General features: G+C 48.0%; 3 protein-coding genes across 4 annotated transcripts in view; 1 reads left to right on the top strand and 2 right to left on the bottom strand.

Annotated features, from left to right (window-relative positions):
• LOC111150838 (mitochondrial ribosomal protein S14) overlaps positions 1 to 700 on the bottom strand; it is a 28557-nt gene extending 27857 nt beyond the window's left edge. Inside the window, exon 1 of one of the 2 annotated variants that reach the window (XM_022508464.1) lies at positions 638 to 700. In XM_022508464.1, coding sequence (XP_022364172.1) covers positions 638 to 682 — 45 coding nt within the window. In that variant the 5' untranslated portion in view covers positions 683 to 700. Of the gene's footprint in view, positions 1 to 43; positions 167 to 637 lie in introns of those variants that run through there. The other variant, XM_022508465.1, reaches the window with a different exon arrangement.
• A 41509-nt stretch (positions 701 to 42209) lies between these two features.
• Positions 42210 to 94038, top strand: LOC111150918 (tenascin N). Its single transcript, XM_022508606.1, has 20 exons — positions 42210 to 42729; positions 43964 to 44338; positions 44836 to 45099; positions 49021 to 49206; positions 50412 to 50501; positions 59540 to 59803; positions 63267 to 63530; positions 64205 to 64468; positions 67634 to 67897; positions 69806 to 70069; positions 70744 to 71007; positions 72140 to 72403; positions 75279 to 75542; positions 77514 to 77644; positions 78691 to 78823; positions 79267 to 79418; positions 85015 to 85111; positions 85979 to 86146; positions 91472 to 91635; positions 93898 to 94038. The coding sequence occupies exons 1-20, from the start codon at positions 42324 to 42326 to the stop codon at positions 94036 to 94038; spliced, it is 4419 nt and encodes a 1472-aa protein (XP_022364314.1). The 5' UTR covers positions 42210 to 42323.
• Positions 94039 to 102849: 8811 nt separating this feature from the next.
• Positions 102850 to 136710, bottom strand: LOC111150745 (KIAA0040 ortholog). The gene is made up of 2 exons (XM_022508324.1): positions 136349 to 136710; positions 102850 to 106107 (listed from the first exon to the last, which is right to left on the bottom strand). Exon 2 carries the CDS (start codon positions 105972 to 105974, stop codon positions 105675 to 105677), a length of 300 nt encoding a protein of 99 aa, XP_022364032.1. The 5' UTR covers positions 105975 to 106107; positions 136349 to 136710; the 3' UTR covers positions 102850 to 105674.
• Between the last annotated feature and the right edge of the window lie 6164 nt (positions 136711 to 142874).

The following is a 142874-nucleotide window of genomic DNA, read 5'->3' as shown; positions in this document are numbered from 1 at the left end:
CGCGGGAAAAAACAAGGACATAAAACACCCACTCTTAACCCACCTCTCCTTCCAGCAGCTACCAACCCATTTTTCTGCTCCCCTGGTAGCAAAACTTCAAAACAAAGGTCTTTATTCATAGTCCTCAGTATCTTTCCTCGAGTTCTCTCTCGAACGCTTTGGCCCCTATCACGCCACTGAAACTGCTATGACGAAGACTCCAACAACTTCTACGCTGCTGAAAACCAATAGCCAATTCTCAGCCCTTTAACTGGCCTGTCAACTCTGAGCACAGAGCGGACCACTCTCTGCTCCCTGAAACGCTGCGTCGCCCGCTTCCGGGCCACCACACTCTCAGGGCTTTCCCTCTCCCTTGCTCAACTCCGGTCAAGTCTCCTTTGTCCGGCTCTCCTCGCTTAACGTTGGCGTCCCTGGGGCTTCAATCCACGGACCCCTTCTCTTCTCCACCTGCACTCACTTGTAAATGGGCGGCAATCTGCAGCTTCCAATGCCTGTCAGTTATAGGCTTACGAACATCAAATTTACATCTCCTGGGAGGAGTCGACACTGGCCGCTACAGGTGGCAGAGTAGTAGGGGGCCCGTGGGCTTGGGGTTCAGTGGAGAGGACGGGGCGTGGGACAAGGGCGCGGGCCTGACCTGACGAACGGTCCGCAGCAAAGAGAGCAGCATGGAGGCCGCCATATTGTCCGCCGTAAATGCTGAACTGCCGGAATTTTATTGAGGGACGAAAATGGCGCGGACGCGAGGGGCGGGGCCCGAGGCGCAGGGGGCGGGACGGAGGGCGGGTCTTTAGCTTACAGCTGGAGGGCTTTTCTTATTGGCTTTGTGTTCTCGCGGTATTTCACGCCGAGGAGCGCTCCTCGCTTCCTGCTGGTCTTCGTTCAGTTTACATTTGTCCGTATTCGCTCTTCCCTGCCGCTACCCAGAGCTACCAGCTCCTCGTCACCAGTTTCTCTTCCCGGTTTTGCTCAACCTGCTCCTCCTGCTAGGTCCTCCATCTAGTTTTAGGATGCTGTTTGCCATAAACCTACAATTATTGCCGGCCCCTCCTCTGTAATTCCCCTTGGAGATTTTGTAGATCTTTTTTGTCCACTATTATGGCGATAATGATCATATTGATATTTCTGTTTATATGTCTAGGATTCTTATATACATTAAAACATTTGGGGGACGCCTGGGTGGCTCAGTTGGTTAAGCAGCTACCTTCGGCTCAGGTCATGATCCCAGCGTCGTGGGATCGAGTCCCACATCGGGCTCCTTGCTCATCAGGGAGCCTGCTTCTTCCTCTGCCTCTGCCTGCCATTCTGTCTGCCTGTGCTTGCTCTCTCTCCCTCTCTCTCTCTGACAAATAAATAAATAAAAAATCTTAAAAAAAAAAACCAAAAACATTTGGGGTTTGGGGGATAGGAACATTGTCATTTAAAAACTGCTTTTTCCTCCCCCAGACCCTGGGTGGCTCAGTCATTAAAAGTCCGCCTTCCGCTCACGTCATGATCCCAGGGTCCTCCCACGGAGGCCCGCATTGGGCTCCCTGCTCAGCGGGAAGCCAGCTTCTCCCTCTCTCACTCCCTCTGCTTATGTTCCCTCTCTGTCTCCCTGTTAAGTAAGTAAATAAATAAATAAAATAAAATAAAATAAAAATAAAATAAAAATAAATAAATAAATAAAATTTCATCTTTAAAAGATGAAAAACAACAACCTTTTTCAAGGGGGCCTGGCTGACTCAGTTGGAAGAGCATGGGAATTCTGATCCTCCGGCCATGAGTTTGAGACCCACATTTGGTGTAGAGATTACCTAAATAAAAATTTTTTAAAAACTGCTATTTTCAGTCTGTAGTACAGGGAACTTTTAGGTCATCTTCATAGCAGATGTCCTTGGTCTGGAATGAACACTTTGAGAGGCCCCTTTCCTTTGATGTAAGGCTAGTACCACCAACCCACGGTGGTGGTTCTGCTTAGAAAAGTATGGAGGAGTATGTATTAGCTTGGCACAGACCGTGTCTTAGATACGTTGATGGATGAATCGAGGAGCTGCCCCTGTGCTATTTACATCTTCTGGGAAGGAAGCTGAAATGCAGACTCCTTTCTTTAAATTTCCAAGTTTATTGGAGCATATCTAATGGACAGGGGAGGAACTGTCCGAGGCCAGCTGGCAGCAAAGAAGCCCCTGTCATGGTAGAATCAGATTTCCGACTATGTCAGGTAAACATCCATTCCTAATGAAAGCCCATGAGAAACCTTTCTCTCCCCACAACTGAGAGTCATCTGTAATCAGCTCACCAGATGAATGAGCCAACTTTGTGTACAGTGCCTTTTGCTTCCTTTCTGTAAAAATACTTCTGAGAGCTTCTTTAAATAGCATTAGTAACTTTTTTAAAAAAATTGTGGTAAAATATATACAATATAAAATTTCCCATCTTAAAAAAAAGAAAAAAAATTTCCCATCGTAATCATTTTTTAAGTGTAGAGTTCAGTGGTACACTCACATTGTACAACCACCACCACCATCCTCTCCAGAACTTTTTAATCCTACCAAACAAAAACTCTGTACCCATTAAATAATAACTATCTTCCCTCACCCCCACCCCCTGGCAACCACTATCTTGCTTTCCATCTCTATGACTTTGACTACTCCACGCACCTCATGTAAGTGGAAGCATACAGTTGTCCTTTCGTGACTGACTTCTTTCACTTAACATGTCTTCAAGTTTCCTCCATGTTGTAGCATGAGTCTGTACCTAATTACCTTGTATGGCTGAATAATACTTCATTGTATGGAGAGACCACATTTTGTTTCTCTGTTCATCTGTTGATGGACATTCGCTTCCACATGTTGGCTATTGGGCCTACAGCTACCCTGAGCATGTATGTCCAAATAACCTTACACAGCACTTGTATCTTATTAGGCTGTTTTTCACTTTAAGAAGAGATGAAAGCAATTTAATGGCCAGTAAATTAGGCCGCTCTCAGATAGTGAGAGAAGACTCCAGGGTCTTCTCCACCCCCCCACCCCAACCCCAGGGTGTTCTTTAATTAATCATGTTGGTTTTGTAAAACAGCCTAAGATTTCTCCTCCAGTGTACCCTCCTCCATTAACGTATGTGGAAGCTTGGCAAGATTAAAGAAAGCTCACATTACCTTGAGTTTTCCTAAGAAATCTGTGATTCTCTGTGGCCATTTGACAGAAGGTGGGGAAGGCTGTTGGCCTTACTGTCCTGGAGTTCTAGATCAGAAGAACCGTCATCATTCAGTCATTTATTCATCCTATAAATACATATGAAGGGTCTATTATGTACCCCTATTATGTATGTGTATGTGTGTGTGTGTGTGTGTGTGTGTGTGTGTGTGTGTGTGTGGTGGGATAACAGAAGAGAATCTCTGAGCTTCTGATACTTACATTCAACTGGAGATTACAGATTTAGATCAAGGTGGAGATAATCACCATTGTCAGGTATATTGCCTTTGCTTTTTCTGTATAGTCTTTCCTTTAGAGGCTAGAAGGTACTATTTGGGTGGATAGATAAAAATTTAATTGTTAAATATTTTGAGATTTGATTACAAGTATTTTAGTCACCATGTTGATTCTGGACCTAATGAAATAAGAACCATTGTATGGATGATGAAAGGCAAAGAGAGGTTAGGTGACTTGCCAAGCTCACAGGGCAAGGCCCCAGACCCAGGCCCATGCTCTTCAACCTCACTCCATACTGTCCTCTGGAGGAGCAGCAGCTCAAGGTCAAAGGCCCGACTGCTGTTACAGAGTCCTCGCTTACAAAACATACCAAATTTGTTAATGTCTGGATTTCATGCCATTTCAATCAAAACTTCCAGTGGGGGGGGGGGCAACTTCCAATGGATTTTTTTTCTTAACAAAGTAATTCTAAAATATACATAAAAGAATAACTCGGATGGGAATGCAATTTTTGAAAAGGAAAAATAACAAATAACTTTTCTCTGCTGGATGTTACAATGCCATATATTATAAAGCCAGAGTGATGAAACTTGTGTGGTACTGGAGCCAAAATCAACAGACAGGTAAAGGAACTAAGCAGGTAGGCCAAAAAGAAATCCCAATGTAACTACAATTGGTTATATGTTAAAGGAAGCATAACAGTCATTGGTTGCAGAGGGACGCCTGGGTGGCTCAATTGGTTAAATGGCTACCTTTGGCTCAGGTGGTCGTGGGATGAAGTCCTGTGTTGGGCTCTTTTCTCGGCGGGGAGCCTGCTTCTCCCTCTGCCTGCTGCTCCCCTGGTTGTGCTCTCTCTCTTGCTTGCTCTCTCTCTGACAAATAAGTAAAATTAAAAACAAACAAACTAATGGTCCTAGAACAACTAGTTAAGGATTCAGGAAAAAAAATTGTTTCTTTAAAGATTCTATTTTTTTTAAAGTAATCTCTACACCTAGTGTGGGGCTTGAACTCACAAACCCAAGATCAAGAGTCACATGCTCCACTGACTGAGCCAGCCAGGTGCCCCAGGAAAGCACTCTTTAATTGTATCTTTACCTCTTATGATACGTAGATTAAGGAGTTAAATGTTGACAAAGCTTACAGAGGAAAATATAGATGAATATCTTTTTAAACTTAAATCCCAATAGACAATCCTCAGGATGTCTAAGAACATGACAAATATTCAACCTCACTAGTTTCCAAGAGAATGCAACTTAAAACAATGACAATTTAATCTAGCAAATTAACAAAGGTTTAAAGAAAGTTCAGTGTTATTGTGGGTGTGGGGAAACAGGTAATTTCCTATCCTAGGAGTAGCAGTATAAATTGGCATAACTTGTCTACAAAACAATTTGGCAAGAGTGTTTTCAAAATTTTTATCTGTTGACCCAGTTATGCTACTTTTAGGAATCTGTTTCAAGAGAATGCTGAGAAACTCTAAAATTTATTTATAAGGACATGTGCCATGGGATTATTTAGAATAAGAACAAATAAATAACAGTCTAACAGTAGATGGAGAGTTAAATGAATTGAGAAATAACATGTAATTCTAGTTTACAATATCTGATGGTTTCCAAATTCTGAAAAATGTATGTTTAAAGATACAGGCATAGTTACAGGAAAGAAGGATATACAGGTAGGTAGATAGACAGAAAAAGATTAAGAAGGGGGCATCTGCATGGCTCATTAGGTTAAGTGTCTGCCTTCAGCTCAGGTCATGATCCTGGGGTCCTGGGATGGAGCCCCTCAGTCAGGGGTCTGCTTTTTCCTCTCCCTCTCCCCCTTTTCCTGCTTGTGTTCTCTCTCTCCCTCAAATAAATAAAAAAAATCTTAAAAAAAAAGGTTAGGAAGGAAATAACTCAAATACTGAGTAATAGCTAAATGACTAAATTACGGATAATATTTATGTTTCTAGAATTTTTTTCAATTTCCCTATAATTTATGTTTTACTTTTAGCTCTCAGAAATGTTGACATTGATTTAAAAATATTAATCTGTACTTTTCCTTTTAAGTCTCTATTATTTCACCCAAAATATCTGAAACATGTGTTTCTCCAAGGACATGAAGGAGGGAGTCATGGTCTGGTCCCAGTCAACCTCCTCTGCTAATCCTTGGGCACATGTACAGTGAGGACACTGGACAAAGCAGGAGGATATGAAGAAATCAGAGGCTTAGTGCTAAATCATTCACTGTCCCTTTGGGCTTTGTTTCTCTGGCCCCACTGTGCCTGCCATCAAAGTGGCAGTTCCTTTAGTGTCTAGTCTATAACTAATACACAATTGATCACTTCCTTAACCTTGCTGTTTTAGGGGGGGATTAATTATTTATTTTCATCGGAATCACAGAGGAAGAATATTTACTTGGCGTGTGCCTATCCCTAGAGACCCTGTCTGGCCCAGGAGTCCAGGCTGACTCATGAAGCCAACTCAGCAACTTTCTAGGACCTGAACACCCTCCCTGCTTCACCCCTGCAGTGCTCCTGGCCCCTGGCGTTCTCCAGGAGGGACTTAGAGGGTCAGGTTGCCTACATATGGAAAGCTGGATGTGGTTTAGCTCAAAAGGACCAGACTTCCTGGGCTTTCAGTGGTTGTGTGTGGGGACAACTATAAAAGGGGGAAAAGAAGAGGAAAGTAGGAGCGAAGGAAAAGATCGTGCAGAAAGAGAAAGGCACAGGGACACACACGCACAAGCATTTTCAACCCTGGCTCTGAAGTGGTGTGTGTGGGCAATCTGCCTTCATTAAGCACCATCCGCTGAACAGTAACCTTACTGGTGTACCAGCTTGGACCTGGAGTGTGGGTGTTAGGACTTAACCTGTGGAAGCAGCGGTAGCGGCTGTGCATGGATTGAACACAGGGTGGCAGTATTACCACATCTGCGCTCCCATGCCCGCCGGGCCCTCCTCACACTGTTCCCATGCACCAGCTTTGATGCTGACAGGAAACCAGGCGCAGACACACACAGACACACACACACAGAGACACACACACACGCACGCACACAGGGACGCACGCACGCACACCCCTGTCCTCCAAATAAAATGATGACATAATATGTCCAGATAGGATTTGTGTTTTCTTTTAAATTTTGTTTAAAATTAATTAAAATAAAATCAATTAAAATAATTTCAGGAGTAGAATTAGTGACTCATCAGTTCCATATAACACCCAGTGTTCATTACATCCAGTGCCCTCCTTTATGACCATCGCCCAGTTACCCCATCCCCCCAGTCACCTCCCAGGACCTGTGTTTTCGATTGAGTTTGCCTTTATTGTAGGCAGCACAGAAAAACCTACATGATTGGTAGGGCTAAGTATGAAATGAAAACATAGGGCTCTTTGTTCTAAAAAGCAGAAAAAAGGTGCTGTTAAAGGTTGTAAAATAGGGGCACCTGGGTGGCTCAGTTGTTAAGCGGCTGCCTTCAGCTCAGGTCATGATCCCAGGGTCCTGGGATCGAGCCCTGCATTGGGCTCTCTGCTCAATGGGAAGCCTGCTTCTTCCTCTCCCACTCCCCCTGCTTGTGTTCCCTCTTCTCACTGTGTGTGTGTGTCTCTCTCTCTGTGTGTAAAATAAACAAATAAAATCTTCAAGGAAGAAAAAGGTCATAAAATATAAGACTGAGCTCAGGCTCAGAGAGATTACCTCAAGCTTACCTCAGGAATGTATTGCTTATTGCTTCTAGCTTCTCTGGGGTCAACACACAACACCTAAGGAACCAGGGGTCTGCTTCTGACTCACACAGACATGGCTACCGAGTGTAGGGCCGTGGACATCTGTGGGGGCATCCAGAACCAATGGGGGATGGCAGCCTATGGAGGAAATGTCTCCTGTGATGGCTTGTCCCATGACTCCCCACGCTCAGCCATGTGGAACTCCAGCCATGAAGTAAGGACTCCTCCTGACATTGTCTTTCCGTCTTTGCTCATTCTACTGCTCTGATCCCTCACTCCTGCTCCCCGCACTGGCTGCCTACTTCTACTACTTGCACATAAACCTCTGTCTTAGGGATTCTGCTTTTTGGGGTGATGGGAGAGTAGTAGGCAAGTTCAGGCTAAGACAGTAACATCCTATCCAAACAGGTCAACCAAATCTTGTTGAGTCTACTTCTTTTTAATCTTCTCCACACTCTGGCTCCTCTAGGTCAGACCCTCTGTATCTCTTGCCTGAGTTAGTATCAGCTGGATTCCTGGTCTTTTTTGTCTTTGGTCTTTTGGTCTTTTTCCTACTCTCCTTGTATTTATTTGTTTATTTAGTGATCTCTACACCCACCATGGGGTTTGAACTCATAACCCTGAGTTCAAGAGTCAATGCTCTTCCAACTGAGCCAGTGAGGCACCCCTTCCTACTCTCCCCTGCTTTTTTTTACATAACTTATCACTTTCCTCACAAAAATATCCCCTTTCCTGTGGCCAGAGTAAACTTTCTAAAACACTGCAACTCCTTCTTCTTGGTAGCCCCCCATTATCTGCAGGAGAAAATCCAAACCCCTTATCTTGATACCCATGACTGCACCAGACCATCAGAGCACCATTTCCCATCCCCACCCATCTCCTCTGGCCACGCCGGATTCCCTGTCTTACAAGGTTCCCTTTGGTGGTTCTTCCTTGTGAAGCCTTGTTTTCAGACAACCTCTCATTCAGTTCAGTTTTGTTCATCAAATGTGAACACCAGGCACACGGTCATTTCCGCCATCCAAGGGGGCGAGCAGCAGGGGGTGGACTCCTGGTTCTGCCAGACCCGGCTTCCTGGCTCACAGCTGCACTGCTGTCCCGATTCAGAGAGGTCAAGTAATTGGAGGTTGAGATACAAATGGTTTAGGATACTCTTATTTATCAATGAGGCACAGCTCTGCAGATAATTCCCAACCCTTCTATCCAGCTCCCAGGGTTCATCATCTCAGACGTGGCCTTGGGATTGTCATCGGTCCGACCCTCTGAACTCAGGAAACTTCTAGAAGCCTCTGCCTAACTATCAATTTTATCATTTAGAAACTAACAAATGAATTGTTGGGGCAGAAAAAGAAACATTTAGAGTAGGACCCCTAGGAGGATGCCCGTGAGGAATCACATAGTGCCTGAGGGTTCCCTAAGCCTCATTAAAATGTGTGACTCTCTGCCCAGCTTGGTGGGGGACCTAAGCCGCATGAGCATAACATACGAAGTATGTTTCGGCCCGTTTCTGAGTGTGCAGGTGCAACTTCGTGCCTGCACCTCCCAGGCCATTATGAGGGCTCCTCCTCTGAATATTCATCTGAAACTCTCACAAAAGGAGGCCCACTCCCCTCTTTTCAGGGTGGGGAGGGGGGTGGGCATCAGCTTGGGAGGTTATTCCCAGGTTGTTCTTATTTGCAGCAAATAAGGAGGCCAACTGTGAGGCCGCTCCCCTGCTTGTAGTCTGTCTGTAACTCACCAAGGGGAGGGGCCTCATTGGTCTGTAACAGGACCTGCCTGCAGAAGCTCATCCTGTCCACTTCTCCTTCCATCTGGTCTACCTGCCCCTTCCGCCAAGGCTGTTTGCCTTGTTTGCATTGTATTCATTACCTGTGGCTGCTGCAACAAACTGCCACCAACTGGGTGACTTAAAACGTCAGAAGTGTGTCCTCTTACGTCTGGAGGCCAGCAGTCCAAAGTCAAGGTGTCAGCACGGTCACACTCCCTCCGGAGGCTCCAGGGCAGAATCCTTCCTGGCCTCTTCCAGCTTCTGCTGGCTCCTGGCGCTCCTCGGCTTCTTGAGGAGGCACATTCCAATCTCTGCCTTTCGTCTTTCCCTGGCCTTCTTCCCGGCCTGTGTCTTGGTGTTCTGACCCTTCTCCGAACACTCTCATTTGCATTAGGCCGTTCCCAAGCCACGATGATTTCATCTCCGTCCTCACCTTCATGGCATCTGCAAACACTCTGCTTTCAAATGCAGGCGCACTCTGAGGCCGTGGGAGGACATGAATTTGGGGGAAACTCTAGGCAACCCTCTGCGCTCATCTGCTTTCACTTCATTGAGACGGCGATGCCAGCACCTCTGCGTCTTCACTGATTATTTGTTTATTTGTTTGACAGAGACAGAGCATAAGCAGGGGGCGTGGTAGGTAGAGGGAGAGTGAGAAGCAGGCTCCCCGCATAGCAGGGGGCCCAATGCAAGTGTTGATCCGGGACTCCGGGACCATGACCTGAGCTGAAGGCAGACTCTTTTTTTTTTTTTTTTTTAAGACATCTATTTATTTATTTGACAGAGAGAGAGAGATCACAAGTAGGCAGAGAGGCAAGCAGAGAGAGAGGAGGAAGCAGGCTCCCCGCCAAGCAGAGAGCCCGATGTGGGGCTTGATCCCAGGACCCTGAGACCATGACCCGAGCCGAAGGCAGAGGCTTCCCACTGAGCCACCCAGGTGCCCCTGAAGGCAAACTCTTAACTGACTGAGCCACCCAGGCATCCCTTAGCTATATTCTTTCCTGTTGTACTTGTTTTACATGTTCCCCAAGCTGTCAAAAAAATACATAGTTATATATTTATATTATTATATATTGTATATATTATATTTATTATTATAAGTGTGTATTATCATATATATGTATATTATTTGTATTAGTTTTCTCAACTCATTTGAAAGTTCCTTAAAGCAATGTGTTCATTTCAACTTCATACCCAAGTTCTTAGCAGAGTGATTGGTGTGTCTAGTAGCATACACATTTATTGGATTACAGTAATTCAGAATTTTGCCTTTAGCCATGTCTTTTTTTAAAATTTTTTTATTTTTTTATTAACATATAATGTATTATTAGCCCCAGGGGTACAGGTCTGTGAATCGCCAGGTTTACACACTTCACAGCACTCACCATAGCACATACCCTCCCCAATGTCCATAACCCCACCACCCTCTCCTTTTAGGGAGACCCTGGCAACCCTCAGTTTGTTTTGTGAGATTAAGAGTCTATTATGGTTTGTCTCCCTCCTGATCCCATCTTGTTTCATTTTTTTCCTTTCCTACCCCCCAAACCCCCGATTCTGCCTCTCAAATTCCTCATATCAGGGAGATCATGTGGTAATTGTCTTGCTCTGATGGACTTATTTCACCTTTAGCCTATCTGAACAGGAGAGGACGCAGACTAGCACAGAATTCTCTCCTCATCGCTCCTGGGCTTTTCCTTCAGGTCCAGCCTCTCTGGATACAACCTGCTGGCCTAGTGTTTTAGAAAGGAACACACTCTTCTGTCTCCCCATCTCCCAGTGACCACTGGCCCCCCAGGCACGACAGAGACCACACTCACAATGCTGGTGGGAATAATCGAAGCAATCTTGTCTTTTCCTGAGGAGAGATCTCAGAGTGGCCTTGAGAGGATGCTAAGGGAGTGAAGGGCTCCAGGGGCCTCTCCAAGACATGTGTTGTGGACTCTGGGAAGGAAAGCAAAGTCCAGGAGGACAGAGATGAGGCTCAGCCTCTGTATTCCCAGGATCAAGTATGCTGCCCTGCACAGAGCCAGACCCAGCAGACCCTGGAGGATCATGGCAATACTTACTCATCTGGCTGAAACTCAAGTGGATATGGTCACTCAGCTCTCCTCTTGAATGCGCAGGAGAGCCTTGCCTGCTCCCTGGAGAGACACCCCCCACCCCAGGGCTACCTGGTCTTCCTGAGTTCACCACCAGCCTCAGCGGAGTGCCAAGAGAGGCCCAGCGCTCTCTGCATGAGGCCTCTGTGCCCAAGGCCATGGTTCCTTGGGCTGTCAAGCTGATTCTCTTTCTTGCTCCTCTGCCTCTGCAGCTGTCTGGGTGCCTCCTTCTCCCCTTACCAGAGGGAAGTCTACACTTACTCTGAGGGTTTGGATCCAAATCAGAGCTGTTGCAGACGCTCTCCTCCAGCTGCTTGTGGCCCAGGCTGAGACAAAATGTTTTGTGTGGTTTCAGGGATGAGATCACACCCGTTTTCTGTTGCAATGTCCTTAACAGATTTTCACTGGGGGGTGGGGTGGGGTGGGGGGCACGATAAACAGTTAATAAGAAAGCAGCGTCTTCTTTCTTTGACATCATTTCTCCTTTTTCTTTCTTCTTTCTCCTCCTCCTAGTTTTTCTAAATTCCAAACCCTGACAAAAAGGCAAAATGTTAGCATCTCATGGAAGTATGTGGCCTTTAGTGCTATGGGATGAAAATATCAAAGAGCCGGAAGTTAATGGGATTCATGGGTAGAAAATGTCTACAAAGCCACAAGGCGAGTCCTCATGGTGCCAACACAAGGCAGAATTGGGCTTTTCTGGAGAAGGCACATGGTTAGGTGACCCCGCAGGCCACCCAGCAGTCCTGAGACAGCAGAAATGCATACCTGTCTTTCTGTCCATAGTCCATGCTGGGGATGGGGAGAAGCAAGAGGAAAGCACACTCACTTTACATTCCATGTCTGTCCAAGACTGTTCTCAATGGCTTCCTCCCAGAAACACAAGGATCCTTAAGTTCTACCCCATCAGGCCCCCCCTCCACCTGACCCCCTGCCACCAGCTGCCAGCTGCCATCGGCCAGGCTAATTTATGTGAAAGAAAAATGTTTCTGGATGTGCCTTGTCTCCTACTGAGTTTATTAGTTGTCAGTCAAACCAGGTGAATTCGAATTTTGTCGTGATTTATTGTAGAAAAGGAAATTAAAATTGTGTTTCTAGATTTTTTTTTCGTCCTCTGCTCTTTGCTATCATAAATAGCTAATACACTCTTTTATGTTATTCACTAATTGTTTCACGTCCTGTATCTGAGGGTAGGACTCAGGTCACAGCACTTTCTTGGACTTCTTGCAATGTACCGCACACAGGGGGCATTCAGTCCTCAGTAAACATCTTTTCATCGAGTAATTAAGTTACTAGATTGAGTCTGAATTGCTGGACATCTGGTTTCAGGGATCCATGTGGGGTTTTATGTTTTTTTTTCTTTCCTGGGATCTAATTCACAGGGAACAAGCACCCTCGACTTCTCTGCTCAAGGAAGAAGAAAGGGGAAAATGCAATGGTAGCTACCTAAGTCATTGCCGTAGAATGCCCCCTATAGGGTTGTTAGTATCCTGAACAGCAGGGGAGATGTGTGTATCCCCTGAAAGATACATGAAAAATACAAACTACCACTAGTTCATTTACTTCTTTGGAGGAACTATAGGGCGATACGTCATTAATATTGGTTCCCTTCTACTACAGGGAATACTAGTCTGTTTTTCCCTCTAGAAACGTAAACCCTAGGAGGGCAGTGATGATGATGCCAGTGGTCATTAGTCTGTATTGCTCAGTTCCATATGTCCGTCTCACAGAGGAGTATCAGGCACATTGTAGACGTTCAAGAAGCATTTAAATGAATGGAGTTCAGGTTATATTTGGTATAACCTTACAGATTATGGTAATCTGCCAAGTAGAGAGTAGACACGTTCTTTCATAACATTTGAAGTCTGTCCTTGAGGTTTGATGTCAGGCCAAGTGTCTCCCACTCTGAGTGGATCTGGGATTCTGTGAAAAACCTTAGCCTGGTGCCTTCAATAACCATGATGGTCCACTTCTGGAAGGTGAGGAGTGTTTGCAGTAAGGAAGGAGAATGGCAAGCCAGTTGGAAAAGCTGATGTAATGAAGACAAGAGAATGGGTCCCCACGTGCCCATCCTTCACGGCAGAGTACATTGGTCTGTGTGGGATGTCCATAGCGATCACAGAGGTCTTTGACAGGATTCTTCCTCCCTTCAGCTTCATTTGGTTATTCTTCACCCTTCTATGGTAATAGGTTGGGTTCTGACTAGTGTTCATTTTGATACTGGGGAAGAATCAGAGAAGATTGGCAAAAAAAAATGGTCCTTTGTGATGCTATTATTTGAAATCATCAATCTTTTTTTTTTTTTTTTAAAGATTTTATTTATTTATTTGACAGAGAGATCACAAGCAGGCAGAGAGTCAGGCAGAGAGAGAGGAGGAAGCAGGCTCCCCTAGAGAGCAGAGAGCCTGATGCGGGGCTCGATCCCAGGACTCTGAGATCATGACCTGAGCCGAAGGCAGCGGCTTAACCCACTGAGCCACCCAGGCGCCCCTGGAATCATCAATCTTGGTGATCATTCGTTTCCCCTGAGAAGACCCGGACTTCTACAGACATGAGTTTGTTCATCTTTCAGTACTCTCCCGAGGCCCAGAGATTGTCTGCTCCAGTTTTTGGATGGTGAGACCAAAGCATGGACGTTGGTCTAAGACCAAGCATGCTGGTCCTGCCATGGCTGTCTTCCACCCTGGTCTCGGATTGCCAGAAAACAGTAGGACCTTGACTTGCTGCTACTGTTGGATGGAGAAAATGATGTGCTCCATGATTTCCAACATTATCACATTTTTTATGGCTTATGTTTCTTACTACTGGAATAAAAGCCCAGACACAAGTGATCATCTATAAAGCCCTTTGAACTTAGGATCTGTCGATCCCTACAGGGAAACAGAGGGCAGTAGGGGAAAATGAGCTAGTGAATATTATGTAACTAAAAATTTTGAAGTAATTAGTGGTTTCTGGCCTGGACACTGGGGTGTAAGCCCAAGATGCTTTTGCCCTCAGTGTTCAGTCCCAAGGAGGGGATGCAGTAGGAGTTGTGGGGTCTGGAGCCAGACAGTATTGGCTCCACCGTGTACTGGCTCTGGGAATTTGAGCAAGTTACATGACGTCTCTGTACATCAGCTGAACTTCTCACTTGTAATACCACCACCTCATTGGGTTATTGGGAGGATAAAATGATTTAACACATTCCGTACTTAAAACCCTTAAAACAGCAATTGACACATGGCGTGTGTTCAATAAATGCTCTCTGATGATTAAGATGACGGTGATTTTCCTTCTAACTGTAGGCCACAGGGACCCTTTCCCCCAATATTTATTGGCTCATGGCATGAAATGGCAATTTCTAGATCTAATTGGCATCCAGTTTGCTGGACCTCATCCCAGAATGAAACTCTTCTGGGCCTTTCTAGCAAAGGGAAAGTAATAGAGTAAGATTTAGGAAGAAAGCAGAAGAATGGTTAGAGAGATGAAAATAGAAAAACTGATTAATTATTGTATTCACTCAACAATCTTTATTATGTATCTGCCATATTCAAAATACCATCTAGGACTGTGGGGGACATATAGTAAATGCACACATGCACGCACGTGCACACACACACACACACACACACACACAATATTGTTTCTGCCCTCAGAGCATTTATAACCCCCTTTCTCAAGAGGCTTTCCCTGAAGGGACCCCAGGCAGGGCTAGGGCTGTTCCTCTGCACCACGTATGTTAGCAGACATGTTAATGCACTCTCATGTTAACAGACTTTGAATTGCCTGCCTGTCTGGAAAACTGTGTGCTTCCTGAGTGCAGGAAACTTGTCTTGTTTGGCACGTGTAGCATGGAGCAGGGTGTTTGGTGCTGAGTGTGCTTGTTGGACTGGACAGGACTGGATGGGATGAGCAGAGGTTGCCTCTTCCGTGTGTGTCTTCCTTCCCTCCCCCTTTCATGGATGTCATACCTTAGCGTTAGACCTCACTTTTAGACCCAGTTGTCATCCTTGACCTCTTCTTGGTCCTCCTGTGCCTGTGACTTTACCTCTGGCTTTTTTGCCTCCTTGATTCCACTGGACACACTGGAATCTCTTACCGCTGAGCCAAGAGAAAGAAGGGGTCTGTCTTCTTCAACAAGGTGATTCTTGAGTAAAGTGAGAAGGATCAACCACAGGCTTCTTTTGCTTCCGGGCATCAGCTACTTAAGTTCTGGCTTTTGCATCCCCCAGAGGCGGCATCTCTTGGTCTAGTTACTCCCCTTTCTCTAGAAGAGAAGCCTGGCATGGAGTGAAACTGGGACCTGAGGGTAGGGTTGGCCAACGCTTAGACCAAAGATCCTCACATCCAACTGGGTTTGCCTTGCGCTTTCCTTCCCTCTTCTTTGCAACCAGGCTCCTGGGCACAGAGGTCTCAGGGCCAGCCCATACCCCTCCCCCAGTACCCCACCCCCCCAGGGCAGCAGACCAGTCCAGCTCATCTCCCAGGGGAGTCTCTGCAGCTTCTGGCTTCTGTCAGTGGCTGGAAGCTTAGGGCTTTCTGAAAGTAATCACACAATGTGGATCTGCAAATTGTTTATGCTAAGTGTAGTCTCATGCAGACATCCATAAAAATGCTGCCAGTTACCAACCATCCCTGATATTCTCTCTCTCTCTCTCTTTTTAAGATTTTTATTTTTTTTAAAGTCATCTCTACACCCAACGTGGAGCTTGAACACATGACCTCAGGATCGAGAGTTGCACATTCCACAGACTGAGCCAGGCAGGTCCCCCATTCCTGGTACTGTTTTCAACAGTCTGAATGGCTGTTCATCTTTCCAGTCTACCCAGAGAGGCTCATCCTCCTGGGACACACATGCCCCCAATACATGCCACCCACCCAGATATCTGCCTAAGTGGCTTACTGGACATTCAGGTTCACATACTCACTGCGCACCCTGATGCTTTCTGCAAAGACCCAGCTCATCTCCATCTCCCTCTGTGGTCATGTTTAGCCAGAGTCTTCATTTGTAATTGTTTTTGAAGCTTAGCTTTAAACCTCTCTTCAAAACCACAGTGGTATGGTGGAAGGTAAGGCTGCCAGAGTTTGGAAGAGTCATACAGTCTGTCTTCCCCTTGCCTCAGGCCACTTTCGTCTTCTTCTGGAACACTGTAATGGAAAGGAGGACAGACACTTTTTCTGCACTTGTCTGATGGCTCCTTCTCGAACATAAACTAACACATAGTCTGTGTGGCGCCAAAGTTCTTCAACTGAGGCTCATCAGAGAGGCTATTGGAGGAGCTGCTGTTGGTTTTGGAGTTGGCTAAACCAGGAAGATTTCTGGGGGGATTTTTTTTTTTTTTGGTCCTTTGTTACTGCTGAGGGGCTGACTCTAAGAACCAAGCACAAAGAATGATGGTTTCTGAAACTCTGGATTTTACTCTCCAGCTCCCTCAAGTCAGTAGTGACTTGGGTTAGACAACATATTTTTTGATGAGAAATGTTTTTTTTTTTTGAAGATTTCATTTATTTCATGGACAGAGATCACAAGTGGGCAGAGAGGCAAGCGGGGAGCAGGGGAAGCAGGCTCCCTGCTGAGAGAGACCCTGATGTGGGGTTCGATCCCAGGACCCTGGGATCATGATCTGAGCCAAAGGCAGAGGCTTAACCCACTGAGCCACCCAGATGCCCCGAGAAATGTATTCTTAACAGGCCACTCTATACTTTCCAACTCCAAATCTTGATCATGGGGATCATGACTTGGACCCTTGACTCACAGTGTTTCTCAATTCCTCTATAAGGCTGGGAGGCTCAGCCAAGTACGGTCAGTACATATATATTTGTCATCACAGCTAATCATGAAGGCCAAGGATCAAGTGTCAATTTCTTTGCCTTACATTCAAGGACCTCTGAAATCTGGCTCCTTCTTACCACTTCAGAGTAGTATGCCCTTCTTTGAGCTCTTGCTTTGGTCACAATGGCATTCCTTAGTTCATAAAATCTGATATTCTTACTCCTTTGACAGTTCCCTCTCAATCTCCTTTTAGGGCATCTCTTCCTCCATAAATGTGGAGAGTTTTCCCAAAGGTTTTGATGTTGGTGTCTTTCTCATTTATACATGTTCTCATTCACCTGAAGGCTTCAACTACCCCCACTAAGTTCACATCTCTGTCTCTGTTCAGAAATTTCTCAAGAATTCTAGACCCCCATAATCTCACTGAATAACTTGGCTATCTCAGTTGGCACCTCAAACTTAACATGTCTAAAACTGAATTCACATTTCTTCTCAAGCTTGGTTTACCTTCTGTATTTCATGCCTAAGACAATGACCCCCCAAGCCAAAATCCAAGAATCACCCTATATTTCACCCTCATCCTTGTTTCTTACTCCAAATTGGAACTCTTGATCCCACCCCTGACAAATACCTCCTCCATCTCAGGAAATTGTATTATTATGTATCCACCTGCTCAAGATAAAAACTCTCAAAGCCTTCTTGACAGCTCTCTTCCCATCATTCCCACATTTCATCCATCAGAAAGTCCTATTGGTTCTACTTCCAAAATATCCCCTCAACCTCTGCTTCTCGTTGAATGTATTCAAGAAGCCACTAGGTTCTGTAGATTTGATACCACAACATCTTCCCTTCATCACTTTGCCCTTTTCTGTGGTACTCTCGCTCCTTTGTCCAGACTATCATAATTCACTCCTAATTAGTCTGCTGGTCTTCACACTTAACATCTTTTAACGCCATGGTTGATTCATTCCAATAGGATTTATAGAATGACCAATGTGCTTGGGAAACAAGTGCAAGTAAAGCAGACATGATACCTGCCCTATGGGCCTTACATTCTGGTGAGGAAGACAGACATTGAACCCATACTTGCAGGTATGACTGGTGGTGGGGCAACCCCAGGGGCTGAGAATGCAGAACGTGGAGACCTAACCTAACCTTTGGGCACTGGCAAGTCTTCTCAGTGAAGAAAAGTTTCAACTGAAAACCGAGGAATGAACAGGAGACAACTAAGCGAAGGGAAGAAGGTGAGGGGACAGGAAGGGTAGCCCACTCAGAACATCACATGACAAATGTGTCATGAATTTCCTCCAGTTACCTGTTTAATCTATCTTCTTTCTTAAAACATTTTTTTCAGATAAAAATTAATACACATTCATTGCAGGGTATTTGGAACTACTGAAAGATTTAGAATGAAAAATAACCTTTATTCACAGTCTCACCAGCCAGAGATAAGCACTGCTCACACTAAGGTGTATGTCCTTTCACTCTGTCTACGCACATGGGCATTTCCAAAGTGATCTCCCCTCACTAAAAAATCTCATCATATTATTGTTTCCTTTCTGAAAAACAACTGGTAGGTTCTCCCAGTCTGGGAGCCCAAGTGCCTAGCTTGCTGCTTAGCAATAAATGTTTGTCGAATGGTTGACTTAACACATGAGTGAGCCAATAAATGTATGCGCACCCACCTCCTCTTTTCCATGATTTGTTTGACAGAGTCTTGTCTTAGGGTATGACTCCATCCAAAGCCTTCTTCAAAGGCTCCAACCCTCACGGCAATGCTTGTCTTCAAGCACAGATTGTGTTGCTTCTCAAATGCTTAGCAAAGGTTAACTGCCTTGGAATGTTGTTTTTCTAAATTTGCACTTTGAAGCTTTTCATGCTGAACTGTCTGTTGATAACTGAACATCATTCTATCCCTTCTGTATTCTACCTTTAGGCGGGGGCTGGAAACCTGAGAACAGCACTTCCCAGCATTCTTTGCTTTGCTGGCAGCATTCCCAGCTAGAGTCCACCAAAGAAAGGCATTTGCCTGAAATACGGAAGGAGAAAGAGAGGCAGAAGTATCAGTCCTCTGAGAACTTCTTTCCTTGGCACTAGAAGCAGTTGGGATCATCGGGAGTGGTTTATGGCAGCTCTGGAAGCTTCTGATTCCCTAAAAGGTAGAGGTGACCCTAAGAGCCGGTCTTTGCTCTATAGTCCTGCTTTGTCACCTTCTGTGCTGGTGCTTCTGTTCTCCTGACCAAGGCCTCAGCGAATTCCCCCACAGGCAAGGCTGGTGGCCTGGGGCTCTTTGTACCTTCTGACCTGCCCAGAACCTTGCCTGGGTGAATTCCTTAATATGTGTTTGCTGCTGCCTAGTACAACAGTAGTGCCCAATACTTTGTCCCTATAGGCAAAACATCTTGTTTAATAGACGGAGCTGTGTTGGTCTAATGATTCCTCCTCTGCGGTAGCTTATTGCACACGTGTGCACTTGCACAAATGTAACGGAAGAGTATGACAAGACGGGGACTCCGTGCACGGAGGCCAATACTGATGTGGCAGCCTAATGACCACGATGACCAGGATACCCATCAATACTCATTAACTATCTATTGTGTGTCCAGAACCCGCATGAGGCCTTACTGGGGCTGGGTACCAGGGAAAACTACCATAAACTCGTGTCTATTTGTCCACTGCCTAGTCTGGGCCAGGCATGGTGCTGGGTGTTGGATTACATGTCGAACAGGAACAGCAGCTCTCTGCCCTCCCACAGATCACAGCCTAGCAATCTCATTGCTTGATGGGCATTACTGAGAAGAAATGAGGCCAGTCATTCACTCTTTCCACCTTACTCCCTATGACTCTGGCATGAATGTCTTCAAGCTCACCGGGCCTACTGAGCCCCTAGGACAGCATTGGACTTTTTAGAGATGGGGTAGCAAACCATGGATTCCACCAGCGTGCTGGCATATCTGTGGCCAGATTCAGGATTGCTTCCTTCTTTCTCAGCATTCCATTCATTGCAGAAATCTGGCCTGGAAGCCAGTGGCATCCCACCCTAAATACTAGAAAAAAAAGCAAGGTGAATAGTCAGGTGATTGTCAACAGGCAGGGTTGGAAAAACTTGTAGAAATGAATGAAAGTGTTATTCTATGCCAGGCCACCAGATGAAACAAATGGGGGGTAGAGTAACATTTAAATAGCATATTCTGGGACTTTAAGGAAAAATAAAAGAAATATAAAAATCCTCTAAGTAACTGAAAGGTAGTGCCAAGAGGGCCATCCCATGGGCTTAACGAATGTTTATCGAATGTTTATTGTGTGCCAGGCATGGGTCCCAATGAGTTATAGGAATGACTCACTTAACCCCACTCATGAGTAGGTGGTACTACAGTCCTTATTGGACAGGTCAGGCAACTGAGGCAGAAGAGTGGAAGCACCTTGGCCCAGGCCGTAGAAATATGTGGTGAAACTGGGGTATGAACCTAGGTGGTTTGATGAAATTAAGGGGACATATCAAGACCCCATCCTTTGGAATTTCTCCTGCTTCCATCTGAGCTAGTCTGATCTGAACACTCAGATATCAAGTGCCAGGAGAGCTATTTTTAAGAAGGAGCTGCAAAGGAGGTCTGTGGATGTTTTCCATTACTGTTGGGATCTGAGGAGATGTTCACGCTCGAGCCCCAACAGTCACGTTTATTCTTTTGGGCCAGACTTTTGTCCTAACATGTGAATGTGCCATCTGATCTCTGATCAGCCCTCAGCATCATAGGATAAATTGCCACATTAATTCACTTAATTTTCTTTCTCTCTCTCTTTTTTTTTCCTTCCTTCTTTCTTTTTTTTTCTTAAGATTTTATTTATTTATTTGAGAGAGAGAACACACAAGCAGGGGGAATGGCAGAGGGAGAGGGGGGAGAAGCAGGCTTCCCTCTGAGCAGGGAGCCCGATGTGGGGCTCAGTTCCAGGACCCTGGGATCATGACCTGAGCTAAAGGCAGATGTTTAACTGACTGAGGCACCCAGGTGCCCCAATTCACTTTATTTTCAAGACACAGGGCTCAGAACAGAGAGCCAGGTGGCAAAACCCTTAAGAAACATGTATGTCCTTGAAACAGTAGAAGCATCCCCTTGGAGATTCTGTGGCACTGGGTTTAAGCATTTCAACATTTAAATTTGGAGTGTACACTATTCAGCTCATAACTTTCCCTAAATTAATCTATAAATTGAGAACTACCCCCATCAATTCCCAGGAAAGCCATTCATGGAATTCAATAATCTGAATCTGAAGTTTATATAAAAGAGCAAAAGTCAAATATAAACTAAACATTTTTGAGAAAAGAATGAGATGGTAGGGTCGGCCTGTTTGTATATTAAAACTTATTGTAAAGTTGTAATAATTAAGGTAGAGTGTCATGGTATAGGAATAACCAAATAGATCAAGGGGACAGAATAGAAACTCTAGAAGCAAAACCACACATATATGAAAACTTGATAAAAGAGAGATGACATGGCATATTAGAGGGGTAAGCAGGTTTGTTCAATAGGTGGTGCTAAAAATCTCAATATCCAGGGGCGCCTGGGTGGCTCAGTGGGTTAAAGCCTCTGCTTTCGGCTCAGGTCATGATCCCAGGGTCCTGGGATCGAGCCCCACATTGGGCTCTCTGCTCAGCAGGGAGCCTGCTTCCCCCTCTCTCTCTGCCTGCCTCTCTGCCTACTTGTGATCTCTCTCTGTTAAATAAATAAATAAAATCTTTAAAAAAACAAAACAAAACTCGATATCCATACAGAAATATAAAATAAAATTGGATGCTTTGTTTATACTGTGGACAAAAATAAGTGCCAGGTATACTAAAAGTTAAATGTGTTAAAGCAACATTTTAAAAGCTCTATAGGAACATATAGGTGACCATCTTTTGGGCCGCAAGATAGAAAAACATTTCCTAAATAAGTTATAAGAGAAATAAATCATAAAGGGAAAAACTGATAAATTTGACCAAATTAAAATTTAAAAGTTACACATATAAAAATGTCAGAAAGAAGGTTAACAGAGAAACAGAAGAAGAAATGATCTGTTATGCAATAATACAAAGAATTAGGAACCAGGACACATAAAAAACTATAAACAGATAAGAAAAATACAGACAAAAAGAAAACTATAAACAGTCCAGGCAGTTCCCAGAAAAAGAAACAAAAATAATATATGAGAAGATACTCATTACGTTTTCCCAACCTCATTAGTAATTCCAGAAATAAAAATTAGAACCAGGAGATACCATTTCACAGCTCTCCACTTGCCCATAGTATAAAAATATTAAAATAATTCTGTCAATTTCAAGAGTAGGAGACTATGAGGAATCATGAGGAAGTCACACACTTGTAGGAATGGAAGTAGGCCATAACTGCTCTGGAGAGTAATTTAACCATATCCAGTGAAGCTGAAGACTTTTGGTATGCTTTAGGGTCTAGAAACTTCCTCACATATACAGATAAGATCTGAAAAAACTATCAAGCATGACGTTTATAATAGGAAAAATTGGAATCATACTAACATAGTCATTAACAGCAAAATGGGTAGATTTTGTGGTACATTATACAATGTAATAGTACATAACAACAGAAATAAATGGACTGGAGTAACATGTATCAACATTGTGGCAGATAGATCCCAGGCCAACCAACAGATCCCAATAATTCCCAACTCCTGGTGTCTGAACATTTGTGAAATTCTCTCCCTAGACTGCAGGGGCCCTCAAAATCCTTATATATCATATAACCTCATTTTAGTGATTAGAATGAGGGATTCTGCTGGTCTTACAAAAGCAAGCTGCTATGATGTGAACTGCATAGGGAGAGGGCCTCAGGGCAGGGAAGTGGGTGTCCTTCAGGGGTCAGGGCTCTCAGCCATACAAACTCAAGGAAATGAATTATGCCAACAGCCTGAATGAGCCTGAAAGCAGATCCTTCCCCAGTCAGGCCTCCAGATGAGAATGTGGTCCGGCCAAAACTTCAGTTGCGGCCAGTGAGACGCTGAGCAAAAGATCCAGTTAAATCATACCTGGACTCCATGGGACGCCTGGGTGGCTCAGTTGGTTGGACGACTGCCTTCGGCTCAGGTCATGATCCTGGAGTCCCGGGATCGAGTCCCGCATCGGGCTCCCAGCTCCACGGGGAGTCTGCTTCTCTCTCTGACCTTCTCCTTGCTCATGCTCTCTCTCACTGTCTCTCTCTCAAATAAATAAATAAAATCTTTAAAAAAAAAAAATCATACCTGGACTCCTGATCCACAGAAATTGTGAGATAATAAATGTATGTCATTTTATTTTATTTTATTTTTTTTTTAAAGATTTTATTTGACAGAGAGAGAGAGATCACAAGTAGGCAGAGAGGCAGGCAGAGAGAGAGGAGGAAGCAGGCTCAGTGCTGAGCAGAGAGCCTGATGCGGGGCTCGATCCCAGGACCCTGAGATCATGACCTGAGCAAAGGCAGAGGCTTAACCCACTGAGCCACCCAGGCGCCCCAATGTATGTCATTTTAAACCACTGCATTTGTGGTTGTTAAGTGGTGCTAGAACACTAATACATACGTTAATAAAAAACATAATATTGTTAGAAATAAAGCAAGGTGGATCAAGAGACAAACAATACATATACCAACTACATAAAGCTCAAAAGCCTTCAAACCTTCTTTATACTTCAGAAGCTTGTGTATAGACATATGCAGTGAAAGTGTAAAGACTGGCACTGGAATGATAATCTCAATTTCAGGAAAGTGTTTCTCTTTTGAAGAAAGGGGAAGAGGATCAGAGAGCCATATGTAGGGTCGTTAATAGTGTTAATAATGTTTTATTTCCTAAGCTGGGTAGAGATTCAAGAGTGTTTATAATACTCTTCTCTATGCCTTTTTGTATATCTGAAATGTTCCATAATTTTTCCCAGACCTGCAATTGGCAAGAAGGAGTGGAAGAAAGAACTTCTAAGGCCAGGCTGACTATGGACTATGGGATATGGGATAATAGAGGTGGAAGGAAATGGGAGGACAGAGGAACAGAGGGACAGCAGTCTGCAGGGGTATGTCATGGAAGCCCTGCCCCTCAGTCCCTCAGGGAGCCACCCATAGACGCATCTCCCAGATACCACAGTTGGCCTCAAACAGGCGACCTCAGCAGTTCCACAGTAAGACCTTGTCATTACCGTGACCTTGCCTTTGCATGCAATGGAAGGTTTACCATGCAGCAGCCTTGCTGTAATCTGACACCCTGAGAAAACAATAATTAAAAAAAAACAACCAACCAAAACCAACCACAAAACCCCAAAATGTTGGCAGTTAGGTTATTAGAGAGAATCAAAGTTGTGTTGTTATGTTTTTTTTAAACAAAAAATAAAAGCTGGAACAGCCTGGTTTTAGGAGAAAAATTTAAGAGGGGAGGTTGTGACTCACTTTGTAAAGAAAAGGATTGTTATTTTCCTATCAGTTTTTAGCAATTAGTCATCTTCAGGGAAGCACAGTGGGGCCTTTCTTCTCTTTGACTTACAGCCATCAAATCTGGGAGACGTCATGATACCTCGGTTGTATAAGAATGACCAAAAGAGGGATCCCCAGTAACATTTAATAGTTGGCTCTTCAGAGAGAAAAAGCTCTTTCCTGATTCCCTGACTTCTACTCTCACAGTGACTGATTTGTTAGCTACCCACGTGACATCACTGAGTGTGGGGCTGGGAAGTTAGGAGAGATGCACACACTTGGCTCTCAGAAACCCATACATTCCACTTCAATATGCAACTGAAATCTCCCTCCCACCAGGGTGGTGAGCAGTGCTGGCTGGAGTTCTCAGCCACGGGAGGGTGACCAGTGTCAGGGAGAAGACTCCTACATCTGCAGCCTCTCTGGCTCCCTCTCAACCCAAAGATGTTGAAATTACATCATTCCACTTAGAACGTAGAAGCACTTCCTTCATAGCCAAATATTTCTAGAGGATAATAATATACAAAACCCGATTCCTTTTTTAGAAAAACAATACAGATGAGTTGTCCTCTTTGAAGAAGCAGGGACTTAGCGTTGGTGATGGAGGTCAACCTAGATACCATACCTTTTCCATCACAATCAGCCTCGACAGCAGGTTTCCTTATAGATCTCAGGGAAGCTTCATCTGGGGCTAAGTTTGGAAAATCCTCTTGGAGAATTTCAGTTCTCTGGGTTACTGTGCTCAGTCTTACAGTCCACTTAACGTTTTTCAGTCTGAAGGGCATTTTCTGAGAAAAGTCAGGAGGCCTATATTATTTAGGATAATATGAGTACAAGTAACAAAGCACTGTAACCTGACTGTAGTTAATTAGTTAGTTAATTCGGGGATTCAAGAATGTCATTAAGGACCCAGAATCCTCCCATATTTCTGCTCTGTCATCTTTTGTCCTGTTTAGCTCCCCTCATGATTGTAAATATGGCTGTCATATTTCAGGCAGGCATGGAAATAGCCATCAGAAGGAGAAGGACCAACTCTTCTGATAAAGAAAGCTTTTCCAAAAACCACATTTGACAAAAATGTCAAATATCCTTTCCTAAATCAGACCATATTGAAGAGACTGGAATTATCATGATTCATTTAGAATAAATCAAGATTTAACTGTAAGTCACAAAGGGGAGAGGTAAACACCCAAACAGAATTGTGGTCTTGGTTAGTAGGCAACTGTCAACCCAAGGATTCTTCCACTCTTCTGACTGTTGACTTGTATAGGCCAGTTTGGTCCTTTAAGCCGATCAGTGAGATCTACTTGAATCAGACCAATCAATTTGATTAGAAACCAATTATGCTATGTTGACTAAATGGATTAACCCTCCCCTTTGAGCAGGGAGCCCGATGTGGGCACCGATCCCAGAACCCTGGGACCATGACTCAAGCCGAAGGCAACCGCTTAACGACTGAGCCACCCAGGCGCCCGCAAATCACATGTTTATTAAGAGTTTAATATCCAGACTTTAAAAGAACACTTACAACTCAACAATAAAAATGCAAATAATCCAATTAAAAAGAGAAAAGGATTTGGATAGACATGTTTCCAAAGAAGATATATAAATGGCCAATAAGCACATGAAAAGATGCTCAACATTATTAATCATTAATGGTGTACAAGCCAAAATCTCAAGATTACTACTTCACACCCACTGGGATGACTATGACAAGAAAGTCAGACGATAACTAGTGTTGGAGAAGACATAGAGGAACCAGATCACTTCTACATTGTTGAAGGAAAAATAGCTAAACAGAAACATGGCCCAGCAATCAATTCCATTCCTAGGTGAATAACAAGAGAAATGTTAAGAAACAGAAAAACTTGTACACAAATGCTCATAGCAGCAACATTTACGATAGCCAAAAGGTGGAACAACCAAGTTTCCAACAGTGGATGAATGGATGATAAATATGATAAAACATTATGATATGATAAAACATTATTTAGCCATGAAAAGGAAGGAAGTACTGATACATTGTACAACATGGAGGGATATTAAAAAACCATGTTAAGTGAAAGAAGCCAGTAATAAAAGGTCCTATATTGTATGATTCCATACAATGTATACAAGTTACATGAAATGTCCAGAATGGGCAAATTCATCCAGATAGCAAGTAGATCAGTGGTTTTCACAGTTTGGGAGAGGGGGAAATCAGAAGCAACTATTAACAGGTATGGGGTTTGCTCTTAGTTTGAAAAAACATGTTCTCAAAGTAAATAATAGTGAGAGCTGTAGAAGCTTGTGAATACATTAAAAACCACTGAATTGTAGACTTTAAAAGGATGAGTTCTATGTTATGTGAATTATGTTGCAATAAAAATATTTATATGACTATCTCATATAACTATCTCAAGGGGGGAAACAGGACAAAAATCAGTGGGCTAATAAATGTTTAGTTTGCAAAATTTATAAAACGCTTTTATGATTCTGAAATGTACATATCCCATTTTATCACCTCTTATCTCCTTGGTCCAAATAACTTATTGTGCAAATCAGTGGTTCTCAACCCCAGCTGCACATTTTAGAATCACCATGGGAGTTTTCAGGAGATATGATGCCTTGGCCTGATCCCAGGGCCAATTAAATCAGAGTCTCTGGGTTCCCTCCCCTCAACCCTGGCATCTTATTTTATTAAACATGTCCAGGTGATTTCCATGTGCTGTCAAGCCTGAGAAATTAGTAGTAGACCAAGATGTGGGCAGCACTGGGTCATGTTATGAGGGGATTCTTTAGCTAAGTGTTTTCCCCCCTCTAGTCAGGTTTATTGAGATTATAATTTGTGTATGTTAAGATTTACCCCATTAAAGTAAAAGTTCAATGAATTTTGACAAATGTATAAGGTCCTGTGACCTTATCACAATCCAGAAAAGAGAACCTTTCCATTACTCTTGCAATGCCTTTGTGTCCTTTTGTAATGAATCCCTTCCCCCGTGTATTAAATGCACATATTAGAATACTATAAAACATTAAAAAGCTTGTCCTTGAAAGAATTTATAAGAAAATGGGGAAAAAAATTCTATGTAAAGTTAAGAGCAAAGAGGAGGAGAAAAATCTCTATGTAATAAGATCCTAATTGTTTAATCTTTTTTTAAATCCATGTGCACAGATACATACATCTCTCCATATATGTATAAACTTGTAGAAAAAAATCAGTGGTTATCTCTGGTTGTGAGAATTCCAGGAAATGTTAATTTTATTCTTTATATTTTTCTGCATGTTGCAGTTAGTCTACAATAATACGTGGCTTTTAAAATGGAAATATTAATGATTATCTATAAAACAGTGATCTATGGCCAAGTGATAAATGAAGTCTCCTAAAAACCGAACTGTCACTTCCTACCATGTTCTAGGTCCCTCACAGCAAAATCCAGCCTTCTGATCCCACACACACTTCAGGTCACTCGCTCATAGCAACTCGTACTTTCCCAAGAGATTAATAAGAAGATATTGGCTTCTACTGAGATGGATATCAAAAAATATTGACCCAAGAGAAGAAAATATTGATGGAAGAAGAATCAAGGTCTTTCAATGCCTTGAAGGAAGTAATAATTTTTCTTGTGCTGAAAGCCGTTTGCTAAATGCTGTGCTCTGTTCTCTATTTTTGCAGGCACTTGCACATTTAAAGTCAAATATGACACATCCTTGTGAGCACCAACAGAGAATGTACTGCAGAATCTACCATAAGGGGAAGAGGACCCTGTGGTTACAAAATGCGTACGGTTTATAGCAGAGTGAGTGAGCGAGCTGAAACAAGATGGTGGCAGGGGAGGTCTGCTCAGATTTGGTTTCAGTTCCTTTGGATTCAGCAGAATTCTAATTAAAAATACTAAGACATATCTTCCAACCAGCTCCAACAGACTCAAACCAGCTGAGGCCAGCTCCAGATCTCCTAACGAGGCACAACTGATTCAGGCTCCCTCAGAGCCAGTGTATTGGGTTTTGGGTGATTTCTTAGGACAAATAAAATTGGAGATGATGGGAGTTGGAATGTTTTTTCCTACATTTTTCTCAAATCAAAGAAGATGATATAATAACATGTTGGTTGAACCATCATTTGAACCAGCAACTTTGTTTTTTTCCAGGTTGTTCTGGAATGGGTTATAGTATTTGGACAAAATAATGAGTTGAAATGAGTTACAAGTTAAATTATTCCCCTAGTTTGGGAATAGGTTCTGTATCATTTTTCCATTGTTGCATAGCAAACTTCTCCAAAATATAGTGACTTAAGACAATTAGTTATTCACTCATAATTTTGTGGGATGGTAGTTTGGACTAGACTGTGCTGGGGTGTCTTACATAATAATGGCTGCACTCATTCATATGTCTGGGGCCTCCAAGAGAGTGATAGCAGAAACTGTAAGGCCACTCGAGGCCCAAGCTCAGAGTCGTAATGTCACTTAGCTACATTCTGTTGGGCTAAGGAAATCACAAAGGGAGGCCAGGTTCAAGTAGTAGGGAAATAGACTCAACCTCTTGTGCAGAAGAGCTGCAAAGAATCTGTGGCTATTTTAAGTCTACCACAAACTCCCATCCTAAAGGCAACACACAAAAGAGCTAATAGAACTGAAAGCCTTATAAACGGATTGCCCAATCTCCAGGCCATGGCCTGTGCCAGCTGTGACTATTTCCCAGTAAGAGTTCCCTATATTCCACTTTCTCTGTTCTCAACAGAATGTCAGTAAGTTACTTGGCGACTAAGACATTAATTGAGCAATGTTGACTTCTTTTAGCTCAAAGAAGTAAAGCCCTGACTCAGGAAAGTTCCGAAGTAGTAAAACTCAAGTGGTCATTAATTCATCAGCTTAGCAGTGTCTGAAAAACTCCAGATTCCTCCCACCTTTCCATCCCACCGTCCTTGATAGGTTTCATCTTTGGCTAGTATTCCTTATGTTTGCTTCCAAGGTGTCTGACACAGTTTCAGCCCTTATAGAAAGATGTGACAATGTCTGTCTCTTCTTTGGGTCATTTATTTATCTTTTGAGTGAAGGAAACTTTCTTTGAAGCCCTGTCAGCAGGCTTTCCCTACATCTTACTGACACCAGATGTATTGCATGACCTTGTCCGGATCAGTCAGTGGCAGTGGGATTACCTGGGTTGGCTTAGATCAGTCAGAACCCACCTCATGGAGCAGGGAATGGGCCTAGATTTCCCTGAAGCCTAAGGTCATATCTAAATAAAATTGGGGTTCTCTTGGGAAAGAGGAAGGATGAGGTTGTTGGGAGGCAGACAGAACAGTACCTACCAGCATAGTGTAGGCCTGATGTGTTTGGGGAATTTGCTTTGTTCTTGGGCATTTTGAGGAATAAATCTTTCATGATGGAATTTCAGGTAATGTATTATATACTTTGCAATAATATAGGTAGTGAGGGGGAAAAAAGAAAACAAAGTCCTTATTCTCCAGGAGTTCATACTGAACTTCAGGAGTCTCTGTGTGGGGAATGCTCAGGTGGCACAGTTGGCTGAGTGACCAACTCTTGGTTTCAGCTTGAGTCATGATCTCAGGGTTGTGAGATTGCCCCATGCTGGGCTCTGTACTCAGCAGGAAATCTGCTTGAGATTCTCTCTCCTCTCCCTCCTACTTGTGCTCTCTCTCTCAAATAAATAAACAGATCTTAAAAAAAAAAAAAAATGGAGCCTCTGTGTGGATACATAGAATAGCCAACCAGCACTACCAGTCTTGAAATGAGAGGTACAGGGAAGACATTCTGTAACTCAGGTGCCAAGTGAAGTCACCTTTCTTAAGGAGTTAAACATAATCAGGTCCCACCTCTAACCTCCAACTTGTGGAAGATCAAAATCACTCTTATTCCCATCATCAATTTCTGTGAATTTTGTTCTGGACAGGGTACCAGGGCTTACAGTTTATGGACATGTCTGGCTCTGGATTCTTGCTTCCTCTGAACTCTGTTACATGATGTCTTAATCCTTTGGCTCTTTCCTTTTATGCAGCACTGACCCAGATGTGTGACCCAGTCCTTTTCTTTGGTTTTTCTTCTCACATTTCAAACTAGTAAAAAAAAAAAAAAAAAAGCATCTCTGTGTGTAGAAGACTCAACATTTAGTTGAAGACTGAACCATAGATTGAGTCCTAGGGGGCCATGAAGGGAGGTTGATATAAGGCAAAGCGAACACTTTAATACTGAAAAGACATTCTTGTTCTTAAAAGTAATTCATCTTCTAAGGATTATCTCACTGGCCCCAGTCTTCCCTAGGCCCCAGCCTCTTCCACCATGCCTCACCACCTCCATTATCTTTTCTGTTTCCCCTTACCAATACCTATTCATCCCATGCAGAGCAGTTTGGCCTTTATTGGTTTCTTTCTTAGTTTCATTGTAAGCCTGCCCTTAGGATCCCAAGTATTTTCCTAAATGAAGAGAGTTACCTCCCTAAGAGAAACTCTGGGGCCAGCTGTTAGAAAAGTAAAGGTTTTACTTTGGTTCAGGCAATTATAGTAGGGGAATGAGAGAAGATTCATAGAGTTGAGATGAGCTTGAGCTCAAGAAAAGAGCCACAGGTGAGAGAAGCACCATGTGTACCAGGACTGGGGAAGGCTGAGTGGTTGAAGCTAACCATTTGTATTTGCAAACAGTGGGAGATGAGTTTGGCGGTGAGGATGTGATGGGGCCATTACAGAGAGCTTTGGAAGCTTGGGTCTGTAGGTAATGAGAGCTTCTGAAAGATCTGGGCAGATGAGTAACATGAGAGCTTATGGCTTGGAGAGAGCATTTACCAATGGTGCTTGGGTGGGTTCTGTGGCAGAAATCAAACTGTCCATCAATGTCCATTCTCTCTTTTTAAATGAACGCTGCTTCTGAGTTTTCATTGGACACATGACCACTTACGTGAAGATATGCCAGGCTCTCTGGCAGCTGTGTGTGATCATGTGACCAAATTATGCCCAAAGGGATGCTATGGAAAAAATGTGTGCTCTTCCAGGCTGTGTCCTTATCCAAAAATGTACATCATTCTCCAGTAGAAGGTAACAGGGCTTTTTGGAAAATAACTGATTCTAGGGTTTGGGTAGGAGAAGTGCAAGATGAGCCTGATCATTTGCTATCCAGAAAGTAAGGAAATGCTCTAAGGTGGTAGGGATATGTTAAAAGGACACAGCAATGAGCTGGAGGGGCTCTCCCTGGCTAAATGTAGGATAATTTGAGTGAAATAAATAATGAGAGCAAAGGAAACATAACGCATAGAATAAAAAGTAAGAATACATGAATCAGTTTCAATATAGAGAAATAAAATAATAAAGTGGGAGGTGGAGAAGGAAAATCTACTTTATAGTAGAATTCCATCTATCAACGTGGGAGGAGTGATGGAATTAGAAAAATCACCATTTGACAGCCACTATCGAAGTGTTTCAGGCAAGATTCCCCAAAAACGGGTGCTCAACTAGTGGGTGAATGTAGAGAACCAAGCAGGTCATTTACATGGTCTCAAAACATCTTCCCACAAAATACCTATCAGTTACAAAGGGGACACCTATTTCAGTGGAGAAACCTGCCAGACCCCACCTTGATCAAATGATCCAAGGTCATATCACTGACATTGGGATGGCTGAATATCAAGTGCCTCCTGAAAAGATGTGATGAGGACACATCACTTCTTCTGTAGTCCTGCCCCAAATGCATAACCTAAATCTAGTTGTTTAGAAGCATCAGACAAGGGGTGCCTGGGTGGCTCAGTGAGTTAAGCCTCTGCCTTTGGCTCAGGTCATGATCTCAGGGTCCTGGGATCGAGCCCTGCATCGGGCTCTCTGCTCAGCAGGGAGCCTGCTTCTCCCTCTCTCTCTCTGCCTGCCTCTCTGCCTACTTGTGATCTATCTCTGTCAAATAAATAATAAAAATCTTAAAAAAAAAAAAAGCATCAGACAAACCCAAACCTAAACTGAGGATGTTCTATGAAATAACTGACCTTCATGCTTCAAAAATGTCAGGGTCATAAAAGACAAAGACTGAAGAAGTGTCCCAGGTTGAAACAGACTCAAAAGGCAGGATAATTAGATGCAATGATTATACTGGATTGGATCCTGGATCAAGAAAACAATTTTTATTTTCCTATAAATGACATTAGAGAGACAAATGATGGACTCTGAATATAGCCCATAAATTAGACAGTAGTATTATACCAATGTTGATTTCCTTATTTTGATCATTGTATTGAGGTTATGTAAGAATACATCCCAGTTTGGGGGAAATATGGAAGTTGGGGGAGACATAGGGGGGAAGGGGTAAAGAGGTAAATCATGTCTTTGACTCTCAAATGTGTTAGAAAAAAAATACATATATATGAAGAATGAATGATAAAGCCAATATGGTTAAATGTTAACATTTAGAAAATGTGGGTGAAGGCTTATTGCAGATTCTTTGTAATATTTTTGCAATTTTTGAGCAAGTCTAGAACAACTATAGAATAAAAAGGTTTTGTTTTTAAGGAATGGACATGCACTTCCTCTGCCCTCATTTCTTTACTCTTCCCTCTGGCTGGGAGATAGTCCTGGAGAGAGGATGCACTGGGGATGCTGGTGCTGCCCTACCAGCAACCAGCATGGCCTCTGTTATGTTAGAGGGAAATCATTTTCCATCTTGTTGAGCTATTAGCATTGGGTGGGAGAGCTCTGTATTATAGCTACGTGTCTTGTATCTAACTCATACAGGCTGGAGGAGGGAAAGGCTGGAGGAAGGTGGTCTCATAGGAGCCCATTGCATTGGTTTAGTTATTCCTATATAAGGCACGGAAGATGGGGCAATGGAGAGAGTTGGTGAAGATCACCCATTTGAAGAGAATTAACAAAAGGAAATTAAAAGAACAAGAGAGCAATGTGAGAGGACAACAGAGTCCTAGGAGCCTCTAGGGGACACTCTGCTATTTAAGAAACAGAGGAAAAAATTATCCAGGGGAGAAGAGAAATGTTTGGGGGCAAAGGAGATTTTCTGGTGACCCCTAATTCACAGCACAATGAATATACTACCTCTGTGTATTGCTGGTCTCGATTCTGGGGGGGCGGGGGGAAGAGTAGGGCTCCTTGTGGTTTTGAGTAAAGAAGGGCAGAGAATTCTGAACCCATGTAGACTGAGGTGGGGATTATTAAAGACTACTAAGTGAGGTATGCAAGAAGAATCTTTAAAATGATAATAATGAGATCAATAATGACAGCTAACATTTACTGAGTCCTCCTTGTGTCCCTGGGCCTTCGTTAAAATTCTTTACACAAATTCGCTCCTTTCATCCTCATCGTAACCATATTATTATTCTTGTAGAGATGAGTAAACTGAGGCAGGAATAGGTTAAGTCAAAGATCACTTGCAAGTAGCAGACACTGTAAGGGCCTATTTAGCCAGAGCGGCCCCACCTCGGTTGAACGGCCATTTTGTTGTTTATGCAGTAAAACTTAAATTGACCCTGCCCTCACCCAGGGGAACTTATTTAAAAGCAAGTCCAGGAAACCAGTCCCAGGTAACAAAGCCCAAATACAAGGGTGGGTCAGGTCAGGTGGAGACAACAGCCAGAATGCAGGGATGAGTCCGGTCAGGTGGAGACATCGAATCAGTAAAGCACACATACTGTCTCCCTAGCTACCAAGGAGTGTGGGCCCTGCCTTTTGGGCGCCAATTCTGACCAAGGTGATAGGCTAGTGCAAATATCTACTATGGGGTGAATCGTAGTTCAATTGGCCACCTGTGGGTGACCTAGAATGACTGTGCAGCTTTCTCTGTGTGTTACAATCTCATTCGCCACCTGTGTGTGGCCAGGCTCAACCGCATGGCCTTTGCTCTATAAAAGTTAGTCTGTGAGGCAGGGAGGGGTTGGGCTCTCTGTAAGAGGCATGGCCCTGGCTGGTCGATGTGATTCTTGATGCTTGGTGCAAAACAAAGCTTTGCTTGACCTTTGCTTTATCAGTCTTTGCTTTATCACGGACCCATTATTTGGGGACCCAACAACACAAACTTCAGATACAGGAAACCTGACTCTGGGTGCACCTTCACACTTCTGAGGCCACTCCTCCATCCCCTGTCTCTCCCGTCCTCTTCCTTCCCCTCCAACAACATCAGTGCCCATACAGGCAAGCTGAAACATATCAGCTCCTTCCACTGTGTTGTAGACCTGCCTTCTAGAACCTACTTCAGGCAGGGCAGAAGTGGGGTAGAGGGTAGAAAGGACAGTGAGTGTCAGCCGTGACCCACTGGAATAGCTCTGGATCACAGGAAGAATTAAGGTCTCTTCACCTGATGGCAGAAAAGGAAGGGGTGGCAGGAAAGGACGACCACTGCACCTACCTAGGGACGTAGCTCTTCCGTGGCTGGTATAGGGGAGGCTTCTGGAAAGGGGTAGGCCAGAGCTGGCAGTGAGTGGTGTTCAATGCCCTGGACTTACTGTTCTTGCTCCCAGAGTCCTCAGAGCCCTGCCCATCAGAGCTGTGAATTGATGGAAGGAGGAGATGGGAGGCTGCGGGAGGTTCCGTCCCTGAGGGTTTCTGCTCATTTCTTTCTGTGCCAAAGGTTTTCTCCTATTTAAAAAATGGTATACAATGAAGCCCCAGGGTGCCTCAGACAGAAAAAAAGAGAAAGAGACTTTATAAAATCTCTTTCAAACCCAAAGACCCAGTTCCTGGCTAGGAGACAGGCAAACTCTTTTAATAACCTTATTCTGGATCCACTTAAATGGAAACCATCTCCGGTATTTTTAGTTACTGCGTAATGGATGTAAAAAAGAAGGGAGAAATGTGTACGGGTTTCCTTCCCTAGTTAGAATAAGAAGGAATTGCTCATTATCTCTTCACTGTGTCTCTGCTGGGAAGAGGGAAACACCCCAGGATCCCCATTGGCCCCTCCTCTAGCCTGGATGGGATTTAAACCCAGGGAGGGAAGCTGAGGAGGGGAGAGAAGGCGGGACAGGACAGCACTGAGTTCTGCAGCCCAAGGGCCCCAGTTCCTGGGAGACGGAAGTGTTGGACGTTGAGCCCAGCAGCCTCTGAGGTAAGAGCACCAGTCTCTGAAGGCTTTATTACCTGTGACAGGGAGGAAGGTGGCCAGGTGTGAATGAGATCCTGAGCCTGAAAATCCAGGCAACGTAATCAGTGTCTGATCGCCTCCAGTGGGAGGGAACACCTAATTAGGAAATACTTCCCAGGACCCAAGTAACATGTCCTTAGCAAGCAATACTCGATACCCTGACGGAACTGAGCACAATCGTCTTCTTACCTGGACACACTCAGTCTGTGTCATAGGGAATTTCTGCCTGGAGTAATAACAGATTTCTACCTATGATGTTTCCTTTAAGTTTGGCATGTCCTTCTCAGCACTATTTCTTTGTCGGCTTTTTAAAATTATTATTACAATGTCAAAGTCCTCTTTTTTTGGGTAATTTTTCTTACATCTCACTTTTTAAAAAAATCCTAAAATGAAGCTTTGATTTTAGATGTGATCAAGAACCGATTCTAACATTCCCCTTTTCTGGATTTTGCGTATGCCAAGTCGAATGATGTTTGCAAATGTACTTAAAGAGCTTTGAAGTTTTTTTTCCAAACATTTAATTTTATAGGTTTTGTTTTTTATTTGTAAGAGAATAGCTTCTTTCTCCTAAACTCCCGTGCCATCACCCTTGTAATGCCTCAAGAGCACCCATTGGGAAACATTTCAAGAAACGATGTGGACGAGTTATTGGGTGTCTTTTTATTTATTTATTTATTTATTTATTTATTTTTCTATTTCTTTTTAAAATTTCTTTTCAGCCTAACAGTATTCATTGTTTTGGCACCACACCCAGTGTCTTTTTATTTATTTATCTATTTATTTTTTGTGGTCAGGAGAGAGCTGAGGGAATGGAGAGAAAGAATGAGTGAAAATAGTCACCTAAAAACACAAAACTGGAGTTGTTGATATAAGCATTAAAAAAAAAAGAGAGACCAAATCCTAATGTGAAAATAACAAACTAGGTTAGCTGCAATGCCCAATGTCCATTGTCTCTTCGAGGACACTGGCTCAGCCAGGACTACAGACTGGTGGCCGGCTGAGCGCAGGATCTCCATGGGAAGAATTGGTGTTTTTTGGCATTTAGGTGTTTGTCGGAGACTCAGGGTCAAGGTGATGATGCTGGGAGACAGACTCTGGAGGGAATAGAAAGTATTGACATCAGTTACCATTTTTCTCAGGGGAGGAGGGAACTCCCCCACTCCCCAAACCAGACATTCTTTCATCCAACTTTGAGTCCTGCTATGTTCCCAAGTTCGTGGCTATTGCTGAGTCTTCAAGGAGGGAAAATTGGGCAGGATGACTTCAGATCATCTTGTGGCTTTTGGTTTCTATTCCAGCACCATTCTGTGGTTTGGAATGTAGGATAGACTGAGGTCTGCTCCCGAGAAGATGCCTATAGAAATCATGCCAGTGGAAACTCTTGTCTATCCACCGCTCATTCCAGAGCCTTGGCTCCCATAATGTCTGGATACAGATGTGAGATCATGGTTTAGGTTCTGGAGCAGCATCTGGAGGTACCAGTCTCTGAGCTGACGATGCTGGGATCTCAAGCCTGGTCCTTGACTGGGCAGAGACTCTGTAGGGTCTCACCACAGTAGACCCACCACTAATGTCAACCAGCCACAGTCTGTGTATGTGCTGTTGGTCTCAGGAAGAGACCCAGAGAGTGCGGATGCGACTAAGCCTCTGTGGAAGAAGACTGGAACTTTAAAATTATTTAAATACGTGGAAAACCACATATTAAATGAAGAAAAGGAAATGCAGCATTTTCATATGCCTCTCTTCATTATTATTCAGCTGAAACAGTGTGTCATCAGAAGCCCCCCACACCTGTGTGTCTATAGTGATGCTTTAAAGTCATTCTGGGGGTTGGCTGTGTGGTTGGATGTGGGGGAGGCAGGTCCTGAATTTATGCCCTTGTGCCTATCTTATCTTCTCACTGTGCAGGAGCCCACGTATTCCAGTGAAAGGGAAAGGAAGGGCTTTTTGTGAGAAGGGGCTTCATTGCTGTGGTGTAAATGGACGTCTTTGCTTGATGCTCAGGAAAAGCTTTAAAAGAGCTTAGCACAGAGCTTGACACATCGTAAGAGCTGAGAAAATGGGAACTACCATTGTCATCACCCATTTGAGCCCTCATAAGGTAGATCAGTATTTGGTTGATGGAGCAAAACCACCACACTAGCTTGTGACCACCATGAAAAGGTGACTGAGTGCGGAGGCTGGATCAGAGACACCATGTGTTAGCTTTTCTAGCTTGTGGTTCGTGGGCGGAGGTGGTGGAAAGAGCTCTTCAGGAAAGGGGTCTTGCGTGGCGGTGTGAGTCATCTACAAGGACTTCTTGGGCACTCACTGGGTGTGGTCCGCTAGACCTAGAAGAGGAGGGGATGGGGGACTGAATGATGCCTGGAATGCTCCTGTATTTTTTTTTTTAAGATTTTATTTATTTATTTGACAGACAGGAATCACAAGTAGGCAGAGAGGCAGGCAGAGAGAGAGGAAGGGAAGCAGACTCCCCGCTGAGCAGAGAGCCCAATGCAGAGCTCGATCCCAGGACCCTGGGATCATGACCCGAGCCAAAGGCAGAGGCTTTAACCCACTGAGCCACCCAGGCGCCTGGAATGCTCCCGTATTAAGCCTTATCACACAAAGCCAATTCTTCATTCACATCCACACTTGATGTCTCCTATCCCGTATGGTGTATGCCTGGGTGGAGAGTTCAGTGTTGCAGGGACCAGAAATAAAAGTGTTCTTATGTATTTGGTTTGTCCGGAGTGTGACCTAGCTGAAAGACGACAGGCTTGTGCATCTCCCGTACTTGCATTACTACAAGAGAAAGAGATCCAGAGGCGACATGAATAGGTTGAGGTGTCTAGCCCAGGATGAGGTGAGCCAGGCACACAAGAACTTCCTTTCCTGGGCCGAGTACTTGAGTCAGAATACCTTGGGGTCATGCAGGGCCCGTGTTGGGGGTCACTGGCAGGATATGCCCAACAGAGTTTGGGGAAGGAGTGACAAGTTTGCCAGGTGACATGTGTGATATCAGGGCTTCCCTAGCCAACATCTGCCCCACTTTCCTTCGTAGTTCAGTAATGTCCACCCTGTCATTTGAGGGCAGAATATTAAAAAATATCTTTTTAACTCTACTGGAAATAGATGATACCATTTTTCTAAAACCCAAATCAGTGCTCTCATTTGCTTGTGGTTAATTGTAAAGGCAGGATGAGGTAATAAGGGAACCAAAGAAAGCCCCAAATTTAAGTAGAAAGGTCTGTCATGGTGGCTAGAAATTGGCTGCCACTCTCTTCGCTGTAAGTAGTGTTTTTTATTTCTGACGAGGGTGTGCATCTGTCTTTGTGGAAAATGAGGTGACGTGGAGACCATCTGCCCTAGAGGACAGGGCTGTCTGGGACTCAGGGTCCATTCTTCTCCTCTGGCCCAGCCTTGGTTGACATCTCCGCCTACAGACACAAGTCCTGGTCTGCTTTGTGTCTCTTAGGAAGGCACTTCTCCACATCTTATGAGAAGCGAGCAGGATTTAACCTTCTTGTTGGGAGAAGAGCTAATTATCTTTCTAGGAGATCATCCTTGGCACTGCTCAGAGGAAGTGCAGGCATAGGGTTTAGTTACAGAGCAATTCATATTGAATTGAGCATCCAGTAAGCCTTGAGTTTCTTTTATTTTCAGAAGACCCCCTCTCTTAATATTATAGGCAAGAGGACGTTGGTTTCTTTTTCACATGGAGTAATCTTCTCACTGGATTTTTTTTTTTTTTTTTTTTAATCTGGGGCAGTGCATAGAGCAGAGAGATGAAGAACACTGATAAGCAGAGTGGACAGATCTGGTGTTTGATGTCAGCTCTGCTCCTTACTAGCTGTGTGGCCTGGGGCAAGGTACTTAACCTCTCTGAACACCTGTAACAATGAATGATATCAATGGACTCCCAGGATTTTGAGTGAGAATAACATTTATAAGGTGCCCGGCACAGTCCGCATCATCTAATAAACACATACGTGAAAAACCTAGGTGCTATTATTACTTAGTACCCAAAATATGACCTTGGCCAGGATTGTGTAATGAGACCGGAGACACAGAAGGGATGGACATATTCATGGCCACTGCCATGCCTGGGATGACAGGGATGTCTGGGTGAGGAACACACATACAGAATCTGGAGCCATCGGCGTGTGGCCGGAAATTGGAGCCGCAGGGGTGGGTGTGGCCATCAAGGGAAAATGAGTAGAGCACTGGCCGCAGAGCCCTGTGACACCAGTGTGTCTCCCAGGGCAGAACCAGGAGGACCAGCCATCCAGCTGACAGTTGGCAGCACACACCTCAGAGAGCCTTTCTGGAAAACCAATGCCAGGCCATCTTTGTCCTGAGTTTTAAAATGCCTCTACCCCCCACTTCCCCATGTCCCCTACTGTCCCTCTGACAGTCAGAATTAAAGACAAGATGGGAGTCAATGAGTCTGATTCTGGGGACACCTGGTTTCCTGTGGATTCCCATAGGCACTTTCCGTGGCTGTAAACGCCCTTGGTTTCACACATTCCTACAGCGTTTACTAAGTGATTCCTCAACCGAAAAACATGTCCATTCGGAAAGTTATCCTGCATTTTCCTGGGTGACATTTGCTGCCCTGTCCGCCCCCACCACCCCCACTCTGATGGAGCTCTGTCTCTGGTCAGACATCTGTGTAGGAACAGCGCTGGTGAGGTCATCCCATCCCTATGCTCCTACACCAGGCGAGTCTCTCCTGCCATGCGTTGGAAGGAAAGCCAGCAGGCTTCTCCTCTCGCTCATTACACTTGACAGAAGTGCTAGGACGAGGATCCCTCCTTCCCATCCTCTTTTGAACAATCACCCTGCCCAGGGAAATCTAAGCTCAACTCGGGGAATCCAAGAGGCTGCAATTAGCGAAGACATCTTGTTACAAGCGACAGGCGGCAGAAGGGCCGGCGACACTGAAGGCTCCTGCGAGGGCTTCTGGGGTTTCTCATATTCCAGGCTTCCAAAAACAAACACCGGGAGACTGGGCTGCGCACAGCCTTGCTGCGGTTTATGGCAGGAGTCTGTGGCTGTTTTGCATTCGTGCAGAACTTCTTCAAAAAGCCATCTGTACTCCATTTGCTTCTCAGAAGAGAGGGAGCCATAGGGTGGGGGCGGGGTCTGGATGGCAGGAGCCTGCTTTCTGGCTCCACTGCTGCCTAGGAAGGGGATTTGGGAGGGAAAACTCCATGCTAAGAGGTTGCCTTTGAGATCAGCATGTGCGGCTATTGGAGGAGACGGAAGTATTGGGGGGGTTGTTAAGGGCTCAGTTAGTGGCCACTGTGTAGACCGAGTTTGCAGCCTTGTACTTTCGCTGCATAATCAAGGGCATACTGCTTCACGCCCCTGACTCTCAGTCCCTGCCTTGGGGAAGGAACAGAGCTCTATGTGTGACTGTGTTATCATGGGGTTGAACTTCGGAAGACAGCAATTGTGAAATATGGTTATTTCTACCCTATACCTGCCTTCCAACTCACTCTACTGGCCCTCCCCAAACCCCTTCTCCTCTGACAAAAGTCCCAAGCAGATTCCAGAGCTGCCTGGTCACTTTGGGTATTGGAAGAGCACCCTCTTGTGAAGAGGGGGTCCTTCCCAATAGGAAAACCTCTCTCTTCCATCCAGGCCCCCCATGTTGTCAGTGTCTGTACCAATACTTGAGAGTCTTGAGTTGGTCACAGACGCCCTGCGGCTCACTTTCCAGCCGAGGGCTGTGCCATGACAGCCCAGCTAAGAGGTGTTCTGGTGAATGTGTGCCCCTCAATAAATGCGAGGCCAAGGCCCTGGCTAGGGGGCCAAGGCCCTGGAGGCCCCTCCAAGACTCTCCTGGAGTCTTCTTGGCCTTGGTCTGATAGTGGTGAAGGATGTGTCATTCTGGAGAAGGGCTGGGGAGGCATCCTTTACACACGGATGGAGCTGAAGGCTCACACATCCTGGGGCCAGGCTAGAGGTGAAACCCAGCAGCCTGTTCCTGCCCCAGTGGCCTGGACTGACTGACAAAGCAGGCCAGCTGGGCATGGATGGCTTTAAGGGTGACTGAACCCCTTGGCTTGTGTGATTCTGTGCTCCTGCCTTGGGAGGGCTCCAAGGAATTGGCCTTGGGTCCTTTCCTTAGGAGGCTGACAGCCTCACGGGGAGACAAACTGCGCGCAAGAGTAACTATAACACAGGGTAAACCATCAGGAGGCCCCCGAGGAGCCGACACATTTCTCAGAATGCTCAGCATAAGGAGAGCTAGTTTCCACTGGGAGTGAGATGGGGGGCGGGCAGGAGAGAAGGCTTCATGGAGAAGGCATTTGCGTTGGAAATTCTGCTCTTTTACTGGCTTGAAGGCAGAGGTGGTGAGGAGAACTCTGGCCCAGCATCTGAGTACAGGCTCTGCCCTTCCTGGCTGTGGAACCTGGGCCCACGAGCTTGATCCCTTGAGCCTTGGTTTTCTCACGTGTGCAAAGCAGCGTGATATGGGGTGACGAGCACGGGCGCCGGAGCTGGATCGCCTGCTTGCAAATTCTGCTGCTCTTGGCTGCTTGCCTGTGGGCAAGTCATTTTAGGCTGGCCGAGCCTCAGTTTCTACATCTGTAAAATGGGGTACAAATAATATACTCCACGAAGGATTGTTGTGAGGATTGAACTGGTACACAGCATTCTCTCTACGTGCAGGTGTTCTGTAGGTGGTGTTGACGGGGCAGGTAATACTAGGAGCATGGTATAGATTAGGGCTGGGGGCAGTTGAAGCCTGGTCACAGTAGGCCCTTTATAGGAGACAGTTGTTATCCTTGTTATTATTAGTCAGGTGAGTATAGAATTAGAGTGAAGAGGTGGGTCTCCTAGGTACTGAACGGTGTAAGCAAAGCCAGGAGGCAGGAATGGACAATGTGTGAGAAGGAACAAAAACTTTGGTTTGGAACCTCAGGACCTACAGGATGAAATATGTCTGTTGGTTTCTCAGCCTCCTGTGGGCTCCTGGAATCCACTCAAAAGTCCAGATTCCATCCGCAATTCCCCATGGCTTGTCTTTCGCATCTTTTCTGGGTACAGGTCTCCAAGAGGGTCTGCTCCCTGTCTCTCCGAGGATGGGTCTCCAGGGGACATTCTGCTTCCCCCTGGGGCTCCTCATTGGATCTGTGCTTTCGGTGGCATCAGCCCCAGCCACTCTCAAACCTCATGGCTGCAGCGACAAGGAGCAACAGGTCACCGTCAGCCATACCTACAAGATTGACGTGCCCAAGTCTGCACTGGTCCAGGTGGAGACTGACCCTCAGCCCCTCAGCGATGATGGGGCCTCACTCCTGGCACCTGGGGAGGCTGAGGAACAGAACATCATCTTCAGGCACAACATCCGCCTGCAGACGCCACAGAAGGACTGTGAGCTGGCAGGCAGCGTCCGAGACCTCCTGGCCCGGGTGATGAAGTTGGAGGAGGAGATGGCGGAGATGAGGGAGAAGTGCAATGTCCACCGCTGTTGCCAAGGTGCTGCTGGTGAGCTTGCCACCCGGTATTCATTCAACAAACCCTCACTGGGCACCTGCTATGTGCCAGGTGCTCTCTGTGAGTCTGGCGGGCGGGCGGGGGGTCTTGTCTTTTGAACTAGCTCCAGGCAGTATCTGTAAGCCTCAGTAGACAGGGACCAGCAACTCTTAAAGTGAGTCTGGACTCCTGGGTTTAGGCTTCTGGGTGCTCTTTGTGGATCCAATCTCCACGGGAAGGGGGAACAGTGGGAAAGAGAGGAAAGCTGGTCGGCCCTGGAGCTAGACAGGACCTGGTACAAATCCAGTCTCGTCACTATTTAGTGGCGTGACTCTGAGTAAATTCCTGAAGTTTTCTAAACTGTTCAATTAGGATAATTCTATCACCTAGTCCAGTTCTGAGAACTGCAGACACTGTACAGAAGTTTCCTGGCCCGTGGTAGATATTTAGCAAAGCGGACCCAAATCATACCGGGTAGTATGTTGACATCCCTTTCTATGCTGGGGGAAAAGCCACGGTTGAGAACATCTATATACCGGACAGACACCTGGGTACCAGGGCCACCACCACGAATGACACAGCACGGACGGCAGTGGAGGAAACTCCCTGACAAAAATGTCTAGGAAGGAAAGAGGGTGTTCTGAGAAGCAGGAGCTGGGCTGCTGACTGGCCAGGGCCTCCAACTGCCTCTTGCTGCCTGGGCCTAGAGAGGGGAGCCTGGGGGATCCCTTTTTCCACCCCCCCAGCCCCAGAGTGTGAATGGCCTATTGGGGGAGCTTCTGCCGGCCCACTTTTCCAGGCTTCAGTGTGGGCAAATTTCCCAAGGAGCCAGCCTTGCTAAGGTCCAGCCTGCTCCCAGGCAGCCTGGATCTCCCCTGCCTGCCCCCTGCCCCCCCTCCCCAAGCCTGCCCCTCAGCACAAGCCGGCGCGCTGATGCCCGGGCTGGAGCAGTGCTCGCGCCTTCATGGTTAGGTCCTCAATACTTACCTCTATTTAGAGCGGAGGGAACCAGAACTCACTTGAGCACTTGGATGAGAAGGGAAAGGGATGGGACTTCACGTGGCATTTGGGGAGTGAAAGGACACGTCTGTAGCTGCCGCAGGTCGGAGTCTGGCCCAGGTTGGAAAGGGCAGACGCCTGTCTTCATCCCAGGCCCTGGCCTCCTCGGAAGGAGGCGGCGAGAGGGCCCCGGCCCTTGGTGCGCTCGGCCGCCCTCACCCCCAGCCTGCTCTCCTCTCGCCCGCAGGTGGGAGCCACGACTGCAGCGGCCACGGGACCTTCTCCCCCGACACCTGCACCTGCCGTTGCGAGCAGGGCTGGGAGGGCGCGGCGTGCGAACGGCCCGCCTGCCCTGGGGCATGCAGCGGTCACGGGCACTGCGCCGCCGGCCGCTGCGAGTGCGAGCCGCCCTACGTGGGCGCCGACTGCGCCTACCCCGCCTGCCCCGACGACTGCAGCGGCCACGGCACGTGCGTGCGCGGCGTCTGCCAGTGCCACGACGACTTCACGGCCGAGGACTGCAGCGAGCGCCGCTGCCCCGGCGACTGCAGCGGCCACGGCTTCTGCGACACGGGCGAGTGTTACTGCGAGGAGGGCTTCAGAGGCCTCGACTGCGCCCAGGGTGAGCCCACCGCGAGGCCTGACTCTCTCCTTTCCCCGCCCCGCGCCGGTGGCCTTTAGCTGTCGGGACACCTGGGCCGAGCAGGGAAGCAGCCTCTGGTCCACCTCGGAAGCCCCGGGGTGGGGGTGGGGGGCTTGTAAAACACAGATTGCTGGCTCGGCCGGAGATTCTGATGCAGGCGGCCCGGGGTGGGGCCCGAGGATCTGCATTAATAACCGGTTCCAGCGGCTATTGGTACTACTGGTCTGAGAACCAGCCGTCTTCTGTGACCTGATGGCGCTGTGTGTGTGTGTGTGTGTGTGTGTCTAGGGGTGATCGAGTGGGCGTCAACTCCCCCACCATGTAGCTTCCGGTGGGACGAGGGTGCGGGGGTGTGGTGGGTGGTCCAGAGTGGTACCTGCCACCAGAGTTAAGTATATAGTGGGTGCTCGGTGACGTTGGTTGTGCCTTTTTGCCCCTTTCCTCCCCTCCCCGCACCTCTGGTGTTCTGCATACAGTGGTGGCTCCCCAGGGCCTGCAGCTGCTCAGGAGCACGGAGGATTCCCTGCTGGTGAGCTGGGAGCCCTCCAGAGAGGTGGACCACTACCTCCTCAGCTACTACCCTCTGGGGCAGGAGCTCTCTGGGAAGCAGATCCAAGTGCCCAAGGAGCAGCACACCTACGAGATCACTGGTTTGCAGCCTGGAACCAAGTACATAGTTACCCTGCGCAACATAAAGAAAGAAGTTTCCAGCAGCCCACAGCATCTGCTTGCCACAACAGGTGAGGGATGCCTCAGGTTTCGCAGGGAAGGCCCTATTTAAATTTTTTTTTTTTTAATTCATTTGACAGAGATCACAAGTAGGCAGAGAGGCAGGCAGAGAGAGAGAGAGAGGGAGGAAGCAGGCTCTTCACTGAGCAGAGAGCCCGATGTGGGGCTCGATCCCAGGACCCCGGGATCATGACCCGAGCAGCAGAGGCCTTAACCCACTGAGCCACCCAGGTGCCCCGGAAGGCCCCATTTTAAATGTTTTCTCCCATCGTCCCCCCAAATACCTAATACTCAGAACATTGCCCTTGTTTGGGGTTGCAAAACATGGCTGCTGCAGTCCTGCTTTCTGGAGAAAAATCTCTCAGCTTTTCTTGGCTCCCTTCTCTCAGTTCTGCCAAGGCAGTGATAGAGCCTGCTGGCCTGGGGCCCAAGGGGTCTTCTCTGCTCCTGAGATTAGTAAGGTCTGAGTACCCTGTGGCCACACCCAAGCAGCCAAGGAGGCTTTGAGGCCTCGAGGAGGCTTTGAGGCCATTCAGCAAACTGGAGTTGGGACGGGTGAAGGTTTACTGAAGCCACCTGTATCAGAGTCATCTTAGCAGGAAAGAGAGAGGGTAAATAGTAATTGAAGACAGTTTAGGGAAGAGGCATGGGTGGATAGGATTTGGCTGGTAGAACACTCTAGAACTAGCATCAGTGGGATCCACCCCAATCTGAAGGAGCAGGGATGGAAATTGGTTATAGGAGAGGGCTGTCTGAGAAGGCAGTTTGGGTAGAGATGCAGGCTATCTCTCATGGCCTTACCAGAAGGGAGGGAAGGAGATCAGGAACTCTCTATCCTGCCTTCTGAGCTCCTGGTAACTCACTGGTTGAACGTAACAAGAAGCCAGAGGGCAAGGGGATCTGACTAACCCAATTCATAGCGGTCATCGTCTGGGATACACAGGAGGACAGAAGATGGATTTGGGGAGATAGAGTCTCCAGTGTACCACCAAATATTACCAAAGTGTTTGCAAAGACAAACCTCGTGGCTTACTGTTTTAGAGATCTTGTTTTCTCATGAAAGTTCTTAAAGCAGCTTAGATCTTCAGGAACTTGGAGAAACCCAGTTAATCTGAGTGATTCTGATCCCTTCATTCACTCATCTTATTTTACTGAACATCTACTTTGTACCAGCCACTGTTTTAGTTGCTGATTAAAATCTACCGCTGCCTCTACCCTTCGCTAAACTCCTGGGGAAAGATCCAGGAGACCCAGGTGGTTGGGCTTTTGGGCCCATCGTTTTCTTTGCAGAAGCATCAAGCTGTCTATCCTGTTCAGTGGTGGGGATAGGGGTGGCTCCATGTTGGAAAGGGCCATGAAGGACCTGTCATCCTGGGGGTATAATCTGTGATTGCCTTTCTCGACCCCCTCCAGCCGTAGGCCCCTTAGGACACCCCTGGAGTCAAGCAGGTTGGGTTTATTGGCTGTTGGTGTGGGACAACACACCACAGGATCTGTGTATGTCTTAAGAAGAGCATTAGAGGGACGCCTGGGTGACTCAGTTGGTTGGGCAGCTGCCTTCGGCTCGGGTCATGGTCCCGGCATCCTGGGATCGAGTCCCACATCGGGCTCCTTTCTCGTCAGGGAGCCTGCTTCTCCCTCTGCCTCTGCCTGCCATTCTGTCTGCCTGTGCTCGCTCTCTCTCCCTCTCTCTCTCTGACAAATAAATAAATAAAATCTTAAAAAAAAAAAAAGAAGAGCATTAGAAAGGACTGGAAAAGAATTGGGGCTTGTGTTGGATGATTGAAGGCAGTAGGGGTTTGCTTTGGCTTGCATGCCTTCGTCAAGAGGAGTTAACTCCATGACTGGTAACTTAGTGAACCTTTTTTAGAAAAAGCCGACTACAGGGAGGCTAAAGCCATCATCAGAGAAGAAGGGTAGTCACTCATATTAGTCAGGGGAGAGAATGTTGGGTTGTTTTTGTGGTTTGGACAGTATTCCTGCTTTTGCCTGTATTCAGACATGATTACAGAATGGCCTTCTTTTGTCTTCAGCTATCATGACCACACGGTGGCCTTTCTGATGCTGATGTTCTGTGAAATCATTTATGCTCAGTGAGAGTGCACCCAAGCTAACCTGTGAGAACCAGGCCAGGTCCCCACAGTTGGGCTGCTTTTCTCTTTCTCTCCATTTTTGTCTGTCGCGGCCTCTGTCTTTAGTGCCCAAAGCCTCCCAATGAAGAGCAGAGACAGCTGTTCTGAAAGTCTTAGTAACCCTCTTGGCTTCTACACTAGGGACTTGTGAAACCTTGTAACTGTGAAGCTTGTCTTTCTTTCTAATCTGATCCATGTTAAATCCTTTCTGCTTCCTCCTCAGGGAAACCCCAGTCTGAGAGACACTTATCCCCATAATAATCTTGAATATTTTCATTAAGTCTCTGCTTTTTCATTTGTGAGCTGTATAGGTCCCTTCTGTGATCCTTGAGTCACTTTCATTACTGACCTCTTGACCTGTTCCTTCAAGGAATTCCTATATTTGAAGGAAGAAGCTGGAGGCTGGGAGATGGAAGCCAGTAGGTTGGAGGAAATTCTTCAGAGAAAAGGCTCTGTGAGATTCTTGTTCATAGCAGAGTGAATCAGAAACATTCAGACCCGAGGGACCTCAAGAGCACCAAGTTCACCCCCTGCCTGATGCACAAATTCTGTGTCCCATGTCCTTTACAAATTCTCTGTCCCATGCCCTTGACAAGGGAGCACCAACAAGGCAGTGAAAATGGGTATGTGACCAAGGAAGGGGCAAGGCTGAGAGCTTAGGGGCTTCAAACTTCAGGTCAGATGACATCCATTGGATATGGCTATTGAATATGGCCATTGGATACAGCCATTGGAACCCACCGCTCTCAAAGACCCAGTCCCCTCCCCAGCCACCGCCCAAAAGTTCTTCCCTTGGAACCACATCAGTGATCAATTCCTTTATATGAATCATTATAATTTCATTTTTTTTACAAGTGGAAGGGTAAACATTTAGTCATTAATACTTGGCTATGAATAAATAAGTACAGTAACTCCGATAACTCTCCTCTGCAGGCTGGACAGGTTGGGCAGCTGAGGTCACCAGGTCTAAACTCTGGTAGAAGGCACAGCGAAGATACTCAGGATGACCAAGTTAAAATTCACCTATTTTATAGTTTTCCCTTATGTTAGTCTTTTTTTTTTTTAAATTTATTTAACAGACAGAAATCACAAGTAGGCAGAGAGGTAGGAAGAGAGAGAGGAGGAAGCAGGCACCCCGCTGAGCAGAGAGCTTGATGCGGGGTTCAATCCCAAGACCCTGGGATCATGACCTGAGCCAAAGGCAGAGGCTTTAACTCACTGAGCCACCCAGGTGTCCCCCCCATGTTAGTCTTTACAGGAGAATGTGAGTGGCAAAGAAGGAGCTGTAATTTGGGAGATGGAGGAAGAGACTGGTTGTATTATCAGTATTATACTCGAGATAATTTCAAAAGCATTCCCACACTTTACATGGGAGAAGCTGAGCTTCTCCTCTTGGGATTGTCTTTGAGGGCACGGTGCTGCAGCTAAAGGGTGTGTTTCATTCAGAGCGGCCTGACCCCCGGGTCTGGAGGTTTGCGTGGCTGGTTGGAGACGTGTGGTCCAGGGCTTGGCCCATGGCGGCTTTGACAGGGAGGGCAGCATGGCATCTGATGGGATGGGATGGGAGGTAGGAGGCTTTCTCAGAAGATAGTCTTTCCTCCGTGGATAATGTGAGAGCCAACAGTTTATTTGCTACTTTGGTAGTTTTAAGACGCCTGTTAAGGATATGTGTGCTGGGGTGAAGCATGTTCTTAGTGTGTCTGGAAAGGCCACTGACCTTACTAGGCCAGTGACTGCTCCAGACCTGCCTGAGCTCTTCTCTTCACTGCTTTCTCCCACCTTCCCTGACACCTGACCTAGATCTTGCCGCGCTTGGTACTGCGTGGGTGACGGATGAGACAGAGAACTCTCTTGATGTGGAGTGGGAGAACCCCCCGACGGAGGTGGACTACTACAAGCTGCAGTACGGCCCCCTCACAGGGCAGGAGGTGGCCGAGGTCACTGTGCCCAAGAGCAGTGACCCCAAGAGTCGCTATGACATCACCGGTAAGAGCCAACACTGGGGATGTGGGGTGTTTGCCGTGGACGCTGCGGTGGGGACAGTGAGCACAGAGGGTCCTGGGGCCCTAGGAATCCCTTGAACTCTGACTCTGGAAACTCCCAGACAAGACCCCAGTTGGTTGACCCGCAGAATGGACTCTAGCGTCCCAGAGCTGACTCTGGAATCTCAGAGCACCTGGCTGACAGAGGACAGCCCAATGTCCTCTTAAAAACCCTGTCTGTGTCTCAGGGTGGATATGTCGGTGTAGACATTCCTGTCGGTGTAGACATTCCTTTTGAAAGAACTTTGTGTGTGTGTGTGTGTGTGTGTGTGTGTGTGTGTGCGTGCGTGTGTGAGAGAGAGAGAGAGAGACTGGTTTATTTGGCATGCTGCATGGAAGGAGTGATGCTGGGAGGCCTGGGTGGGGAGATCCTTGTCCCATTTGACCAAGTCAGTCTACTGAGAGCTGAAAATCTGATGGCCGCTAGGGAAACAGGGCCCTGCAGGGCTGGCTCACATTTTGTGACTCCCAAAGCTTGGAGAATTTTCAGGGCTCTCTTTAAGGAATATAATACACAATCATGAATACCTAAAGAACTACCCTTGGAGGTAGCCCAGGCAAGGGAGGGGGCCCTGAGCTTATTAGCTCCACGGTTTCGTCTCCTCTGCTGTCCGCTCTGTGCCTTCCATCTTGAAAGGACATCTTGGGCTTCCCAGTGTCTGCAGAGCAGAGAGCAGCGTGCGTGCCTCCCACATGCTGCTCTCTGCTTGTACTCTGCCACGGTCTATCTGGGCCACATAGAGCAGTAATTCCAACCACAGCTACAGAGAAACAGACAAGAAAAGGCAACGCAAAGAAGAAAATCATGGAATATGATTAGGCTAATTATTACAATGAGGCAGAAAGAAACTTTTGAGGGAGAAGGATTGTTGGGGCCAGAAAGCCAGTTGGGCTGTAAATAAAATTGGGAAATCAGTGCTTGGCGGCCCAACAAAGGAGTTCCCTTATGTTCACTTCATCTACTCTGGCCCCCTGCACCCCTTGAAGCGCCTTGATGGTGCCTCGTACTCCGGGCCCCAGCACTCTTTCTCTGCCTTAGATTCCTCTTGGGGTGAGAAGCACCCCTCCCCCAATGAGGGAAATCCTTGGGGAGAGCAGGGTTGGGGGTGAGGGTCTGGGGCCCAAACTCATCAAGCTGCTTGTTGGCAGGTCTGCAGCCCGGGACAGAATACAAGATCACCGTTGTTCCCATGAAAGGAGAACTGGAGGGCAAGCCAATTCTCCTGAATGGCAGGACAGGTAGGAGCAATGTAGAAGCACTGTGCCCACTTGTCAGGTTTGCTTTCTGATATTTTTCTTGGCTGACTCCTCTCTGGATAAGAACGCTGGGATTTGTATGTACTGACTTCTTTGTGTACTGACTTCTGTTTTGTGGGGCTGGGGAGGGGAAGGGAACTTTTCCTATTTGAAATGTGTCTTACCGTTGAAAATCTCCCCCAGGATCTTGGAGTCAAGGGGAAAGACGATTTCTGACACCTTTCTGCTAGTTTTATTAGCTTTTACAACTGGATTATTTTTATTCAGTATCTTGGACCGAGGCACACAGACCCCTATTACCTAATACAGGTGATCTGTAATTTTTTTTTCTCTTTATTCCTGTGTTTTTTCCTGATGATCACACGCAAACACTCTGGTTTAAAATGTCAGAAGATTTTAAAGACTCTCACATGGAAGCAGTGGTATATTTAACATCTGTGGATTGTGAAAACATCTATAGTGACAGATGTTATAAATTAGTAACATTTGATGATAGATTTGTCATTTCTGAATCGGAAAAGAATTCGAAATCTCTGTAGTCATATATGCAACCAATCCACGTAGCTCTGAGTTTTGAGCCAATGCTTCAGTCCGTGTGGAAAGGTGTGTCTCCTGCAATGGCAAAGCTCTTGCCACCCCAAGGTGGGAACCGGTGAGCTAGACGAGAATGCCACCGGGGGAAGGCTAGTCCTCGAAGCCGACCAAGAAGGGATCTTTGAATTTCGAGACTTTCTTGAAATGCATTTTAGTTCTTTTCTATTCCCTCTTGGCAGGAGCTGGCCAGGGTGGTGAGACCGTGCAGGAATGGAATTCGCTATTTCGGGTTGCCTAACAGATCGCATATCTGTAGTGTGAAAGCTAGAGTCAGACAGTTGTGAAAGCTAAGCTGTAACTTCATTTAGGAATGAGACAATACAGACTGTGCAGCCTGCCTGAGCAGTGGACGGGTGAAGACTTCGAGTGGGCTGGAAAATGGCAAGGGCTTCCTTGCTTCCGGTGGCTTTCTTGTTAGCTGTGAATTCACTGAGAATGTCCTATGCATCAGGCATTATGCGAATGAAGGACTTCTCATAATGGATCCCATTTAGTTCTTACGGTAACTGCGTGGTAGGTCCTACTATTATTTCTAAGTCACATATTAAAAAACAACACCTGGGAAGTTAAACTCAGGATCGCCTAGCCAAGGAATGACAGAGCTGGGATTTGAACGTAGGATATCCACTTCAGTGATCACAAAACTAAAGTGCCTCCTACTTTTACTTTTTCACCCATTGTTTCTGGCTAATTCTCCTACTCTTTACCTCCTAACTAGAAAAATGTCTTCGATTCCTCGTTGATTTAGGACAATGAGGAACCCCTGTATCTTGGCCTCAGTGGTTGTGATCATTTGGGCTGTTGTTCTCCTTACTCCTCCTTTTTCCAATGGAAAACATTCCTGCTCTTGGACTTTTCTTGGAGTTTCTTTTCTTTTCTTTTTGGAGAAGACTCCACACCCAGCATGAAGCCCAACACAGGGGTTGAACTCACAACCCTGAGATCAAGACCTGAGCTGAGATCAAGAGTCGGATGCTTAACCAACTGAACCACCCAGGTGTCCCTGTTGCTGGGGTTTCTTAACACAGAAGGCTCATGCCTGCATTATAGGTTCGTTCCTGTTCCACCAGCCTAGGAAACCCTCCACAGTTACCTCTAGCTCTCCATTAATTCAGCCGGGAATTCAATAATTCAAGCTATCAGTTAATTCAACAAAAACAAACTAATGGGCACAGATTAATGCTGGGCACTAGAGACATGCTCCCTCTAGATTCTTCCGAAGATGAAAAGTCCTGGTCCTTGCCTTTCAGGGGCTCATAGCAATAAGATCACTCATCCTTCCAGGCTCAGCTCCAACATTAGCCTCTCCACTGAAGCCATGTGGGACCACATTAAATAGCAACCGTTTTTGCCTCTGAGTTTTTAGAGCATTTAATCACACATGGCCTTGAATTGCTAGTTAACCTTTCAAGTATGTTATCCCAACTAGAATGTGAGCACTCAAGGAGTGTTTTTATTGTCAATTACATTCTCGAAGCATGATAGGATATTTTATTGGATAGCCAATAAATTTGTGTCATGTGTCCAATGAACATTAAAAAAAAAGACACAATCATTTCTGAGGTCAGGAAACACTTTCAAACCTGGCTAGACTGTTCATTCCTTTAACAGGGGAAAAAAAAAAGAGAATCTCTCTTTTCTCCAAATATTTTGCATTGCCTGAGATGGAAAAAGACACTGTAATCTAAGAACAGCATAACCATGTGCAGGAAAGAAATGACACAGTTCAGTTATTTTCCATTGAACAAGTCACTCAGGGGAACTAATCCACAAAAGGGAAGAGATCAATTGAAAATCCTCACCCTGCTAAGGCCCTCAGAGGGCACGGAAGCATCTTCTGGAAAGGCAAGGCTTCCGAAGCAGGTCAGCTTCAGAGCAGTAAGCATCAGCCAGCCCAGCGTCTTCAGGGGGAATGACCTTGAACTTCACTGCTGAACACTCCCAGCCATCCCACCTCCAACGACAGGAAGGGCAGGCCACTAACTAAGAGGTGATGCTACCCCTTTGTCCTCAGTTTCTCCATCTGTAAAAAGAGAGTTTGGACTAAATGAGCTTAAAGTCCTTCTTTTTTTTTTTTTTTTTAAATTATTGTTAGTGTTTTCATAACTTCCATGACTCATGCTTTTCCGTGGTGAGTCCGGAGCAAAGGACTGCTTGCTTTGTTAGAATCCCACCAGCTCCCATGCACAGCGGAACATACTCGCATACTCACGTGTTAACAATTTTTCGTAGAACGTTTCCTTTGACGGTGCCGTGAAATAGCAATTTTGCCTCTCTCTGGATCTTTTCCACTTTTTACCACCTTCTAGACACACTGCTGCATTTGAAGTGGCCCAGCCCCTAAAACTTTCCTTCTTCAGCTCCTTCATGTTGCAAGATGAACCTGTCAACATCCAGAGTTCCTGCCTCATACACAGTTGCCCACGTGCTCCCAATGGCTGAAAATACAACCATGATCTTCATCAACTGAGTACCTGCTGTATTCTAGGTACTCAGGGCTCCATACACATTATCTTTGGTCTTTACAATAGCATTCCACGCGTTATTATTCCCATTTTACATGGGAGAAAGTGGAAGCCCACAAAGTTTAGGAGAGTCAGGGTGAACCAGTGAATGGCATTTGAATGTGTTTGTTTGAGGTCAAATCTCAAGCTTTCCAGAAGCAAAGCTAGAGGAGAGCAGGAAGAGAGGTTGATCTCTGAACACTTCTCTACAAATAAGGCTTTCGGGATAATTTTATTACCACAGTGAAAGCAATGGGGTAGGGGGCTGAGAAAGCAAGGTGATGGGATGTATGGCTACTGTAGTCCAAAGGAAGGCCTCACTTTCCAGAAACTCACTTTCAAAATAGGGGCATAAAGCCCTATCCCCTGTCTTTGCCCCCAAGCCCATATCCCTGTAGATTTTAGATCCTGGCTGTGCCATTTTCCACTATGCCAACTGGGTGATTCAGAAGTAGCCACTGGGAATGGAGAAAGCTATTCTGAAGGCCTGTGGCCATGGGCTAGAGCAGGGACATGCGAGGCTGGTGTTCCAGCACAGACTGAGGACAGCCGTGCCCTCCCCAGCCTAGTGGCAGATCTCATTAAAAAGGGGAATAGACTTTCCTGATGTGCCTAGAGCTCTCCATTAGCCTCCTCTGTCCACTCAGTTTTGTCAATTAGATCTTCTGAAGAGGGGATGCCCTTTATTCTAACACATGCTGTGTAAAGGTCTACCTCCCAAGTCTTGTCTTACGTCTTTCTGACCTTCCGTGGCCCTCACAAAGGTCTCATCAGGGCAGCCTAGTGTCCAGCAGGTGGGAAGGAAGTTGAAACCTGGGAAGGAGAGCCTGTCTCCTCATCGAGGTTCCCGCAGTGACTCATCTGTGATTCAGCCGTCTGTCTGCAGCTACTGGGAGGCTTTGTTCCATGGAAAAACTGTTTCTGATCCCCACATCCCTTCTTGGCAGACGGGGAGGATTTGGCCCGCTCAGCTGGCTTCTTCCAGCCGTGTGGCCCACCATCGGGGTCCCATCACTGAGGCTGTCCTCTGGCTTCTGCATCTCGGTATATGGTTCCCATCCTTAGGGAATAGCTCCATGAGGACACTCCTTTTGGCTCAGGGTGTTGCTGTTAAGAGATTGAAAGAAAGGACAGAGTCCTGAGTTCCAGGCTGGCCAGGACTCTAACTGGCTTTATGACCTTGAAGAAGTCACATGGATGTCCTCTCTGGGCTGGGTCTCTGGAACCCTGGCATGGGAGGATTCTTATTCTTATCCTTCTTATTCTCCATCGCCAAGATGCCTTTCCTGGCCCTCCATTCCTCGAGTGCTCTGGGACTATTGAGGGAACAGGGTGTATCAGGGCTGGTTATGCTCACTTGGGCACAGTGGCTCTCGAGAGGGCTGCACACACACAGGTACCTGACCCCGCAGGGCGGAGGTCTGTGCTGTGTGTCCCGCAGCTATGGTGCTGAGCACTGATCTGGGCCAGGGAGGGCTAGTGGGGGGCACTGCTGGGACCATGGGGTGTACAGCTACAGGTCCCTTTGGAGACGATGAGGACCAGGGACTTTAAGAGGCAGGACTGTAGGGTGTTCCTGTCCTCATTGTCCCCGTCCTCACTTCCCATTCTAAATGTCCCCGTTCCCAAGTCAGCGCTGGTTTCCCAGATTGACATGTTACCTTGGGAGGCTCTCTTCATTCCCTCCCTGTCCTGTGCGGACTCACACTTTGCATAGAAAGGGGAACAGGGTGGGAAAGGAGTTCTCTCTCATGCACCCTATCCCCTGAGTATCCTCTGAGAGTTTGCTTGAGCCTCCAGAGGCCTGCGACGTGGCCCTGTTGTTTGCTCCTGATGGCACCGCCTGCTTAGCCCAGTGGGTCTCCCCAAAGCCAGAGTATAAGACTGTTTCCCTGTTCCAGCTGTCACTATGAGCTTCGGTCCCCTGCTGTGGCTGGATTCAGATTGCAGGAACCTTTCAGATCACACTTGATTTTATTTATGGATTGTTCTTATTTCTGTAAGAAAAGGCTGGTGGTAGTGCTGCATGGGACGTAGAAAGTGGAGATGCCTTCCACTTCCACAGTCTTCCACAGAGAGGAATGGTTCACATATTGGCACTTTAGGCGTCCAGTTGCAAATTCTTGGTCCCATTCTCCCCACCTTCTTCTTCAACCCCCCCGCCCTGAGCTCTCCATCTCTGTAAAGGGTCACCCCCTTCTGCAAATCGCTCAGGCCTCAAAATAACATGGAATGATGGAAGGATGGATTTGTGTCCCACATCAGCAACGTCAGCAGATTCTGACAAGTGTACGTTTGAAATCTCTGCAATCCAACCTTTCTCATGACTTTCATCCCTGACACATTGGTCCACATTCTTGCTTTCTCCCGCTGTGGGGGTGGCCTCCCAGGTGACTTCTACTGTCAACCCACTAGACCCCTACTCTCTCTGGCAGCCAGAGGGATCCTTGGATAATGCAGGTCAGATCATGCCATTCTTTAGTGCAAACCCCCCAGAAGTTTCTTATCTCATTCAATGCAAAAGCCACAGTCTTTGAAGGCCGTCCACAGTCCACTCACCCCTAACCTCCCAGGCCTGCCCTGCAGCCACTCAGCCCCATCACTGACTCTGTCCAGATGTTCTGACCTCTTGCTGTTCCCTTAATGTGTGGAGCAGGGCCTTTGCACCTGCTGCTCCTTCTGCCTAGAATGAGGTTCCTAGACTGTACATGGCCCACTGCCTCACTTCATCTCAGTCTCTGTTCAGATGTTCCCTTCCCAGCAAGCCAGCTCTTTCCTGACCTCCTTATCTAAACTCACAGATACCTTTTGTTCAACATTTCTATTCCTATATCTTGCCTTATTGGGCTTCCTAATACCATCACCACTTGTTTATCATCCATCTCCTTCAGGAAAATGTAAATTCCATAGGAGGGAGTCTTTATTCTGTTCATTGCTTATACAGTCGACCCTTAAACAACATGGATTGGAATGGCCGGGTCCCCACTTGTGTGCAGATTGTTTTCAATAAATATATGGGAAGTTTTTTTGAGATTTGTGACAATTGGGAAAAACCCACAGACAAACCAAGTAGCCTAGAGATCTTGAGAAAACTAAGAAAAAGGAGGTATTGTTGTAAGAATACAGTCTACGGCACATCTAACATACAAGATATGTGTCACTTGAATATTGTCGGTGAGGCTTCTGGTCAATGGTCAGCTATGAGTCACATTTTTAGTGAGTCAGAAGTTACAGATGGCTTTTGGACTGAGCAGAAGAATTGAGGGGCTTAATTCCTGCATTGTTCAGGAGTCAGCTCTATTGGTATCCTAGGGCTGCTGTAGCAAAGGACCAAAAAGTGGGTGGTTTAAAACAATAGAAATTTATTGCCTCCCAGTTGTGGAAGCTGGAGGTCTGAATTCGAGGTGTCTGCAGGGCCATGTTCTCTGACAGTTTTAGGGGAAAATCATTCCTCTCCTCTTCTAGCTTCTGCTATTTGTTGGCAGTCCTTGGCCTTCCTTGCCCTATAGATGCAGCGTTCCTGCCACATGGCTGGCTTCTCCCCATGCGTCCTCATATTGTCTTCCCTGTGTGTGCATCTGGCTCTGTGTCCGAACTCCCCCTTCTGTCAGGACACCTGGCATATTGGATTAGACTTACTCTAATGACCTCATTTTATTATTATTATCTTTTAAGATTTTATTTATTTATTTGACAGAGATGACAAGTAGGCAGAGAAGCAGGCAGAGAGAGAGGAGGAAGCAGGCTCCCTGCTGAGCAGAGAGCCCGATGTGGGGCTCGATCCCAGGACCCTGGGATCATGACCTGAGCCAAAGGCAGAGGCTTTAACCCACTGAGCCACCCAGGCACCACCCCTCTTTTTAAAAATAGGTTTCTTTTTTTCTTTCTTTTTTTTTTTTTTTGGACAGACAGAGATCACAAGTATAGAGGCAGGCAGAGAGAAGTGGGGAAGCAGGCTCCCCGCTGAGCAGACAACCTGATGCAGGGCTCGATCCCAGGACCCTAAGATCATGACCTGAGCTGAAGGCCAGAGGCTTAACCCACTGAGCCACCCAGGTGCCCTTAATGACCTTATTTTAAACTGCTCATCTCTAGAAAGACCTTATTTCCAAATAAGGTCACATTCTGAGATACTGAGGGTTAGCATTTTGACAGATTTTTTTTTTTTGCAGGGTAGGGTGGGGAACACACTTTAATTTATAACTGATTTAAACTGAATTCCCAGCTCCAACTAGGCATTCGAGGAATGTGTGTAGTATGTGTAAGTGACTTCATTTACTAGCCGAGTGACCTTGGGCAAGTCATCTAACCTCTCTGAGCTGGGTAGACAGTTAGTGCCTAAAACTGATCGCTATTATTAATTTTCCAAACTAGTACATGGGGCATCTGATAATGCCTTGAGTTATTACCATGAGGTTTGATAAAGTGATGTGTGGAAAGCACCTTGCATTTAGTATATGCTCAGTCAGTGACAGCTGATTTATTAAACAAGATATGCACTGCCTCGAGCGATGGAACTTGCACACAAGTAAGACACCGCCATTGTGCTCGAGGAAGGTAATTCTAGTCGACGTGAAAAAAGTTGTAACTTCTCTGCTGGAGAATCCTGAGCCAGGAGAACTAGAGTGGGATGGGAGGAAGCAAAACTGCTTGAATTTCTGGGAGTAAGAAGCTGTTTTGTGTGTCTTTACTCAAACGGATACAGCTCTACATGTGGGCAGGGTTCTTGGGGTACGCCTCACCTTTGTTCTGTAAGGGAGTTTTATCTGTGACCTTGATGGCTGCTTCTCTCAGCTGACTTACTTATTAGGTTTGTAAAGGATAAGCCAGAAAGGAAAATCAGCATGTTAAGTGAAAGACTAAATTATGAATGAAGTCGGTGAGGTAAACTATAACAAGAATAAATACTGGGTTCGGGAAATGTATTTTATATGCAGAAGGAGGAAGAGGAGGCTGAACATGAGGGTTCTCAACCTTTGATGTGCATCAGAATCACCTGCTGAGTTTTGCATATTTGTTTCTTTTTTGGCAGAGATGCCAGTGCATAGCTGAGACCTTCTGAAATGAACTCTCTGGAGTTGGTACTTAGTAGGTGCCCAGTGTGGACAAAGGTCGAGAACCCCTGGGTTAGCAGGGGCACGTGTGAAAAAGCGTAGGGATTTGCCAAGGCTGTGGGCTGAAGATAGGTTGTTGAGGAGTGTGGTGTTCAGGACACAGAGGACATGCTGTTCTGAGTTGGTCCTTCTAGAACATCAATTTTGCATAGCCAGGGAATTCTGCTTGTTGTGTTCACTGGTGACTCCTGAGTGCCCTTATGTTCCCTGGCGTGGAATGGATACTCAGTGAATTGTTGAACGATTGGACTGAGGTTTGGGGCTTTTTCCCTGATTAGGGAAAGAAAGAGGCCAGTCTAGATAGGTCAGGTCTAGAAACTGTAATTTGGAAGTTTGATATGATATGATACGGTATGGTATGGCATGATATGGTATAACACTGTAAAAACTAGTAACTTGCAAATGCATACATTGGAGTGGTGGAAGTGTTTTGATCAGAGGAGAATTAGGAGGGAGAGTGGTAACTATTCTTGAATACCTGCTGGAGGGTCTCCCAGAAGAGCATGAGGTGTATTCCGTGTACCTCTGGAAGGAGTTCCACTTCAGGTGGCTACGTTTGTGGGAACTGACATGTAACGTGCTCAGTGGTCTCAAAACGGAAGGGACTGTTGGTCCCTCAGGGAGCCCTTTCTCAGCGGAGGGTTCAAGCCGAGGCCAGTTGTCCAGCTATCACAGAGGACAGAGAGACGCTCTTATGGTGTGTGGACTATAGAACTAGGTCACCCGGATGAACTAGAGCTTGAAGCCACCATGACCTTGACCAACTACATGTCTTTCTCTAATTTTTCTTTCTCATATTTTCATGAAGAAATTGATAGCCCAGCCAATGTGGTCACTGATCGGGTGACAGAAGACACAGTGGTGGTCTCCTGGGTCCCCGTCCAGGCTGTCATAGATAAGTACGTGGTACGCTACACCTCTGCCGATGGGGACACGAAGGACACGGCCATCCCGAGGGAGCAGAGCAGCACCATTCTGGCAGGCCTGAAGCCAGGAGAGGCGTACAAAGTCTACGTGTGGGCTGAGAGAGGCAACCAGGAGAGCAAGAAGGCCGACACCAATGCCCTCACAGGTAACAGAGGGATGGGAGCCTAAAGAGGTTTCCTCATGGTGGGGAGAAGGCTGATTCGTGACTCAGGAGGCCATGTCTTTTGCTTACAGGGATGGGGAAGGGGGTTGCAAAAGCATTTTAAAATTTCACAATTATGATTTTTCCCATTTCATCCTCGAACAAAAGAAATCAGCCTTTTTATTTTACATAGAAGGTCATGCTTATTTGGGTTAGAATTCCATGTGCAACTCTCTCAGTGCAGAGTAACACTTCCTAATTTTCATTTTTTGGACGTTAAAACTCTGAACATTTGGCTGACAGTGAATTTGAATGCTTATCTCCGTTTGCAGAGGCCATACAGGCATTTGTTTATCATCTGGAACTCTCTGTCAGACCATGGAAATGGTTTGCATCCTGAGTCAACAGTCACCAAATGTACCGATTCTGCCTTGAAGCTTCCAGAAACCAGAAGGGTCCATCCCCAGACCTCACCTAGCTGTCCTGCTCAGCTTGGGCTTGTAGATGTCTTGAGGCAGCAGTGGGGTACATGTCCCAGACGTTGTTTCTGCTTAAAGCCTCCTTTGCTCCTGTCCCTGAATTCAGAGCACTCTCATCCTGGAGGCCGCTTGAGGTTCTGGACATTTGACAGGAAATCATAGAAAAGGAGTCACTTATCGATTAGGCTCTGTTCTGGACAATCAGTTAGTATAGAGACACTCAGAGAAGCCGATAATTAGTTAGGAATGTGGTTTCAGAAGCTTGACTGTCCACATTTTAATCCCAGCTCTGCCGTTTACTAGCTGAGTGGCTTTGGGCAAGTCCCTTCACCTCTGTTTCTCAGATTCTTGTCTATAAAAGAGGGCATGTGGGTTTTTACCTCATAAGGTTATTGGGAGGGTTCCATGAGTTAATTCAAGGAAGTGCCTGACACATAGCCCCACGCTACATGAGTGACAGTAGTGATTATTTCTTACGAGTCGTCTCCGTCAGCTCCGGCTGTTCTAACAGAATACCACAGACCAAGGGCTTCAGCCAAAGCAATTTAGTTCCCACAATTCTGGAGGCTAGAAAGCCCCATAATCAGGGTGCTGGCTGATTCGGTTCCTGGTGAGAGCCCTCTTGTTGGCTTTTAGGTGGCTATCTTCTTCCTACACTGTTGCATGGTGGAAAGAAGCTCAGGTCTCTTCCTATCAAGGCATTGATGCCATCATGGGGAGACTTACCCTCATGACCTCATCAAACCTAATTATCTCCCCAAGGTCTCACCTCCAAACACTAGCAAATTGGGAGTTAGGGCTTCAACATAGGAGTTGGGGGGGCACACAAACATTCAGTGCATAGCAAATGTTAATCAGCATTCAGCCCTCAAAGCATTTCGTGGCGTGGAGCCTCCTGGGCTGGGGTGGGCCTTATCTTCTCCAGGGGAAGGAGAAGCTGCCCGTAAGGATGGTGAGACCTAGGTTGGTTTAAAGGCAGGGTCAGCCCTTTCTGTGAGTGGCCAGAGAGGCCATATTCTCAGCTCTGCCATCGAGATGTGAAAACAGCCATAGATAATATGTAAATGAACCTGTAAGACTGTGTTCAATAAAACTTCATAAGAGAAGGCTGTGGGTCAGATTCGGCCCATGGGTTGTAGATGGCTACCTCCTGGTTGCTGTTACACGAGGTTTTCCCTTTGGTAGGATTTTGAGTGTTGTGAAAAGGAAGTGCGGGGGTCAGTCTTCATAAGATAGTAGAAGTTTGAATAGTGAAGAAGCTTCCCCTCTCTCGTGGGGGTGGTGTCAGCTAGCACCCCAGATTATGGGGAGCCCCTGGGATGGGGCATTGCTGGCACTGTCAGGCACAGAGCCAAGCTCTTGGGGTGCAGATACGAAAGACCTAGTTCACGCTCATGGCATTCACAACTGTCCGGGTAGAGAAGACAAGCAGAAAAGATAAAGGGCCATGAGTTATGTCTTTCTAGAGCCCACAAACATCCCTGGAGCTATGGGAACCAGGAAAAAGGGTACTTAGGACAGACTGGGATGGGAGAGGGGTCATGGCAGGCTGGAGGAGGCAGAGACACCTGAGCAGAGTCTGGGTAGATGGGTGGGCGTGAGCAGTGGGAGCAGCATATGTAAAGGCTTAGAGTATAAGAATAGGACAGGGTTTGTTTTTTTTCTCTTCTCTTAATATGGAATTATCTTAATAATCATTAAGTGGTGTTGATGGTGGCCGGGTCCATGAGGGTGGAGTAGTGAAGGATGAGAAGCCAGAGCGAAACTCCTCCCTGTCCCCTGTCCCTAGCACTTTCCGAACTCTCTGCTTCCTGAGGTGAGCTGCCTCCCTTGGGTGTGCCTCCCCTCACCCCCGCGACCTGGCTGTGCACATCCAGCGATAGTGCATAGGCTGGAAATGTGGTTGCTGTCACGGAGAGCTCAGCCATTTGAGGAGGTGGCTCTTTTGAATATTATTTTTTTTTATTTTTTAAAAAGATTGTATTTATTTATTGGACAGAGTCAGCGAGAGAGAGAATACAAGCAGGGGGAGTAGCAGAGGGAGAAACAGGCTCCTGGGTGAGCAGGGAGCCCCACCTGAGCTGAAGGCAGATACTTAACCACTCAAAGGAGCCACCCAGGTGCCCCCGAGGCGGTGGTTTTTGAAACAGGACTATAAAGGCATGCTAATCACCCACTTCTGCTTGGATTTCCACCTCCAGGGGTTCACATTTTAAGGAGAAAGGGGTATTTCAGGCCTCAAATGGCACCTGCAATAACAAAGAGCCTATATTTAAGCATTTACCATGTGAATATCTCACTCATGATTTGCCATAAGCTGTGAAGTACACACTGCTCTTTCCTCCTTCCTGGAGGTGCGGGGACCCAGAGGTAAGGTTTATAGTCTGCCCAAGTTAGCAACTAGGAAACACTGGAGCCCGGATTCCAACCCAGTTTAACTGCATAGAAGCCCAGACAGATTCTGCAAGTAGGATTATTTTTATCCTCCCAGACCTCAAATCCCATCAATTTAAGTCTTCTGGTTCTCTGGCCTCAGACATAATGTTTTATGTGGAAAGAACTGACAGCTCCTACTTCCAGGATATTTTTCTTCCCAAAGAAAATACTAGAGCTGACGCAGAGATTTACTGAAATATAATTGCTTTCAGGTAGAAGGAGTCAGGAACTGAAAGAGTGTATTATAAAAATCCAGGGTAAAGGTAAATTTCTAATTTGTATATGAAGACCATTTTTTTTTTAATCCAAAGGCTACTTATGGGTAGAGTTTATAGAGCTGAGACCATTTTGGCTTTGTCTGAAAATGCCACATTTCATTAAGTGCTATTGGAATTTCAGACCACTTGCTTAATTAAACCCTTAAGTTATCCCAATCACTGGCATAGAACAGACTCTGAAATGTGTCGAGATCATCATTTTGTCTGTGTATGTGCTGGCCTTATAGGAACTAGAGAGTTGGTAAATGCTACATTCTTTCATCTCTCTTCAAGAAATTGACAGCCCCACAAATCTGGCCACCGACCGAGTGACAGAGGACACAGCCACCGTCTCCTGGGACCCAGTGCGAGCCATCATCGACGAGTATATGGTGCGCTACACCTCGGCTGATGGCGACACCCGGGAGGTGTCCGTGGGGAAGGAGCAGAGCAGCACCGTCCTGACGGGCCTGAGGCCGGGTGTGGAGTACACGGTCCAGGTGTGGGCCCAGAAGGGGGACCGGGAGAGCAAGAAGGCCGACACCAAGGTCCCAACAGGTAACTAGAGAAAGGTGGTCAATCGCAGTTGAATTTTGAGCCTGTGGATGTGAGTGTGCGTGGTACCAAAGATGTGCTTTGAGATGAGGGACTTTGCAAAGAGAGTCCTAAAGATCAAAAAGGACAGTGAGCTCTCGTGGTGATCTCAGTGCGCCGAGAGCTGGTAGCCATCATTCGGCCTGGTAGTGATGATCTGCTCACGAAGCCACTGAACCCACTAGAAGGGAGAGGCGAAGTTGCATGGTGGCCCTGTGCTCAGCAGACTCAACGGAGATGTTACAGGCCTTGACCACTGCAGGGCATGTGATAATGTTTTTAGAGTGACTGGCTCTGAAATAGCCCTTGAGAAAACGATACGTTGGCTTCCCTGAACATCAGGGCAGACGTTTAATCATGGTTTTGATGCGCCATCATGTTGCTAAGAAGATGTCATTCCTTCCACATTTGGGGGAGTGGAAAGCCAAGAAAATATGTGAAGTTTGCAATGCATAGTCTTCTGAAATTGGGAGCCAGGGGTTACTTTCTCCCTTGACTCCCAGCCGACTCCGGATGGGGATACTGTTCCCTTGTGGGAAGAGAGTCCTAGAAGATGAAAATGACAGTGATGGGCTGTGGGTATCTCTTCCATGGCTTCCAAGCTTAGGCTTTTCCAAATACTTTTTTTTATATTTAAGAAATTGACAGCCCCCAAAACCTGGTGACCGACCGAGTGACAGAGGACACAGCCACCATCTCCTGGGACCCAGTGCGAGCCGTCATTGACAAGTATATGGTGCGCTACACCTCGGCCGATGGCGACACCCGGGAGGTGTCCGTGGGGAAGGAGCAGAGCAGCACCGTCCTGACGGGCCTGAGGCCGGGTGTGGAGTATATGGTCCAGGTGTGGGCCCAGAAGGGGGACCGGGAGAGCAAAAAGGCTGACACCAAGGCCCCCACAGGTAAGGGAGCTCACATCATCACTGTGTCACTGCTGAACTCATCATCTGTGTCAGTTGGTTTTCCTTCTGTGACTTTGGCAGAACGTGAGGTTCTGGTGTCTTTGCAGAGTCCACATGTACCCCTTACTTCGATTTCATGGCTTCTCTTAGAATGCGGAGCTCATGGGGTGCCTGGGTGGCTCAATGGGTTAAACCTCTGCCTTCAGCTCAGGTCATGATCTCAGGGTCCTGGGTTTGAGCCCGGCATTGGGTGCTCTGCTCAGCAGGGAGCCTGGTTCCCCCCTCTCTCTGCTTGCCTCTCTGCCTACTTGTGATCTCTCTCTCTCTGTTAAATAAATAAATAAAATCTTAAAAAAAAAGAATTTATAGCTCATCTTGTCTTCAAACTTTGGTCTTTAAAGACTGATATGATTACTCAGAGTTCTTTGTTCTCTGCTTGTGCATCTTCTGTGCTCTGAACACAGTGAATGCTTCCCTGATAAGGAATAAATACAGTGGAAAGCCCAAGTGCCCGCGCTGTGGAGGGAGCCTGACTGTGAGCCTGAACATGCTTTGTTTTCCCTCCTTACTGTTGAAACACTTTCTGTGGAGCTTGTTCTCTGTTTCTGCCTTTGGATGAATGTTTTAGGCAAAAATAATAACCATGTTTTATTAGCTAAAAATAAGCAAATACCTGATCACTTTTAGTTCCCATCATGTATCATTTTAGTAATTATCCATACTTCAATTATTTATTTTTTTAATTTTAATTTTTAAAAAATTCTATTTATTTATTTGACAGAGAGAGACACAGTGAGAGAGGGAACACAGCAGAGGGAGTGGGAGAGGGAGAAACTGGCCTCCTGCTAAGCAGGGAGCCCAACGCGGGGCTTGACCCCAGGACCCTGGGATTGTGACCTGAGCCGAAGGCAGACGCTTAATGACTGAGCCACCCAGACGCCCCCCATACTTCATTTAAAGTTAAAGATTCTTCCCACCATCTGCTTGGGCCATTGGCAAGCTAGCTGCCTGCCCTGGGAAGGGGGTGCGCTCAGCTTCTCTTGTATTTCCCTTCTGCTACTTCAGGCCCCCCCTTCCAGCACACTAACTGTGATTTCTGACCTGTGTGTTTGACACAGCTTGGAGAGAGATCAGGGCTCAGGAGGAGGAGAGGTAAGGTGTCTTACTTGACTATGATGGTCACAGCTGCCCCGGGCCTGTCGTGGGTCCTGATGAGTGTTAAAGCTAACGTTTTCCCTCATGGAGCACTTCTGCATGTTCTTTAGCTGCCCTCCTCCACTCCAGTGTTTGGTCCTAGTGATCCTGTCGGCAGATGTGTCTCTCCTGCCAGTTACCTGCTCCCTTTCTTCCACCTGCACGCATGGGGGTGCACTCCAGTGCCTTTCTTGGGGGGTTCACCTTCTCCATCTGCCTGAGCCTCTTGGACAGCTTCTAAAACCATCCCTGATGGGCCCTTCTTTCCTTGGCTCATGTTGGGTCCATGGGGAACATGCATCACCCTTTTCCCATTCACCCGGATGTACCACCCTTTTGCAACAGCTTTCCATCGCTCTGCGCCAGAGCAAACAGCCATTCTCTCTCCTCTTAGATATTTTAGGCCCATGTCAGACACCAGCTCATGGTGTTCCCCAAGTTGTGGGCAGACTTTCTCAACCTGGATGCTACTAAAATTTTTGGCTGGATAATTCTTTGTTGCTGGGGTCCGTCTTGTCCACTGGAGGCTGCCTCTACCCATTAGACACCAGGAGCCTCCCCATCCCAAACTGAACTGTGACCAAGTCAGTCTCAAGACCTTGCCAGTCATTCCTCGTTGAGAATACTTGCTCCAGGACATGCATCACCAGCTCTGTAAGGGATCCCATTGCAAATGGTTATTCGAGGTTTGGGTCTCACCCATGAAGCTCACAGTGTAATTCCACCCAAAGAAATCCACTCTTGAAGTCCCATCTCTTTGGCCTCTCCAACCTCTCTCTCTCCTTTTTTTTTTTTTTTTTTTATGATTTTAATTATTTATTGGCTGGGGTGGGGGTAGTGAGCACAAGCAGGGGGAGCAGCAGACAGAGGGAGAAGCAGGTTCCCTGGTAAGCAAGGAGTCCAGTGTGGGACTCCATCCCAGGACCTCAGGATCATGACCTGTGTCAAAGGGAGATGCTAAACCAATTGAGCCACCCAGGCGTCCCTCCAACTTCTTTTATAGTCTGGAGATGGTTGGTCAGCCAAGGGCCACAAGACTGTTGGTCCTGCCTTGGCTGTGGGCTGTCAGGTTGGAATGTAGATTCTGCTTTTCTTGGGGTCACATCCCAAGCCAGGGTAAGAGAGACCTGCTTGATCATACCACTGCACATCTGTGACAGGACCTAGAAGCAAGGATTTTAGGGAAATGACTTTTGCAATGAACTATTTGGAATGAAGACATGCTGTTACTTTCTTGGTGACTCCATTTTTGAATACCTTCTTGTGTGCATGGTGTGGGGGAGCATAATCTTCTTCATTCATAAACTATCAACAGGGTGAGATCATTAATAATAGCTAATGGTCATTGGGCATCTAGTCTGCACCAAGAACTGTCATAAAGGGCAAATTATTATTACCTCATTTAATACAGCAAGTCTCCAGGATATACATTAACGTTATCTTGCTCTGCCTTTTCTTTTCTATAGACACTAATATTCAATATTTTCAGCCCCCTTTTACATGATACTTTTTGTCTTGGTTTTCAAAGCCACCCAGCAAGATATGTACAATAGTGCAATTGTATTTTATAAATGTAGAGAAGTGAGGTGACTTACCCAGGGTCATGAAACAAATTAGTAATTTATGAAATTAGGTGTACATATGGAACATTAGTGCTCAAAGGAACTTTAAAGTCTATCCAACCTCAACCCCAGATTTATAGATGATAAGGCTGAGGCCCAGCCAGAGGCAGCTGGGATGTGCATGGTCATAGATATTCTGACTCTGGATCTGGTGCTCATTCTACTGTCTTGTGCTGCCTCCTTGAGGATCCCAAGAATCCAACCATGGAAAGAAGGTCAATGTCCATGAAACAACTGAAAACTAACATAGGAAATGGGAAAAACACAAGAACAGTAAACTTCCTCCCTGCAAGGAACATGGTCTCACTCTTTGGTGCTTGTTAATAGTTCACTTTAACTTTCCTTTCAGACATTGACAGCCCAACAAACCTGGTGACTGACCGGGTGACAGAGAACACAGCCACCATTTCCTGGGACCCGGTGCAGGCTGTCATCGACAAGTATATGGTGCTCTACACCTCGGCTGATGGAGACACCAGGGAGGTGTCTGTGGGGAAGGAGCAGAGCAGCACCATCCTGACGGGCCTGAGGCCGGGTGTGGAGTACATGGTCCAGGTGTGGGCTCAGAAGGGGGCTCAGGAGAGCAAGAAGGCTGACACCAAGGCCCTAACAGGTAATGGAGCATTGTTCTTGGAGAATGTAAAGCCTAAGCCTATGGCTGGTCAAGTTTTGTGTTCTTGCTTTGACACCAACAGACTAGATGGTTTATGAAAGGGCAGGATGGTGTCCCTTCATAAGAGACAGCAGACACCATCCTTCTTCTTCCCTTTACACATCATCTCAAACTCAGGAGCTTACCCGTGGCCTCATACTTTGGTCTTAGAAAGAAAGATAAATGGTGATTGGGCCCATCTACTCACCATTCCTCTGATTTGTGTTCAATCATTGAAATGTTTCTACTTGAAAGAGAAAAGATAGGAAGAAACCATATATGTTAAGATCTGTGAGCCTAGTACTTTAGGGAAATGGTTTTTGCTCTGATCTCTTTGGGATAAGGAAGGGTTATTGTTTTCTTAGCAGGTAAATCCTCTCTGGAGGATGGTGTGCTCTGTTCTGGGGATCCTGAGGTTGCACTTACATACTGTGTTCATTTATAATTTGTAAAGCTCTTTCATCTCACTTTGCTCATTTTTAAAGAAGGTTTTATTTATTTATCTTAGAGAGAGAGGTGGCAAGGGAAGGAGCAGAGGGACAGGGAGAGAATCTCAAGTAGACTCCACACTCAGCATGGAGCCTGATGCGGGGCTCCATCTCGTGATCCTGCAGTCAGGACCTGAGCTGAAATAAGGAGTTGGACACTTAGCTGACTGAGCCACTTAGACGCCCCTTCTCATTTTTTTTTAGAGAGTACATTTATTGAGATATAATTTATTTTCCATAAAATGTCATCTTCTAAAGCATAGAATTCAGTGGTTTTTGGTATATTTACAGTTACATGGCTATTACTAGTATCTAATTCAGAAGATTTTCATTACTCTGGAAAGAAATTCCTTGTCCATTAGCAGTCCCACCCCAACTGCCCCCAGCCTAGGAAACTACTACATTCTGTCTATAGAGTTCCTCATTTTGGACATTTCATATAAATGGATCCATACAACCTGTGACTTTTTACGACTGGCTTTATTCACTACATGTAATATTTTCAAGGTTCATCCATGTTGTAGCATGTCACCACTTTATTTTTTTTGCCAAATAAAATTCAACTGGATGGCAGTAACATGTTGTGTTTATCTGTTTGTCACTGATGAGCATTTGGGTCGTTCCTGCTTTTTGGCTGTGGTGAATAAGGATACTATGAGCATTTGCATACAGATTTTTGTGAGGACGTGTTTCAGTTGTAGGAGTGGAATTGCTGGGTCACATGGTGACTCTATATTTAACCTTTTGAGGAATGGCTAAAATGTTTCCAGGATGCTGGCACTATTTTACATACCCACCAGCAACAAAGGATGGTTGTCTTCCTCATTTGCTTGGTCCTCTGAGGCTTTTGGTGAGATGGGTAGCTCAGAGATCAATATCCCCATGTTACAGTTCAGAAACATCCAATACAGAGAAATAAATAATTTTTGAAATTAGCTGATAACTCATGAGTCAGATTTATGGAATATTCATGGAATATTATGGTAACTTAATACCTAGATAGTAAGACCCATATTTTACAAAGAAGGAGTTGAGGTTCAGAGCTAGCTGTCCAGGGCCACAGCTGGTGAATGACAGGGCTGGGCCTAGATCCCTGGTCTGTTGCTTCCGCTCTGGGCTTTTCCTGTCCCTGTGCTCTGCTCTCTGGGCTGGAAGAGAACCTTGCTCTTCTGACTTTGGATCTAGTGCTTATTCTCTTGTCATGTGCTGCCTCCTTGAGGATCCAAGAGTCTAACTACGGAGAGAAGGTCTACCTTCATGAAACAACTGAAAACTTACATAGGAGATGAGAAAAACATAAGAACAGGAAACTACCTCCCTGCAAGGAACATGGTCTTACTCTTTGGTGCTTGTTGATAGTTCACTTTAACTTTCCTTTCAGACATTGACAGCCCAACAAACCTGGTGACTGACCGGGTGACAGAGGACACAGCCACTATCTCCTGGGACCCAGTGCAAGCCATCATTGACCAGTATATGGTGCGCTACATCTCGGCTGATGGCGACACCCGGGAGGTGTCCGTGGGGAAGGAGCAGAGCAGCACCGTCCTGACGGGCCTGAGGCCGGGTGTGGAGTACACGGTCCAGGTGTGGGCCCAGAAGGGGGACCGGGAGAGCAAGAAGGCCGACACCAAGGCCCCAACAGGTAACTAGAGAAAGGTGGTCAATCGCAGTTGAATTTTGAGCCTGTGGATGTGAGTGTGCGTGGTACCAAAGATGTGCTCTGAGATGAGAGACTTTGTAAAGAGAGTCCTAAAGATCAAAAAGGACAGTGAGCTCTCGTGGTGATCTCAGTGCGCCGAGAGCTGGTAGCCATCATTCGGCCTGGTAGTGATGATCTGCTCACGAAGCCACTGAACCCACTGGAAGGGAGAGGCGAAGTTGCATGGTAGCCCTGTGCTCAGCAGACTCAACGGAGATGTTATAGGCCTTGACCACTGCAGGACATGTGATAATGTTTTTAGAGTGACTGGCTCTGAAGTAGCCCTTGAGAAAACGATACGTTGGCTTCCCTGAACATCAGGGCAGACGTTTAATCATGGTTTTGATGCGCCATCATGTTGCTAAGAAGATGTCATTCCTTCCACATTTGGGGGAGTGGAAAGCCAAGAAAATATGTGAAGTTTGCAATGCATAGTCTTCTGAAATTGGGAGCCAGGGGTTACTTTCTCCCTTGACTCCCAGCCGACTCCGGATGGGGATACTGTTCCCTTGTGGGAAGAGAGTCCTAGAAGATGAAAATGACAGTGATGGGCTGTGGGTATCTCTTCCATGGCTTCCAAGCTTAGGCTTTTCCAAATACTTTTTTTTATATTTAAGAAATTGACAGCCCCCAAAACCTGGTGACCGACCGAGTGACAGAGGACACAGCCACCATCTCCTGGGACCCAGTGCGAGCCGTCATTGACAAGTATATGGTGCGCTACACCTCGGCCGATGGCGACACCCGGGAGGTGTCCGTGGGGAAGGAGCAGAGCAGCACCGTCCTGACAGGCCTGAGGCCGGGTGTGGAGTACATGGTCCAGGTGTGGACCCAGAAGGGGGACCGGGAGAGTAAGAAGGCCGACACCAAGGCCCCAACAGGTAATGGAGCATCAAGAATGGAGGACTAAGCCTATGGCTGGTCCAATTTGTTTTCTTGCTTTGACACCAGCAGACTAGATGATTTATGGAGGAGCCGGATTATGGAGGATCGTGTTCCTTCATAAGAGAATGCACACACCCTCCCTCACTTTCCTTTAACTCATTTCCTTACAAGTCAGATCCAAGCGGGAGTTTCAAGCTCCAGTTTTGCCACGATTGGATGGTCTTGCCCCGTGACTCTTTCTCTGAGTGCATGAATATTTCATTGTGCACAGTATAAAGGGTCTCTCATTGTGTTTTAGTGAGAACAGAAGATGAAAATCAAAAGTTAATGATAACATTTGGAAAATTCAACTTTGAGAAATAGACTTTACATCTAGCAGAGCAAGTAGATATGTGTGGTGTGCTTTGGCATGAATGAGTCGTGGTAATTCTGGTTTAAAGGATAAAGGCAACATCTGTGTTCTATTCTGAATCGATTGTGAAAGAACCGTGAGGCCATATTTCTCTAGTGATTTAACCAGCGAACCCGCATTACAAGTGCATCCACAGTATGTAAAGCATATTAAAACTGGTTTTCAATGGGCTGATTCATTTAAGAAGGTATGTTGTACATTTACCTTGTGCTCTGTTCTCTACAAGGCTGTGGGAACCCTGAGCGGAATAGGAGGTGGACCTCTGCCTCTAGGAGTTGACATGTGCCTCTGGCTATTAGAATCATCTTGTATGTAATCAGAGGTCTTTGTTGACATGATTCTAGAAACAAAATTTTTACTGCTTGTGAGCATGGGCTGTGTCTTCTTCCACTGGGCCCTGTGCACTACCTAACACCAGGACTTGTACCTAGTGGGAGTTGGACATTCGCTTACTAAGTAAATAAGGAAATTTGTTTTATTAAATTCTTAGTGGAGGTGATAGTGTAGATCTGTAGATTGTGGCTTACTGTGCTTTCTTCTTGGGGAGTCAAAGTCTGCCTCGGGAGAGGACGTCTCACTGAAGCAGTCAGGGCATAGGTCATGGGGAAATCACAAGACTCAGAAGAGTATCACCCCAAGAAAAATGACCCCGAGGTTCTTTACTATACTATACTGTACTATTAATAGTGCACGTTGATCGGTACTTTTCCTTTTAGACATTGACAGCCCCAAAAACCTGGTGACCCACAAGGTGACAGAGGACACAGCCACCATCTCCTGGGACCCAGTGCGAGCCGTCATCGACAAGTATATGGTGCGCTACACCTCGGCCGATGGCGACACCCGGGAGGTGTCCGTGGGGAAGGAGCAGAGCAGCACCGTCCTGACGGGCCTGAGGCCGGGTGTGGAGTACATGGTCCAGGTGTGGACCCAGAAGGGGGACCGGGAGAGCAAGAAGGCCAACACCACGGCCCTGACAGGTAACAGGAGGGAGGAGAAAAGAGACTCAGGTCCTCACCGCAGGCTGCTCTATTGTTGCCGAATGATGCCACTTCTGCTTTTGGGGTCTGGGACTCAGGGACGGTTTTAGGTAAGTTTGCCATAGAAAACCTCATTCACTTAAAGAAAAATCAAAGTATAGTCACAGACTCTGTACTGAGCAGGCCTGTGAAGGTCTTAAAACTCTTTGCCAAGCCTGTGCTCCTCAAAACTGTGGGTTAGAGAATTGTTCTGTGACAAGCTGTTTTGCATAGGTCCAACTTGATGAATAGTGCGCAGCTTAGAGGAGCAAGTGTGACCTTGGGAGGTTGGAGCTCTGTGTTCATTTCAGGTGTTGACGAGCATCTTCTCATGGCAGGCCTAGGATACAGCGGCCAACAAAACAAGTATTCCTACTCTCTTAAAGTCCAGTGGGAAAGACAGGTGATCACCAAGCAAAGAAACTTATAACCATAAACTATGGTCAGTTCTATGAAAGAGGTGAACATGGTGCAGGTATAAAGAATTACAGGGCAGGCATGCTTCTTAGAAGGGATGGGATGGGTAATAGTTAAGATCCACATAGACAGGAACATCCAAAGAGCATTTGCCTAAACAAGAGAGAAGTTTATTCTTGTGGAATAGTTAGAGGGTAAGTGGGCCAGGCTGGTACGGTGAGTCCATGGCACGGGAGAGCCAGACTCCTCCTGTATTGCCGTTCGTTCATCCATGGGGCGTCACCTCCATCCTCTACTCTCCTCCCCCCATTCCAGCAGTGGAAAGGGAAGGGCAGAACCGGAACATTGCCCACATTCTTCACTTTTCTCCATTCTTGGCCAGATCCAAGTCCCAGCACCAGACCTCCCTCCCGGAAAGGCTGGGGAGTGAAGTCTTCAAGTGGACGGTCATGTGTCCAGCCTCCACTTCTGTTCTGCTGCCCCGTCCAACACAGTAGCCGCTGGCTGCATGGGCCTCCTTACATGTTAACTAATGACAAGTAATTAAATGATTTGCAGAGTTGTACTAGCCACATGTCAAGTGGTCAGTAACCACATCGGTTAATGGCCGCTGAATTGGACAGTGCAGGGTAGTTCCATCATTACACAGAGGTCCATTGGACGGTATGCTCATGGAGGAAGGGGAGAATGGATGGTGGGGAGAACTCACCATTTCTGGCAACGGAAAGGGTGTGTGTGATGGCCCTGAGCTGGAACAGCTAAGATGGTTGTAGAACTGAGAGGGGCTGGTGGGCTGGAGCAGAGAGGGTGAGAGGGGAAGTGGTGTGGGATGAGGGGTGGAGGAGGCGGGGTCACTCACACAGGACCGCACGGTGCCTGCAGGAGGGAGCGTGTCGTATTCATCAGAAGAAGAGCAGCGTGATGTGGCGTTTGTTTAAAAAAGTTTATTCAGTCCACAGTGAGGGGAATCCATGGAGGACAGGACAGGAGTAACATCAGGAAAGTTAGTGAAGAGTCTAGTATAAAATCCGGGCGAGAGGGGACAACAGCCATTGTGAAAGAGGAGAGGGGGCTATCTGGGTATAGATTTTGGAGGCGTAATGCCAGTATTTGTTGATGGATGAGATGTGGTGAGGGAAGAAAGTGAACAGATATGACCCGTATTTCTGGCCTGAGCAACAAGGAAGGCTGGGGCAACATTTTTTGAGGGGAGCCTGAGAGGTAAGTAGGCTCAGGGAGGAATGGGAAGACTTTGAGGTTTAAACTGGAGAAGCTGGTGAGATTCCTTGGTTGAGTGAGTGACTTTCTTATTGACTCCACAAATACCAGTCACGTGTCCGGTACATATGAGGCGCCGTGGTAGAAATGCGGTTGTAGGTGCAAGATGGGGGGTCACGGATCGGGGAGCTGAGGGCATTGGTTGGTGTGCAAAGCCACAGCCATGGTTGAGGTCTCTTAGGGAGAAGTGTAGAGAGGTGGTCATCCAGGTTCTAATGAAGACGACCCAGGAAGGGTCAGACAGTTGGGAGAAAACCAGGGAAGGGTGTGTTCATGGAAGTCAAGAGCCGAGAGTGTTTTAAGACAGAGGGAGTGGATCCGCTCTGTCGGATGCTGCTCAGAAGTCCAGTAAGATGAGAATGGCGAGCGTCCATCAGATTTGGCAGTGGGAAGCTGGGGGTGACGAATCCTAGCGTTCTAGTGGCGTGCTGGGGAAGAGTGCCAGACCTCATTGATCAAGGATCGAACGGGAGAGGAGGAGCGAAGTGAAGGCGAACCTCATTCTCATGAGAAATCTGCCAGTTAACGGGTCAGAGGGGCAGGAGGTCCTAGAGCCTGTGGTCTGGGAACGACGATCGAGGAGAGACCAGGGGTGCTGGCGAGAGCGCGGACGAAAAGGAGAAAAGTCCTTCAGAAGGTGGGAGGCTTCACGAGTCAGAGCAAAGAGGGGCTTGTCGGGGTTTTATCACGGAAAACAGCAGGACCTGGGGCAAGACTTTTCATTTCTCTGGGCCTCCATGCTCCCCTTCGATCAAAGGCAAGGAAGGTTGAAGATCTGATTTCTCAGCTCTGAGAGTCTGTGAAACCGAATAACCAGATCCCATGGAGGTAACGAAGAGGCGGTTTCAACTGCTGTTTGGGCCTCTTCTCTTGTGGCTCAGGAGACTTTTTTTGGTTACTTCTGTGGAAACGAGAGAGACAGGAAATTTCCATACTGATGAACTTGCTGAAGATCTAATTCCTCTCAGTTGTAATATCCAGTGGTTGGTTTCCTTGGAAAATGGAAACTAGGGGCCTTTCACGCCTGTTTTCAATGGAATTGTATCATTATTAAAGATAATTTGAATGGAGGGCTCCTGGCGATGGGGTGGTGGGATGGCCTCCCTCAGGCTCTAAAATTCGGACTTTCCTTTTTAAAAAGAAATTGACAGCCCCCAAAACCTGGTGACCTACCGGGTGACAGAGGACACGGCCACCATCTCCTGGGACCCAGTGCAAGCCGTCATCGACAAGTATATGGTGCGCTACACCTCGGCTGATGGCGACACCCGGGAGGTGTCCGTGGGGAAGGAGCAGAGCACCACCTCCCTGACGGGCCTGAGGCCGGGTATGGAATACATGGTCCAGGTGTGGGCCCAGAAGGGGGCCCGGGAGAGCAAGAAGGCCGACACCACGGCCCTGACAGGTACTGTGAGGACCTGGGGACAAGGAACCGTGTATGTCCATCAGGACAGTCTTCCTCCATACCTGGGGGTGCAGAGGGGAACAGGGGAGGGCAGCGGCTTCACCTGAGGCATTCCTCAGAGGGGTTTCCTCTTCCCCCCTCTGAGGTACTCTGCCGGCCAGACGGCTCTGATTAAGAAGGTGTAGAGGAGACAGTGTGAAAGGCAGCCGGTGCGGCTCTTCCAGGTGCTTGTGCAAACGTAGCCTCCCTCGCATTCCCCTCCACACTGCCCAGCTCCCAGGCTCTCTTCCTGGGCTTTCGAACCCGTTTGGCCTCAGCCCCAGTTTGGAGAAGAGGGAGGCTGGGAAGCCCTTCTCTTTTCATCCCCCTTGCTGGGACCTGGGAAGCTCACTGGGCCCTCCCTGACGTCCTTGGGCCTCTGGGGACGGTCTGGGCAAGGCCTGGCCGTCCCCCCTTTGGCGGGGTACATCGTGTGTGGCCACTGGAGTTAGAGGGTGTCTTGAATTTCTTTATCAGTTACAATTAGCAGGGGTTTTTAAATAAAAGAAAGTAAAGTATACTGATGGTAAAAATTTTCAAACTAAAGTGTATAGAAAGAAAAACTCCCTAATGCCCAGTGCGGGTCTCTAGGGGTAATTAGTCGCTTTCTCCCTCTCTCTCTCTCTGTCTGTCTCCCTTGTCTCCCTTGTCCCTTTCTTCCTCTGTTCCTTCATTATCTTCTCTTCCTTTCACTCTTGCCATTTTTAAAGGCAACAATATCACCATCTTTCTGCTTCAGAGAAACATGGAAATAACCAAGGCAGAGCTCTCAAGCCTGGGTGGGCAGTCAGAGCAGTAACAGAGGCCAGCTTAAGATATTTAAATAGTTAAGGTTTTTGCTTTAATTTCTCAATGCAGGAAACTCAGTTTTGCAGGAGATGGAAAGAATAAAATCCGTACCAGATGTTATGCTCTAGAAAGTCAGACCAAGCTGATGTTACTGAAACTCAAAATTTGTCAAAACATCCTAATTCAAAACAACAGCTGCCTGATTTCTATTAAAATATCGCAATTCCGTTCTCAGCTGAAATGCTACTGGGGAGAAAATAGCCTGGAGACGTCTTTTTTGGGAACCTCTAAATTAAAATCATCTTCTGTGATGATTTTTCAAAATGGAAATTTTCATTCAGTATCTTATTTGGTTAAAAAAAAAATGAGCCATCTGACCAATTAATATGGTGTTGACTGGAATTTTTGCTGAGCCTGAGTTTCCCTGGTCCACAGGGCGCAGGCACGCATCCCCGTGTTCAGAGGCAGAGGAAAAAGCTCTGCTTTCCCTCCTCCTCTTCTTCCCTTTCCTTCTCTCTCTCCTTCACGCCCTGCTTCCCCAGGCTTTCTGTACAGGGTGAGGCATCTAAGGCCGCACATTTAGTTAGGCAGGAGACAGAACTTTGTATTTCTGTGCTATGTGGTCAGAATCTCAGCAAATTTAGGGTCGCACTCAGGTAGTTTCCCAGTGCCGGGCCCAGGGAGGCGGGCGTCGAGGGGTTTGGTCATCTTTCCAGGTAGGTGTTTGCTGAGTTTGCCCAGTTTCTGCACGCAGGGCCTTCTCAGATCTGCACTCTCTCGGCTTCCCGTGCCACGTTGGGAGCCCTGCAGTCACTGAGAACCCGTCCGCTCACCTAGATTGCTCCCACCTGCCACTCTTGGAGAGTCTGCGGTTTGGGGAGGGGGAGGCACGGGAGCACGGATTCACTCTGTCTGCTACCCACCTAACCCCGACTTTCGTAATCCGCTTGTCCTCGGTGGGTGTGTGCTTTTGGAGATGGAGGCCACAAGGGGCTGGTGGCAAGGAAGAGCAGAGACGACTCCCTACTGGAAGGGAGGAAAAGAAACGGGAGAAGTAGGGAGAAATAGGTCAACACATCAAACACTGTCTTGCCCTAGTTGTAATAATACTTAGTAAGCATAATTCCTTGGCTTTATGTACAGACATCGACCCTCCCAGAAACCTTCGTCCGTCGGCGGTCACCCAGTCTGGAGGGGTGCTGACCTGGACAGCCCCCTCTGCTCAGATCGATGGCTACATTCTCACCTACCAGTTCCCAGATGGCACCGTTAAGGTACTGGAAACTTCCCATTTCTTCTCTGGGTGCCCATGTGCCCCAACCGTATGCAGCCCCTGACTTGGTCCACCAGCTTGATTGCTAGGGTCATGGCGATGGTAACGAGTTGAGAAACGAGTTGGTCCTCAGTGATCCTCTGCTGTGGGAAGGAAAGGTGCTAGCCCTGGTTATTTGTCGACATCCTACGTGTGGCCTCATTTCACAGGATTCCCGTGTGTGTGCCTGCCCCTAGCCGACGGTTGCATATTCACGGGCCACACGTCTGTCCCATGGTATTGCGTTTATTACTGGTCTTTCCCAATTCACGTTAGCCCCATGAGCACAGGGACTTTTTGTCCATGTCATCTGTCACTGTATCTACAGTGCTTGGAACCAGGCACACAAGAGGCACTCAGTAAATGTTTATTGAAAGAATCGATTAACTCTGATTTCAAGAGTAATACCTCCCACCTGGAATCTGAAGACCAGCAAATTTGGGAGCTTGTTCTGATGCAAGATTTTTCATCTTTCTTCTCGGCAAGAAAGACGGGAGGAAGGGGAAAAGGAAAGGCACATGGATTTATTCATGACCTCAGTGATGACTTACGGCAGCCCTTCAGGGAAAGTTAGTCCCGTGTTCATAGAGGAAGTCAGATCGGTTCAGAAGGAAGAATTGAAAGGCCAACTATGCCCCCGCCTCCCAGATATCAGCGGTCACTTTTACTCCCCTTATTAGCTTGTCAGCCCAGTATCGCCAGCCTCAGTGGCTGTAGTCGGCATCCCAGCATGCATCTGGAGGCTGAGGTTCCCAGGAGACCTGGGGGGTGCTCCCCCAGGGGCAGGACCTGGTGTTCGCTCTCAGCTCGTGCTCCCGTGAATCTCCATGGCACCACCCTCCAGGGAAGCTGATGGGACCCACCGGGACTCTGGGAGCCACGAAGCCCTCAAAGAAACCCAACACTGTCCTCTCAGAGAACTCCTGTCATTAGCCCCAGGGAATGCTGTTGACACCTCGGGCACCGGGGATGACACACTGACTGTCTCCTGTCTCCTTTGTTTGGTAGGAGGTACAGCTGGGAAGAGGGGACGAGAGGCTTGAGTTGCAAGGCCTTGAGCAGGGCATCACCTACCCTGTCTCCTTGGTTGCCTTTAAGGGTGATCGACGGAGCAGGAGTGTATCCACCAGCCTTTCCACAGGTAACGTGGACTCTCGCACTCTGAACGAGGCCATGGTCGAGGGTGGGCATTGGAGAGCCCAGAAGAGGTGTCCAAGGAGGAGCAAGTGGACAGAGTGATGGATTTCTCTGGAAATGGTGCAATAGAAATAGGGTTATGGGTTCAGATGAAATCCATCTCATGGTAGAAAGACTAAAGAACGGAGCAGAACAGAATGTTATTTTGTGGGAGTTAGGGCAGGAAGTGATGTGAACGTGACCTTATTGCTAGTACATTTGAGGGATTTGATGAGAGTGGGGTGCATGAGAAAAATAAGATCTTAGTGAAGAGTTGGAAGAAGCCATGTAGCAGAAGGTTACGGAAGAGTTTCCAAACAAAAGAAATTATCTTCAAAGAAGGGCATAGACCTCCTCCTCCTTCCTTGCCCTTCCCCTAACACCACTGTCTCTCTGCTTGCCTCCTAGTTGGTGCACGTTTCCCACATCCTGCAGACTGCAGTCAAGTTCAGCAGAATAGCAATGTCGCCAGTGGTATGTACACCATCTACCTGCACGGAGACTCCAGGCGGCCCCTGCGGGTGTACTGTGACATGGACACGGATGGAGGCGGCTGGATCGTGAGTGTTTCTCCGTGGGGGAGGGGAGCATTGGCAGCTCATGCTGGCTCTCAGACAGATCCTAACTTAACCCCACCCCCACCCCCCACCCCACCGGAAGTACTTCATACCTGGGATAGAGCCGGCTTTGTGGAACAAAGGCTAATGGTTAATGACTGTGGAGGCTGTGGTTGATCAGCATCTCATGATGCCCTCTGTGGTTGTGTCACCTCCATTTTCTTCTCTCGCAAGCCCTGTCATCCACATGACTCTCCTGCAGAAGCTTTCGCATAAGTGACAGGGGTTACCATTTCTCTTTCATAGATAGGTCAATGGAGGCCCACAGGGAGAAGTGCCTTGGTGCTTTACAAGAGTTAATGACAAAAATTGGAACCAGATTTCAGGACCACCCCCCTCGCCCCCAATCAGGAGCCTCCCAGATCATTGGTTTTCCCTTTGGGTCCTCTCAGGCCATCCAAGAGGGAAACGTATGATCTCTTTGGGCCTCGGGCCTCTGAACTGAAGCCCTTTGTCCAAGTTCTGCCTCCTGCTCTGCTGTTGAGAAGCCAAACTCGGGTTTGAAGGGCTGAAGCCTGAAAGAGGGAAGGTTGGCAGGTTGTCGGGGGTCCCTCTTCTGTGTGGGGGTTTTATTCCCTGGGGGCTATGGTCTGCTTACCCCTCCCCATGGCACCTGCTTCAATTGCTGCGGCCTGATCCAGTTATAAGATGAGCTGGCTTTGAGGGCTGCCCTCTGATCCCTCCGCCTCCCCCCCCCCGCCCCCTTCGCCCCATGCCTGAACAGACAGAGGCTCTCACCGCCCCAAACCAGTGTGTGGCCTCACCTGCTGTCACAAGGAGGAAGCAGGAGCCCCTAGTGCTCAGACCACATTCACTGACACGTCCGCTCCGGGGTCGGGAAAAAGCAAAGACCCTTGAGCAGCCGCGGATGAGACGATCCCATCTGAGAAGCAGCAGTGAAGGAAACTTACCATCCGCGCCGCTGTATCTGGTGGCTGGAAGGCAGTAACCGGAGCGGATGGAGGGAGATTCCTGACTGATTTATAAAAACAACGGAACAGAATGGAACATGGGAGGGTCTTGCCCCTGAGAAGACCCGTAGGGAGGTTCCTGCTGTTTTCAGCAGCTCTGTTTTAAGCGCTCAGTCTCTTCAGGCTGGAAGCCAGTTTCCTGCCTCACGCCCATTAACTGACACATGGCAGAATGTTTGTGTTGCCTCGGGTGGCCTTTTTGAAAGCCAGCCTTCCCTAGGGAAGGAGACGTTTGTCCAGGGCAACCTCTAGAAAGATACCTGCCCGTCTCTCTGCCTGGGCATACCCCAGATTATTTCCCACAAGTATTTACTGGGTGCCTGCTGCGTGCCAAGCACTGTTTTATGTACTCAAGAACCAGCCGTGAACCAGACAGACCCGAATCCCTGCCCTCAAGGAGCTTGCCTTCTACAGCCTGCTCATGCAAGTGACCCTGACCGGGACGCTGAGGTCAGTTCCAGAAATAATCGAATCACCCTGCGTTCTAACCAGCACCAGTCCCTCACCCCCTCCCAAGACTCGTTTTCTGACCCAGGCTCCTGAAGGGAATGCACGAACTGAGTGAGATTCTGTAGGGTTCTGCTCAGAGCTGCCACAGTCTTGAAAACACCCGAGTCCTGGAACCTTCTCTGCCAGATCTTTTACTGACCGTTTCCACCATTTTGGGCTTGAGGATCTTTTGTCACTGAGAGATGACCTTAGTGCATTGCTCTGTTACTTTCTAAAAAGATTTTATTTATTTATTTAAAGAGAGAGAGTTAGCATGAGTGGGAGGAGGGAGAGGGAGAGAATGTCAAGCAGACTCCCTGCAGAACCCGAAGCCCCATGAGAAGCTCCATCTCACCCCCCTGAGACCATGACCCGAGCTGAAACCAAGAGTCAGACGCTTAACTGAGTCACCCAGGAGCTTCCAAAATCCTTTTAAGGGAATTTTTCTCCATGGGGTGGCAGGAACCCAATGTGATTAAGAGGCCAGAAAAACCCTACCCCGAGGTAATTGGTGTCACAGGAGGCGAGCTGGGTTGAGGACCAGACGGGAACACTTAAATGCCTGGAATATTTCCGTCTTTGTCTTCTGTCTTGCAAGTCTTAAGGACTACATTAGAAGTTCTTTCCACAGGAATTTAAATGACATTTCGTTTTTTTCTCCCCAGGGAATCAGTCAGGACATTAAGTTCTAGAGTGCCATGACATCTCTGGAGTGTAGAATTCTGCCCGCCTTGAGACAGACCTGCTAAGGGGTCTCTCTTACCCCCAAACAGTTCACTGTAAGGTGTTTTCTGCCCATAGAATGGGAATGGGTTAGATTCTGAGCAAGTCAAATCAGGCTCCCTGATCAAGAGGTACAGGTAGGTGATCACGGTGGGTCAGTTCACTTGGAATCTGACATAGTAAAAGGCAAACTCTCATTTATTGAGATTTAATAATAACTTATTATATGTGTATGTGCCAGTCTCTGGCCTTCACACTTTTATGATTTATTATGATTAATGATCTTGCTAAAGCCTCGATTTAAGAGCATGACATATGGGCTATTAACATCTTGATCTCGTTGTTTAGAAAAGCAAGGCTTGTCAAGGTTAACCAACTTGCCCAAGGACAAAGCTAGTTAGTGCGGAGCTGCATCTCTGTAGTGATGGAGAGAACATCAGAACCATTGTTTAGAGTTTTCCTAGCTGAACTGAAGCATTATTAAAAAAGAAAAAAATCAGGGAAGGGCACCTGGTTGGTTTAGTTGGTTAAGCTTCTGACTCTTGGTTTCGGCTCGGGTCATGATCTCGGGGTCCAGGGGTCGAGCCCCATGTCAGGCTCTGTGCTCAGTGGGGTGTCTGCTTCTTTGCCTCTCTCTCCCTCTCCTTCTGCCCCTCGCCCTACTCGTGCACTCTCTCTAAAATAAATAAATCCTTAAAGGAAATCAGGTGGGCAAACCCCTCTCATGCCCGAGCACTGTTCCTTGATTGGAGAACGCCTTTGTAAGGCACCTGTCCCAGGTGGGCAGCTTCACAATTGAGCCTGACCTTGTACCATAACCAGTTATGCTAGTGGGAATGTAACCGGACTTGACTTAGAAGGAACATCAGCATGGTGTCTGTCCTGGGATCCCACCGTCTGCAGCACAGGAAGAGTCCCGGGGAAGGGACCAGAATGGGCAGCGTGCTAGGAAATAAACAGCCCCAGGATCTTAAGAAATGAGTTTTGGAAAATGAGCTCAGTGAAGCTGGTATTTTCAAACTTTCTGATGAAAAGATGAAGAGATCCCTGTTTTATCCTTGCATCTGCCACTAGATAATCAGCCGATTATAATTTAATGTGGCTAATCGCCTTCCTGAACTTTCCTGTCTGGAAAATGGCATCATAGGTCCTCGCCCTGCAGCCAGCACAGAACACGCTCCTCTGTAATGGCGGTTACCTGAGTGGATGAGCCAATGAAGAAATGAAGGCAGCCCAGAGGGGAACGAGAGTCTCTGGAATGAAGGACAAAGGGGAGAGAAACCACAATGTTAATGCAGTCTGGAATGATTTGCCCAATCATTCCCTCTGTTCTGCTCAGCAGCTCAGAGCTTTGGAGAACATTTTTACCCTTACCATCTCCTTGAGTTCTCCTCACACCTCTGAGACGGATGCTCCCTTCCCGCTTCTAACCCTGTTTGTCCCACAGCTGACCGAGGCTCAGTAACAGGGATGACCGGCTCACCAGCCGATGGCCAGGCAGTGGCTCGGTCTGCCTTAGAGCCCCGGGCTCTCCCTGCCTACTGGAGAGAGATGCCCTAGTCCAGTGCTTCCTGGGCCAGCAAAGGTGGGCTGGGGCTTTGAAAGGAGTTACAGGTGAGCTCCCACGTGGGCTGTCAGCATTGCTGTAGGCCACCTCTTCTCTCCTCCCTCCCTGTTTCTCCCCACCCCCCAAAACCAGAAAGAATGCACAAATATCAGGAAGTTACTGTACCAAATTTGAGGTTCCATGTTTTATTTCAAGGCACCTGCGGTGAAGCGTGGTGGAAAGAAGGGAGATGGGGCTTTGTGCTGGGGCTTCTGCATTTGAACGAGTATGAAGGGAAGTCGGGGGAGACAAAGATGCCATCCAGCCTTCCAGAACCCCAGAGTCGTTTCTGTGATCAGTGAGGATGGTGTTTAGCACGGCTTTCAAGGTTATGAGGACCATGGCCATTACTACCCATTCCAGTAGTGCGCACAGGTGTGATTAGCTTGTAGGCACTCTTCAGGCTTGCTTAATGTAAAAGAACCTAGTTTACCCTGACAGGCACTGCCTTCCTTCCCCCAAACAAGGAGTTTTGAAAAGCAAGCCGCACATACTTTCAAGAAATAGCCGTACCCAAATCTGTGTCTGTGTTCTCACTGCTCACTCACTCCTCAGGCCATTCCACGTTCGCTTCTGCCCTCGTCTCTCTCCAATGCAGCCTTTGTTAGAGTCACTCGTGACTTTTGTTTCCCTAAATTCTATGGACACGTTCCTTAGTTCTCGTGTTCCTTGGCACTGACCTGCCTTTGGCACCATCAGCCGTACTTTCTCCTGGTGGTCCTTGTGGTTCCACATTTTCCTGGTTGTCCTTCGGCATGCCCAGGCCCTCCCCTTCCTCCTTCATGAGTGCATCCTTCCTCCTGCACCCAGCTGCTGTATAGTGCAGGCCCCTGAGTCTTGATTCTGGGCCATTTTCTCTTTTTAGTTCCCACTTTCTTCTCAGGTGTTCTCATCCTCTCCAGTGGTTTCGCCTTCCTCTCTGTGTCCCCGGGGCTTTCTGTGTTCACTAGGCTAGAGTGGGCTGTGCGGTAGTTAACACGCCAACACCAAATCCCAGTGATTGAGGACCGGAGAAGTTTCTTCTCGTGTGTGCAAAGCCTTCTGTGGGTTTGGCAGTCACTTCTCGGTGGTGACTCAGAGATTTGGGCTGATTCCTCCTCATGGCTTTGCCCTGTGGACACGTGGCCTTCACGGAGGCCCCGAGGCACAGGCGGTGGAAGACGGGGCATGGAGAGAGAGCACCCACTCCCCCTCCCCCCACTGCCCTTCTGTGCTCCCACTAAAGCCCTTTGGCTAGAATGAGTCACGTGGCTCCCACTTGACTGGCCAGGGACCTAAAAGAGAAGCACTTCCCGCCTGTGTTCCTGGGGACAGGACACTGAGATGGGGGAACACTGAGCAGCGTCTCAGACACACCCGCACCTTTGCAAGTCTGGCCCAGATCTCTCTTCAGAACCCTAGCCCTTAGCTCAGCTGCTCCTGTGGCATCTTCGGTGGCCAGGGGACCTCAGGAGTGCCTCACACTGCCCTCGTCCCAGGTGAGCGCACACTGGCAGCCCCTGTCTTCTCAGAACCCCCATCTCAGCCAAGAGCCAAGTGAACGGCCACCCAGCGCCACAAGCCCAAAGCACAGGAAAGGCTCCCTTGCCCTCTCTTTCTGTCCCACTTTCAGTCGCCATGTCGGTCCGTCTGACCTTCCCTCTGCTTCTGTCTAACCTCAGGGCAGCCCCCAGTCCAAGCTACTGTCCTCGTTCACTCAGCCATGGCTGTTCAAGTGTGTCGGAGTGACAGGCCTGTCTTCCCTTGGCAGGTCTTCCAAAGGCGCAACACTGGGCAGCTGGATTTCTTCAAGCGCTGGCGGACCTACGTGGAAGGCTTTGGGGACCCCATGAAGGAGTTCTGGCTTGGTATCATCTCGGGGATTCCGGGAGGGCTGTGGGGGAGGGGTTGTTTCCCCCTCAAAGGCTGTGCGGGCAGCTCTAGAAGGCCCCCCACGTTCAGGAAGACGTCCCAGGGACAGGGACAGGACACTGAGGAGGCTGCCCACCAGGGTGTCGGTCGGGCCATGTTGCCGGGAAGGCTGTCATGTGCTGGGCTCGTGATGGGGTGGACGCATCCCAGGGGGTCTTCATGCTGTGTGTCAGCAACATGGGACCCTCCCCGGGGCCTTCACGTCTTAGAAAAGTTGGCCCACTGGGATTCGGGGCCGTTCCTAGAGGGTCATGGCTGGAGCCCCTGTGGCTCTCCAGGCCTGCCAGTCAGTGTGGGGAGGGTGTTCTCCCTTCTCCTCCTGCTCGAACGTGCAGCAGATACTCATGGGGAGTGAAACAGCCACAAACATCCACAGGGAAAGGAAGAATTAAAGAAATCGTAATCTGGAGACTCCGTGTCTGAGAGGGTAGGTCATGGTCATGGTCAGCTTGGCCAGGAATTCCTTCAGAGACCTCAGGGTGGTGGCTGACGTCCTTGTCCACGTGGCGAGATGCGGGGATGAGAGGGGGAAGCGCTTCTGCTTTAGAGACAAGGAGTCGGGGGCAGGTTCCCCTACCGGTTGCCCCTGACGGCTCCTTCCCAGAGGACACGGTTTCCCCACTCATAAACACGGCTGTGCCGAAGAGAGAACAGGAGGAGAAAACAGGCCCCCCAGCAGAGACAGAGTGAGCAGAGGAGGGAAAGTCCACGGCAACTCTCGGTGCTGGCAGTCACAGACGGTAGCAGGCGCGTGCCTGCACACGCCGCCTGATCGGTTACCTGGACCCCTCCTTTGCTTTCAGGACTCGACAAACTACACAATCTCACCACTGGCACCCCTACTCGCTACGAGGTGAGAGTGGACCTCCAGACCGCCAACGAGTCTGCCTACGCCGTGTACGATGCCTTCCAGGTGGCCTCCAGCAAGGAGCGGTACCGGCTCTCCGTTGGGAAATACAGAGGCACAGCAGGTGGGAGCGCACCTCTCCCCCCCGGGCTGGGGTCCCTGGCTCCCGGTGTGTCTCCCGATCAGACTGCTGCGTGCCATGGTTCAGGGGGTGGTGGGGGGAGAGGGGATGTGCTCCGTGGAAGTGAGCTGTCCTCACTGATGGCTGAGGTGGGGCTCCCTGCCGGGGGCAGCGGGGGTGCAGGGGGGACACCAGAAGTTTGCAAGCAGTCCTTGAGGATCTTAAAGTGGGAACTTCTGTTCATTGTGGGTTGACTCCCACCCCCCCACCCGTAAAGACCCTCATCTCATGCTTCCCTGGTTCCGTCAGCCAAGGAGCCCGCATCCCAAGTGACTCATGGGGCCTGTGCACCTGTCACCGGGCTCCAGCAACGGGGCTGCGGTCCTTGCCCAGGAGTGTGTGTGTGTGTGTGTGTGTGTGTGTGTGTGTGTGTGTGTGTGATTATTTAAATATTTCACAGTTATTTGGTGTAAGTAAATGGAAAACCGAAAGGTGCCGATTCGAACAGCAAGCAGTGTGGGTCTTACGAACCCTGTAGAGCTGTGACGGCACAGGGAATGTCTCACTTCCATTAGTGGCTCAGAGGACTCAAGCCGGCTGGTGGCGTGTCTGTCCAGTTGTGAAGGAAGAGAACAAAATCAAGCGATGTGACCGAAACACTGGGGTGATATAATTGAATATTCCGTTTCAGAGGGACGTGGTGGTTACTGTTTTAATATCCTATTTTCCGTCTGGATTTATAGTTTTTAAATGCTAACAAGTAAGTCCGCTGTTTGAGCCTGCGTGGTTTTGACTCGGGGGTGACTATGTAGGGATGCGGTACCAGCCAGATCCGCTGACTGTATGGGCTGTGGTCTCTCCCTTAAGAATGTCCTGAAAGCAGCTAAGTCACAACAGAAAATAACATCTGCAAAGAGCCACATAAGTGGTGAGGAGAACAAGAGCTACAGGGTGTGAGAAGAAGGGGCATTGAGTCTCAAGGCGTCACTGAAGGAAGTTCCCCACCGGGCAGTGGGCTGGGTCTGGGTCTGAAAGGATGGGACTTAGATGGGAAACAAGGAAGGGGTCCCCAGGCCTGGGAGCGTCCATGGTGAGCAAGGACCGAGCAGAGTCCAGGCAAACGGGGTGTGCTCGTGAAGTCAGTCCACTCTAGAATCCCCTAATGGTGGAGGACTGTGAACAGATGCCTCTTAGTGTCTGGGGCCATGAGCCAAAGTGGCCAACTGCTAAGGCAGTTTCTTGTAGGTCTTATAATTTAATTGTTTTTTAAAAATTACGTGGATTCTGCACTTCCTCTTGTTTTCTGGTGCTTAGCATGGAACCCGGTGCAGAGCAGGTGAGCTTGAAGCCGGATGTTGCTAGCCAGAGCTCTCCATGCAGTCCTACAGATGTTTTGTATCTGGAAGGATACAGACCCAGGTATCTTGCCTCGGGGTCAGTGAAGGCGTGAGCTTGGTGACACGGGGACAAGAGACAGCACCCTATCCCGCATCTCTCCCCGAAGCCCAATGACTTCCCTCCCTGCTGGCTGGGAACCCTCTGGGGCTACCTGTTCTCCTCTCTTCTCTCATGTGCACATACCTGTTCTGAGGCTTGTCTTAAAATACCCAGGAAACGAACTGATGCTAATGGGAAAATGAGTGAAAAGGAATCAATATATTCGTGAATTAATGTGATTCTCCTCCCAGGGACTCTATTTGCATTTTAACTGTGATTACGGGATAATTCCCATTCTGAGATTGTTCAGGCCCACAGTGCTGGTCAGTGGTGGATGTGTTTTTCCATAGGAAGCCTCGGGAGACTTTCAGATCACATGGCATTTAGCCAGCGACCTGGTCTCCCCGATGTGCCACCGTTCCTACTTGGAAACTCTGAAATTGCATGGTGGGCTTCGTGGTATTTTAGCTTTCCTTATATATGCTGATTGGTCCCCAGGAGGGTTTTGAAATTTAGGAAGCTTCTGGCTGCTCATGTCCTAAACGATGAGGTCGTGTTTAGAGGAGGTGGCGTTCAAAGAGAAAGTGAATGGTTTGATGTCTCTCTGCATGTGCCAGCTCCCCCGATTAGAGCTCTGCTTAGAATTGGGGGTTCATGGTTGTGGATTAAACATGCCTAGAAGGATCACCATCACTCCTGCTGTCCTGCTGGGCCCTCAGCTTTGGCTTTCACTGAAGTCCCCATCAGAGAGCCCCTGATTCCTCCACAAGGAAGGTCCAGCAAGACAGTGCTGGGTAAATTTCGTTTCTGGTTCTGAATCTTGGAGTAGGGCAGGGAGGACATCCAATGAACGCTACCTTTAGGATGCTAGTCATCTCCTGAGAAATTATCATGAAAACAGAAATAGATGTTTTGGAGTGGTGCAGAGTGACTTCTAAGGTAAGGGCTAACCCACCATTTACAGCTGGTCTCACGTCCCACCTCCAGGAGACTCAGTGATGCCCACCCAGGGATGCGTCCACACCCTGGGAGCACTTGGAAGCGAGACTGGAGAACTCCGCCAGCGTTTGCTGGGCTGGGGCCAGGGATGCCAGAGGTCCACCGTGAAGAACAGCTCTATGCAAAAGTGCCTTCCTCGCTTTGAAATGGATTTTTACATACCGGTGCTTAAAAGGAAGGGGAAAAATTGTTAGGTCTGTGGACAAGAAGGGAAAGCCAAAAATGGCACACATCGTTCTTTATTGGCCCTTTCTTGGTTCCAGGGTTTAGAGTCCAGACATGTGGTCCTGTGGGACTCAAAGGGGATATGCTGTGGATGGCTTCCTTGGGTCTGAGGTGGCCCAGCTGCCTTGGCCTGCCTTCCTGCCTCAGGAGGTGATGGTGGAGTTATGTTAGATGAGATTGGAGATGACCAACTCAGTGGCTCCACCCTGGGCTTTTTTGAGCCTGCCGCCAACCCCTCCAACCCACCACCCAAGGAGAGCCAGCCGCCCACCCCAAGTGGGTAGCACAAGTTAGGGGTGCTTATTTCTCATCCAGTGTTCTCTCTGAAAACCCTGAGAGACGGGAGAGGGTCTGACCACCACTGGCTTTTCTACTCTGTCTTACTTAGGGAGATAAGCTTAATAAATCAGAACACGGTGTTGGATGGGGGCCTGACAGCCAGAGAAAAGTGATTTTTTGATTCATGGGTACATTCGCTGTCTGTGCTCTGAACGTCAGCACGCTTTCAGTTTCTGGAAGCGAGAAAATCCGTCTGTGGAATAAACTGCCACACTTAGCCCCAAACCTGCTTCACTGTTCATGATCCCAGCGCCCAAGGTCAGAGAACCACAAACAAATCATTAAGAAATAGCCTTTGCACAGACTCTTTGAAAACAGCTCTAGGAACTTGAGATGCAAGTTAGGTAAGCTGTGCTCATTAAAAGTGTCACCAAGGGAGCCATCGCGTGTTATTTTAAGCTGTAGTTAACTGCCAGAAAGCTGAAGGGGAGAGGAGATGCGAGCGAGAGGGAGAGCGACGACATGCCTTTCCTCAACTGGAGGAAATGAATGGGGGCAGAGCCCTTCAGCTGACTTAGCTGGAGGGGCCTCTGCGGCGGCCCTGTCCCTGCTCCCCCAGCCCTTTTTGCTGGGTAAGGGGTGGCAGGACCCACTCTTTGAGCTGCCAAGCCAGAGGGACAATCTGGGAACTTCTCTTTTCCTGGTGTGTTGTTCACTCTTCCCAGAGATCTGCCCCTTGCCAGCCCCAGCGACGTCCTTGAGAGCAGGCCCCCTTGTCTGTGTTCCCAGAGCCTCTCGTGGTGCTGAGTCCTGGTGGGGATGGGGGAGGGTGGGGGGGGTCCCTGAATAAATGAAGTTGCAGACTATATACAATCTGCAGGTCTCTGACGTCACCTTGCACTCCAGGGGCTTATGAAAACACGGACTGCCCGATGGGTTCTACCTTCCTGGTTTCAGCTTCTGTAGATCTGGGGTGGGCCTGAGAATGTGCATTTCTTGCCAGTTCCAGGGTGGTGGTTGCTGCGGGCTGGCTCTTGTTAGCATAACTAAAGGTCCCTGCGGAAAGGAGGAAGCCCCCAAACTAAGAGCCCTGGGCTTGGAATCTGAGGCCTGAGGTTTGAGTCCTGACCTCCCCCCACAGCTGTTTGTGGACTGTGGGGCCTTGCCAAGTCCCCAGAACTCTGAGTCCATTTCCTCCTGGGACCAAGAGCTGCTGCCCCACCTCGTAGGCTACCCTGAGGGGGTCAGAGGAGGGTACTTAGGTGAAGAGGGTCCGTGGCTCAGAGACCCGATGAAAACCGAGTGTTATTGTAGGAACACGACTTGATTTAGCTTGGGATTGATATAGGCCCTTATCGCCTCTTATGAGCTGAATTAAAAAGCAGACTGATAAGAAGATGACAAGGATGGTGGGGAAATAGTAGAGATACAAGTCAGATGATGTGAGTGAATTTCCAGACAGATGTCATGAAACTCTAAACCGAGCCTATGTGCCAGGAAGTCTCCGGAAACTCAGGTGTGTGTGCGAGGAGTGCGTGTGCGAGGAGCTGGTGTGTGAGCAGCGGGTGTGCGAGGATTGTTAAGGAGACTGGTGCTTCCTCGGGTGCGGGGTCCAGCTGGCCTCTGAGGAATGGTTAGGATGTGGACTGAGGAGGGCAGAGGGATGCTGGGGACAGAAGCATGGGGGCAGATCCGTGGACTGCTCAAGGGGCGCGTGCCCGTGGGGACAGCGGGCTCCGAGACTGGGAAGTTACAGCCGAGTTCCAGGCCTGCAGAGCCAGGAGAGAAGGAGCAGCTCCCTCCAGGCGGTGGGAAAGGCGACATTAAGTCTGAGGGCCCGAAAGTGGGTGCGTGTGCTTCAGGGAAGGCTGGGAGAGCTGTTGTGTTGAGATAAGTGCAACCAGAGGAGCACAGGCTGGGTGAGGGCATCTGTGAGTGATCTGCAGGAGGAAGGCCTTGACAAAGGGGTTTGTCAGATGTGGTTGGGGGTTCAAGTTCAGGTGCCTGGGAGGCTGGTTGAGCAACGACGCGGAAGACAGGCGAGGGTTACCTTGCGGAAGGGGTATCAGGTACTGTGAGGAGAGCTGATGGGTTTGGTTTTGGATGTTTGATTACCTCACATGACTGCAGGGCCTCCCAAGTGCGAATGCTTTTCAGGCTCTTGGAGAGACAGGCCCTAAGTTTGGGTAACAGGCCAGTTAGGAGAATCTGTTTGTCTGTATCATGTTCTCCTCTTGGCCGTTTTGAGAGAGGAGTGATTCCCTGTGACGTAAGTGGCTGGATTCCTGGCAATTTTGTGCCCAAAGATTGTCCTGCTGAGTCCAGAACACGATCACCATCTCAGGGGCAAAACTTCAACGTTCACCTCTCATCTGTCCTCTCCTGCAGGGGATGCTCTGACTTACCACAATGGATGGAAGTTTACAACTTTCGACAGAGACAATGATATTGCCCTCAGCAACTGTGCCCTGACCCATCATGGTGGCTGGTGGTACAAGAACTGCCACTTGGCCAACCCCAATGGCAGATACGGGGAGACCAAGCACAGTGAGGTAAGTGACAGGGGAATTTTTTGGCTCAAGATCTCCTCAAAGCTTTCCATTCTCAGGGACACTCTCCAGGCTGGTTTGGCTAACCCTCTCCTTCTGATGTCTCCACTCAGGACAGGAGGGCTTCTTCTCCAGGCTCCATGGCCTTGAGGTCAGGGCCTTCCCTGCCCATCTATAGAAGCTCTTCCCCCACCCCACCGCATTCCCACCGGGGCTGCACGCTTACTTAGTGTAGGTGGTTGGGAACTCAGGCTGTCCGCTGCTGGACAGAGACAGATAACGTGGATTATGCACGTCTCCATGTACTGGTTCACACATAGACACTGTCTTAGTAACAAAATACCGTAGGCTGGGTGACTTGAACAAAACACATTTATTTCTCAGAGTTCTAGAGGCTAGGAAGTCCAATATCAGATTATTAGCAGATTCAGTTCCTGGGGAAAGCTCTCTGTCTTGAGGATGGTGGCCTTTTCACTATGTCTTCATATAGTGGAGAGAGAGCTCTGGTCTTTTCTTCCTTTTCTTATAATGGTAGTGATCCCAGGGCACCTGGGTGGCTCAGTTGGTTGGGCGTCTGACTCTTGGTTTCAGCTCTGGTCATATCTCGGGGTTGTGAAATTGAACCCCATGTCGGGCTCTGTGCACTCAGCATGGAATCTGCTTGATATTCTCTCCCCCCTCCCTGTGCTCTTCCTCCTGTTCATTCTCTCTCTCTCAAATACATAAATAAAATCTTAAAAAAAAGGGGGGCGCTAATCCCATCTTGGGGCACCCACCCTCCTGAGTTCATCTAACTCAATGTAACTCACTCAACTCATCTAACTTCAACATATGCATTGGGGGCAGGACACAAGCATTCCGTTTATAACAGACACTTCGTAATTCTTTCTAGTTGTTCTCCCAATGAAACCAGAGCTATTTTTCTCAAATCCTTTGATCACCAGGAAAATAAAGTCTTTTCCACCTTTGAGTAGACCCACCTCTGGATCCGCTTCCTCCAAAGCCACTCAGAGTCTACTCAGAGTGTTACGCTAAACTCCATCTGAGCGTTCTCCACGGCTCCTCTCCTCTTCCTTGCTCTGAAACGTTCCTGCCATTGATTTCTCAGACCTCTATGAGCTGTGGGCATCCTCTTGACTCCTTGCCAGCTGTGGGACAGCTCCTGGCTGCCCCCACAGAGCTCCTTGAAAATGGCATCCTTGTTCCCACTCATCATGAATCCATCCCCTCCACGAGCTCCTCCCCACCTTGGGTTTCTGATTTCCCACCCTGGGTCCATTCTAGCTTTCAGGAATCCAGCTCTCCCCAGAACTCACTTTGTGACTGGTATTACCGTAAATATGAGCACATCTCAAGTCCGGGTACAGTTTGATTACTTTGGCCCCCACCAGGCAGCAGGGACTCCCAATCCTTGTGCGATTCTTCAAAGGGAAGAAGAGATTTTCCCCCAGGGAGGCCGAGGAGGGTGGGCCCATGAATCATGGTGGCAGCATGTGGGCTGACCCAGGGAAGCCTGTGATCAGAGATCAAATATTTGAAATGAACAGCCAGCATGCCCTAAACCATCCCCGTATTTGCTAATAAAAGACATTCATCTGCTTAATGTGCTTTTCACAGTCTGCAAGGCATTTAAGCTTCTTGTTTATTATTTACCTCACAAATTAAAATACATAAAATTGGTCACTTGGGCTCTTTATTGGCCAGGTTGCAAGGTTATTAAGTGAATTAAATATTATTGCGCTCACCAGTCAAAAGACATAAAATGAAATTTAGTTTCCAGCAGGTTATTTGTTACCCCAGAGCTAGTATCTAAACAGTCTAAATTGAAAATGATTTTACACGATTGACCAATTAATATGTTTATTTTTGCCTTTAATTTTTTGGAAGGAAAAGTGCGAGGCAAAGATAATGGGCGTGTTGCTGTCCAGGTTGACCATGTATTGGCTTTGCTGCTGCTGTGGTCTCCCCCCGCTTGCCCTGGGCTCACACCCCATCCTTCCAACTACTGGGGTGGGGTGGGTGGGGTTGGGGCCTTCCAAGTCATCAGCATGTCAGACCTCAGCTGCCCAGCAGAGGGCGCATGTCTCCAGTTTCAGCCCTACTTCCATAAGGACCCCAGTGACCACTTGTCTCACTTTTTCTCTCCCCTAAGCAGGGAGGGAGGGTTTTCCTGGGAAAGAGGCATTCCTTCCAGCATAACCTACCCCTCCTTCCTCTCAAGTTGCCTCTTCTTGATGCTGGCTTTTTTTTTTTTTTTTTTGGTAGGGGGTGAACTGGGAGCCATGGAAAGGACATGAATTCTCCATTCCTTATGTGGAGTTGAAAATCCGTCCTCATGGCTACAGTGGGGAGCAAGTCCTGGGCAGAAAGAAGCGGACACTAGGAGAAAATTCGAGAACGTTCTGATGGCCTATGGGAGCCCTCATCACACGAGGCAAGACCGGCCTGGGATTGGGGCTGTGTAGGCTTGGGGCAGGGTGGGTAGGAGTGACTGGTTCATGGACGTTCGGGGGATGCTCCTGGCCTCTGGTTTCTCAGATGGCTGGACAACCTTCAGGACAAAACACGTGACCAAGCTTCAGACCATACAGGTCACTTCCCTGTCACCTGCATTTTTGCCCTTCTATACTGGGGGCCTGAAAATCAACCAGTGGTAACATATGAGAAAGACAACACCAGACTGCAAGGTTTTCCAGTCTATCTTCAGGAACAAAAATATGGGATGAGTGGGGAAAAGGAAAAAAAAGAATCAACTTGCACTTCACCAATTGGAAATCTCTGGAAATTGGTATATGTATATATGTAAAGCTCTGCTACTAGAAACCCTTTTCTTGGAGAGAAGCACCAAGGAGGGGTTCTTTTTGATGGCCAAGGGGCTAAAGTGGCCTGATGCTTGTTATCTCCCATCGCCACTGGGTTTTGAGAAAAAAACTGTAAATCTTTCCCCATTTAAAAGATGCTAGTGTTAGGAGGAAGAACAAAGGGACCGCAAGGGACCAACATGGATTCCCATCTAGCTAAGTTGTGACCAGCATCCAGCATGCTGGAAACCAAGCTTCTGTGTTACTGCTCTTCTCGAAGGCCCCCTTCCCACCTATTTGCATAATCACTTGCATAGATCTGCATATGTTGTGAATAAATTATCACTCATTTCAACTTAAAATAATTGGACTCTTTTGATGATTGATTCCTCCCAAAGACTCTTCTGTGACTCCCTTTCATGTCCTCCGGTCCTCAGCCTCCCCTCCTTTGCCTGGCCCCCCACATGGTCAGACCCTTAGGTTTTCTGCAGCTTCTCTGAGACAGAGGCGTACTGTTTGAATGGGCACTTGGCCAGTTGGATCCTTTGGGCTTATTTCCCTGTGACTCTGAAAGGTTTTTCTGTAGCGAAGTCCATGATCATTATTAAAGTAACTTAAATTCCTATTCAAGAAAGAATAATAAACCACCTGATTTAAAAAAAATGTGCCTTGTGTTATTGAACTCACACGAGTGCACTCAAATTCTAAATTTAACCTAAGTGCACGCAAAGGTACAGTTTGTGCATTACGGTGGAATTTGGTCGGCCTGTGGTCGCACACTTGGGTGACAGGAAACAATGGGGTTTGGAACCAGGAGAGGTGAGGAAGTGGGAAGGGAGGCACATACCCTAAAGCCCACAGCACTGTTCCAAGACCACGGAATCCTTTCCTGCCTGGGCTTCTCTAGGCTTTAACCTCTGGCTGAAGGCCAAGCCATACTCTCGAAACGGTTCATGTCACTGCTGTAAGTTTTCAGCATCCTTCTGCAGCCCGTACCACAGTAACTGCTGGGTCTGGTGAGGATGGTCCAAACAAGAGGTCAAGAAGAGTTTGTGTCTGCCTGTTTCGTCCCAGGCAGCGTGCCCTGCCCTGGGGGGGATAGAGGTGCCATCGCAGAGGTGAGCGAGCCGAACAGTGTGGGTCCTGCCATTCATGCCTTCAGTCACTACTCATTCCAGCAAACGCTGATGGGGCCCTGTTAGGGGCCGGGGCCCTCTCTGAGTCCCAGTGCTGAAGAACTGCAGATCATTCCCGTTCTTATGCTTCAGTTCTATCGGTGGAGACGGAGAAAACCAACAAATAAATGTACCAGTCCAGAGGGCCTAGTTCTGGCAGAAAAATAAAGTCAGATTAGGAGGTGGAGGTTGGCCTTGGAGCGGGAGACAGCGCAGGTCTCTCCGAGGAGGAGACATTTGCAGAGACCTGCCACGTTACTGGAGTCCTGATCCAGCTTTGTCGGGGCTGGGGCAGAGCTGATTTCCTCATCCTCTTGAAGGTCCCTCGGCCCGGCTTCCCGGTTCCGAGTCCTCATGTCCCCTGCAGGCCCAGGAGGGTCCTCACCGTGATGGGTCAGGAGCTTGGTGCTCAGCCTGGCAAAGGCAGGCTTTTTAGAAAAGGAGGGCTTCTTTGCAAAGTGGATCAAGGCCCAGAATGACTCAGGGCTGGGTGGTGCGTGGTGGGCATGCTTTCTGACTCCTGACATGCTTGGTAACTGAGCTGGGTCAAGCAAAGATCGTGGGGCCTCTTCGTTAGGCCTTGGGCCTTAGTGGGTCTGAGCTGGGGCTGCTGCCCTGTTGGAGGGCGCTCCTGGAGGAGCTCATCTCTGTTTCAGAGCTGCCTGTGAGGCCAGCCGCCCACCCCTGCATTCACCCACCACAGTATTTTCCACCGCCAGCAAACATAAGAATTGGCTGGAAAAGAGTAAAGTCTTGCTTCCTTTTGCCAGCAGGAGCCCTGCTGACCGAAGGGACAGGCAGAGAAAACAGCTGCTCTGTAAGCTTCTACGTCATGGGGCAGAGAAGGAAGTCGAGAGAAGTTCATTTTTAAAGGGTATTTATCTGAGGAGAACATTCCAGTCCCAAATGTCTGTGCTGGATTCAGCAGCTCTAGCAGCCCCACGCTGGGGTCACACACAGAGTGTAGGTCCTCGGGCAGCGTGTCTGGACAAACCTGCTTTTCAAAGGGGCACCTCAGAGTCAGATTATGAGCCCCCAGGGGTTTGAAGGTGCAGGGGCAATCCGTCCCCGTGAGGACAGACCGGAGAAAACAACAGCTGTCTCAGGAGGATGGGCTGCAAGTCAGGTAGGGGCAGAGCAAGGACAGAATCATCACAAGCAACTGATGAAGTTTCTGAGCCATTTTCTGTTCCACGCAAGATGCTGCTGGTCAGGCCATCACGGACAGAGCCCAGGCCCTGCCTCTAGTGGCCTCGGATGTGGCGTGGACGGACAGCTGTGGGCACAAACCGCGGCAGCAGGAGCACGTTAGGGAGAGTGAGTCGGCAGGGGTGTGGACCCTGCGAGCAAGCATCATGGACATGATGGTCAGCATTAGGTCTGGAAGAAGAGTCTGCGTTGTCTGGGAGGCAGGGCACCTCGGGGGAAGGGAACATGATGTCAAGGATGGGAAAGCGTGGAGGGTGGTGTGGGTGAGGGAGGAACATGGTTTCTTGGTGGGATGAGGAGTGCTTGGTGGGAAGCCATGCCGGAGGGGTGGGAAGGGGCCGCTCTCTGCTCGCACCGTGCATCCAAATCAGCTCTGCTGTAGGTATATAGAACCTGCTTCTCCTCCAGGGACTCTGTCTAAAGGGGTCTCAGCTGAGCCCTGTGCCTCCAGGGTTTCCAAAGCCATCATACCACGGGCCCTAAGGACCTCTGTCAGGACGAACGAGCTGGGCAGTAGAGGGCATTCATGGGTGTTGAATCCTGCAGTCGCGCTGGTGGTCAGAATTGCTTTTAGGAAATCTCTGTCTGGTGGCAGGATGGAGAATGATGGGAAGCTGCTCAGGGGAGTTTTGGGGAGAGGGTGGGGATGCCCAAGCAGGTTAAGGGCTCTTGCGGTAGACCATGGCTCTTGGGTCTGTGGCAGAAATGGTGGGAAAGGGGAGAAGGCACTGATTAAAGAGATTTTTAGGAGGAAGGATCAGCAGGAATTGAGGGGCCTGGGCGGTAAAGGGAGGGCTCCTTTCAAGGCACGGTTTAGAGCTGGTTGTTTCTGACAACAGGTCCTCTGGGAACGGGGCCCCAGAGTTTATGTTTATCTCATGACATCACAAGCTCTGAGCTTTTCAACTGAGAATTCTTAGGGATTTAAGGATCATTAAAGCCAGAACACGCTGAATGAGCCAGGGAGAAACACTAAGAATGACTCAAGGGATTGTGAGCATGGGGATGTCAGGAAGGACAATCACCAGGTGTGGTGTGGGAAGAGAGGATACGTGGACGGGGAGACATGCGAACGGACCTACAGCCAGGCAGGAGGAAAAACAAGCACAAGGAATGAAAAGCTCTTGGCAAAACAGAGTCGTTTGCTGGAGCAAGTCCTCTGCTGACAAAATTTCCAAATCATTCCCTTAAGCTGTCCACCACCAGGGCAGTGAAGAGGATCAGGAAGGAGTTTCTGCCCACAAAGGACACACCCCCAAAGTAGACATGCTGTATCCACACAGGCCAGGAGATGGCAGTGTTGTCCCATTAGGAGCATCTCCCTTCAAGGCCACTTTCCAACCCTCTATAAAGAGGCGTTCTGGGGGTCCTCACTTTTCTTCCTTCCTGAGTAACATGGCCTGGAGAATCAGCTTAGGGGGGATGGCCCAGCATCCAGCCCATGCTCGGTGATGGTGCAGGTAGCGTTGCTGCTGGACTAATGCACAAATCAGGAAACTGGGAAATACTTTGAAGAGATTGGCTAGTGAAATCTGGACTCTAATCCCCCCCAGCAGGTCTCCTGGGCTGGTGCTGAGGCAGGAGATGGGTCCCCTGGCCTGATGAGAGGTGAAGGGGGCACCCCCGGAAGAGATTTTAGGCAGCTCCTAATGTGTAAATGTATCCACTTCCCAAAGTCCTTCTGTTAGTTGGTCGTTTCTATGGGGGAAATGGGGAACGGGTAGAATTCCACTTCCAATGTTCTATAAAGAAGTTAGGTTCCCAGGTTAGTCCATACATGCCTGTTTATTCTATAATGCCGATAAATTGCAGTGCACGTGTAATGACAGAAATAGAAAACGATGGTATTGCAGTATTGTAATTTAAATAAAGGAAGGAAGCAAAATGGGGTGGCAATGGTTCTTTACTTGGGTAAGTGAAGAAAATTATGTTTAATTAGACCAGAGAAGGAGGCAGGTGAGGCTTGCTGTGGACCACCTGAAGGAGACATCTGAGTACTCTGAAGGCTTATGGGCGGAGCCCTTGAGTGCATTCCAAAGGTTTCCAACTCAAAGGAGGTACGGCAAGCCAACGGTCTTTGAGGAGCCCAAATCTGCAGACGAGCCTGGGTCAAGGTGCCTGGCGTGTGTGGAAGGGGCACTAGGATAGGATCCTGGAGACTTCGGTTTCCATTGCAGGTCTGGGCGCATTGCCATCTTCTCTAGACCTTATGTTCTTCATTTATAAAACAGGAATGACCTCAGTCCCTGATGTTCTCCCTGTAAGAATCAAATGAGATCCTGAAAACACTCTTATGTAACACATTAGCACCCTGGAATGGTAAGAGGGCTTGGATTTTGGTGCTTATAACTGCAATCAAAACATTTGGATCTTCTCTCTTCTTTGATAACGGTGTACCTCTAGCCAGCTCTAAGATGTATGTCCCATGGATAGCCAACAATGGGATCGTCACAGATCACAGATGGAAGGAAGAGAAAAGGCAGGGTGAGAAAGAATCAGGCAGGGGTTCCAGGGGGATGATATGAATTGAGCGGTACAGGAGCTCTCCATGGCAGCGTGTCCCCAGTAGTGTTCCTCGGGACCCTCGCCCCATCCAGGTCTGGTACAAAAAGAGGTTTCATGGCCAAATAAGATGGGAAAACTCTGAGTTAAGGAGAGTTATGCTAGTTTCTTTACTATAGTACCCATTAGAACATTTAGTATGAGGCACGACAGATAATATGAGGCACCCACAGATCCCATGGGGTGAAGAGGGGAAGTCATGTAGTTATGTAGTATTTTGCAAATGTATTTGACCATAAGATTTCTTTTTCCTGTTGTTTTCTGAGTAGATAATATTTCTCAAGGTGTGGTTCAGGGATCACTGGTAACTACCCAGAGTGCTTGTTAGAAGAGCAGGTGGTCTGGACCCACTATAGACTTAGTAAATCTGTCCGAAGGGCAGAGGGATGCAGAATCTGCACGTGTAAGAAACACCCCAGTGATCCCTTTACTCTTCTCCCCCCCCGCCCATCAATACATTATTTAGCATATGGTATGCACGAAGCTCCGTTCTAGTCATTGGAAATAAGGTGGTGAGTAAGAGAGTTACTTTTCAGGCCTCACAAAGGCTGCTTCTAATGAGGATAAGCTGGGAGGGGAGCGCGGAAGGACAGGAACACACGGAGCGTAGCATGGTCTGGTCTTGCGATCCAGAAGACTCGTGTGGTTAGGGACCTCTTCCTGGAGGCAATGATGTACACTAGAAACACCTCACCAAAAATGTGTAAGGACAATTAAAACTCAGGGTTATGAAAATCCCCCACCTGTCAGGGGAGCATGGCAATCTTGACCCTGACGGATCTTGAACATCCCATGAAACCCGGAAGTCTTTAGCCCATTTAGTTTGAAGCCCAGCGGTGGAGCTGGACTGATGTTCTAAGGGAAACGCCACAGGAAGTGGAAAGATGTTGACCCGAAGTATTTCTCAATCTGGCCACAGGGGGCACTGTCACACAGGGTGGCTTGGTTGCTCGCAGAAGGGGCCGAGACCAGGGTGAGGGGGTACCCTACCCGTGACATATTGCAAACTGGGAGTAGCCGTATTACTGTAGATTGTGCAGTGTGTGGTGAAATTAGGGACCCTATCACGCCAAAAGGAGTAGAAAAACGCACATTACGTTCAACCCCTATCTCCTTCGATCTGTCTGTGTCATTTGACTCTATGGACTCGCTTTCTTCTGAAAAGTTTCTTCTCCTTTGGCTTCAAGGATACAACTCTCTCATTATCTTCCTTCTACCCTTAATTACAACCGCTGACGTTTACAGAGCTCTGTGTCGAACGCTTTATATACTTTATCTTATTTGCTGCTTTGTCCCCGTCCCTTTGAGAGAAGGACTATCATTAACTCTCCTGTTTAGGTAAGAATTTACAGAGATTAAGTCATGGCCTAAATTCCATAACCAGGGGACGGTGGAGTCAGCAGCAGATTCAGGACACCCTTAGTCCTGAGTCCTAGCCTAATGTGGAAGCAGTGACCACATTGGGCTGTAATGGTCTATTAGCTTGCCTGTCTCCCCAGCTGGGCTGTGAGTCTCTCCAGAAACACTCTGTGTTGCTGGCATCTGCTAAAGAACCAAAAATGCTAACAGAGTAAGTCATCTCAAAGAGGGAGTTAGATACATGCACGCATGGCCATTCCCCAATGAAGGATCACAGGTTTCTGAAAACATCCCTTTGAACCCATGATGGGGACAGACAGCTATATTGAAGGAACTCTTTTTTTCCTTAGTCCATGTGATCCTGTGACTTTGAATTTGGGGAGAAATACTAAAATCAAAGGACAAGGGGCCAGCGCAGAGGGTTCTGGTGAGTTGAGAACACTCAAAGCCTTGTCCAGATCCACATGCCCAACGCTGCGGGCAGGGCTGAGCCTGGGCAGGTGGGGCTGGTGGCCTTTAGCCCTGGTGTCCCCTCAGGTGTGCAGCAGCTGCTTCCTGCTGGTTTCTGGACGACAGTCCCTGCTCTGTACTGGAAAGTTTGGAAGTCCTGGAGGAAAGAACAGAGGGCTGGACGAAGACTCTCCTTGGGCTGCTGTGAGGGTGTGGCAATGAGGAAGGGAGCCCAAGAATCAACTACCTCTACGGAAATGTCAGCCTGCCCGGGCGGAAAGAAAGCAAGGCGGAGCCGGTGCCGTAGGCCCATCTTCCTAGGCCCTCGTTGAAATGCAGTAAACACGGAGTTTTACCAGCCTGTTTGACTCTGCCACCCTCGTCCCCACCAAGCGATCAGCAGCTGGCAGCCGCACATGGCCGTTGAGCACTTGAACTGTGGTGGTTATAACTCACCTACTGGACGGTTAATTTAATTTAATTTTAATTAATTTAAATAACTACCATATTGGACAGTGGTGAATGCTACCATATTGGAGAGTGTAGATAGAGGACATTCCCATCTTCTCTACTTCTACTGGATAGCACTGGTCTGGAGGGCTTCTGCTTAACGGCTGGCTTGGTATCATCGAGGGAGGACTCTGGAGCATTCCATTTCACAACCAGTGCAAAGCTGTGGTCCACTTGAAAAAGAGATGGGCGTTTATACATAGGTGTGTGTGTGTCTTCCTGGCTGGCTGGCTAGCTATGTGTGTGTGTGTGTGTGTGTGTATCTAAGTACCTATGTCCAGAACTATGAACATATATATGTATCTATGTCTCTATCTGTGTGTCTACTTCACTTTGGAGTTCTCCCCTTCCCAACACTGGGTTTAACTTAGAGGTCGATTTTTTTCAGAAGACATTGATTGACCTCATTGAAGGGAATGCTAAGAGTTTCCAGGTAGCATCAGTGTTTTTCCCACAGTTGGCACCTCTCAGGTGCCTGGTCTCCGAGGTGTCTACCCTGCAGGCAGGGGGCGAGAGCCTAGTCCTGGTCCTTTGACCTATAACTTTGTCAGGGATCCTGGGACAGCCGGGTCTTCTGTGTCCTAGTGGGAGTCGCTGCCTCTGTCATTTCAGAGTGATGTCTGGGAGAGGGCAGTATCTGATGTTAAGAAAGTAACTGATGCCAACAGATAAGGATGCCAGGCATAGCTTTTTATTTTCAAAGTCTTTTATTTAAATAAATTTTTCTTTTGCATGTGTTTGAATTTTCCAGAAAAAAAAATACTGACAAATACTATACAGCTTGGACCATTTATACTCTTCTTGAAAAGGTGACTACCCTTTTTCTACATTTTCCCTTCCCCCCATCCCTTCCCCCCAAGAAATAAAAAAGCAAATACATTGAGCAGTGGGGAGAAGACCACCTCTGATGGTGGTGGCCGAGTTTGGCTGGAGCTGTTCTGATCCCCGAGCCCGTGGTGGTTTAGGAAGCCTCTTCTTTTTTTTTTTTTTTTTTTTTTTTTTTTTATTTGACAGAGAGAGATCACAAGTAGGCAGAGAGGCAGGCAGAGAGAGAGGAAGGGAAGCAGGCTTCCCGCTGAGCGGCGAGCCCGATGCGGGACTCGATCCCAGGATCCTGGGATCATGACCTGAGCCGAAGGCAGCGGCTTAACCCACTGAGCCACCCAGGCGCCCCAGGAAGCCTCTTCTTTATCATTCTTTTTGCCTCCATTAGCTTAAAGTCTCCGAGATGGGCCAAGCAGGCTCTGGTCCCAAGGTGCCCCTGACTGCCAGTGGTAGTTCTGGGGAAGAGGCTGGGGAGAAGGAGTAAATGTGAGGAGGAATAAAGAAAGGGCTGGACCTGGGATGGGGTGCTGGGAGAAGCAGGAATGAGAGAAGAAGAAAACACAGGAGAGAAAGATGAAGATGGGCGGGAAGAACAGGGAATGGCTCCCATGACTGCCTTGGGTTCCTTGCATAGATCCATGCATTCAAAAGAAGTTTGGGGGCCTAGGGTACCCCAGGCATTGTTGGAGGGTCCCTGTGGAGGTTGTCAGGAGAGGCTGGGGAGGAGAAAACCTAAGCCTCGTTCAGCAGCATCTGGGTCTCCTGAGTCTGAGGCTATGGAAGCAACAGAGGACGGTTTCTGGGTGTTTCGCGCCTGGAGGTAGTTCAAATCCATTTGATTAGGAAACAGCAGGGCACTGCACCTGAGACAGAGGCCTTGTCATGGCAATGACAACCAACTGCCGTCTTAATTCAAACTAGCAGCCAGTTGCCATGGCAACCATGTTCCTTGTGTGGTCCTCCGATCGGAGCGATCCTCTCTCCTACATCACATCTGACACACAGCCTTGGCCATCAGTGCTGCGTCTCCCCCAACTCATCCATCTTATGGGGCTTGAGAGTTGGAGGCAGGAAGGGCAGCTGCTCCCAGTGGGCAGTGGCCGGCATGGGGAGGCACAGGCATTTGGTGTGGGGTGATGGGAAGGGGATGGCTAGATGTTCCCTGACAGGCTGCCCATGTAAAAGGGGACAGAGAAGTAGAGAGTGCTTCTTTCTCTGTTCAAAGGGGTTAAGGAGTCAGGGCATTTGGGCCCCCTTGGTGCCAGAAGGTGGATGTGACTGGTTCTAAAACACATGAGGGCTGGAATTATGACTCACAGGGTCGCTTGTTAGAAGACCTTGGTGCAGCGGTCACCACTAGACACCTGCCCTCCTCTGGCCTGGAGTCTACCTGGAGGGCACGTGAGCACGGGGGAGCCCCAGGGAGCCAAGAGCACACATTTGTCCACGAACCCAATCTTGCAGAACAGCTATCGAAGTTTAGCTAACATTGTTCATTAAATTGCAATTTTACTGTCACCCAGAACGGCCTTCGTGGGGAAATATTTCAAGAGAGCTACCCAGCAGATTTGCAAGTGACCTTTCAGAGCACAACCTGCTCCCAATTTGGGAAGTCTGTCTTTGTAATATGGTCACAGTACAATCAAAATACCAATCAGTTTGTCCTATGAGTGAATTAACTCGGCCTCCCAACCTCAGCCTGCTGCGGGGACACTCTCCCCAACTCCCTGTGGACCTCGTCTACCTGTCATCATGGGGCTCAGGGCACCCACGTCAACCTGGCTGTTGGTTCTGCAGGCGGACTCTGGGGAGCATTCAATGCCCACCTCCCGTCCTTTGTAGCAATTAGTGGGCTCAGAAAAGAAGGTCACTTGGGGGGATCGGTAAGGCATTACGCGTTTACCCTTAACATCATTGCATATCCAACAGCAACCACAGACAGTTCTAAGTACCTACTGTGTGCAAGGCACGTGCCTGAGCTTCGAGATAAATAAGCATAAACCTTTACACAGCTTCATTCTACCTTCAGTGACACTCTGTAACTTCCGTATCCCTTCGGCAGCATATCACGCATCCAGTACAACCTTACAAACATGATTGCAGTGTGCCTTCTGGGAGACTGCACCGGAAATTGTCTTAATTTCTTCCTTGCTTTGGTTACACAGGAGATCCCTAACTCAGGTGGAGCATTCCTTCCCCGTCTGTAAAAAAGACACTGCTCAGGTCCACCGCTGGAGTTCACTGAAGTGGATGGAGTATGCCTGGTTTCCAGAGCATTCTAGAAGTCACTACCAAGAGCTGTTTGTTGGTGCTTGGAGAAGGGTAGTTTGCTGAGTGGTTCTGGGGGTAGCATCTCAAAGAGAGGTCTTAGACAACATCAGATGCCCCACAAGGAAATGGGAACCTTGTCATGGGTTATAAGATGGAGCTTTCAATGAATTTAGATCCTTCTCACTTTGAACTTTAGCTCACAGATGGGAAACATGGGAACTGGGTGTGTCTGTGTCAATATACAGGGATGGGAACTGTACCAGGTTGCTGGAATGTCCGAAGATGGGGATTTCCAGTAAAAGGTTATGTAGGGACAAGAACAGGAAAGCACATATCTCTGACCTGAGTGGTAGACGGGTAGGCAGTGCAAAGGTACCTTCCTGGTTATATAATTGTGCATGTGTGCTAGAATCTGGCCGGGCCTTCCCATGAGACATTTCTGGGAGAGCAGATAATGTACTTGCACCAAGTAGATATTCAATGACCATTTGATGAACAGAATACGTTAGCCCAGGTACCCGTTGCCGGAACGTGCGTGCATGCATGTATGTGTGTGCATGTGTGTGCATTTTAGAGACACGTCAAAATGTCTGGACATTCTTTGTGCTTTAGCATCTGGAGCTTGCTGGAGACAGGTGGAAGGCATGCCTGAAGGCATGCCTGAGCAACGAGCATTGCTATTGGACACGTAGCTGCCTTGACAGTACCCAAGGATTGTCTCGAGTTCTTCCCGGGCTGTCCTCTGTGGGGCACTCAGCCTCAGCTTTGTCCCTTGGTTAGTTCCTCTGTGGACATGAGCGCCTCACATCAGGGCTCTCTAGCCTGTGGTAGTTAGCAGGTGGCTTGGTCCCCGAGGGAGATACCTCTGCTTCCTGCCTACCTAGACAGGCAGTGATGGCCTCTTTTCCATCTGGAGAAGCTTGGGCTGAGCAGAGATCCAGAGGTCTTCTTCAGCCTTCTTCTTCTTCTTCCTCTTTTTCCCCTTGTTTCGGTCTGGCTGTTGGCCATTCTTGCCTGACCGGCTCCAGCAGCAATGACAACAGATGAAGAGGAATGTGATGACCACTAGCAATGGCAGTCCCAGAAGGATGCCCAGGCAGATGGTGTTGAAGAGGCCCTCTTGGTGTTTGGTCAAGATGGTGTCCCAGATGATGTTGAAGAAGGAGTTGATTTTCTCCATGGTGCTTGGCTAGACTGGGGCCAGTGGAAGCTCTCAGCTCCCTAGCAAGTCCTGGGCTCGAGAGGAGGCAGCCTTGTCCACTTATCACTTACTCCTCTTCCAGTTTTGGGTTTGGGCATGCCAGTGTCAGCAGCTGAAGAGAGCAAAACAAATAATTCAGGAGAAATGCAGCGGGAATGGTCTATGATTTTTAACAACATCGTATTTTTTAGGCATAGGAGAAGGGAGGGAATTGGAGATTTCCAGAGTTCACGGAAGTGGTGTTGAAACCCAATAAACAAAATAAATGCATGCATTTAACTACTAACTAATTCATATGCACACTATACAGGGCTTAGTGTACAAGAATTAGTAGTGTACCAGGCCTGGCATGTAGTGGGTGCTCAGCATTTGTTGGATAAATGAACCAAGTGTAGAGTCAGTGTTCTGGGTAGGGGTCAGTGCCTCTCCAAGAGCAGTTCTCATCTCCTCTCCCTGCAGCTCACCGGATAGGTGCTGAACACATACTCCTCACAGCTGCGTGTGACTTTCTCTGAATACAACTTGCCGTTTTCAATAGTTACTAAAGCTTAAGCACAAGGGGACATGTCTAAATCTTGCCGCCTGTCATAAGGGGCTTGGACCCCCCCCAGGTGAAGAGGTCAGTGGTCCTTGTTCTGTCTCACCCTTGCCTTCACGCTCTCTTCTCTGCTCCATGTCCTCCCTCCTTACATCCCACTCCTGTGCCCAAGGAGGACTCGCTGAGCTTTGCAGTGGGAGACCCTTTGCTGGTTCCCTCTGTTTCTACCTTCTTCTCTCTCATCACACTCATCTCTGCTTTCTGTCCCTCAACCAAACATTCCCCAGTCTCCTTCTCTGCCTGGTCCTGTTCTTTGTGGTGGAAAGGGAGTCTTATGGGCTGCTCAGCAATGGTATTTGGAAACTGGGATGGGGTCCTGGCTGCCCTCCTGAGCTCAAATTACAGCCAGGGCTGTTCTGGTTGCTTGTACAGAGGGGCCCTTCTTCTACTGGTACCCTTGTCACCTCTCTACATCTATCTCAGGCCTCAGCTCTCAAGTATGAGGTCTTAAAGGCTCCTTTGCTTCTGGAATCCACAGGTTCCCACATCTAAAGACTTGGGAGGGCAGCATGTTTCAAGGAAATTCACGAGACCTTCCGGTACAGACATGGTCTGATACCCAAAGATCAAAGACTCATCAATTTTCAGGCTGGAGACCTTACGGATCATCCCAACCAATGCTCTCACTTAAAGATTAAGAATCTGAGCCCCGTATGGGGGAGACAACACGTCTAAGGCCACACAGAGATGCAATGAACACTCAGAGTTCAGGACGATGATATTACTTTATATTTGTATTTCACTTGATACTTTTCCAATCATTTCCATATGAATTATATTTTTAAAGAGAGCAACAGGATGGTGCATTGTCTATGGAGAAAAGGGCTGGGGGACCTGGGTTCACAGTCAGCATGAAGTCCAGGCTTCCTTCTGTTGTGCTGCACAGGGACACAGATGAGTAGCCCCTCCTGGGTAGGGGGTTATCCTTGGGGGGTTGTCCTCAGATGTCTGATTCCTTGGATAGCACTCGATATGTGTCCCGTGTACCCATGTGTTCTTCCAAAGTCCATCTGAACTCGGTCCTAGTCTGCTGGCACGTGGACTCACACCCTTAGGGCGTTATGTATACAAATTATTCAATTGTATACATTGGTACCTACTCCTGTGCCATCTGGTCCATGAAAATGAAGTAGCGCCATGGGATGGCCCTGAGATGCCTGTCACCGTTCTAGGCACTTCCCACCAACTGACTCCATTCATTTCATCACAACCTAATGAAGCAGGTACAGTTATTTCCCTCATCTTATAGGTGAGCCCGCAAGGCACAGGTCACACGGCGAGTGCCTGGCAGAGCTGGCCTTACAGATTCCGGAAAACTTGATTCCAGGTCCCTGAGGGGTGATCCTCTCACAGGAGTTGCTCTGAGCAGCCTACTCCTTTGTGTGGAATTAACCAATTTTGGCAAGTAGCCCAGGATTTAGAGACTCTTACGATGTGTGGCCCTGGATTCACTTCGATGTTTATCCCAGTGCGTTGTGGAAAAAGGCCGCAGAGTGATTTACTTGTATTGTTACCTACTTCACAAAGGCATGAAGAGACACACAATAAAGATCCAGACCTGCTCAGGTGAAGGTTTATAGGAAGCCTCTGACTGCCTGAACTTAGAACGCTCTTCTTTGTCATATGTTGAGTTTGAGAAGTCACATCCCCTTGCCCAAGGCTCTGCCGAGCCCCTCGGAGGCCCTGGGAACATCAGAGGCCACGGATCTGCCCACACACCTTCAAGCCCACAGCCTCTGTGTTGAGAAAACACCCTTGGACCTCCTTGAACCCGCCATCAAGGCCACTCTGCTGCCTTGCTCCTTCCCACCCACTTGTCTCTCTAGCTTTTCCTTCCTGCTTTGCCATCACCTTAGCTTTTACTCCAGTCCTCGTTTGGCCCCAGAGTTTTCTGGCGCATCTGGAAGGATGGTCCTGCCCTGTTGAGGGAATGCTCTGGGTACTTCTCCCTAATTTGATCTGCACGTATACGTTCCCGGGACCAAAGTCTCCTTGGACTGCATTTCTATGACTCCGATTAGACACCACTACCACCACATTCGTGGACAAATTCTTCTTGCCAGATACCACACCGGTCCCTGCAAGGAGAAAACACGCATCAGGGGCCCACTTTTGGGTCTGGCCAGGGAGAGAGAGGAAGGGTTTTGAGCCTTTGGAGAATATCAAGGCAGTTTTCATGAAGGTAAAGCCATCTGAGGAGGACCTGGAAAGAGGAGCATAATCTTGGCAGAGAAACATGGGTAAAAGAATGGGCACAGATTCTAGGCAGAGAAACTTCTAGAACATGGCAGGAGAGTAGGGTGCCTGGTGAGCCTGGGGCTCAGGGTGGGAGAGAGGAGGACTATAGGCTGTGGCCAGGGTAGAGAGGGTCTCTATAGGGTGTGTATTTATCTGGGGGCTTTGTAATAGGAGGATGTCCTTCAAGAAGAGAGAACAGGGGTGAGAACAGCTCTGGAAAATGTAGCAAGAGAGCTCTTCATGCATTAAACTAACAGTTATTAAGCACCTAATATGTGCCACGCCCTGTGTCAGGTGCTAGGATTCAGTGATGAGGGACAAGGACACAGAGCCTCTTCCAGGAGCGTTATTATTACTATCGAGGGATCATGCTGTAAAATACAAATATAATAAGCAAATTTCAATTCAGGTTGCTTAGTTGGCCAAAATAGAAGTGTGCATTTGAATTACGTGTTTAACTCAGTGTCCCAGGCTCTCCTACCCCTCCCAACCTTTGTCTCAAACTCGTCTATCCCATGGCACCCCAAAATAGCCTTTGAGTAAATAGATTTCTTTTCAAGCGAAAGCTAAGTCGATAATTCACTTTTGGATTCCTGAAGGTACTCATCTGAGTCTACTCTCCATCTAGCCAAGGAGAGCATTCATTAACATTTGGGAGCCCAGTCTGGGGAAAATTCAATTAGGAAGGTATTCTTTATATTTTTTTAATCTAAGAATTCTCTTTCAGGCCCCCCAGGTTACTCGCTGAGCTCTGCTAATCTATACCGTTTCATTAGTATTTATGAGTCTCACATTGTGAGCATTTCCAGGAAACAATCAAATATCTCCTTGGTGGTATGAATTAAAAGTTAGAACTTCCACAGACTGTTTTGCAAAAGGAGCCACACTTTGGGCCTTGGGAAAGCTCTCTGGGAGACCCCATTGTTTTGCTGGATCTCAAGTATTGCTGACACTGTTTGAAATTAATTAGTCTCTTCCTCCAAAACCAAAAATAGGAGCCAACCAAATTGATTGGTTCGTCATTGTTATGGGGGGCGGGTGGGAGGACAGAGGGGAGGAGAGACAATACGTTCAGTTTCCGTATAACCAGAAATGACTCATCTTTACATCCTCTGTAGTATCTCTCTGGGAAGAGAGTCATTCGTTCACTCTTTCTTCCAAGAGGCTTCAATCTGTCTGTACATAAGGTGTTGATTGGTCATAATGATCCCAGAGCCGGAAGACCTGAGTTTGAGCCTTGGGCCGATCTGTGTAACCTTGGTGAGTTACCGAACCTCAGCTCCGAAATGAAGTTAATGAGTTTCCTCTTAATGATGCTGTGAGGATTTAAAGAGCTCAATATAGTTAATGCATTTTGTAAAGTGCAAAATACTATAAAACAATCGAAGAAACAGTGGGTTATCTCCAGATGACAATGGACTAATTCTAGCCTTGAGCTTTCTTTTCCCCCTCCCTTACCTCCAAGGCCAATCCTCACCACCCAAGAATCATGGGCCCCCCAGCCCATTTAAATGAAAAGAACTTCATGGGTAACCTTGCTGCTTATGGCTGGTCTGAGGGTCTGTGGCTGTAATTCTAGACTCTGTGTGAAGGGACATGAGAACAGCCTAGGGGAATGAGTAAGCAGCTTGGCCTGGAGAAGAGTCACAGGAAAGAAATGAAAAGGAAATTCTAATCAGGACAGGTGTCTGTTCAGTCCTTCCTTCAATGACTCCTTATGGAGCACCTCTGAGAGGCTAGGAACTGTGTCAGGTCCTGGGTATCCAGAAACAAGCAGACCAGATCCCAGTCCTTTTTGGTGCTCCAAGTCTAGTGTGGGAAGAAGACTCATCAGAGAATCCCACAGACACGTGTGAAAGTATAATATGGAAAGCGTGACCAGAGGAGAAGCCCGTGATGTTACTGAGTGATTGAGTAGTGCCCACCATGGTGGTAGGGGTGGGCTCTGAGTGGGGACGGCCTCACTGAGATCTGAATTAGAAAAACGTGGTCAGTACAAAGACAAAGACATAGGGTGTCTGAGAAGTCTCAAAACACAGAATAAACATATCTAAAGCATTTTCAGGCAACATGCTAGGTAGGTATGCTAGGTTTTTCTTCAGTGCTCACCTTTTCAGTGAAATGCCTCTAAACCGGAAACAATGAGTTCAGTGGTTAATACGTTATGAAGTGTCCCTCCAAATTCTAGAAACACAGGGAAATATGTGTTTTGTGCTTTTTCTCAGATGAACGGTGGGACCCACTGCTTCTTCTGAAAAGGATGTGAAGGACAGTGTGGCTGAATGCAGTGGCAGTGAATGGGGGTGACAGGGGGTGACATGAGGCCCATGGGGCAGGCGGCCCCACCCCCACAGGGCTTGTAAGCCATGTTAATGGCTGGTGTGTCCTGTAGGAGCCATAGGGCTTCAGCAATGAGGGGACAGAATCGATCCGTGTTCTGTAAAGAACAGTGTCATGGAGGTGAGGGAGGTCAGGTTGGTGGGGCTAAGAGTGGGAGGCAGGGTTACAGTTATTCACGGAAAATGGCAGCAGGGATGAGGGTGGGCATGGAGGGTGGGACAAGTGGCCTGACTCGGGTGTTCTCCAATGGGTGTGGTGGGCGAGCTCTCGGGCAGAGGGCCATGAGGACATGTCCCTGGCTGTGCTCCCCTCTTCCTCTTCCAACCCTGGTCCCCGGTCAGGTCTCCGAGTCTGGCATATTTTATTTTTCCTAAGATAAGAATCTCATCAGCCTCTACCTGACTTCCTGCCATTTCTCCTGGAGGTTCGGAATATCTTGTTCAGCCCCAGGCTTCTCCAACCCCGTCTGCTCAAACCTTGCCCCTGTGGTCTTTGGAAAATCCCTGCAGTGACCATAATGCCAGGTACTTCAGAAACCAGGGCGCTCTGGAAGTGGGGGCACGGAGAGGACTCTCATTCAACAGTCATTAACTCTGCCATTCTGGATATATATTTTCTTGACGGTTCTCAGCTTGCTAACCTGCCATGCTCAGATACCCTCTAATAGATGTAAGTACTGTTTTGTACAAAAAAGGTGAGATCACAGCATTAATCTGCTTGTGGAGAACTGTGTTTACAACTTAAATGTGGTTCCAGGCATGAGGAAATAGATACCTGTATTTTCCCTGGTGTAATTAATTGTTTCAAGTAACTAGTTCCAATGCAAAGTTGGAAGCTTTCTCCCCCCTCCAGTGTATACATTTATGGTGTGTAACTAGATATTGAGGATTAGAGGAAAATAGATAGGTTTTCCCCTCTGAATCAATGTTATAATTATGGTTGCAATTTTGAACAAAGGCACACAGAGGTCATCAATATAAAAACGACTAAGGCACTGTGATTATTAAAAATAAGAAAACCATGCTTTATCTAGAGACGTTCTGAATGGGAAGAATCAGATATGGGTCCTTTCGGTGGGTACCCTCACTTTATTGATAAGGAATCTGGGACCAAAAGAGGCTGTGATTGCTGGAGGTCACACAGCTGACCATTGGTGGGGTCAGGGCCAGAACCAATGTCTTCTGACTCCCAGCACCTCGTCTTGCCAAGGTCTCCCTTATGAAAGTCTTTAAAAATAAAACACTGAGGCAGCTCTTGGCAAGATGCCCACCTTAACTTCATCACGGGCATAGGCTAGACTGTCCTTGTCAGTCCCCTTAAATCTTTGTAGGGCCACGAGACTGAGTTCTGGCCACAGGAACGTGGGTCTGGCTCCTGAAATCTGTCCCAAGATTCTCTAGGTTCGCCCACCCTCCCTGGCTGGCCAGACGATGAGGACCCGGCAGAGAACTTCAAGGCCCCCGGGGTTGGCCGAGAAGAAGGTGTTTGTGAACGACTGCCAGCAGGATGCCCCTTTAGACCACAGTGAACAGGAGTGACTGAGAAATAAGCCTTTTGTGGGTAAAGCCACCGATTCTGAGGATTATTTACTAAAGCAGTTAGCCCATCCTTGACTTACACAAGCAGCAAAGAGGTAGTGTTGGTAGAGATTAAAACACACACACAATGAGGCCAACAACTCTCCTAGAGAGTTTGCTCCTCTGACCTGAAAGGGGTTTAGCCAAGTGCTTCCAAGTGCTGGCTCTGGGACCAAATGCCCTGTGTTGGAATCCCGGCTCTGCTACTCACTGATTGTATCACACGGGGCAGGTCACTTCCCCTCTCTCCCTGGGTCTCAGTTTTCTCATCTGTTGAATGGACTTGATAATAGTTGGCAGTTGTGAAAACTAAATGAGTCAGTAGACGGTAGAAGTAGAGCTTCTCAGAGCTGAGCCTGGCCCTTCCTGTGAGCCCTTATCATCTGACTCCAAACAAACAGGCTGGTCCGAAGGAACATCCCTCAGCTCCTGAGCTCATAATGATTTTGTTTGTCTTTTTAGAACTGGGATGGTTCTGAAGTCATGACTTTGACTATATGGATCTCCTTTAAAAAGCGTTTTCTCCACCCCTCCTTCTCTAGTTTTCTTATAGTAAGAAGATTCTTTCTAAATTGTTCCACTTATCATTCTTTTTCTTTTTTTTTTTTAAAGATTTTATTTATTTATTTGGCAGGCAGAGATCACAAGTAGGCAGAGAGGCAGGCAGAAGAGAGAGAGAGAGAGAGAGAGAGAGAGAGAGGAGGAAGCAGGCTCCCTGCTGAGCAGAGAGCCTGATGCGGGGCTCGATTTCAGGACCCTGGGTTCATGACCTGAGCTGAAGGCAGAGGCTTTAACCCACCGAGCCACCCAGGCACCCCTATCATTCTTTTTCAAAGCAACCATTTCAGAATTAAAATACATACAGGGGTCTGTCAGAAGCAGCATTATGAGGACTTGGATACAGTCTATTTGCCCTCCCTCCCCTGGGCAGAGCAGGACACGAGCCTCTTTCCTCACCCCCACACTACACTGTCCTTCCTCTCCTCGCTCTTTCTTTCCTTCTGCCAGTGGATTAGTGAGCTCCTAGCATGCATTGTTCCTGTCCTAGACACTACAGACCCAGTCAGGCATGACACAGATGTGGTCAAACTACTTACGGGGTGAAGGTAGATAACAAACAAGGGCACAAACAAATAAACCGAGCTGTGTTGTTAGTGCTCTAAGGAATTAACTGGTTGGCCCGTGTGGACATGACTTTGAACGGAGGTCTGAGGAAAGGCGGGGATCCAGCTGTCTGCAGAGGGCCTTCCAGGGGTCAGGACAGCAGGGAAAGTCTCTGAAGGGAGAAAGAGATAGGCTGACCCTAGGAGAGGAGGTGGCCAGGGCCTGGGAGCCTGTGAGCCTGGGTCCAGGAGTCCAAGGTGAAGCGTGGTTTAAGCTGGGCAGCTCTGGCTGTGAGTACAGAGGGCAGAGAGCGGTCGGAGAGGCAAAGAAAGGGGTCTGGGAAGTACAGAGGCCCCTTTCTTTGTCCCCATTGTGATCATATCTGTCCAAGCCCTCAGACTGGCTCCTGGTTCCTCCTTCCTATAATTCACCTTTCTGAAGTCTGCAAGTGGTCACGTGCCCCCACTCAGCCTCTCTTCAGCTCTTCCTCTCTTACCTGATAATCACAGCTCCTTAGCAAAGAGGACAAATCCCTCATGAGCTGGTCCCTCCTATCATCCCAGCCTCATCTCCCACCACCACCCTTATGACCACATCTTCCAGAATTCTCTAGAACGTTCCTGCTCTCTTCCTTTGTCATGCAGTGACACACACCATTCCATCTGCCTGGAACATCTTCTCACCTTCTTCCCTCGGCCCATGCACAGGAGAACCAAGTCCCTCATCCTCCTCTGGGAGGTCTTCTGGGACTCTCAGCGCCCCCCCACACCTAAGCTGCCCCACATCGTTTTCTTTCTCTTCTGAGCTCTCACGGGGCCACTAACCTCCCACAGTCCTTATCTTACTGTATTACAATGATGTGTTTTCTCTGAAAAATGATAAGAATACAGAAAAGTACAAAAAGTCATCTATATGAATATTTTCTCTCCATACATTAATATACACAGGACTTGCTGACTTGTTTCTCTCGCCCTCAGCTGCAAGATCCTACATGCCAGTGATTCGTACTCCTCTGTTCAATGTGACACCCTCGTTCAATGCCTGTCCCCCAACAGGTGCTAATTCATAGCTGATGAAGGGATGGTTTCTTTCAGTCTCAGACCAAGCAGAAGACTGACTGTACACTCGGTTCTCCCAGTTAAGGGTGGAATGGTCTCACTTCCCCCACATTTTTATGTTGAAGTCCTAGCCCCCAGTACCTCAGAATGTGACCTTACTTGGACACAGTGTTGTTGCAGGTGTGATTAGTTAAGATGAGATCATGCTGGAGCGAAGAGGGCCCGTAATCTAGTATGACCAATGTCTTTCATAGAAAGGGAGGTTTGGACGTTGAGATAGACATGCACAGAGGGAAGACCATGGGACAGAGGGAGAGGATGGCCTTTTACAAGCCAAGGAGAGAGGCCCGGAACAGATCCTTCCTTCATGGCCTTCAGAAGCACCTGACCTTGGTTTCAGATTCCTGACCTCCAGAACAATGGGAGACAGATCCATTTTGGCTCTTCAGGCCACCCAGCTTGTGTTTGGCTATGGAAGCCCCAGGAAATTAGGAGGTCCCTTTTGCTTCAACCCCATCCCCACCTCATCAGCAGGTCCTATCAGCTCTGTCTCCAAAATAAACCCCCAATCCATTCATGCCTCTCCATTCCAAGGCTAGGTCACCATCATCTCTCACCCGGATTACCAAGACACCTTCCCCACCAGTACCTGCTTCTCTGTTTCCCTCTCCATGGGCCGTTCTCCCGGCCCAAGCTAGGCAATGTTGTCCCCATCCCCACCCCTCTATGCCCCGCCACTCCCCCCATGGCTTCCTGAGACCTGTAGAGTGAAGTCCAAACCCTTCCCAGATCCCACAAGTGTCTCCTTCATCTAATCTCATCTTGCTCCCCTTTCTTACTCACTGTGTCCTGGACGCATCTGACTTCAGGACTGCCCACCCCCTTGGGACCTTCTGCGCCTCTTTGGTACGCTGACTCTCAGATCTTCACGTGACTGACCACTTCATAACAGTCAGGGCTCAGCTCAGATGCATTTCCACCTAAATGGAACCTCACCAGGAGGCATTTTTGACTAAGAAGCCCAGCCTCCAGTCCACCTCTCCCACATCATCCTGTCTTAACCTTTGTAGTGTTTTCCACCCTTACATTTCCCACTCGAACAGAATATTCCGGTAACTTCAGTTTGCACATGTATTGACTGTCTTCCTGCATGGGAGTTGAGCTCCATGAGAACACAGCCCTGACCTGTCATTCCATTTGGATGTCCAGAGTCTGCATTGTAGTTGGATCAATGAAGGAAGTCACGCCACCTAACCCGAGGGTCCCGAAGGAAAAGACGTCTCGAAAAAATGTGGATCAGTCAGCTAAGGTCATTAGGGAGAGAGAGCTGGGGCCAGGAAGAGCATAGAAATGTGACCATCAGTCACATCTGTGGCCGGACTTTGATGACAATGACCTGTCATTTAGCCCACGGTCCAGCCACATCCTCCAGCCAACTCACTCATTTCAGGTGGAAATAATGATCAAGAAAATTCCATATCATTGAAAGCAGTAGGGAGTAGGGGGTGTGCTTTATCAACTCCCACATTATCACCTACCTTCCTTTTGCTCAGTTATAAAGAGCTCATTGTAGCTGGAACTTTCTGATAACAAGGGATCTTTTCCCAATTACTATATGCTCTATTTCAGGTTCAGCAGAAAAGAAAATTAAAAAGCTCCATTTCACTCCAGGTTCAAGTGAGTCAATCTTTCAATCAATCAAGTATTAATTAAGCTATGCCAGGAAATACAGGGGAGGTAGAAGACATCTTCGCTCTACTCGAAGATGATCCCAAGGAAATAATTAGAAAATAATTTAAGAACAAAGAAAAGAGTTTAAAAAGGTTTCCATTTGGGCTTTCTCTGGCTTTCTGTGATGGAAAGCCTGGAATCGCTATCCCCTTTCTTCCCCTTTGCTCCTTCTCGTTCCTTTTTTTTGTCTCTTCTCATCCCTAATTACACTGTCTCCAAAGGGTCCGTGCTGTACACTCATGATTAACCTTTTTCAGTCACCCCTTAGAATTAGACATGCTGTCTCTCTGATTCTCTGAAAATTCCAACAGTGCTCTGAATATCACCTCTGCAACCTGTTAGCAGGTGAACAAATTCCTCCTGTTCACGTCCTTGAGATCATATGGAAATTTCCTGATGTTCCTACCCCTAACTAGAAAACGTCCAGTAAAGAACTCTGCCTCCTCTGCTCACACTGGTGGGGAGTCTGGGCAACGTTCACTTAAACATTCTGAGTTTAGAATTTTTCTTCTGTAAACAGAGATATTAGCACATTTCTCAGAGGGTTAGGCGTTTTTATCCACTGTACCTCATTGTTTTCTCCTCAGTACCTGGTACAGTGCCCGGTCTAAGGCGGGTCGACAAGAAGTACTTGTGGGGTGGCTGAATGAATGCAACGACTTGTGGGGGGGGGCGAATGAATGCATCGCTAGGGGCAAAAAGAAAGACCGTGTGCCAAGCATCTGACCTAAGTGTATTTCACACAGTGGGGACCTTCAAGATTTTATTTATTTGAAAGAGAAAGAGAGACAGAGAGAGAAAGAGCATGAGAAGGGGGAAGGGCAGAGGCAGAGGGAGAACCAGACTCCTCACTGGGCAAGGAGCCCAACTCAGGGCTTGATCCCAGGACCTGAGATCATGACTTGCGCCGAAGGCAGACCCTTAACCGACCGAGCCACCCAGGTATCCGTGTTTTAATCAGATTTTGATCAGTTTTTCCCTGAACTGGTTTAAGAAGTGAGTTAGCCAACTCCTGAGGAATCAGGGCAGACGTGTTTGCCTTCCTCCTGTTTTCTTGCTAACTTAAGCTCTGCTCCTTTCCAGCTGCGTCTCCCTCTTTCAGCCCTTCTGACCTCCAGGATCTAGTTTCTTAGGGGTACCTTGTTTTGTCTGCTACAATCCACTTTCTCTTCCCCGTTCAGCTAGAATGCTCACTTGTTTTCTTTGACTGGCCTCTTTTGACACAGATACTTCAGGAGGCAAAGCCTCAAAACAGAAGGTTGGCAAAATGTCTTATTACCTTTCACAGACACAGGGAATAATCTGCCGAATCAAAAAGTCACCATCTGTTGCATTCTAAGTGCCCCAGCTCTGTGCGTGGCGTTAAGGCTTCACAGACGTGGCCTGGATCAACAGCTCAGGAGGTGGGTCTTTTTTATCCCCGTTACACAGAGGAGGAAACTGAGTCCATTGGAGTTAAGTAATTTGCCCGACGCTGCAGAGCTACTAACGTCAGAAGAGGTTTGACCGCCGTCTGATCAGAGTTGGAGGATCCTGCGGTGACCCCTATGCTTGTTACCCAGCTGCCATGCTCAGGAAACTGTGCTCCATCTCCAGACCCTCTCTTCTCAGACGATGTGGGTGTTGACTGCGTCCGTCACCCACCAAACATCTGAGAGCCACATCCTAGGGATACCCTCTTGACTGATGAAGGTGTCTTCTGTGACCTCAAGGAGCTGATGTTTTAATAGGACCACAAACGTAAGAAAAGAAATACAGTATCACATATGACAGCAGGTGTCAGGAACCCAGAGGCAGAAAATCCCAGAAGTCACAGATCCCAGAAAATCCCAGAAATCCCAGAAAATCCCAGAAAATCCCTGTGACTGACCACTGACAGTCCAAGAGCTATTTCCAACCCATAGGCACTTTTATTTATTTTATTTTACTACATTATTTTTTTCCCTCCTCTAACTTCATGTAAAATTATTAATTTTTAGCTAGCCCCCAAATTTGGCCACCAACTCGCAGTCTGCTGGGGCTTTAGAAGGGCCTGCATTCCCTCCTTAACCCTCATCCCACACCCTGTCCCCATCCTGCCAGGCTCACCCGGTCCCGTCCCCTACCTTGTACCTGGAGACACTGAAAGCCCGCAGCCCATGGATTACAAACGCCCTGGGCAGTAAGGGACTGAGTTCCCTATTCTTTGCGCTGTAATGTATGTTGGGGAGAGCAAGGCCCTCCTTCTGAGGGGCTTGAAAAGGAGAAATGAGGACAAAAATCAAAAGGCAAGCCAAACTCGCCAGCCACCTCCAGAATCTTGATCTTTGGCTGATCAGATACATAGTAAGGATCTGGGATGTCTGCAAGACAGATGAACGAGGATCAAAATGTCCCGAACACAATACAAAAAGCTAGCAGAGGGGTGCAGCACAGAGAATATGGAGTTTAGAGTCAGAGGATCCAGTTCCAGTCCCTGCTTGGTTGTCCTCCAACCCTCTGACCTTGGGCAAACCCGGCAAGCTGGCTGAGCCCTCTCCTGGTCTGAGAAAGGAGGCCATTCGCTGCCCCAGATATCTCTCAAGATTGTTGTGAAGAACGGCAAGTCACGAAAGATCACCCAGAAGGGAAAATTGTGACCGAAATGCAAGGTAGTAGAGTTAGAGGACTGTGCTGGAAAACCAAATTAAAGCTAAAATTAGAACCCCGAGCTTCTCTGACGGATGGGACCCTCCACCCTCCGAACTCCCGAATCCCCCACCCTATCCTCTATGAATCACAGTCATTAGGGGCTCGGTTTCCAGTTTGGAGAATTTCTGGGCGCACACACTGACACCACTCACATTCGTGTTTGCTGCCATCTATATCTGATCAACCACATCCTGGTATTAGTGCTAATAAACCCTGTAGCCATGGTTACCGTGAATTACCTGGCTTACAACAGCTCTCATTTTCCCTTTTCCAAACTATTTGGTCAAACATTTCGGAGCCAGATTTTGCGGGTGTGGTGAAGCGCCCGGTGCCGTTTTATTTTTGGAAAGTGTGAGCTTGGGGTCTGAGGTCATCTTTAAGTAGGGAGGCGGTGGGGAGGGGTGGTGCCTTCCCCGGTCCCCAAATAAAGGGAGCGCTCTGTGGCTAACCCCACAGGACGCACACTTAAGTCCGCAAACGTCACCTCCTCTCAGAGAGAAAGAGCGTTTTCTGGAAAAGCAAGAAGACAATCAAGCGCTTGTGTGACTCGGGGTCTCCCGCACCGGTGGTCATTAAAAAATAGGCCTTACACTGGAAGTCGCGTAATTCTCCTTAATATTAGAGAACTGCTCGTTTTCACATTTCGCAGCCATGGCCCAGTGACTGACTGATTGATTTTTCTCAGTGGTGGTGGAAGAGAAGTTTACAGGCTGAAATAGTTGAAAACCAATGGGGCGGCACAGATATACAATTATGCCACTGAAAAGCAATACCGATGTGATTTTCCTTTCTTTTCCATCTCCTCCTTTTCTTTGATGTTCACTAAATTTCAGGGCAATGACAGGCGAAAAGCTACCTTGCCATTAGATTAAGGCTGAAAACATAAAGGCCGAATCATAGAGGGAGGAAGCAGAAATACTCTCATTCCAGGCATAACTCACCCCTGCGGAATGCACAGTGTGGGATATCTCTGACTCTCCAGGCTTTGGGCACCAGGCTCCAGCCGGGTTGGGGGGTGGGGGTGCGTGCGAGGAGGAGTGTGCGCTCCAGGACCATGGACCCTCACTCCCTGTCTGCATGGGTTTCCATCTGCATCCCTAATGTCATATGGAGAGTTTTGTGGTTTTTCTTTTCTTTTTTTTTTAACAGTTTTGGTAAATAATGGTCGGTGAATGTGGAGGACATACAAGTCAGTCTAGGGACAGCGCCCTGTTCCTTTGATACATTGTCTCAGTCAGTCTCATCAAATGAGGCTTAAGGGCCTTCCTGCAAAGAGCTTGTTCTTCCTAAACTCCTGTTACGGAGAAATTGTGGAACTGACCGTGGCTTCGCCGCACCCATAATCCTCTGCATCGTGCCCCGAATGTGTTCCCCTTGGCCCCTGAAATGCCCTTCTTATAGGTACTGCAAATATGTGATTTGGGAGTAAGGGTGTAAGAAACTGCTTAGGCTGGGGCTTGTCCTGGGAAGGGGGGTGTGGGTAGACAGCACTACACACACACACACACACACACACACACACACCCTTCCCTCAACCCCCACTCCTCCCCCTCCACCACCTCTGCTCCATCCTTGCCTGGAGACCTCAGAGCTTTATGGAAGACCCTCTAGAAAGCACAAGGGGCGTCTGGGAGTGCAGGGAGGGTGGGCGAGGCTGGGGAGCTCAGACCTTGGCTCCAAGCTCTCCATGGGTGGCCCCAGGGCTGGGCTGTTGGCAGGCTCCACACCAGCCTTTTGGTTTTATCTCCCATAAGCAGCCCAGAATAATTATTTATTTATTTATTTTAAAAACTCAGACCAACTCAGTATCAGGGTCTTGAAGAAGTAGGACATTGTATGGAAACAGTTTGATAGAGCAAAGGGTCTGAAGGTGTGGCCGTGCCTCTGCTGGTAAGAAGGGGGGCCGGTGTCCCAGGGTTGGGGACTGGCTTACAGCAGTCACACAGGGAGGAGGCGTCCTTGTAGGGTCCTCATAGGGGAGGCAGTTCTGCCCTTCAGGAGAGAGCCTCTGGGGCTCCAATTCTGGCTTTGGTCTGGTTTTATTTGTTTATGCTCCTGTAGGTTTTCATCGGAGCTGAATTCTTGGCTAAAAGACAGACCGAGAGCCGTGACTGAAGGGGAATATCAGAGACTGTGGGAGAAGTCAGCTCAAACTCTCACTTGCGACTTAGTGTGCATCCTTGGGAAGGTTATTTAGTCGCTTTGGGCCTCAGTTTCTCCATCTCTCAAATGGGGAAAATCTGGACAAATACTCAAGAAAGTGCTAAGACGTGTTGCCTGGATGGAAGGACACTGGGGATAGGGCTGGGAGAGTGCCTTTGTCTCATTCCTCTGAAGGTCCCATCACACAGACATACCTCCTGAGGAAACAAATAAGTCATAGTGAGCTGCCTCACAGAGTCCTTGGGTCAAAATGGACAGTGTACGTGAGCTCACTCCCAGGCTGTTAGGAGCTGTACAGATACCCAGAGCCATAATCAGTATCATTCCAGGCAGATGCTAGGACACGGCAAAAAAAAGGCCACGCCTCAATTCTTCCAGGTTGTCAAAGTGGCCTGAAATTCTTGGGACATTGGCTCCCATGCTGGGAGGTCTTCCTGTCTCCACCCCAGTCTGGATGGACGGACCCCACCCCCACCCCTACCCCACCTGGCTGTGCAGAGGTGCTGGGCAACCTGGATCTCCTTTTTGCCCAAATGACCCCTGGTTTTCAAGGGCTAGCCGAGCATGTCCTCCCCGCTAAGCAAGTTCTGACAAGCACATTCCATCCTTTGCCAGGAGGCCTTGGGGCCCCGGCTGCTTGGTGGGAGCAGAGGGAGTGCTACCTGCATCTGTGCCTGCCCTTGGATTGACCCGGGGGTGGGGTGGGGGGAGAGGTTTGGATGGAATGTGTGTGAGTCTTCCTTGGGTTGTTGACAGGGTCACCATAAGACCAGCAATGTTGTAGGCGTCTCGTTCTTTGTATCTGAAGACGCCGGCAGAACTTATGGCAACTATTTCCATCAATAAAATCTGCCATTTGAATTACTCTTCCTGAAGTTGCATGTGGATTTCATTTCACGAAACGTTAGTTAAGAAACTACTATGTGATCCACTCAGGGCTGGAGGAGCACAGAGGTGTATGGAGGTCCCAACCCTGGGAGAGGTCAGGGAACAGAGACCGTGCAGGTCCCTGCACACCACCCCCCAACCGTGAGCACCCCCCCTTTGCAGTTGGGAAGGTAATAACCACACTGACTTCCTGTCCCCCAGCCTCGCTCTGAAAGTCAAACAATAATATGCATAGTTCTTTTATAAACTGAAAATGCTCTTCCAAGTTTTAATTTTCAAATATAATAAAGGCAGTTAGAGGCTAAAGTAAATATCAGAAAATGCCAAAGTGTGCACACCATTAGGAGGGAGAGGGATCAATGCTGGCTTGGGTCAAAAGTGGGAGGTCCCCTGCACCCTGGGGTGGGAGGCTGTTCTGACTCCTGCGTCCTGCGAGGACGGGCTATCCTCGTCACAGGGAGGTCGGTTGGTTGGGTGGGGAAAGGGAAGTTGGGGTGAGCTGGCCGGGAGGGGGAGCAAGGGTACAGGTGAGAGGCCCGCACACACAGAAACCCCCTGAGGAAGAGCGGGGAAATGAGGTGGTTCAGGCAGGGTTGGGGGAACTGCAGGGCTTTGAAGCTGAACACAATTTCGCTGTCACGGGTGCCAGGGAGGCCTTGAAAGTTGGGGAGACACGACAGAATCAGGGTTTCAGAGGCCCTGGACTCTTACCCCAAACCCTCTGGTCATCCAAAGTATGCGGTGGCCGGAGTCAGGGACGGTGCAGGAGTCAGCCCCCACTCCTGGGCTCACGGGCCGTCTGCCCTTTCCAGCCAGGCTCAGTAATCACCAACATTACAATTAAAAACAAAGTTTTATTAATGGCCTACTTTCCTTGCACAAAATCTGATTATGAACTGAAATGAAATATCACCAAACCCATCGGAAAGAAACTACAATTTATCTCGTGATCCCTTGGGAATGTGGGTGGTGGGGATAAAACCCTAAGCGCTCGCTTCTCGAGTCTGAGAACTGATGCCCCGATGGGCTTGTGTTTATTTATGACTGGGGGAAGTCCTATCAAAGACCTTGCACTTAGAATTCGTTTTAATTTCTTAAGGGCTTCTGCAAACATTTCTTTACTCAACCTACAGTAATGTAAGGAGAGGAGGAATTTCTTGCCCTATTTCACAGATGAATGAACCAAGGAGCAGAAATTTGTTCAAAATCTGTTGAAAATTGCAAAGCTGGTTAGCGGCCAAGGGCAGACAGGGTTGCAGTCTTCTGGTTTCCGAGGGTGATGTTGTCCGCACTGCACTAAGTCCTATGAAGCCATGAGAGCGGGGCAAACGATGGTGACGTGTCATCTTTTCAGTTTACTTTCTGACTCCCTGAGCTCTGTGGTCCCTCTCTTGCTTTGGGACCTCAAAAAGCTTCTCCCTCTAGAACCCCCAGTGCTCCTCCAATCCCACTTCAGCCACTACCACCAAATCTCTGGGCTTCTATTCACTGGAGTCTCAGAAAAATATGGTTACCCTTGGAAAGCCTTCCATGACCTCATGAAGGTGAGAGCCCCCTGCCCAGCACCCCTAACTGTCCTCATACTGCTAACCATAGCCCATACCTGTTTTTGGCTAATGGTAGATTTTATCATCTGTCTTCCTTTCTAGACAGAATCTATTTCTATTGTGGCATCTGGGACATGTTTGCTCTTGGGAAATATTTGCCGAATTAATGAATGGACATTTTTATAGGTGAGAAAACAGACTCACTGGATTAAACACCCAAGGTCTCATAGAGATGATCAAGGATGATGTGGTTGGTCATTCTTCTTCCCCCAAATATCCAGTGCACGTTCCTCTCTGCCATGCTGGTTTCTGGGTTCACACACAGCACTGTGGTCAGAAGGAAGAAGATACTCGGAAGAAAATCCACCAACTGGATTTTCGATAATCTGGGTCCGGAACAGGGTTTCAACGGGAGCTCAGAGTGCTTACGTGCCAGATGCTTTGGACATTCTAGAGTATCGGCAGGCTCTGCAGGCCTCTTTGGGTGACTGGCTATTTCTGAATGTCCAGCTGGGCTATCAGTGCCAAGAAACAAGATGACAGCAGTGATCGGTGGGCTCAAATGGAGATTGCACTTGACCTCACAGGGTGCCATATTGAATGTTATGACCTACCACCGTGTTCTTGAAAAGCCCTGGTTAGATGTCTTTCTGACACACTTTGGTGTACATGACTTGTACATTTCACCTGGCGATTTCTGGTTGCCAGGCTGACGGAGGAGAGAGGATGCATGTGTGTAGCACTCTCAATGTACATCTCTGTGATTACTGCAAAAGGCGCCCCCTGCTTTTTCCTAGAGGGAGCGACTCCCCTTGCTAGCTCTCTCTTTCCTTCCCCAAGCCTGCGTTGTTGACACAATTGGGGCTGAAGGGACCAAGACCTGCCATCTCCACTCTCCAGAGTAGAGCAGCAGATTGAATTCACCGCACGTATGTCCGGTAGCTACCCTGTGCACGAGGACCTTCTCCCTTTCTAGGCTTTTCCAGACAATGCTGCCTCCTAAGAAGCAGAAACCTGCTAACTACCTGGGTAAGGAATTCCAAGCTGAACTAAAGATGTAGACCGTGGACTTCAGGAATTTACTTCTTGTTGGGGAAACAGAGGAGCATAGAAGAAGAATCACGAAGCAGGACGAGTTAAAATCCACAGGGAAAGGCAAATGAGTGGTTATGGAAGCAGCAGCAAGGAGGAAGCTGTCAGTTCCACGAGAGATCCCGGCAAGGCTCCAAGGAAGGTGTGATTAGGCTTGGCATCTGCCCGGAGAGCAGGATGGTTAAATGTAGTGAGGCTGGGAATAAAGGCATTCCAGCAGCTCGAGAAAGCACAGCTGGCTCAGACAAAGAATCCAATCAAGGTGGCCCAGATCTGGCGCCTGCCAACGTCCTACTGTTACCATGGCAACACACAAACACCTCACTCCAGCCCGGCCCGCCCTTAGCCTGTCTCCAAGCCCCAGACTCTAACCCTGCCAATCCACTGAGCAGCCTGGCCTAGGGCCCCAGGGCAAGGGTTCCTCTGGGTTGTGGCTCGAGAAGGAGGCCTGCTACAGGGAAACTTTCTCTCCTGTCCCAGGCCACCTCATCTCTTCTGACTTGAAGACCCAAGGTCAGGGCTGAGAGTGGCTGGTGATGCGTGGGGCCCAAGGCCCTTCAGACGGTGTTTTCCGTGGCCAACCTTGAGGGCAGATTATTGTGTGAGGAAACTTGAGGAGGCTAGTGAGTTTCGGCCCCCTTCTCTCCTGGCTCCAGCCACACTGTATTCCTTTCTGTATTCTTAAATGTGGTACTAATCCTGGTTTCAAATCTGGGGTCACAAGCGTAACTAAAGCTGGTTCCAGTTGGCACAAGTTCAAAGGCATCTTTCTCTCTCTCTGCACACACACACACACACACACACACACACACACACACTCAGTAGCTAGCCCACCCATGGAACAATACTGCTAACGTTTAGCACAAGGTCTGTGGAAACCAAACAAGATGTCCACCCAAGAGGGGCAAGACCTACCTCAGAGGCTGAGAACTGAAAGGCCATGAGGTAGACATGACCGGTGACCAGTGGCCAGATTGTGTTTGATCTGTGGCTCTCTGGTTCCACAGCACATCCTCTCCATACCCCCACGCCTCCTGCAGTACTATTTTAGGGATACCAGCGGGGGTCGAAGCCGGCCCCTCCTCCATTCAATGGCTGCCTCACCTCAGAAATTGTTTCTCCAACGGTAAAATGAGGGTAAGGACTGCTGTGGAAATCAGAGGAGCTAAATAATTTGTATAATGCGGCAAAATCGTGCCTGGCACAAAGTAGATGTTCAATAAATGTTAGGTCCACCAGGCCTCTGGGGCATCCGCCAAGGAGGGCTCTGGCTTGTGGAACCCCAGCAAGGAAGGGCCTTGTGCAGACCCTGGTGGCTGGGAGTGAGAGAAGGAGGATTTGGTGGCCTAGGGGCTTTCTGTGGAATCATGGTTTATAGAGAGATTACCAGAGCTGAAAATTTCATCCCCCCTCTCCTGCCTCCCCTCCCTGACGAGGGAGAGATTACCAGGGAGGTCAGGCACAGAAGCTGTGCCATGCCTACTGTCCCACTTGCCTGGAAGCTACCGGAGAGCTTCTCCTCTAGGAATCCCCCTTGCTTCTTGTTGGCACATTGTAGATGCTCAACCCTGAGCCTGCCTATCTCACATGTGCTTTCTAGAGGCCTCTACCAGACCAGGTCGCGGGTGGTATAACAGGTCAGGCTACAGCAGGTGGAGGCGTCCAGGACCCCTGGGCAGAACAAGAAGGTCTTGCTGTGGGTCGTGCTTCCACACTTGGGGTGGAGCCCAGAGGAACAGTTTATGGTTAGGCCAGTGGGTCAGAGCCTGGAGAGGCCGCTGACCCGAGGACCCGGGCATCGGGGATGTTGAGAGTGGCACAGTCCCGAACCTGGGTGGTGGCCCTTGTAGGCTGAGATCCCAGGAAACTCTCACCCCAGGGAAGAGGCTGTTGCTCAGAGCCACGCATGCGAGGGCCCGGACTCGCTCCCAGGTGCTTACGGCCTCCCAGGTGGAAGGTGGGATCTCTGCCAGCCTGCTCTTCAGTTTTGTTTTTTAAATTCCCCGTGGCGTCTAGCATCATGCCAGGCACACACGAAGTTTTTAAGAAATATGTATGGAAAGGCGGCCGGAGTCACGTTGGGGCAGCTTCTGCCTTCTAGAGTGAGGCCTGCAGGCCTCCTAAGAATTTTTACAATTCTCCTTTTGCAAACAGGAGCAGGAGGTGACTGACCGAAGGCAAGCCAGATCGCAAGGATGATCTCTGGTACCGACGGGCAAGAATTACCCGCTGGGAGACAGACCTTCCCATGAAGCTGCTGCTTCTTGTACCTGCTGGCTGAGGTGAATCCCCAGACCCCGCATAGCCATCACCTAGGAGGCACTGAAGCAACCCATACCATCTTGAGATGGAAGGAGAAATTACGCTTTTAGGAAGTGGTTTACCAGTTCATTTAGTTTCTTCCTCAGAATTCCACGCAACCCTAGAGTCTCCTGACCGGGGCATGCCAAGATCTCTTCATGATGCCCGTTGCACGACCTCCTGCCCCTCTCCCCAGCCTTCTTCCCCCGCTTCTCCTGTCTTCTCGTGCGTGGACACGGAGCCTGTGCAGATGCAGAGAGAACCACAAAAGCCATTCTAGGCCTTTCTTCATCTTCTTCCCCTGATCCCCAGGCCATAGTGAATTGAGAAAGCCTGTGAGACAAAACGTAGGCCCGAGGTATAGGAGTCACATAACAGTGTGACAGGGGTTAGAAGCTCTTCCTGCAGAAGCACTCGTGTCTGTTAGCCTGTGTTTAATGAGCAGCTACCATGTGCCAGGCCCTGTGCCCTGGGAACATAATCACCAAGGCTGGCACCGAAGGGAGATGGGGGAGAGCCAAACCGTACCAAGGGTCAGAAATGTTTCCACATAAGCTAATACACTTCGATTTTATCTCCTCTGGGAAGTCTGTCACCCAGAGCAGGGCTGAATGGTCCTCCTTTGGTCCCGGAGTCCCTGTTGTGACACCTCTCACGGCATCTATTACACTATATTCTAATTGCCTCTTTATCCATCCGTCACGATAGACCATGAACTCCTGATTCACTACTGGCAGGAAACCTGCAGAATTTCTTTGTAGGAGAGGCTAATGGATAATCCTCTGGAGCCACAGGAAGAGCACTTAGCTCTTGGGAGAGAGCTCAGTTTTCTCATCTGTAAAATGGGCCTAACAGTGGAGCCGTCCTGAGCACTGAGTGAGAGGAAGTCAGCCGAGTCCTTCGCGCAATGCCCACCATGCCATAGACCGTGCTGCAGGGACGGTGTGGTTGTCAGCTCCGGCTTCCTCCTCAGTCACACCAAGAAGAGTTTATAGTTTATCCAAATATTTTCTTTCTCAAGCTCCAAATAACTCCATCTCTAGGACAACAAGGAGCAGGATTTGCAATCCCTCACTGAAGCACAACATCAAAGGCCACAAATTAAGAGGCTCGGGATGGGAAAGTACGCTTACTTAAGATGCTTGTTGCCATCAAGGAAGGATGATGATTAAAAATGCGGGAAGAGGAAAAAGAATTTGGCAGTTCCTCAGAACGTTAAACATAAAATAACCATAGGATCCAATTCCACTCCCGGGTAGGTTACCCAGAACAACCGAAAACAGGTGCTCAAACAAATCCTCGTCCGGGGTTGCTCACAACGGCCAAGAAACAGAAACAACCCGAATGTGTCTCAACAGGTGACTAGATAAACTGATGGTTACACACGAAAGAATATTATTCATCCACGAAAAAGCACGGAACACCAACACAGGCTACAGCGTGGCTGAATCTGGAAAACATCCTAAGTGAAAGAAGCCAGACGCAAAAGGCCACATACCGTAGGATTTCACTTATATGAAATATCTAGAATAGATAACTGTAGAGAGACGGGATTCAGATCCATGGTTGCCAGGGGCTGGAAAGAGGGAGCCATGGGGAGTAACTGGTGAATGGGGACAGGGGTTTATTTTGGAGTGATGGGAATGTTCTGGAACTAGACAGAGGAGGTGGTTACACAACATCATGAGTGTACTAAGTGCCATTGAACTGTTCACTTTAAAATGGTTAAGTTTGGGGCGCCTGAGTGGCTCAGTAGGTTAAGCGTGTGATTCTTGATTTCGGCTCAGGTCATTATCTCAGGGTCTTGAGGTGGACCCCAGCGTCGGGCTCCACTCAGTGTGGGGTCTGCTTAAGATTCTCCCTTTCTCTCTGCCCCTGCCCTCATGTGCATGCTCTCTTGAGAAAAAAAAAAAGAAAGAAGAGAAAGTTAAGTTTATGTAATGTGAACTTCACCTTCCAAAAAAAAAAATTGTGGGAAGAGATCATGTAAAATTTCTTGAAAGCTAATAGATGGTAAATGGGAAAAAATGGTGGTGTTCTTATTAGTAATTAAGAAGTATAAAAGGGCATGGATTCTTTCTAGTATGTATTTATTCATTCACTACAATACCAAATGTTGAATGACCACATATCTCAATGATTTAAGTATTTGTTATTGAAGCAATCATATTTTTTAAGCCACTGAAAACTTATTCCTGGAAAATGCCCGTCAGGGACATCAGACCTCCTTCCCCATGCAGCACATGCTCTGTGACTGTGTCCTTTTCCCTCATCCCAGACAGAGTGGGGGGGACGCAGTGTTTCCGTCTGGAAGTGAGATAGTCTTTCCGTGGCCAGCTGTGAAAATCTGTGCAAACCCAGTAAAAAGCAGCTCTTCCTCAGAGATGTCAATAATATTCCCGTTCTAATCTACCAAGAGCACGAGAGTTGGAGATCCCCAAGTATCCTGAGGCACTCGGCACATCGTGGCCTCTTTTCTGAACCAGAGAAGGTGTTGGGCCAAATATCCCCACAGGATAGGAACCGAGTTTCTTCTTCAGAAACCAGGAGAGCTCGGAGCAGGTCATGTCTGGATGGTGTGGGGTGCAAATGGGCTGCCCTTTCCCAGAGGCCGTTTTGTGATGGGATAGTGTGGGTCATCCTGGCAATGAGGCTGGAGCTTTTACCGTAGAGCTCTGCTGTGCAGTGCTGGTCATCGCTGCTGAGCAGATGGCAGGCCTTGGGCGGGAGGGAAGGTTTGAGGTCACAAGTGGAAGGCAGAGAGAGAGGGGGGAGGGTGTAAACCTCAGTCATTTACAAGAAATGGGCTTGACAGATGGGGTAAGTCTGCAGGGCTGGCCTTCAAAGTGGTGGGTTTCCTTTCAGCTTTGCCACTTTTCTGTCCCATAACGTTGAATAAACAATTTTGACGTGCTCATAAAGCAACTTGGCAGGGGAAGAGGGTGGGGGGGGCTGTCAGATTGCATGCCTCAAATTCTTAGCTCCACTGTTCAACGAACGGCTCTCGAGAGCCTAGCATGCACACGAAAAGTGTGAGGGAACCAACAAATGGTTCCCTGTACATTTGTTCTCTCCCAGTCCCATGTCACCGGGAAGGGGACTTTGCCCACTGTGAGTGCCTGGGGGATTTTAGGCCACTGTGCATGGGTGGCCCGATGGAGCCTCCAGGCTATGGCCAGGGCTTTTTGAGCAGAAGGGCTTCTGAAAGCCCATACTTTGTCCACCTGGTGGAGCTATAGAAGGTGCCAGAATTAGGAAACCAGGACCAGAAGGATAGAGACTCAGGGCCTCACTTGGGTCGGGGAGAGAAAAGCAAGCTCCTGACTTGTACTAAACCATTCTCTTCTCTGTTTACGACAGCCAGAGTCACATGTCGTGCGGGTTAAGACACAGCATGCCCACTGTGTGTTTCCTGTGCCCATAACACGACAGCTCATGGAACTTCGCAGTTTCCACGGCTTCTTCCACTGACTTTAACCCCTAGCCTCTGCACCGACCTCAAAACCCATGTCCTGTGTTCTCAGGACAATTTGAAGACTGAAAGTATTATAACACGCAACCATCCTTATTGCTGTTACATTTTTTCCCTCTCTCCTGCCAATTTTCTTTTAGGACTTGCTTGGAAAACTGAAGAAGCTCCTGATGGGCTTTTCTTAAGCCTAACCAGCTTTGAAATCAGGAGTGTGTTTGAGGCGAATAAAAGTCAACTGAAAAACATCCTAGGAGGAAGACACTGTAGACAGTTAAGAGCAAAGGCAAGCCTGTGATGGCTTAGAAACAATCTACCATTTGACCAAGAAATACAGCAATGATTAGGGTTTCTTTCATTTCTTAGCAACAAGCTCCATGGAGCAGCTTGCTTACGATCGTTGGAGTAAGTCTCTTGCCAGGGGCCAGGATTTGGTTTGGACACTGCCATGGCCCCTTGGGAGTTGCCCCAAGAAAGAAATGTTGTGTTTGTGTGAGGTTCGTTTTGGAACTCAGCTACGTTGAGGTCCGCTCACGTTCCCAGGTGGTGTTCTGCTCAGATGGCTCAGGCCAATGCGGGTGGAAAAGTCAGAAACCTGAGCTGGTCTGTGGCCCTGGGGATCGCCCTTCAAAGAACTGGCTGTTGATTTTCCTCTTGCTGCCTGGAGAGGGGAAAAAAGTCTATCTGCCACTGTTTTCTCTCTCTTACAGCGCCTGGGATGAATCCCCTGAACTCCCGTGATTCACCTGGAGCCTTTCTCATGGAATGGGGACATGTGAATCAGGATTTGATATTTAATGATGACCTGTCCACTCGTCTCAAAACCATCTTCCTGACAAGTTTAATAAAACATTAAAGGGGTTTTGGTTAATTTAGGCACCCAGTGCTATCTCCCTTTTTGAGGGGTATTTGGGCATTTTTATTTTTTTAAGATTTTATCTATTGATTTGAGAGAGAGAAGGAAGGGGGCAGAGGAGGAGGCAGAAGGAAAGGGAGAGAATCTCTAGCAGATGCCATGCTGAGCACGGAGCCGGGTTCTGGGGCTTGATCGCATGACCCTGAGATTGTGACCTGAAATGAAACCAAGAGTCAGACGTTTAACCTACTGAGCCACCCGGGTGCCCCAGTATTTGGAAATTTTTGAGAAGTTTAAGGACAGAAGTTAAGGAAACAGAAGGGATCTGTGTGGTATGGAGACTGCCTTAAAGAGGAGATCTGCCCCTTTCTCTGGAAGATCCGCTCCTGGTTTTCCCTGGAGGCCACTCCAGGGAAAGCTCAGCCCTCAAGTGGAGTCTTTTCATGTTGCATCTCTGCCAGCTGTCTGAGTGCCTGTGTGTGTCCTCTTGAATGAGGTACACAAGGTCCAGGTGATAGAAACCCTAGAGAGTGTCTGCTATTCCTGAGCAGAGAGAGACAGAGCTTGGGTTGTGGTCCCTCCTCTGCCCCCCTTCACCAGCTGCGGAGCCAGGGACACACTTCAGCTCTCAAACCTGAGTCTGCTCATCTGTGAAGTGAGGGGCAGGGCTGGCTCATTTCTAAGTGTTTTTCCACTTGAAGTCTTTGAGCCTGTGGTTATTTCCTTTTGCTCATCAGCAGCCAGCCCTCGTCAGAAGTCGGCTGTATCGAAAGTTTGGGTGTCGGCGTCAAATTTGAGCTTCACGGGGGTTGGACTAGGTCAGGCTTCCTTGGTTGGGACAGAAGAGGACCACAGCTCCACTCAAGTCATCAGCTGACGCTCAGATTCAGGGCCAGTGCTGGTTTACCCGGCACCTTGCTGATGATTAGGAAAACAGCACCCCCTCTGAGAGATCACTCAGTGCGACTGCAGTTGGGTCCCCGCGCGGACAGGTGCAATCCTGGCTGCTTTCAACCACGAGCTCCCAGGAGTCCTCGTGCTGTGCTAGAGCTGCACAAACAGAGCAGTTACGTCCTTGGGCTCTGACTACTGGAGATCAGGAATAAAAGAAGTGGCCAGAAGAGATGCACGCCATCGATAAGACGGAAGGAGACTTTTACGATATAGTTAAAAAGCTGCACATCTGGGCCTATGATACTCCCCAGATCCTACATGTACACAGTCCATCTAGCTGGCAGCTTCAAGAGGAAAGATTAGTAATAATAACAAAACAACTTACATTTTTATAGAAATTTGCAGATTATGGGGCACATTACATGTATCTTTCTTTTTCAGTTTGGTTCTGATTCTAACTATTGCCCTGGAAAGTAACAATTATTGCCATTTTTTAAAAAGGATTTTTATTTACTTATTTGAGAGAAAGAGATCTAGAGAGAGCATGAGCAGGGGGTGGGGAAGAGGGAGAAGCAGGCTCCCCACTAAGCAGGGAGCCCAATGCTTGACTCCTGGGATTATGACCTGAGCCCAAGGCAGATGCTTAGCCGACTGAGCCACCCAGGCGCCCCCAATGTAACCCACGCGTGTCTAGTTCCAAGTTTGAGGGTTTTTCCCCCTTCCACACTGGGTCACATGATTTCCTGATCTGGGCCATGGCAGCCACGCCTTAAGTACTCTTCTATGAGGGTTTAGAATCCGTCTGAGAAAGTCATCCTTCTTGTTCCAGCGATGGTAGGACTCTCCTATACAGATACGATTACTAGGCTTGGGGTATGAGTTCTGGGGAGGTCTTGGCAACTCTTGAATTTGAACTAAAGGACGCATTTCTCATGGGGTGAAGTGATTCCTGGAGATTCACTTGTTTGGTTAAAGGTATCCGTACTGCCTGCGTGCCATTAACGCAGGATACTTGCCAACATTTTAGGTATCCCCCTCAAGGCATCCTGGGAAGGCCTTGGAAGTCTAGAGAGTCACCATACAGTATGAAAATAATATCTCTAGGCCAATTAGTATTGGCCAAATCCAAGCCTCTTCAGTGTTAACATGGTCTCACTGGCAATGTTATTGACAGGCTCTTTGGCCGCCTTCCACACTGCTTTTATGCATATCATTTGGGGCAGTTAAATGCGAGCCCCCTCCATTCTCCCTGAACTCCAGACCTGTATCTGTAGGCCACCACCTACCATGTGTCTACGCCTGGGCCTCTCCTGGTCGCATCTAACCTAAATGTGTGTAAAGTGTTCATCGATGCCTTTGCCCACAATCCACTTCCCAAGGCCACTGCTCCCTTAGTTCATACGATCTGCATTCTGGACATCACAGTGCATCCCCCCCCCCCCCTCAGCTCCACACCTTATAATCATCCTCTGTTCTGCTCACTCCCCCCTAACCACATTGACTTGGTCATGAGGCGTACTTTGACTCTACTTCCTAAACACCACTAACATCTATTCCCTTTCCTTCATTCCCACTGTCATGATCTTAGTTGAGGTCCTCCTTATCTCTGCTTTCCATATCTCCAAGCCAGCTACCATCCTGGCCCTTAGTTCTCTCTCCAAACACAAACTTGACCACACCATTTCTCTGCTTGAACACCCAAAATGATTTCCTTAGTATAGTGCTATGACCACAATTTCTTGCAGTTCTCCCACCGTATCCTTGACTTTGCATATACTCTTTCCTCTGCCTGAAATGCCCTTTCCCTAATCATTTCCAACATCTCACTCATCCATCATTCCTGCAGTGTTGACTTCCGGATAATTCCTGGGGGAGTTTATCACTCGCTCCTTTGGATCATTTCAGTGTCCCATAGCTACTGCAACTATAATGCGTATTCTGTGGTTTTTTTTTTTTTAAGATTTATTTCTTTATTTTAGAGAGAGAGAGAGAGAATGGGGGAGGGGCAGAGGGAGAGAGAGAATCCTAAAGTGGACTCCCTGCTGAGCATGGAGCCCAATGCGGGGATTGATCCCAGGACTCTGAGATCATGACCAGAGCAAAATCAAGAGCCGGCCACTTAACGGACTGAGCCATCCAGGCGCCCCAACTATAATGTGTATTATTCCAAACTATAGTTTGTTTCTGTATCTTGTGTCATTTATCAGATTGTGGGTCCTCAAAAGCAGAAACGATCTCATTATCTTTGGAGTCCAAGGACCTGGCATGCTGCCCAGCACACAGTAGGTATAGTAACTATTGTATGAATGGATGAAGTCAGTGACTTAACTTATTGAGTGTTTATTATTCTCTAGAGTTTAGTTTTCATAGAAAAGGGCAGAAGTCATTCTTTCTTTATTCTACAGGCTAAATATTGACCAAGTACAGAGGCTGGAGAAACATTTGTTTTGTCCTGTATTTCTTTCCTAGATTGTATCTTGGGTGGGAATGAGGAGCCCAGAATTTCAGAGGAAATGAAGGATTCAATCAGATTTCCCTGCACAGCTGCCTGGCTCGCCCAGCACTGGGCAAAAGGAAGGCACATCAGAGTAGGAGGATGATGGTAAGACCCTTGCTACCTTGACAAATGACACATCAGCGGTTCTTTTCAGACCTGTTCCTTATAGCGCGAGGCTCTCCCATTATTCATCCTTACTTTCAAATGAGGGTTCCTTAAAATTAGCTTCAGATTCTTACAAACTTTAGTTGAGTGAATGGAATGCAACTGCTTTGAAGGAGGGGGTTTCTGAGGAAGGAGTGATCTTCTCACTCTTTCCCCCTTCCTCATTGAACAGACTCGGTGGAGAAGTCCGGCCAGGTAGCTAGCATGTGGGCTGCCCGCAGTCTCCTCTCCATGAAATTAGGACAGTGCACCTCGGGGTTGGTTTCCCTTTCGGTCAGGCAGGACACGTGTTCCTACTAGCTAACGTATATAGCTTATTTAACTCGATTACTACACAATGTATTCTGCGAAGCTCTTAAAAATACTAGGGAAACAGGTCTTTTTGTGTCAATTCTACCTTCATGGGTGAGCTGGGGGCTGGGGTGCTGGGAGTGGGACCATCTAGAGATTCAAAGAAATTAGGAAGCAATCTGTGTCACAGTAAATCCCCTGGAGGCTCAGAGGCTAGCAGGCAGGTTCCCATTCCACCTCTGGCTCCAGGCCATATTTTCGTTTCAGCTGGTTTCTTAGCCGCGTTGAAAATTTGGCTTCACTTAGAATAATTTAGAAACATCTAGGACTGAGATGCTTTTTAGTGGGTCTCAGGCCTTGACTTTTTCAGTAGCAAATAGAATGTCCAGCTGTCCCAAAGCACCTACAGGCCATATTGTCAACTGGACTAAGGGAACTCCACCCCAACTCCCCCACCCCCGAGCCCTGTGGACTCAGCCCAGAAGCAGATGTCAGCCTGCAGAGCACCCTCGCAAAGAAGCAAAGAAGCGAAACAAACTAGAACCAGAGTCGTGAAGGGCCAAGAGGCTATTTAGATGATCCTTAGATCTCACTTATCTCTGGGGCTGGTCAATCCTTATAAAGAACGAAAGTGAGCTGAAAGTTCCCTTCCAAACAGAGAGCAACTTAAACCACACACACACACACACACACACACACACACACACACACACACACAGGCAAACACAGCTTAAGCTATATTAACACACATGGCTAAAAGTGTAGTCAAACACACATACACAGGTTAAAATGTATTCACACACACAGTCTGAGATATGTTAACACACACACAGTCCGAGATATGTTAACACACACACACAGTCTGGAGACTCACCTTTCAGTCCACCCGAGGGCTTCCTGCAGGCGCCCGGGGGAAGGGGGTCTCCGTCTCCCGCGCGCGCGCGTGGCGGGTCTGACAGCGGCGGGGTCCCGGGTGAGGTCAAGGTCCCGGTGAGGAAGGCCGCCCCCCGCGCGGAGCCAGGTGCCGAGTGGAGGGGTCAGCGGGGGCCGGGCGCCACGCGTACCTGCCGCTCGCCTGGAGGAAGGCACCCTCTGCGTTCTCTGCCCTCCCGCGGGCCACGCCTCGCATTTTTTGAGGTTTCACTCCAACTCCGTCCTGCCCCTGATGTCAGAGACACAACTTCCTGAATCCGATTCGCCCTCTCTCCCGCCGCCTGGGCTGGGCCGCAGCTCCCCTCCCGGGCCCACAAACCGCCGGTGCCCTTGGACTGGGCGCCCCCGCCCCGCCGAGCCCTCCTCCGGGACTCCCGCCGCCCTCCGCCCCTGCCCCCGCCCAGCCACCGTGGGCTGGTGCCCCACCAGGGCCGGAACACGCCTCCTGCGGGACCGGCGCTCTCCCCGCCCGCGGCGCCCGTCCTCAGTCCATTTCACAGACGCACCAAGTTCCCAGGGACCTGGGACAATTCCGGGGCAACTCTGCTTAGGTGAAGACAACCCAGTGTTGCCTCAGAGAGCGGCCTTCTGGGCACGGGGAGTGGAAGGCATGTGGGAGGGAGGCCCTGAGACAGATTGGGCGCCAGCTCAGTGCCGGCTCCCAAGCCCTATCTGGAGGAACGAAAACACCCAGCTGCCTCAGTCAACCGCTGGGTGCGGTTGGGGGTGGGGTGTGTGTGTGCACACAGCCTTGGTGCTGCTCCCTGAAGGCTGTAAGGATAATCTTGCGCCTGGGTGGCTCAGTGGGTTAAAGCCTCTGCGTTCAGCTCAGGTCATGATCCCGGGGTCATGGGATCGAGCCCCGCATCGGGCTCTCTGCTCAGCAGGGAGCTTGCTTCCCTTCCTCTCTCTCTGCCTGCCTCTGCCTACTTGTGATCTCTGTCAAATAAGTAAATAAAAATCTTAAAAAAAAAATAAAGGATAACCCTGCACCACCTGAGCTGTCTGAGCAGAGACCAAGGGGGAAACTGCCTGCAGAAAGTTCTCAGAGATTCTTCGCTGTTCTCCTCAGCTGCCCTCCATTAGCTTTTTATTCTGATTTCTGTGGGTCCAGTTTGGAGCATCTGGACCCTTGGCAGGGAGATTGTTCAGTGTCTCCAAGGTTACTGGGGGGCAGGCTGGGGGTGGGGTGGTGCCAGGAGCTGGCCCTGGAGGGGCCTCCTCAGAGCCATCTGGGCAAGTCCTTCCATGACATAGACCTGAGGTGCTGCCCGCTTGACCGTATTTGCCGGGTGCTCAGGAACCATGTGCCAGGTCCTGAGCGGGGTCTTGCCTTTTCTGCAAACTGGAGAAATGGAGACCGTTGGCTTGAGCTGAGGGCTTCATGGACATGGTTTTAAAAGGCAGAAAGAAAATCAGAGTCCTATCTATAAGGTGGTATCTCTGTGAGGTCTCAGAGAAGCACAGAAAGCCAACAGCTTCTGGCCCAGAGAAATCAGTGACCCGTGGGCGAGCAAGATGGCGGACTGGCTCATACTTGGTTTCTAAGGCTGCAAGGTCTGCCAAGTGGCAGACCCTACTTAGGAAGATGCAATTATAGTAGAAGACAAGGAGTGGGCATCTGGCCAAATGTTCTCACACTGTGCGGATGATGTATCCCTTACTAAAAAGCAGGTTAGAGCACCCACCTCCTGTCTTATTCCCTTGGCAGTTAAATCCTAACTTTGATGAACTCATAAATGGCCCCGGGCAACCGCAGTGCTGTTACATTTTGCTTAATCCTCATTATTTCTCGTGTTTTCAGTAAAGATATTTGAAGGTGGTCAAGGGGTTAGTGGGCTCTAAATGGAGTGAATCAGAGCATTAACATCTAATTAAAAAAAAAAAAAAGAAGCCAAAATAAGCAGATATGTGAACTGAGACTGGAAATTGATGTGATCACCCCCTACTAATTTAACACCTGGTTTCACATCAGTATGTTGGGGACAAAAAGCTTCCCTTTCAGTGTCGTGAGAATCAATAAGGTATCTAGTGTCCAATGATAGCCTGCTATGAAGATGCCGACTGTCTACACTGGCTTTTCTTTCTTGGCCACGCCCTGTTTTAGCCAGGTGGACTGGCACTACCGGCCAGACTCAATCCGCCGTGTGTGGCCTCCATCCACATTCTCCCATCAGTTTGCAAATACCCTGAGTCTAGAAGATAATGTGTTTGTGCCCAGGACAGTGCTGCTTCCAAATGGGCATATTCTTCAGGTATGGAAAATATTACATTGAGAATCTTATCTTACTCTCCCCTAAAACTGGCATATTCTTACCTGTGACACTTGAGTGAGTATCTAGAAGCATAACAGGGCTCCAGAAAGTCACCAAACAGCAGCGTGGACATTCTGAGGAACCCAGTGGGAGTCGGAAGGGCTTCTGACAAGGTGCAGGCTGTTTGGAGGGAATGACCACGCCTACAAACGGTATGGAGAAGATGAGCACAGACTTGTTCACCAGATCCTGAAATACATTAGTGTCTTGGAACCACGAGAGAGGCAAGTTCAAGACAAGTCAGCGGAAATGCTATACCACGTAGCAGGTAATGAATGTATGGAATGGGTTATCTCTCAGAGATGGCACCAGCTGGCAACGTCAGTGGATTCCAGAAGGGTTTGGACAGACGTGTGAATGGCAGGGCCATAAAGGAGAGCTTCAGGAAGCTAAGATCTACTCCGTGGGTTGGGGAGTTCAGGGTGGCCCAGCAGGTCCTTTCACTGTGCGTATATGGGGTCTTTGTGGACAATAGTCTTGGCCTCGCTAGAGCTGGGATTTGAGCCAATCGGCAGGGCCAGTGCTCCCTGCCCAATCCCGGGTCCCAGTGGCCTTTGCCTCACGAAGGCAGCAAAACCTTGTGCTTTTTACCTTAGCCAGGGATCTTCTGCAGATACCGTCTTTTATTTTTAGTCTCGTGCGTGTTTCAGTTTTAGCAGGTTATCTAAAACCCAGCAAGTTCTCTAGCTTAATTATAGCCATTCTAAGAAAGCATTTCCTCTGCTCCCCACCAGCTTCCCTCACAGCCCTTTTAAAAGGCATTGCTTTTTCATTTTGGCTTTGGACTTCTAAAGAGATCTGGAGAGCCCGTTTTCCTACTATTTATTATATTTCCCTCTTGTGATTAGATTTCTGTTCAGACATTCCCTTCTAAACTGTTGAATTCTGACAGAAATTACTCTAATTATGAAAGCTCCTCCTAAAAGAGCAGTGACAATTACTTTTCTTGGGAACTCTATTTAACGTAACATCCAAAATACCTTCAATGCTGCATCCGGGATGCCAGGAAAAATATTACTTTTACGGCTGTAGCTCCAAATCTTGGCACTCGGGAAAGTTGCAGAAATTCTTGGATGTCTCTTTTGATAATCCATGTGTCTCCCCATGCATACACGTCCCACGGCTGCGTGCGCTTTGCGCTTTCTGCAGGGTTCCTACGTGTTCCAGGGCCAGAGCACCTTGCCCTGACGCTTCCATAACTGGGGATTATGGGGTGGGGGGTAAGGGCTGGCTTGGAAAGGCCTTTGTTTATACCTCTGGGGCGTGAAGGGGCTCAGTTTTCCTTTTCTGCTTCTTGTGCATAGCCCCCCAGAGTTGTGTCTTGGAAGCTATGTTTACTGCACTGTGGCTGGCTGTGGTTAAACTCTCCAGCACTACTGTTCCACGCTCTTTGGTGCAATTCAGCTTTGGTTTTGTTCAAATGGAAACAACAGGCCTCTGGCAGGGGGTCTCAGGGCTGGAGGACAGCCCCCCAGAGTTCTCATTTTGCCTCTTTTGTGGTTCCCGTTGTCTTCTGCTCTTCTCTTGGGGATGGGTTTATGCATCGTTTTATTGAGGGAGCCCACCATGTGTGTGGGTTTCAGGGAGCATTTACATGGATGAGAGAAAACATTTCTTGCCACTTTGTCAGCGAGATGTCTGGGAAGTCCCAGCCTGCCCTGCCCAGCACATTCATTCTGGCAGAAGTTTTTGTGAAAGCTGAAATTGTTTATTCCTCTTGCCTGTAGGGCCCGTAAAGTAACTGTGCCTTTGAAGTTTGCTTCCTTAACTAGTTCAGTGACACAGAACCTCAACGTTGCCACCAACAAACTTCCTCTCCCTAGGCTGGCTCTTTCATAATAGGTAAAAGGAAGGGCTGACAAAAACACGAAATAATGGGATAGCCTTCATTTACTAAGTTGCGGATATACACTCCCACTCTCTAGTTTTACTACCATTGACTTATTGTTTTCTATGTGTGGAGCAGTGTAGGCACATGCCTTTACATTTCTCATAACACTGTGACATACTATCATACCGGTCTAATAGATGAGGACACAGGGATTTGGAAAATTAAAAAATTTGGAAAATTTAATTTGGAAAATTAATTTGGAAAATTAAAAAAAATTTTTTTCCAAAGAGCAGGTAAATGGTCAGTAATGATCTTACCAGTAAATGGTAAGATTCTGAAAAATAGGAACACATTTATTCAGCACATATATGTTCCCAGTAGTATGAGAAAGATGAGATATACAAAAATGTGTCAGGCTCTGGCATGGTGGAGCTTACCCTAGGGTCAAACTTGAACCCAGAACTTTCTGGATTCAGAGCCCCACGCCTGCCCACTTTAATCAACTGGGACACAAACAAAATGATCTGATTCTGGGACGGTAACAACAATAATAATGCTTCTTGAAGCTTATATGTAAGTTTCAGTTTACAAAGACATTTCGCATGTGTTGTTTAATTTAACCTGATCTTTATTAGGAGGGCAGGGTGAATGAGAAGCTGGGGCTTGAAGAGGCTGGTTGCCCACCATCGTCGCATAATTGGACAAGAACCAAGGTGTTCTGGCTCCTAGGCCAGTGCTGTTGTATGCAGGATGAATGACGCACTCCAGGAATATTTCTTAGTGGAGTGTTAGACCTCCTGGTCATCTGAAAGTATCTAGAAGCAAGGCCTAAATTGATAAACTCAAGCAGAATCTGGATATCTGCCTTGGAAAATTCCTGCCCTCGGAAATGCATGGGCTACAAAATGCTTCTCAAACTTTTCCACCAAAGTAGCCCTAAAGGGTAGGAAATTGTTGCTTTAGGAAGACATTATTTGAGATCTTGTAGCTTCATATACACTTGACACACTTTCCTATACCTCCAGGGATGTCCCCCTCCCACCCCAGTTTGGGAAGCATAGGAAGAGACGATATATGACACTTATTAGCTGTGCTCTAATCAGCTGAGCTAATAAATGAAACTTAGTGGGATTTCAGCCAGCTGGCCAGCCATGGGCAATTGTTTATGGAGAATCTGCAGTGTTCTCTGCATTGTACTAGGTAGGCACTATGAAATGGCCCTTAAGGAATTTACAATCTGCTGTGAAACTGACCCATGTAATGATTAGCAGATATCAGAAAACTGCCCATAACGAGGTGCTCAGTTTTAAAATTTGGATTTAAGGGAAGTAAGGGCAGGAGTATATTCATGGAAACCTTCGTGATAGAGCTGGGCTGGGCAGAATTTAGGAGATGCAGAAGAATCTGAACATGGGGAAAGAGTGTGAAAGGTTTCTGGGTTGAACCCAACATAGACAAAGGTGTGGAGAGGGAATAAATGGTAGGTATGTTCTGTAAATTACATTAATTATTTGATAACCCTTTCTCAATCTCTCTGTCTCTCTAATGCGGAAAACTAGGGCAAGACTCGAAACTATGAAGGAGAAAAACCAAATATCATCTATAAACCTGGTGACCAATGATAACCATGGTTACATTTTGATACGGGCTGTTCTAGTCTTTAAGCAGGAGATTAGAATTTGTATGGTGGTAGTTGGGGGTCACTGCAGACTTTGAACAATGGACAGACTGCTCTCGAAAAAAAAGAAAATTCAAGCTGGTGGGCTTTTGTAGGATTTAATGCAGTGTAGAGAGATTGAGCGACTAGAGTCAGAAACTCCAGCCTGGTAGGAGGCCACTATATACTCTAGCTCCTGCCTTTAAAACGAACTAACTAGTTGCCTTGATCAGTGTAGAGCTCTCTATCCCTAGAACAATTCAAGCAGAAGCTGGGTGGCCACCTGTCAGGGATGCTGTGGAAGGGATTGCTATCCCTGGAGATTTAGTCCATATGATCTCTTTCAACCCCAAGTTCTAGGGCTTACATTGTTAGCTGTGGAAATCCACGTTCCAATAGAGAATGATACTCTTTCTTGTGATTGGATCACAAATGGTTTGCTCAGTAATGTCATTGGGTGACAAGATAAATGGTACATGGAGGTAGAAACCAACTATATTTGTGGCGCTGGAATTAGTTCTTGTCTATTTTAGCCTTGCTCTCTCTCTCGCCATATTATTTGGCAGCTGCTCTTAAATGAGGAGCCTTTGAAGAGATATTCCTACCCTTACCTCATCTCTACCTGCCTGAGTCTCTGCTTAGCCACCATCTTCTCTGAAAACAT

Source organism: Enhydra lutris, unplaced genomic scaffold, assembly GCF_002288905.1.
Source record: "Enhydra lutris kenyoni isolate GAN:26980312 unplaced genomic scaffold, ASM228890v2 scaffoldscaffold24, whole genome shotgun sequence".
NCBI classification, from domain to species: domain Eukaryota; kingdom Metazoa; phylum Chordata; class Mammalia; order Carnivora; family Mustelidae; genus Enhydra; species Enhydra lutris.
This window is presented reverse-complemented; position numbering and strand designations above follow the sequence as displayed.

Excerpts from the sequence above, each read along its gene's own strand:
- LOC111150745 (XM_022508324.1), bottom strand. The coding sequence starts at position 105,974 with ATGGAGAAAATCAACTCCTTCTTCAACATCATCTGGGACACCATCTTG.
- LOC111150918 (XM_022508606.1), top strand. The coding sequence starts at position 42,324 with ATGGGTCTCCAGGGGACATTCTGCTTCCCCCTGGGGCTCCTCATTGGA. Across the intron at positions 63,531-64,204 it reads CGACACCAAGGTCCCAACAG|AAATTGACAGCCCCCAAAAC; the intron begins GTAACTAGAGAA and ends TTTATATTTAAG. Across the intron at positions 91,636-93,897 it reads GGGAGACCAAGCACAGTGAG|GGGGTGAACTGGGAGCCATG; the intron begins GTAAGTGACAGG and ends TTTTTTTGGTAG.